The sequence below is a fragment of the Choloepus didactylus genome, chromosome 16 (assembly GCF_015220235.1).
Source record: "Choloepus didactylus isolate mChoDid1 chromosome 16, mChoDid1.pri, whole genome shotgun sequence".
Lineage (NCBI taxonomy): Eukaryota > Metazoa > Chordata > Mammalia > Pilosa > Megalonychidae > Choloepus > Choloepus didactylus.
In genome coordinates this window covers 950,539-1,086,373 of record NC_051322.1, presented here as the reverse complement: position 1 = coordinate 1,086,373, position 135,835 = coordinate 950,539, and the positions used below count along the sequence as shown (strand labels likewise).

The following is a 135,835-nucleotide window of genomic DNA, read 5'->3' as shown; positions in this document are numbered from 1 at the left end:
AGTAATTCACTTTTAGTTAAACTATATAAAGGAAGAAATAGGTAAGGTGGACACGGTTTGTGCTGCGCTGGGAACAGACGAGTAACGCGGAGCGCGCGGGCCGACTGTCTCTTCCCACCACAGCCAGGTCTTCGCGCCTCCGGATCTGGAAGGCGCGGGAAGGAAATGCGGGAGGGAAACGTCCCCATGGAGCAGGTCGCGGGGCCTGTGCGGGATCCACCCGTGCAGCGAGGAACCGCGGGAGGCGCCTCTCCCCGCGCCCGCCGCCCCGGCTTCCTCCCTGCGGCCTCTCCGGGCTGCGGAGGGTCTCCGGGCGCGCAGCGTCGCCCCCGCGGGCTCAGGTTCGGGGCTCCGCTCGCAGACGCTTCTCGCTCCCTCCACTCGCTCCTCGTGGTCTTCAGCGCCGGGAGCTGAGGGCGCAGCGGCGCCCGGGGCCGGGGGATCCGCGAGTCCTCGCCCGGGGTCCTCGGAACCAGCGGCCGGGCCGGGGCGCAGGGCTGCGCGCGGGCGGCTCCGAGGCGTGGGGTGTGCCCGCCGCGGTTTCCCGGGGCGCCTCGGAGGGTCCCCGTCGGGGAGGCCGGGCCGGGCTGCTGCGGACCGGGGAGCCCAGGGTCGGCGCGCGGGGCTGCTGCAGTTCCAGGGGGTTCCAGAAGGCGGCGCTGGAAACCAGCAAATCCCGGCCGAGGGTCTCCGCCCCGCCGGCTCCTCCCGGGCCTCTGGCTGCTGGGGGGCGGGGGGCGCCCTGGGGTCAGGGGTCAGGGGTCGGGCGCGGGGACCTCGGCGGCAGGAGGCCGCGGGGCCTGGGTCTGAGCGCACCGTGTGCCCCCGAGTCCTCAGAACCCGCCTCACCACTCGCAGGACTTCAGAACAGAAAGGAAACGGGGCGCCCCGACGTTTCCAGCTGCCCCGCGCCCGCCCGGTCCCCACGGTGCGGGCGACCCCCGGCCCCTTCCCCCCGCGGGCCAAGGGCGCCCGACAGGCCAGGCCCGGGCGATGCCAGGCGCAGGTGCCACCCGCAAGAGAGGGCGCGGGAAAGCCGGGAGAGGCGCAGGAGCTGAGTCTTGTTTCTTCAACAGTGAAGAGAAGGGAGCCCGCGAATCAGGCTGGGGCCGTCACCCCGCGGGAAACAGGGAGCGCTGACCCGGCTGGTGCAGGAGGGCCGGGAGGACACCGCCCCTGTCACCGTGTGGAGGACGTGCGGCCGTGAGTGGACACCGTCACTGCGAGTGGACGCGGTCACCGTCACCGTGCGGGAGGACGTGTGGTCCCTAGCCCAGGCCCTCCCTGCCCCGTGTCCACCCTTTCCCGGCCTCACGTCCCCTCCAGCTGGCCTCGTGGCCCCTGCATCCCAACCGCCCGATTCTCTGGCCCCTGCCGCGCCCCCGGCGCCCCGGTGAGCAGAGGACAGGACGCCACCTCCCTGGTCCCGGTGCGTCTGGGAGGACGGGCGGGCTGCCAGGTCCCGGGGCCGGGCTGGCGGGTGCTGGAGGCTGCGGGGTGGACAGAGCAAGTCCCCGCAGCACGTCGAACTGCAGAAAACGTGACCATCTGTGCCCGTGCCCACTGTGTCCGCCCCCCGCTGTCCCACAAGCCACCCCAAGCCCCGGGGCCCACGAGGCAGGGCTGCTCTCCGTCCTGCTGCACTCAGGGTCCACAGGGGGCTCCCCGCAGGCTGGGGGGAGACCCCAGAAAGGCCTTCCCTGCCCGCGCAGGGGGCATGGCGGCCACTGGGGACGGGGTACCAGGGCCAAGGGGCGCCTGCGCACAACGTCCTGCCCTCGGCCACCCTGCGCAACCCTCTGGAAGGGGGTCCGCGTGTGGAGGTCCCCAGTCGGGGTCTGTGGCCCTGGGCGGCCGGGCAGGAGGCCACGGAGCAGGGGCCGGAGACCCACAGGGCCTCCAGAAGGTCCCCTGTGCGGCCACCGAGGGGCCAGGGCAGCCTGGGTGAGCCGGGCAGGGGCTCGAGGGGATGTCGCCGCTGGCCCTCGTGGGGGCAGCCCTGTGGGGACAGGCCATCCCTGAGTCTGCTTCCCTCCAATCACTGGGGGTTCCACCCCGGGACCCCCACATCCCACCCCACGCCCCATGTCGCGCACACGGACACCTGTAGTGTCCCTTCGCCCACCCGTGACAAAGTGAGAAGAGTCAGGGAAGTTGGAGGGAATCAAAGCAGCCTGGAGAGGCGCCCCGGGCACCCACAGCTGGCTTCCTCCCATCCTCCTCCAAGGCCCTGAAGACCCCCAGCACCCCCTGGGCCAGCCCAGCCTCCCGCAGCCCCAGACACACCTCACCCTCTGAGCCCCCCTGTCCCCAGACTCACCACGGCCCAGCCCCCCTGCCCCGGTCACGGCCCCCCCCACCGGGCAGCCCCCCCAGGTGCCCACGGCCCTGGGCCCCTCGGACGGCGGGAGGGGTGCGGGAGGGGCGCACTCACCTGTGGGCACTGGTTGAGGGGTGCAGGGGTGCGGCCTCCCACCTCCCAGGGGCTCTGGGCCCTCAGGGGGGCTTGGGGGGCTGGACTCTTGCAGCCTGTGTGGCCAGGGGCACCCCATCTTCTCTGCAGTGACGAGGCTCAGCAGGACAGGGGCGGCGCCTCCAGGTGCACCTTTCATTTCCTTGGGGTTCCGCGATGTGGGGGTCCCCAGGCCTGCAGGAGGGAGGAGGCAACCAGGGGACTCCGGGGTCTGGAACCACACACTGTGCGCCGGCTGCAGCGCCCAAGTCCTGCCTGGAGCCCCCTGGTCCCGCCGTGCGGAGTTCGCCCCTCGGACCCTCAGAACAGAGGCCTCAGGGGTCCCAGGGGTAAAGTGACCACACAGTTCTTCACAGCCAAGTGAGAAGACAGGCGGCAGGTGTGCACTTGGTGTGCATGTGCCAGGAGGCCATGAGTGCGTCAGATGTGCTGTGTGTGCCCAGCAGGCAAGTGTGTGCCAGGTATGCATGTGTGTGCCTGGTGGGCAGGTGTGTGTCCAGCAGGTGGGGGTGAGTGTGCACCGTGGATAGGCGTGTGCCAGGTATGCGTGTGTGTGCCACTGGGCAGGTGTGAGTGTGTCTGGTGGGCAGAGAGAGCCAGCTGTGCACACCTGGCAGGCGGGTAAGTGTTGTCCAGTGGGTGTGTGAGTGCCTAGTGGATGCTGAGCATATGCCCGGTGTGTGTGTGTGCCCGCAGGTGGTGAGTGTGTACCCGTGGGTGTGTGGGTGTGCCTGGCGGGTGGTGAGCGTGTGCCCGGTGTGTGAGTGTGTACTGTGGGTGTGTGGATGTGCCTGCCAGGTGGTGAGCATGTGCCTGGTGGATGGTGTGTGTCCAGTGGATGGTAAGCGTGTGCCCGGTGTGTGTGTGCACCTGTGGGGTGTGGAGGTGCCCGCTGGGTGGTGAGCGTGTGCCTGGTGTGAGTGTGTACCATGGGTGTGTGAGTGTGCCCGCCGGGTGGTGAGCATGCGCCTGGTGGATGGTGTGTGTCCAGTGGGTGGTGAGCGTGTGCCCGGTGTGTGTGTGCACCTGTGGGGGTGTGGGTGTGCCCGCTGGGTGGTGAACGTGTGCCCGGTGTGCATGTGCACCTGTGGGGGTGTGGGTGTGCCCGCTGGGCGGTGAACGTGTGCCCGGTATGCGTGTGTACCATGGGTGTGTGAGTGTGCCCAGTGGGCAGTGAGCGTGTGCCTGGTGGATGGTGTGTGTCCAGTGGGCGGTGAATGTGTGCCCGGTGTGTGAGTGTGCACCTGTGGGTGTGTGGGTGTGCCCGCCAGGTGGTGAGTGTGTGCCCGGGGGTCCCCACCGCTCGGCCGGCTCGGCAGGGACCCCCGCGGCCCTGGGGGTGGCAAAGGCAGACACAGGCCCGGGTGGAGGCAGCGGCCGCTGGCAGGTCTGGGCGTGAAGCAGAGTCCGCGTTGAGGGCTCACGCTCATTACTCTTTGGCAAAATGCCGCTTCCTGTTTCCAAGAAGAAGAAAAAGCTTTTGCAGGCTTATAAAAAGGTCCCCACGTCGTCTTCAACATCAAACGGCCAGAACAGAACACCTTGGTGAGTTAAGTGTAAATGAATCAGAACATACGGATTAAATTTCCCTTGAAATTCACTCCAGTTTAAAAATTAATGGGGAAAGTGCCTGCAAAACTTATTTAGAGCCTTACTGAGCCTAAAATGCTTTAAGGATAGTTTGAGCAGTGCAAGGAACCCCCAGAGGCTGGGGACCCCGTGGTCCCCAGTCTGCACCTCCAAGCTGGGTGCTGGAGCCTGAGCCAGCTGAAGGGCCCTGGAAAACCGCAGCTCGCAGAAGGACGAAAGCAGTTTGTTAAATATATATATAATTACAGCCTTGCACTCTAGGGCTGGGGGCAAAAATGGCTCGCCTTGGGGTGCCACCCGGGTTTGGGAAACCAATCAGTTTTTTTTGTTTTTTTTGTTTTTTTTTGGTTTGTAAATCCACATTTTACTTCCTATAGGATGTAAAAGGCAAATGCATAAAAAGTAAAAATACATCAATAGTTTTTAACTCACATAAATATGTAATTTGTGACAAGAAGTACATATAGATGGGGCTTTGGAGGTATATAAGAACATAGTCTTTGTATATTATTGAAGTTAAATTGGTATTAAACCAAACATGATTGTTTTAGATTAGGATGTTAACTTTAAGTCCATGATAACCAGAGAGAAAATATTGGGTACTATGTAAACTCAGAGACAGAAAGTAGGGTATAGGTTACAAGGCATGACGGGCAATTATAGGGGAGTTAATGCATAATGAGTGTAGGGTTTGTTTGGGTTGATGGGAAAAGTTCTGGTAATGGATGGTGGTGTGGGTAACGCAGCACTGACTGATGAATCTCACTGAATGACATGCATGGGAGTGGTTTAGATGGGAAAGTTTATATTGTCTATGTTTCCACAATTGAAGAAAGAGCAACTAAAAAGATGACAATTAAATGCAATACATGATATCCTGGTCGGGATTCTAAAACCGGAGGAGAAATGGCTCAAAAGAACATTATTAGTACATATGAAAATGGAAAATAGACTGTAAACTTTATACCAATGTTAAAAATTTCTTGACCGCACTTAAGATGGTTACACAAGTGAATATCCTTGTCCTTAGGAAATGTACATGGAAGCATTGAGAGTTCAAGCAGCATGATGAATGCAATCTATTCTCAAATGTTCAGAATATAGATAAATAGTGATGGATTAGAGATAGATAATAGAATAATATGGCAAATGTGGCAAAATTTTAAATTAGAGGATCTGGGTGTCTGGGTGGAGGCAGAGTTATGTTGGAATTCTCTGTATGGGGTTTGTATTATTTCTTCAACTGTCCTGTAAGTTTGAAATTATTTCAAAATAAAATGTTTAAAAACAAAACAAAACACATGGCTAAAAAGTGGATAAATTCAGGATTTGAACACAGTCTGGCTTTGGAAACTGTGGAAGACCAAGATAAAGAACTTGGATTTTATCCAGCAGGCAAAGGGGAGTTACTAAAGGGTTTCAAGCTGGGGGGTGACATAAGACAAAAAGCTTTAAAAAGCTCCCCATCTCTACTGTGCTTCATCTTCTCATTTGGCTAAACTTGACAGAAATAGGTGGCCCCAGAAAAGTGAGGGCATCTAAGATAGAGAGGGGTTTTGAGGGGTCCTGACTGGGTCCAGAGCCTCACTTGGGCTTAACACTGCCCCATAATCTTTCTGTCTTCCTCTAAGCCTACACCCACCAAAGACACTAGCCGGTCAGAGACAGGCAGGATCTGGGTAGAGAAGCCAAAATGAGGGGACGAGGGGATTGATCTAAAGACCGGGGCAGGAGGATCATCCATGTGTCCATTGTTGGCCTGAGGGTCTGGGGATCCAGACCCCTGCAGATGAGTCTTCTGGTGTTGCCTGAGATGGTCAGATCTCATGAATTGTCGGCCGCACAGATCACATCCATGAGGTCGATATCTGGCGTGTATCCGCATATGTCGTCCAGGCTCATCGGGACGGGAGAAAGCCCAGCTACAGCCTTCCCACTTGCACGCATAGGGCCTCTCCCCTGTGTGTTTGTGCTCGTGACTCACAAGGTGGGAACGCTTGGTATAAGCTTTTCCACAGTTCTCATACTGGCAACGGTAGGGTCTTGAAACTGGGGATCTCTTTCTGGGTGCCCCTTCCTGGGCCCTGGAGTTCTGCTCTGCTCTCTGTGGAGCAGGTACGAGCTGCTCAGGTAGGAAGGGGTCTTCCTGGGAGTCTGGCTGGCTCCCAAGAGTATTCTGGGATTCTAAAGCCAGCAATGATGGAGACCCAGGTGGGGATATCCCAAGGTCGTGGGAATCTTTAAGGGGCAACATATGAGCCAAAGAAGGGAGCATTGCCTGTGCCTCCGTGGAAGGCATGGTTGGGGTCAATGACATTTTAGGAGTTAATGAGGCTCTGTTAGAAGGAACTGATGGGGGTCCAGAATAAGACATTGTTGGGGTTGTGATGTGGGACATTGTTGGGATTCCAGTGGGAGGTGAGAGTGGTGGCCCACTGAGAGGCATCCTTAGATTCCCGCTGAAGGTCAGGGCCACTCTTGGAACACTAGGCTCTACTGAGGGCATCATCTGGGGCCCCTTGAAAATCATCATCCCTGGCTGGGTGGGCATTTCCTGACAGTAAATCATCTGGGAAGGCCTAAGAGTCGCTTGAGGGCAGCAGTAGCTCACACCACACTCAGGCAGCAACATACTGAACTGTGGCCCCATTTCAACCGCATTCTGCCTGGATGCCCCGGCAGACACCAAGGGGGTCCTTGCAAGCTCTGTGCCCTGTGAAAAGTGTTGAATGCCTGGTGGGCTATGGTTCCAACAGGTGTGCACTCCATTGCTTCCAGGAGATGGAGACATGTCCAGGATAGATACAGACTTCTTGGTATCCATCGCGGGCTGGCACCCGGCCATCCCCTGCCACTGGCTCAGCTCTGCAGCCTCCTCCTCCATCTCAGCCTCAGACAGGCTGCACATCAGGACTGTGTACTGGCCAGGCCCACTTCAGACCGGAGCTGAGGCCCGCCAACGTGGCGTCGCAGCTCAGGTCTCCGGGCACCACCACGCCACAATCACTGCGCTCAGCTTCTCGAAACCAATCAGTTTTAAGAAAAAAGTTACAATGTTGCCATTAGAAAATTATTATTTTTTTATTTGCAAGGGGAAAGACCCCAAATCTTGCCGGAATGAAACAATGTAACCCGTGCACAGGGCCGAAAGCTGGCGATGAGCCCCCACGGCGCTGGAACGGGTGCAGGGGGGAGCAGCGCCCCTCTCCGGGGTGCGGGGCTGGGAGCGTTGGGCGCGGCCACTTCTTGGACTGTGAAGTGTCCAGACAGAGAAGGCTGAGAGTCCACAAACAGTGTCTTTTGCCTTGGATTTGCATAGGTCCCTAACTTCTTAAAAATAAGGTTGAGCAAACGATGGTTAAATGTCTGTGAACACGCGTTTCCTGGGCTGATTTTCGGTGAGAACTGGGCGTGTTGTACGTCGGTCAGGAGGTGCCGTGCAGTTCTGAGATGACGGGATGATTTGGGGCAGCATTTGAAAGGGCCTGTGGGGGGAAAGCCAGCGTGATATTTATAAAGCTGTCTCTTCGTTCTTTAATTACTTGGCAATGCAGACAGCTTGGTCGGAATGCATTTTGAAGATTTTACTTGAAAAACATTTTTCTCTATCAATCAAATCACATCATAAAAATATTGATAAAAATTATTCAGGGTGCATGTCACAGGCTACTTCTTTCAGGCAGCATCTGGTGATTGTTAAAGCCTTTGGAAAGGATTGTGTTCTGCCTTTGCAGTTGATTGTGCTGAGATTGGGCATTTATGACTCAGTTTCCAACCGACGGTCAAGGCAGGATGCCCACGGACGCGCTGGCAAGCACAGCGCTCGGTTATTCTGCCAACCGCGAGGCAGGGGCAAGCCCACCCAGGCCGCGGTGCACAGTTGGGGGAGACCCGTCGTGCAACGGCACGTGGTGGCTGCCGAGCACCTCCCTGGCCTCACACTCAGCTCTCCGCACCCTCCGGCCAGGGGGTGCCCCATCACCCCCTTTTACAAAGGAGGAAACCGAGGCACCGGCAGGAATCACGCTCGGGCCATAGTCATCAGACCCCAGATTGCTGTTTGCCTTTCGACTTTGTTTGGGGTATTTTCTGCCGGTGCTGAGAGATTTTCCTTTCCTGCGCTGAAGTTACCGCCCCCGAGGGTGACAGGCTCCAGACGCTGCAGGCCCCTGAGTGGCTTCAGCCCCAGAGCCTTGCCCTGGACGACACGGGGGCACCCTGGGCGTGCACCCCTGCGGCCCCCGGGGAGAAGGCTCTTCCTGACAGCTGCGGAAGAGCCCCGGTGGCTCGCTCGGTCTCCGTGGGGCTGTGCCTGCCGCGTGGCTGTGGGGAGTGGGATCGGCCCCGGGCCCCCTAGAGAGATGGGCAGGAGTTTCCCCAGGGAACCCCGGAGCCCAGCCCCTGGCAGGGGTCCCCAGCTGGGCCCTGATTCCGACCTGGCCTGGCAGGGCAGCCTGGGACACCCTCCTCGCAGGTGCTCCCAGCTGCTTTCTGTCCCCGCTTCTCAACTTCGTCCCAGGGACCCCTTCTTCTACCCTTGCTCTAGTGGTTCTAGTGCACGGGTTTGTGCAGTTGTAAATACACATCTCCGACGTGGAAATTTGGAAGACAGAGAAGATAATAGAAAAGAAGAGCTCTGTAACTCCACCATCCCCACACATCCATTGCCCTTTGTCCTTGGAATCTTCTTGTGTTTCTTTGCATGAGTTTCTGGGACTCTCATCAGAATCTCAGAGGCTATAGACAACCCTCTTTTTCTTTGGTCCTTTTTGAAAGTTGGCAGAGGATCAGATGTAAATATCTGAAATGTGAGCAGAAATCCTGATGGTTCCTCTTCCGGCCCTCCCCCTACTCCCCCCCACCCCGTGGCCCCTGGTTCCACCCACTGGGCAGCTCTGGGGCCCCCTGCCCCTCCTGGGCCTCGGGAGGGTCAGCTGGGGATGGGAGGTCCTCGCCGTGCGTGCAGGTGACGCTTCGGTGGTCTCCGTGCAGGGAACCTGCAGCCTCCTGCATCCTCCTTCCTGAGCAGACGCCCCACACGGCCCCAGGACAGGGGTCCCCCGGAGCCAGCTCCAGGCTTCCCTGGAAAGGCTCGGGGCCCTAAGGCAGGGCAGGGAACGCTGCCGCGCTGGTGGCGCGTCCATCAGTTTATACCACACTTTAGCCTAATCTCACCTTTTCCCCTTTGGCTATCAAAAGGAGTTCCGCCTTCCGTTGTACACCCAGGTTTCTCTCATGTAGTGACGTCTGCTTCCTCCTATAGGTGCGTCACCCCACTGCACACGGGGAGCTGGACGAGGTGCCACAGGTTACGAGTGTGCTGCACACTTGGCCCGAGCACTCTTACCAGGGTGCCACGCCCTCACGTGTGCAGTCCCTCAGTCACAGGTGCACTCGCTCACAGTGCATTCATTCACTCATGAGTGCACTCACTCGTTAATGTCTGCATTCACTCACTCAAGGTGCATTCATTCACTCACAGGCGCATTCACTCACTAAGGTGTGAATTCACTTGTGTGCGTTCACTCATGTGTGCATTCACTGTCACATGGATTCACTCGTGTGCATCACTCGCTCACGGGTGCATTCACTCCTTGCACAGCAGGCCCTGCGGTTTCACTGGGGAGGGAAGGAAGGAGCTGGGGGCTCCCTGGACCAGAGCTGGGCCACATGGGAATCCTCGCGCAGCGGTTGCCGTGTTGGGAGACGGGCTGGGTGTGGTGTCCGTACTGTGGTGGGAGCCACAGGGAAGTGTGGCCTGGAAGTGAGTGTCCTGGTGGGCCTGACGCTGCAGAGCCCAGGGCTCCCCTGCAGGCTCTTGGGAAGGAGAGCTGCATGGCACATCTCCATGGCCGCAGGGAGAAGTGGAAAAGCAGAGAGCACAGGGTTCTGGAGGGACGTGCTCATAGGGAATGGTTAGAATTTACTCAGTTAATCCTCACGACAGCTCCGAGAGTGGCAACCACTGTGTTTGGCTCGCATAGGGTATATGGTGAGACTGGAATTCAGTCTCAGGTGGTCTGTTGGCCCCTCTTTTCACCAGTACCCTAAGTGGGCAGGGGCAGGTGGTGAAGGCGTGGCAGGGAGAGCCCCACGTGCTGGGGTCAGGAGCTGGGGGGCAGGTGTTTGAGTTGAATCGTGTCCCCTAGAAAGATACGTTGGAACCCTAAACCCGGCCCCCATGACTGGGACCTTGTGTGGAAATGGGCTCGTTGGGGGTGACAGAGTTAAGGCCAGGCCACGGTGGATCATGCCAGATGGGCCTGATTTCCCTGGGGTCCTTAGAACAAGAGGGAAAAGGGAACATGGACGTGCGGGCCGAGGAGGGGCGCGGGCAGGAGGCAGATGTGGGAGTGAGGGGCCCCAAGCCCCCAGGAGCTGGCAGAGGCCCCAGGGCCTTCCCGGGGGCACTGACAGGCCATGCCTTGATTTGAACGTCTGGCCCTAGAAACGCCAGAGAATAAACGTCTGTGCTGTAAACCACCCAGTTTGCGAGACTTTCAGGGCAGCCCTGGGAAAGTCAGCACAGAGGGGTCCTGGGTGGTGGGCGCAAGGTGGGGACCGGGCCTGAGATGCTGGCGATCGGGGGCCGGGCCAAGGCAGAGGCCGTGCAGGACGCAGAGGGAGGGAGGTGGCCTGGGGGAGGCTCTGGGGCCCAGGGAGCTCTCAGGACTCCAGAGTCTCAAGGGGTGACTGCACGTGGCTCCTGGGTGACACCCCCAACCCCCAACGCCCCCACTCCCCGCAAATGCCTCCCTCCCACGGGGACCCTGAAGCCCTGGGGGAGGGTCCGGGAGAGGGAAGTCGAATCGACCCGTTTGGAGCTTCCAGACCTGGGTGGGGAGGGCTGTGGGATGGGTTGGGGGCTGCGAGCTCAGGTAGGGAGCCCCGTAGAGGCCTGGCCATATTCCGGGCAAGAGGGGGGATTAAAAAGACACTTGACAGCAAACACACAGGGTCGATTCTCTGAACTCTCAAAGCCACAGACCCCCAAGAACAACCGAAACGTCCGGAGGAGATTCTGGAGGTGCGGACCCTGCGTGTCGGCGGAGATCCTCTGAGATATCCCCGGCGTCCGACTTGGCGCAGGGCTCTTCGTCTCTGAGCCGTTTGCGGCCGCGTCACGGACCTTCCCCATGGCGCTGGGCCCTGACGGAGTCCGGACCTCTGCCCCGGGCGCGCGTCCTCCGAGAGTCTCCAGGCACCGCGGAGCAGCCTTGGCGCGTCCTCCATGTTGGAGAGAAGATGCTTCGAGACCCGGCGTCCTGGACTCCCAGTGTGGGCGGCTTCAGTGAGAGGCTTAAGGGGTTCCCAAATGGGAAACACTTGAAAGTCAGCATTGCTGTGGTTGAGAATGTAGATCCAATAAAAAGTTCACACTCAACTCAGATGTTTTCTGCGATTTTCACGAGCAAGAAGTGGTATCCGGGTCTAGAACACAGTGAGCCGAGGAACCCGCGGCCCACACACCTGGCAGGACCCACGGGGGACCCCGGCCAAGACCGGGCAGAGGCAGCCGCCGGCTGGGGAGACCCGGCGGCCGAGGCCCCCGCAGCAGGCTCCCGGCACCCCCGGCCCGAGGGGCTCAGGCCCGACCCCTGCCCTGGAAGGGGGGGGGGGTCGGCAGGTGGCCATGCCCCGTGCTGGGAGACGCGTCTCCACGGACGGTGTCGCCAGGGCAGCTCCGCTGGAACCGGCTCCGGACGCAGAGGCGACGGCCCCGGAGTCTCCCGCAAACGCCGACCGGGGCGGACACCCAGGGGCCGCGGCGCCCATGGGGACTTTTAAAATGGTAGCGCCCATGGGTGTATTTGCCCCAATAATCCACGGAAACAACGGTAATCTAAAAATAGTCTTGTTTTCTGTCCTAAGCTCCTTTTAACTTTGTTAGTCATCGCCAATTCTTAAAATAAAGCCCGGGGAGCGCCTCTCCTAGGAGCGGCTATAAACAAACCCCGAGAGGATGCGGGGCGCGCGCGGCGGTGCGGGGTGCGCCCGGGGCGCCGCGGCCAGGAGGGGCCGGGCCGGCCGCGGTGGCCGAGGGAGCCGGGCCTGGGGCCACCCGCCCCGCAGCCGCGCTCGGCCGCGCCGCCGCCTCCTCCCTGCGCCTGGAGCGCGGCCACCGTGGTCCCGGCAACGGCATTAAACAGAGGGAAACAGACGGGGACTCCGCCGCCGGGAGGGGATAAGGGGAGCATTGAGCGCAGACAGGAAGAGGCAGCTTTGGGTTGGGTGGAAAAGCTATTTATTGAAGGAGGAGGAGGCGGACAGGCGGCCAAGGGCTCCTGCTCCTTCCCGCGGCCTCTCCCAGGCCCGGGGCGGCCGGGCGGGGCGCCGGGATCGGGGCGGGGGCCGCAGGCGCGTGGCGGCCGGTGCGAGCGTGAGTGTGCGTGAGTGTGCGTGAGTGTGCGCACGTGTGTGCGTGTGTGTTAATACGACCCGCCAGACCGTCCCCAGCCTGGGAGCCACCCTCCCTTCACACTCACACACGCACTCACACTCACACACACACTCAGACACACTCAGCTCACACTCACACGCACACTCACGTCACGCGCACATCCGGACGCGCGACCCCTCCCGGGGTCCACCCCTCGGTCCGTCCGGCATCTCGCGGCCGAGCAGCTGCGGCGGGCGTGGGGCCCACCCGGCGGCGCCCCCAGCTCTGGGGAGGGAGCGGGGGAGGAGCGGAAACGCTCGGGGCGAGCCCTGGCACTCGGGGGCTGCGGACACCAGGACTTACGAAAAGGCGAATTTAAAACCCAAGGGAGTGGAGGGCGGGGGCGGCGCGGCCCTGGCGCCCCCTGGCGGCGGCCCCCCTCCCCAAGTCGCCCCCCCCCCGGCCCCCACCCCGGCATCCACGCGGGGCCGCCCCTGGTCCAGCCCAGGTAGTGACACCTGGACCGGGCTCTGCCCCCCACGCAGACACCCAGCAGCGCGAGCGCCCTTGGCAGTCTCCAGCGACGGAAGGGAGCTTTCAGCTCTGCGGGGTCCCGGCTACTGGAGGCCCCCAGAAAGGAGGGCGGGGAAGTGGCCGCTCTGCGGGGGAGCTTTGGAGTATTCAATATCGCACCTGACTGACGAGTGCAGTCACTGCTTGTCTCAAATGTGACAGCCCCCCCACCCCGTTTCCCGATCCGAATAGGGCTTGGGGCACCCACCGATCCCGGGGCTGCCGGTCCCCACCCCCTCCGCGCCCCAGCGGCGGACACACTCTTGGCTTTGGGGTTTATTCTAAACCACATAAGAGTGTCGTGCAATCGATTTAGGGCTTTTCCTGCACCAGACACCCTAACCGCCCCAACACCCCGCGCCGTCCACCCAACCCTAGCGAGAAAATGTGGTCTCGTTTTGGCAGCGAAACTGCGCCCTAGGAGATTCAGGGAGGTTGGAAAGAAGAAAGTAGAAAGTGGAACGCGATTAAATTAGCAGAGCTTGCCGGAGAAGGAGCCCTTCCTTTCTCGGGGCAGCCTCCCATTGATTAAAAACCCTGGAGTCTCGCCCACAACCCCCCCCACCCCACCCCGGGCTGCGCCGGGGCGGGGGCGGCGGCCGGGAGGGGCCCCGGCGGGGAGCGCACCCTGGTCACCTCCCCGGAGGAGCGCGAGCAGCCGGCAAGCTGGGGAGCTCAGATATTTACAGAATAAAAATGATCAGTCCGAGTCCCGGGACTGAAATGCAATCTGTTAGCAATTTAGCGGGATGGGAATTTCCTTTCTCGGGCCTGCCAGTGGAAGCTCTTTTCCAAATTTCCACAGCGGGGGAAGCCTGCGCCTTGACATAATGACTTCAGCATGCAGGGCGCGCTCGGCACCCCCTGTGCCTCCCCTCCCCGCTTCGGGAGAACAGAGGGTGGCTTCCCTCGGGACCCACGCGGGGCCCCGGGCGTCTGGGCGGACCGCTGGCCCCCGTGGCCCCTGGCGACGCCGCGGTCCCCGGCGCCGAGCGGCAGTGGCGGGCGGAGGAGGCCGGGGCGCGGGGCGGGCAGGGCCGTGATGTCACGGGAGGCGGGCGGGGGGGGGAGGCGGGAGCGGCCGGGCCGGCGGGAGGCGGGGGAGGGTGTTTTCCAGCTTTAAAAAGGCAGCGGCAGCGCGCGGCCCTGCGTCAGAGCGAGCCTTGGAGACTCTGCAAACTCGCCGCGCAGAGTCCAGCGCCGCGCTCGGGCGGGCAGGGGCGCGGGCGGCGGGCGCACACCTCCGCGGCTCCCCGCACCCTCCGGCCGGGGTCCGAGGTCGCAGCCCGTGGCCCTGCCACGCGCGCACACGCCCCTCAATGACACTTGGCCGCGGCGCGCGGCGCTGAGCCGAGCCGCGAGGGTTTCCGTCGGTGGAGAGCGCCCGACTTTCCGCGGGGAAGACGCGACCTCGGGGCGGCGGCCGCGCACCAGGAGGCCGCGGGAGGCCCGGGGCGCGGAGAGCAGGGAGCCGCTCCTCCTCCTCCTGCCTCTCGCCGCCGCCGCGTGGATGCCAAGTACGAGTTTCCCAGTCCCTTCCAAGTTTCCACTCGGCCCTCCGGCTGCCGTCTGCGGGAGAGGAGGAACTTCGGGGCCCGCGCAACCCGCCGGCGGCACCATGAAGTCCGCGGAGGAAGGTAACTCGGCGCCGCCGCGGCCCCCTCGGTTCGTCTCCCACCCCCCGCCCTGCCCCTGCCTGCGGCCCCGGCCCCGCGTGCCACCGCCCCGCGCCTGCCCGACGGCGGGGGCCGCGGCCCGGGGAGGAGGGTAAGGCCGGGCCGGGGCCGGGGCGCCCCGGCGGGATAGCTCGGCGCCGAGCGGCGCGCGCGGATTGGGAAGCGGTGTCCCCCGGCGTTTCCCCAAAGCAGCCTTGACTTGATGCCGCTTCTTGCCAATAGGTGTCTCCTCTCCTCTTTGCGCTGACTGCAGAAACTCGGCCTAGCTGAGGTGGCTTGGGGCTGCAGAAAACTCAGACAGAACGCCGAGGTTCGGGGACAGGCGAGGTTAGAGCAGTGGAACCACAAAGTGTACTTGGGATGCAGTGTACTGTATATTTATGAAAGTGAAAAAGGATCCAGTTTCTGCTAGTCACACATTGGCTCCAAAGAAAACCTTACACCCGAGGGTGCGGGTCGGTGCCCCCTCAGCGGCTCTGTCTGCCTGTGGGCATTTCTCTGAGCTGTAGGCTCACAGGGTTGGTGAAACCCGCTGGGACCACGCCGGTCTCGCTAGTTCACTTTTGGTTCCACAAGCAGGACTAAAAGTGGTCAAAGGCTCCCCAGGTTACAGCCTCTAATTAAAGCCATCTCACCATCTCATAGAAATTAGTGTTCCAACCATGGAAAAGGTTTCAGGCCAGTTTGAAAAGTACCACCACATTTCAAGCTTATAGGAAAAAAAAATTGGCAAAAGTTTTGGTCCCTTAAAATCTGGTACTTGCTCTTCCCCTCTGGCGACGAATCCCTTACGTCTGAAAATTCTCGGGACCTTCCTGCAGTGCAGAGTGACAAATCCAGGTCCAAATGCCCTCTGCAGAGCCCCCTCCTCCCGGCGCCTTAGACAGTCACCATGGCAATAGGCCCGCCCAGGCAGCGCCCACCTTTACTGGCCCTGGCAGGTGCCTTTTGAAAACCGGTGAACAGCAGTTACGGTTTGAGATGGCAAAGCATGACCTAAAATGGAGGTTACCTTTCCAAATCCTTATCTGTGACCGAAGTATTTTATTGAAATTATTTTAAGAAAGCTAGCAAACCATTCCTGCCTATGAATAATTAGTACTCATATTTTTAAAAATAAGGGCAGACATTCTTCTGACAAGTGCTAGAAATGCTGCCATTTCCTTTACTCTTCTAGTAAAGAGGCCCCCACCGCCTCAGTTCCCAAAGACTGTTGGCTTTGGGAACCGACTTATTGCTAAAAAAAGGGAACTCAGTACCATAAATTCACTATTTCTGTGTCTGTGGATCTTTGTGTTCTAAAGTTTTCTGTACCGTTTGTATCACGGGAAGTAGCTAGTGCTTACTTTTCTCACCATTTCATCTCCATTTTTAAAAATGTTGAAATGTAATTGTTAGGCAGTGTTCACACGATGAGCTCTTGTATTAGAAAAGTCTAAAAATATTTTTTTGTTTTAGGTTTTGATTTTAAATCCTTGGACATTTATTTCAGAGTTTTCTGCACAAAATTCTTATCCCTGCTTCAGAAACGTTGGTCTTAAAATAATCTCAAAGTTTAGTTTACTTGAACAGTCAGTATTCTGTGCTGTAATAAGGGATCTCTTTTCTCTTATAAAAGTAAATCTGCAGGGGTGGTGGTGATTTTTCGTGTTTTCTAGTTAAGAACATTTTTGCAAATGCTTCTGCTAAAAGGCAATAAGCTAGGTCCAACAGTGCCCTTTGAATAAACAAACATTTATATATTTTATAAGGTCTACAAAATTCGGCTAACCAGAAAGGATGATCTAGTCCTTAGGATGCGCAGGCACAGGGCCCACGAGGGAGGCCGGCCTCTTGCAGAGCGAGTTGGCCATTGCCGAGGTCTGGCCGCTCTGCATCTCACCACCCGGCGAGGAGGCCGACGCGGGCAGCAGAGGCGCGTCCAGGGGGCGGTGACCCCACGGCTACCCCAGTCGGGCGGCCGGGCCCACGCGTCCTGAACGCGGCTCTTTCTGCAGGGCGGAGCTTGTCACTGGGGAGAGTGGAGGAGCAAAGGCCTGTTAGCAGCCACCCAAGGAGGCCGCGCCACCCAGAGCGCCCTGAGGCCCCCCGAGCTGCCGGAACAAAGCGCACCCTGTTCCTCCTCCATAACTTCACGGCATTGTTTCCTAATCCAGATTAGCAAACAGCCCGGGCTTCTCCTGTGCATCGCACTGGGCACTGCAGGGTTCTCTCTTGCATCCCGGCAGCCTCTGCAGGACACGGTCCAACCTAAGCATCTCCACCAAGAAGCAAGTGTGGATGAGCTGGTGACTGAGAACCAGGACCCATCGGGCCGGGGTGGGGAGAGGTGCCCGGGAGTGTTTAGAAGCAGCCACCCCGTCTGATGTCCTCTGTGGGGATCCAAAACCTGGTGGGAGGCTGGGGCGGTCTCCCAGCCGTCTGAGCCCACCTCCCGAGGGCCAGACCATCTGTGGACCTGTGCCAGTGGAAAAGTGTAAACCCACTTTCTCCACACCAGTGTAGCCAAAAGTTTTAGTCTAAACAGATGATAAAGGCTGTTACTTGCGTGCGATTTTTTGGTGGGGGTGAGAAAGTGGCTGAAATTGAAAGAAAGAATGAAAAGAAAGAAAATGAAATGCTGCAGCTTCTCAACAGAAAACAGAAGTTCCATTTACCTCGAGGTCAGCAAAAAGCAAACTAAAACACAACAGCCCTCCAACATACATCTCAAAGTGGGAACTATTATTAGAACCGAAATCAGGCCAAACCGAACCATAGTTTATCATGGAGAAAACTAGCCGTTTCAAGGGGTCACGGAAGAGGAGCTCTGCAGGGGGCACGTGACTCCCTAGTTATCTGCTCTGGAAAAAGCAACACCTGCAGGGCCCGGGGCTCCAGGGCAGAAAGGGAGACACATTTTGATGAGAAGCATGAGAAGCTGAGTTGCAAAAAAATTGTAATTTGTACTGCCTCCCTCCCCCCTTTTCCGTCTGGACTCCCTTGTCCATCTGTGACCCTCAGCTTCTTCTGGAGCTGCGCCTGGTCACCATCGTTCTCTCGCTAGTCAAGAAGTCAGCCTCACACGGTGCAGGCCCTGGAGGAAGGTCCAATAAGCAGCTGGGAGAAAAGTGGGGGACAGAGCAGGTGCTGTGAGGTGCCGGGGCTGCCCATGGGTTCCTTCAGGGCCTCTCTGGCCGTTTCCTGGCAGGTTACTTGTGCACCTGTGTGTGTGCATGTGCGTGTGCACATGTGCTTTAGAATGGGGACCAAGGGGTACAGTATTACAAATGCCCAGGGGTCGCCCCAAGTTAAAACCCGGCCTGCAGGTCAGACGCGGGAGACCAAGCCAGGGCCGCGGCTGCACCCCGGGTCCCCTGGGGGCGTCAGCCGAGAGCGGGGTCCCGGCCTGAGGGAACCTGCACTTCAGTGCTGGAAGACGGTGTTCTCTGAGCAAAGCCCCGCCACGAGCGGCTGGAGGAGACCCGTTCCCGTGGAACGCCCGCTCGGGCGGCGCCGGGCGGTGGGGGACCCCGGGGCTGCACCAAGCGCCCCCCCGCCGCCGGCTCTTGTCTTCTGCAAACTCCGGGCCCCGGGGGAGCAGCGCGCGGGCCCTCTCGGTCGGGTCCGGGCCGCGGGTCCGGTGGCGCCGCCGCGCGCGGAGAGTTAGTTTATTTAAAACTCGGCGGCGGGCGGGGCGGCGGGGCGCGGGACCCGGAGACGGGGGGGCGGGCGCGGGGGGGGTGGGGGGTGGGGGGAGTGGGGGGGGCGGGGCGGGTGGGGGCGGGGCGGGGGGAGTGGGGGGAGTGGGGTGGGGGGCGGGGCGGGGGCCGGGGGTCACGCTGCGCGGCGGGGGGAGCGGCGGGCCCGGCCCACAGGTGCCCGCGCGGCGCGGCCATGACGGGGCTGGGGGAGGACCAGGAGCTCGACTTCGATTTCCTCTTCGAGTTCACGCAGAGCGACGAGGGCGCCGCCGCGGCCGCCGGAGGTGGGTGGGGGCGCCGCGGGGAGCCGCCGGGGCCGGGGCCGGGGCCGGGGCGGAAGGGGCCGGGGGCGCGAGTGTGCGGCTCTGCCCCGGCGCCTGCTTTCATTTTCTTTCCCCGCGGAGGACGGGGACTCCCGCGCAGCCCCGGGTCCCGGCTCGGCCCGGGCCGCCGACCCCAGGAGAGCCGGGGCGCAGCCCTCCTCGCCCCTGGCGGGACCCCTGCTTCCGGGTCCCCTCTCTGGGTCCCCCCGCCTCCTGGGTCCCCTCTCCACGATCCCCCCTGCCTCCGGGTTCCCTTCCCCGGGGTCCCCCTGCCTCTGGGTCCCGCCCCCGCCTCCGGGTTCCCTCTCTGGGGTCCCCCCTGCCTCCCGGGTTCCCTCTCTGGGGTCCCTCCTGCCTCCCGGGTCCCCTCTCTGGGGTCCCCCCTGCCTCCTGGGTTCCCTTCTCCGGGGTCCCCCCTGCCTCCTGGGTCCCCTCTCTGGGGTCCCCCCGCCTCCTGGGTCCCCCCCACCTCCGGGTCCCCTCTCTGGGGTCCCACCTGCCTCCTGGGTTCCCTTCTCCGGGGTCCCCCCTGCCTCCTGGGTCCCCCCCCCCGCCTCCGGGCTCCCCCTCTTTGGGATCCCCTCTGCCTCCTGGGTCCCCCTCTCCAGGATCCCCCCCGCCTCCGGGTTCCCTTGTCCAGGGTCCTCCTGCCTCCCGGGTCCCCTCTCTGGGGTCCCTCCTGCCTCCCGGGTCCCCTCTCTGGGGTCCCCCCTGCCTCCTGGGTTCCCTTCTCCGGGGTCCCCCCTGCCTCCTGGGTCCCCCCACCCCGCCTCTGGGCTCCCCCTCTCCAGGGCCCCCCTGCCGCCTCCCACCCCCTCGCTCTCCTCTTCCAGGTTACCCACAGCTGGGCGCCACCAGCCCCTTTCCCTCCAGCCGGGAGGTGAGTGAGGAAGACGAGGGCAGGAGGCTTGGCCGGGAGAGGCCGGCAGTTTGGGACGATTGTCTAATATTTTCCACATCATTCACCACTGCTCTTTTCAAAAGTCTAATGTCTTGTTCACTTTTTAAAAGTAAATGTCCCGAGCAGGCAGGCACTGCCTGGTCGGTCCTCGTTATCCGCTGTCCCCCGGCGTCCATCGCTCTCCTCTCCTGCCGCCGTGGGGTCCGGTGGCCGCGGGGTCCCAGCCCTGCGGGAGGCGGGCGGCCGTCGGGAAGGGACCAGGACGGGAGAGGAGGACACGGGCCCGGAGGCGTGTCTTACTTTCTGGCTCTGAGTCCGCCTGGCCGGCAACTGTCCTCCGGTCTGGTCGTCCTTTCTGGAGCTCTTTCCAGTGCCCTTTGACTTCGTGTGTTTCCAGAACGTTCCACCTCCACGTGCATCTGCGGGTCACTTAGCAGACGTTGTTAACGCAGGCAGCTTTCATGGTGTGAGGAGCAGTCCGTCCACAAGCGTTTCCCGCGAGCGCCTGACGCGCCTCGGCCGCACCTGGGCCTTTGCCACCGACCCGACCCTCGACCCTCTCGCTCCTCCCAGCTGCTGTCCCCATGGGGGGCCGGGCTGGCCCCGGAGGGTCTCGGTGACTGACCTTCAGGAGGGCAGCGAGGCCATGCATCCTCCCACACTTTGACCTGGGTGTTTACTCGGCATCGATAACTGATGACGGCTGCTGCCGGCAGGAGACGGGGGACTGCACCCCGTCATCTAACGCCCGGCGCTGGGTGGGAGTCGCACCGCCAGGCCACTTCCAGGAGGAGAAACATCAGGCTGGCTTTCGGGAACGCCTCCAAGGCTGCCCCCTCCACCTCCACGTGGGGAAGGGGTGTCGTCTGTCGTCTCGGGGGTCCCCTGAGGGGGGCCGTGAGGCGAGATGGCGGCTGCTCGTGAGCGCCCTTACTGTCCACCCAGCACGCCAGGTGGTGTGGGAGGTGACCAGGGAGATGACACCTGGGCTCAGCACGGGCGCCTGAGGGGGCCTCGGAGAGGCCAGCTGGGGCCCTCCTGGAGGATGCGTCTTGTTAGGCTGGTGAGCTTTCACGGCCGGTGCAGGGGTGGGCTGGGGTCCCGCTCTGGCCGGCTCAGGGACCCCCCACAGCAGGTGGCCTCTGGGATTTGTGTCACAAAGGTGGGGCAGCACCGGCCCACTCTCCCCGGCACGTGCTCGGCGCCCTGCCCAGAGTTGGTTCTCGAGAGTTTCCATCCAGAGGAGCAGAGCAGGTGCGGGGACCGAGGCGCTGGCACACCTGCCAGGTGAGGCTTTCTGCCTCCTCGGTGGTTCTGCAGCGTCGGGCGCAGGTTCCCGGGCACTACCAGGTAACTTCCCCTCAGCCCTCTCCAGGGCGCGGCTGCCAGGGCACTGCCTCTTGGAGGCCCCGGGCCGGGCACAGGCAGGGCCTGGAGGACCCCTCCCCTCTTTTGTGGCTAGCAGAAAGAAGTTGTTAGAAAATATTCCTTTTTAAGTCGTTTTGCGTGTGTGAGAGAGACCCAAAAACTCATGCTTTTTTCCTAGTGTTCTTTTTGTTATTATTAATTATTATATTCCATTGTTTACCAAATTATTAAACTCTCCAGCCCTTCATGAGTCCTGGAAACGGCTGCCTGATTCTGGAATGAGTCTGGGTGTAAATAAACAAAGGAATGAGTGCTATGGTGCTGCATTGAGAAACAAGGTAATCCTGAGTTTTGTGGATTGTGCCGAATACTTAGGAAAGATCCCCGAAGCGCCTTCTCGTGCCCTCGGCCCTGTCCCGCGTGGTGAGCAGCAGGCTGACCGGGCTGGCACCTGCGGGTTCTGCTCGCCCCGCTCTGGGCCACACGGACCCTGCGGGCTTTGCTCGCTCGTTTCTCATGTCTCTAACCAAGAGCTTTTGGGAAGCGACTGTGTCTTCAGTTTCTTTACTTCAAAGTGCCCAGCAAGTGCACTATTTGTTGGAGAACGAAAGCAATTTTTTCTTTTTATTGACCTGGGTCGGGGAGGGGGTGATGCTCGGTCCCAGTGGCCCCGGGTCCCCACGTCCTCGCCTGGCCGGTGGCACGGCCGCCTCCCCTCCTCGGGCGGGAAGCGGTGCCCCTCGGGGAGCAGGCAGGAAGGAGCTGCCCCGCGCCTCGCGAGGCGGGTGTGCCCCGCTTCCTGCCCTGGGCCCCGGGCCGCGCTGTCGCCCTGGCAACTCGGGGGTGCGGAGCCGCGGGCTGGAGGCCGTCCAGCGGGAGGCACCTCCCGGAGTCCGCGCGGGGCTCTTTGTTTGCCTTTATTTGCATTGCTGGTGGCATTTAGTCATTTTGTCGTTTGCGTGTGGAAAGGGAACATCTCTTGCAGAAGATGATGATTTGGAAGAATTTTTATTCCCAAGTGCATTTCCACCAAACAGCAGCGACGTGTCCTCGCGGGCACTGGTGAGCCCCGCTCTCTGGGGAGCCTTCCGTCGCTGCCAAGCGTTTAGGAAAAGCACTAAAATCTCTGACACAAGCAGGCCCCTCGCACCTTCTCACCGTCCTCAGTTTATCTGTTCTGGAGAGGTTGTTGTCAAAAGTAGAGTTGTCTGCAGGATTGGGATACTTTACATTTATATCCTTTCTTCAGGGGAAGGCCACAGCTAACCGTGCACAACTTGGGTGATTTTTAATTCTTTGAAAATAGAGACTTTGAAAACAGTTACTTAAAATGATAAACTGTGGGCGACCTGGCAGCTCTTTTGGCCCCCTGAGGACGGACGGGCTCAGGGGTCCTCAGCCGCTCGTGGACCCTTGGACGGGCTGCGGTGCAGGTTTATGTAACAATGTGTTGTTTACCCGCGGCTGGCACCAGCCTCAGATGCTTGCATTTGTAAATCTTCCTCACTGGCACATCGTTGGGCGAGCAGAGGGAAAATGCCCCTCAAGCCTGTCCCTGTCTGTCACACGCCAGTCGGCCAAATCCCTTGTGCCAGGCTGCTACGGAAACAGCTCCCAGTGGCAAGGGCTTGGACTGACATCGTTTTCCTTGTTGCTGTTTTATTTCCAATACGTGCAAAATAATTGTCTTGCCTGAGTCCACAGCGGCCCCCGTCGCCCACATGCAGACAGGCCGGGCCCTGCAGACCAACTCTGGCCGCAGCCACCTTGCAGATTGGTGGCATCCTTTATGGGAAAAGGCAGAGTCACCTGCAATGGTTTTGTGGAAGACAAGGGGGACCCCAGGGGGTGCTCGGGGCTGTAGGCTGCACTCCGTCTCAGGATGAGCTGGGCGAGGCAGGGCGGTGGGCCGCGTCACCCTCGCCACCCTGGCCTCCCCCGGCCTCCCCCTCTGTGCCAGGCTGCGGCTGGGTGAGGGGCTTGAGGCACCAGTGCCCTTTGTGGGAGGCCCCTTGAGGGGCCGCTGTGCCGTCAGATACGCTCATCTGTGGTTTCCCTGGCTTGGTAGGAAGCCCACTGATACACTTTGTTTTTGGTGGTTGTTCAGAAGTAAAGTTATGTGGCTCTGACATGAGGCCACGGCTGCTGACGCTCCCTGGGGAGACCTCCCCCACTGGCGTAGGCAGGCCCCCCACATGCCTTGTGGAGAGAAGGGCCCTGTGGGAACTGGAGAGTGAGTAGGGTGCACACAGGCCTCTCAGGGGAAGCCACGTTTTTATGACATTCTATTTCATTAAATGATTTTGAATAGGCTCTACATAATATTTGCCTAAAATAGGCCTGTTTCTTTGCACTCCCCTTCCCTGGAATTTCGTGCGCCTTCTTGGCAAGTGGCCAGGTCCTCCGGGCATTGGTGGCACTGACCCTAAAGGTGCCGAGTGATCAGATCAGCCGGGCATCTGAGGATGGTCAAGAAGGGCCCAGAAATGTCCTCGTTACATGTAAATGTAATCCCTTGGAATAGCTAAAAGATTCAAATTCGAATTGGTTTGGGTGGATAATAAAACCAAATTGAGTAGAAGCAGTGAGGGGGCGGGGAGGAGGGCAGGAGCCTGTCCCCAGGCAGGTGTTCCCTTACCCCAGGTGTCTGCACAGGTGTCCCCTACCCCAGGTGTCCCACACAGTATTCTTTTACCCCAGGTGTCCCACATGGGTGCTCCCCTACCCCAGCTGGGAAGGTGGGCTCCCAGCAAAGGCATCACCTCAGCCAAGGGGGTGGGAGGTGAGCTTTCCCAGGAGGGAGGGACTCAGCCTCTGGGGGAAGTTGGGTCTTCAGCTCATTTTTGTTTGAAAGATGAGGACAAGAGGATGAGACAGCAGGTCCTCAAAGGGCAGTCGAGTCAGGTGATCGTAATGGATTTTCAGCATTTTCCGTTCTGTAATTTGTTTAACCCGGGAGAACTCACGGTCACGTGCATCTTTCATTGTCACGTAAAGGCTTTTAGGCTTTTTTCTTCCTCACTGAGCCAAGGTTCACTGAAACTCCTGAGCGGAACGCGAGGCCCGAGGCTGACAGCCCTGGCGTCTCCGGGCCTCCTGCTCTGGCCTGTGCTCACCCTGGGCCGGGGCTCGGTCTCTCCCACCTGCTCTGCCCGTGGCCCGCACCTGTTTGCTCTGCGCCCCCTTTCCCCTCCCGTCCCCTTCACCAGCCGAAGGGCCTGCACGGGCCTAGCCTGTGAGCCGGGGTCCCTGGCACACAGAAACACTTCACACGTCGCCTCCTTCCGTCGGCACTCGGACGGGCTTTGTGCAGTTGGTCGGGTGAGCTTTGCCTTCTCACCTGAAGACAGGTAGCTCTTCTTGACAGCTTCATGACTTGGGAAGACCGAGGTTTTTAATCTAGAAGTCAGGCTGACACGGCATGGGGCGTGTCGGGGCGGCCGTGTGAGGGTGGCCTGTGATCCTGGCAGCCGCGGTGTGGGGTGCTGCTGTGTGTGCCCATAAACAGGAAATCACGTTTGCCGGGGAAATCAGTGTTCGGTGACAACATTGCGAGGAGAAGGACCCTCCCAGGGCCGCTGTGGTGGCCAACCCTCAGGGGAGCAGCAGCTGTTTAAAATGCAGACCCCACTCCGTGTGCCCCTCGACCACCAGCTCCCACCCCCCACCTTCCCCTCCTACCAGGGACTCCTCCCCTCTGTGACCTTCCTTCTTTATGGGGTGACCCCCAGCCTACAGGGGACCCCTCCCTGACCCCTCTGGCTTCTCGCTCTTACTGGGGACCCTCCCTCACTGCCCCCCGCCTTCCCTTCTTAGGGGACCCCTCCCCACGGCTTGCCCTGCACTGTCAGTGCCCACGTGGCTTCCCGGCCCCTGCCAGATCGGTGGGAGCCCCCTGAGGCAGTTCCCCATCTTTGCTCCCATCGCCTCTGCCCTCCCGGGGGCTTGGGGCCCGGGGTACTGTCCGTGGGAGCTGCCGAGGGCTCGGCCCCCCACTGGTCGTCTGGCCTGGCTGAGGCCGTGTGGTGGCAGCCGGGCTTGGGGATCCTGAGCCTCCCGGGGTGCCAGCCCCCGCGTCTCCTCCAGCAGCCCCTGCAGGGCGGGCCGTGGCCTTGTTGGGAAGCTCGAGTCCAGGGGGAGGAGGCAGCCCTGGCGTGCTCAGCCAGCGGCAAGACCACGGGGACAGGGCAGCGCGTGCAGAGGCCCGGGGCGCCGCCGGGCACGAGGAGGGTGGGCGTGCGGGAGGGGCCGGGCACGTGTGCTCGCCAGGCCGTGCGACGCCCGAGGAGCCTGCAGTGCGGTGTGTCATGCACGCGGTTCCTGTGGTTCCAGAAGCCCTCGGGGCTGCGAGGGCTGCGCTGGTCACTGCTCCTCCTTCCTCCCCGACGCGGGGACAGGCTGCGCCTCCGCGGCGTGCGGGCGGGGGGCCAGGACGGGCTCTCCTGTGGAGGCCAGCGCTGCTCGGTGCGCCTGCCGGGGGTCCCGCGTGGGAAGGGGGTCTCAGAACTGGCTTCGGTGAGAAGGGCCACTTCGGGGTCACGCCCGCTCCTCTCTGCGGGCGCAGCAGGCGGGTTTGCAGCGAGGAGGGCTCTCCTGATAGCGAGGGTCAGAATCACACGTTGCCAGACGCGGTGCTGGCTGGCTCCTTCTGGAAGAAGTCACAGTGTGTGTGGGGGTGAGTGGGGGGTTGACTTGGCCCCCTCAGGCCCTCGGGGCCCTGAGCCGCGCCCAGCGACGCCGGACCCCTTCTCTGCCCCGTGTGGCTGCAGCCCGGGGCGCCTGCGCCAGGAGACGGACGTGCGGCTGCTGCGTGTGGCTCTTCTGCACGGGGACCCTGGCAGGCCGCCCCCCGGCCTGTAGGCACAAGCACCGCAATGCCCTGGCATTTCTCAGGGACGGCCCCCAAGGAGCGAGTGCTGAGAGCGCTGCACGTCGGCAGCAGCTGTCCGGGGACGGGCTCCTGGGCCGTGAGTGGGTCAGGCCCTCCCGGGGGGCCCTGGCCTGGGCTTTCACCCATCCGGGAAGTTTCCATGGCAGCTGGTGACCGGAGGGCCTCAGCGTCTTGGCCTTAAAATCTCTTCACATGTCGTGGTGCCTTTGCATGTAACACACTGTTCGCTCGCTCCCACCCAGTCTGAGCCCCGGAGGGCCAGGCCGGGTCCTGGGCTTGGGGAGCAGCTGGGAACCAGGGTGACCCCTGCCCCCCGAGTGTGCTGTGCAGACCCTGAACTCGGGCTGCCTTCAGCTGGGTCAGCAAAAGAGGGTGGTGACCAAGTAGTGTCGGGGCCGCGCGGCTGGTGGGGCTCAGGGAGGGCGTCTGCGAGTGGAGCCCGGAAGCAGGTGAGGGCCCTGCTGGGCAGGCAGAGGGGAGAGGACACACGGACGCCTCGCGGGTGGGGGACCTCCTGGGCAGCGGGGAGCCAGGCAGGCGCTGAGTGGAGCGGGGGCTCCGCGGGCGGCTCTCCTCCCACTTGGGGAGGCCGAGTCTCGAGACGGGGGCTGCGTTCCAGGTTGGTGAATTTGGAGTTTGGTGATTAGCCCCTCATGCCGTGTCCCCCTTTTTGTTTTTCCTCCTAGAACACTATAGCTATGCGCCCTCCGGTGTCGGCTCTGGTCTGCCCCTCGGCACAGCCCACCCTCCGTTGCCTGCCCCCTGCCATGACCTCCAGGCCCCGAACCCCGTCATCTCCATCGCTCCGTCCACCAGCCACCCCTCCGCGTACGCAGGGGCTGTGGACAGCGGGCCCATGGGCTATTTCCTGTCCTCGGGCCACGGCAGGCCCGGCTGCGCACCCGCGCTGGAGAGTCCGCGCATCGAGATAACTCCCTACCTGGGCCTGCACCATGGCGGCGGCCCGTTCTTCCACGATGTGGAGGTGGAGGACGTCGGTCCCCTCGCCAAGCGGCCCCCAGCCACGGCCACCCTGAACCTGCCCAGCATGGAGTGCTACCGGGACCCCACCTGCCTGAGTCCGGCCGGCAGCCTGTCCTCCCGGAGCTGCAACTCCGAGGCCTCCTCGTACGAGTCCAACTACTCCTTCCCGTACGCGTCCCCCCAGACCTCCCCGTGGCAGTCCCCCTGCGTGTCCCCCAAGACCACGGACCCCGACGAGGGCTTCCCCCGTGGCCTGGGGGCCTGCACCCTGCTCGGCTCGCCCCGGCACTCGCCGTCCACCTCACCGCGCACGAGCGTCACCGAGGAGAGCTGGCTCGGGGCCCGCACCTCCCGGCCCTCCTCCCCCTGCAACAAGCGGAAGTACGGCCTGAACGGCCGGCAGCCGCCCTGCTCGCCGCTCCGCTCGCCCACGCCGTCCCCGCAGGGCTCCCCGCGCGTCAGCGTCACCGACGACACGTGGCTGGGCAACACCACGCAGTACACCAGCTCGGCCATCGTGGCGGCCATCAACGCGCTCAGCACCGACGGCGCCCTGGACCTGGGCGAGGGGGTCCCCGTCAAGTCCCGCAAGACCACCCTGGAGCACGCACCCTCCGTGGCGCTCAAGGTCGAGCCGGCCTGCGAGGAGCTGGGGACCACGCCGCCCGCGGCCGACCCGTCCCCCGAGGACTTCCCCGCCTTCCAGCACGTCCGCAAGGGCGCCTTCTGTGAGCAGTATCTGTCGGTGCCGCAGCCCCCGTACCAGTGGGTGAAGCCCAAGGCCCTGTCCCCCGCTTCCTACATGAGGTAAGGGGACCCACCAGCCCCCGAGACACCCCAGGCCGTTGGCGTCTGGCCTCCCCGGTCCTCCTCGTTTCGTTCCCGGCTCGGTCACTGCCTCTGCCGCAGCTGCAGACGGGACCGAGTGGCACCCCGGGGCGCCGGGCGCACAGCCCCTCCCCGCCGGCAGCCGGCTGCACCTGGAGAGCAGCATGGCCCCTTCCCTGGGGGCAGATGAGGCTGCTGGCAGTCTGGTGACAGAGAGCTCGGGGGGATTCTCTACCTCCCGGTTGTAGTGGTGGGTGCCTGTTTTTGGCAGTGTGAGCCACTGCTTTAACTCCCCGGGGTCCGTTTAATGAGCCCAGTGTTTTATTTTTAACTAAACAGCTTTCCCAACAGGTGGGCCACTGGTGACCCCTCACAGAGTGTTTTCTGGTCGAGGAGGTTTCTCCGAGGCACAAAAATGTCCAGCAATGCCAACCAGTGCCACACAGAGCTCGCTGCCTTGCTCATGGCACCATTTTATGTCAGAGCTAGGGGAACCGTCTCCTCCCAAAAGGAATGTGTGGGCGCATGTAATTCTATGTGCAGTTTCAGGGTGCTAGAGGCTCGCTGTGCTTTCTGTTTGTTTTCTTTCATAGTTTCCGTTTCTGTTTTTGTTAGAAGGAGTCCTGGAGACAAGACTGGAGTCAGCCATACCGGCCTTCCTACGTGGAAGGGTGTGTGGTTTAGTAAGGCTGTTTTTTTATCCAGATTTGCAAACCTTTTCTTTTCTGCAACGAAGGCAGTGCGCAGTGACCTCTGGGGTGGGGGGAGCCCGGTGCAGCCTTCGCGAGTGTGTGTGGCAGGGAAGGGGGAACGGGCAGCTTCACCAGGCAGACGGCGGGCGCTGCCCTTCCACGGCCTGGCGGGGGAGCAGGCGGTCGAGCGAGCGGGCAAGAGCCGCCCCTGGTCCCTCTTGGCGGCACGAGGCTGCTTCTGCGTCTCCACCTGGTTTCCCTTGGGTGGCCGAGGCCGCGGCTCAGTTCTACCCAGCGAATGTGTCTCAGACCTGGATTTAATTCATAAACATGGAAATTTAAAAAAAGTTTGGAGGCTGCAAGAACTTCAAAACTGTTTTAGAAACTGTTTATGCCTGCAGTGCTGCCTTTACAATTTTTACTTAAATGAAAGTAAGACTGTTTGGAGGCTGATACTCTCGGGCACGTCGGTCGCACGTAGACGGCCATCCTTGACCTTGTGCGTCTGTGTGACAGGGAAGGTCACGGGCACTGGCCACTGAGTGTCCTGCGGCCCGAGGCTCGGAGAGAGCACCGTCACCAGGTGCCAACCGTCGCCCGAGGACGTTTGTAAGAAGCTGTAAACGTTCCGGCAAACCCTGTGTTAGCTCCCATGAGAAGGCCAGTATGCCTTTAAAAAATGAAATTCATTGCCGGGCTGCATTTAGTCATCGGTTATTTATTCCCTTCTAGATTTAGTCGAGGGCAGGTGTGCTCCCTCGGAACTGGGGTGTCCCTGGAGGCAGCCGCCTGCCAGGCCTCTCTCGTCAGACCTGTGTTTGATTTGGTCATTGGAGCACACAGGTGGCTGTTTTTTCCCTTTGGTTGGGGATTTTTGCAGTAATTATGAGGGCCGATTTGTTCTCTCATCTTTATCTCTGGGTTACAGGACCTCTTTAGTTAGGTGTGAGGCCTGCGCGTTAATGCAAACAAACAAAAAAGTGAAGTGTACAAAACCAGCCTCCGCGCTGGAGGCCCTCACTTTTCCACTGTTTTGGTCCCCCATGGAAATGTGTTTCCTGCCCCTGCAGTCTGTTTCCCTTTGATCTTGTGCCCCGGGCCCGGGGCTGGACACCCGAGCGGCCAACCCGAGGGGAACTGGCTTCCCCTGGGCAGCCCTCCGCAGCGAGGGTGTGTGGCTCAGCCCGGCCCGAGGCCAGAGGCCGTTTGCCCCTCTCGTGGTGCAGCCCCTCTGGGCCCTAGAAATTACGATCAAATGTTGACGGGACTGTTGAAGGAGGTGCGCTCCGTGGGCCTCTCCACCCGCGTCTGCCCCCTGCGTCCGGGCTCACCCGCCTTCACGGCGCTCCCTGCTCTGCACCCTGACAGGCCCCGGGATTCAGGAAGGCTGGGCCAGATTCCTGCCGCGGCCAGATAAGTTGTAATGTCTGCAGAACGAGCAGCACAGCATTTGATAGGATTCTGTAGTTTTGGAGTTCAGCATTTGGAGTTAAACTGACCGATGCGCATATTTTTAAAACGCAGGCAGCTGGCCTGGAAGTCAGGGGTAGTTGGCAGAGCCCTGGACGGTCGGACGGCCTGCCCCCGCTTCTGGAGCCAGAGTGAGGCTGCACAGCCCCTTCCTACCTCCCCTTCTTTCGGAGACTCCCGGGCCTGGCCGGAGCTGTCTGCCTGGGTCTCGGCCGGGAGCTGAGGCCTGGGGCAGCCTTCGGTCCACCTGCCCAGGGTTCCCCCAGCCCCGGGAGCTGCCGGCCCCCACTCCCTGCTCCTGCAGGGCCGAGGGCAGTGACCTCAGCTTTCCTGGAAGGGCAGAAGGGGTGACGTGTGAAGGCTTCTGGAGGCACTGGTTCTCAGCGGGCGAAGATCAGTGATTTTCATCTGAATCTGAGGCCCTGCAGTTAAACGACTGTTCATGATTGTTCAGCCGAATTCCCTCGCGCCCCCTGTGTCCTGGGCACCGAGACCCAGTCGTAGGGGCTGCAGGAGTGCACTTTTTTCTGTCAAGTAGGCATATGGGGCGTTCAACCGCTGATGCGCGAATGTCTCCGTCTCTCTGTGTCCATGTAATCACTGTGCTTTTAAAGCCACAGAGTTACGTGGGGAATTAAGCCAAAAAGAGCAGCGAGCTGGGAAGTCAGGGGCCTTCCGGCGTGCGTCCGTCTGAAGCATGAGCAGCGCGTTGCTGAGTTGGATTCTCCCACGTGCGCTTTGCCTCTGGGAGCTGAGTGCTCACACCAGAGGTAGCGTTTCCAGGTGGCAGGAGAGGACTCGCGAGCAGTTTTCACAAGGACCCTGCTTGGTTCGGGTGACGAGATACTTGCCACATGGCTGAGCCGGTTTATTTCTGTTGTTGCTTTAGGCTTTTGGCTGAGATACTGAAAATGTTCGTCATTTCACTGACTTTTATGCTATGCATGTTATCAGCTTCCAAAAATCTGATAAGTGATTATTGATCTTTCTTGCGTTTTGTAAGTTATGTATTTCAGAATTTATCCTATTTTGGATTAGATAAGCATGTAGACTAGTGAGAAGAAAATCCTTGTCTTGTTCCCCAAACACAAGCCCCTTCCCCCGGCCTCACTGTGGGGTTTCTGTGGAGGGCGAGGAGGTCAGTCTCCAGAGCCCTGCGGCCAGGCCTTTCCCCGCTGGGCCCGCTGCCCGCACGCCCTCGGGGCCGATCGGGTTGCAGGTGCAGGCTCAGCAGGGCCCAGGGCCGCCCTAGAGCAGGGCAAGGCCCAGGGGTGCCCGAGGGGCTCCCGGTGTGCCCCCACAGGCGCAGGCTGTGGCATTCCCCTCCGTGCCTGGGAGAGGCTGGGCGGCGTGCTCGGGTCAGAGGCTGCGCCTGGTGGGAGCGGGGGCTGCGGCTGGGGGTGGGGGTCGGCCCCCACCAGCCTCCAACGTGGGCCACTCCAGCCGCTTTCCTTGCGGGGCCACTGGCCTGTGCCTTCCGGGGGGGCTGGGCCGTGGGCCCCCCTCGGGCCTCCTCGACTCCCGCCGCCTCCCCTCGGAGAGCCCACCTCGAGCAGGGAGCGCCCTGGAAGAAACCCCTGTGCGAGTGAGTGACTGTGAAGGAAACAGCTCCTGGAAAAACAGGTGGAAACGACTTTCATGTGTATCGGTTAATTCTCTTTGCTGGGTCCCCGGGGTCCCAGAGGGTCCCGGGCAAGGGGCTCATGCCAGCAGGGTGCTCGAAAGGCACCCAGAGTTGAAGGAGTGCGCCCGGCCAGCGAGGGCCTGGAAGGTGACCGTGGCCTGTGCCTGGCGCCTGTGCTGACGGGTTTGTCTGCTCTGGACGCCGCCGAGGTTCCCAGGCAGCCAGCTCCCGGCGAGGGGGAGTGGAGTGGGCATCCCGCCGTGGCCTCGGGCTCCAGTCTCCCGGCCATTCCGCGCCCAGCGCCGGTGAGGACGGACAGACGGACAGCCGACTCGTGTGCAGGCCTCGCCTGCCAAGGAGGCCGTGCGGGGAGAGCCGGGGCATGAAGCCTGCGGTGGGGCCGTCCGCGTGGGAGCGGGGGACACTGCTGCCGCAGAGACTGAGGTCCAGCTGGGGGACGGCGGGCGCTCACCTTTGACCCCTGACCCAGACACAAATCAGTGCAGTTCATTTGCCAATGTTTCTTGGATTCTGGAGAGAAAAACGTGTTTTTATATTATGATGGGGTTTGCCTTTTTGTAAATGCTTCCAAAATGTCTTCTGGAAGTTAGGGTTCGACACGCGAGTGTTAAGTTGGCTTTTAGTTAAGGAAAGGCCCCTGTGGGTGCTGCTTTCCTCAGGGACATGCATGTGTAATAACATGTGATCTGCCACTGGCCTTCCTCCTGCTGGGCCCCGAGGCGGGTGCCCGGGGAGAGGAGCGGGCGCCCTGGGTCAGCGGCTGAGGTCCCGGCTTCCTCCTGAGTGGATTCGCCCTTGGGGCATCTCCCGATCCCCGGAAACCAGGGGTGAAACCTGCCCCAGCGCTGGGCATGACCATGAGGGCCTCCGCGTTAGGAGGGGTCGTTTCCCCTCACTTGGCACCTGGAGTCTCCATCCCCCTTGGAGGCAGCGGTCAGTTATGCCAGGAGCCCCAAGGCCTTTGTTTTGGGGTGACAGTCACGAGCCGTTGTCGGGTGAGCCAGCCTGACTGTGAGGGATTCTCGAGGTGGTTAGTTCCGCTCTTCTGTGTGTGGCGCAAGTGACCGCAGGTCCGCATGGGCAGCTTTCAGAGTTTGGCCGTCATACTGGCCATGAGGGTGATGCGTGGCCCAGGGCCTGCCCCTCTGGGGCCTGGTGCCCGGCAGTGGCCCTGCTGGCCCGGAGGTGCAGCGGAGGCCCCGGGTGATGCGGGGGCAAGTGCACGGGTTCGGCTCATTGAGAGATGAGGAAACCAAGGCACAGAAGTTTCTAGGTGCAAAATAAAACAGCAGGGCATAGGAGGGCTGGAGACACTGGGCTCTGTGGTGCCACGCACGTGGGGTGCACACTCTGCTGCTGCCCACCGGGGCCGCGGGGGCAGATGGGCTCGGCTCAGGCCAGGGGCGCGGCGGCATCCTGAGCCCACGACCCGCCTCTGTTCCAGAAGGTTTGCAGCCTGTCGGGCGCTCTCCCGGCGTCCCTGCCGCTGTCCTCTCCGGAAAGGCCACGGCCCGTCTCAAGGCCAACCCCGGAGGGACAGGCCAGGCAAGGGTCGGCGCTGCCAGCTTTAGGTGTCGGCCTCTGGTCAGGGGGCGCCTCTGCTGGATTGAGGACCTCAAAAGGGAGCTCTTCCTCCTGAGCCTGGGTCTGCAGAGCCTGTGCTGTGGCACCAGGCGGACCCTGCTGATGGCGCCTCGGAGGCCACGGGCTGCACGTCCTCCCTGTGGGGTCAGGAGGCTCTTATCGCTGACAGGGCTGCTGCCTGTTCTGGGGGAGAGGACGAGGGCTCCCCGAGGGCTACGTCAGGCACCGCGGCTGGTTCTGAGGTTTGCAGGGTGGGGGTGAGGGCCCACAAGATACTTGGCAGGAGGCTGCGACCCTGTGTGGCAAGGGTCCTGGGGCTCGGCCGGCTCACCCTGACCTTCCCCTCCAGGGTGCAGGGGTCCCCGTGATTGGTGTCACCAAGTTTGGGTAGTGGGGTCTTGGCTCCCAGCAAAAGTGGCCTCGGCTTTCTTGACGTGTGTGCAGTGTGCGGGGCCTTGCCGGGGCATGTGCGCGGCGTGCGGGGGCCTTGCCGGGGCGTGTGCGCGGCGTGCGGGGCCTTGCCGGGGCGTGTGCGCGGCGTGCGGGGGCCTTGCCGGGGGGTGTGCGCGGTGTGCGCGGGGCCTTGCTGGGGCGTGTGCGCGGTGTGCGGGGGCCTTGCGGGGCCTTGCTGGGGCGTGTGCGCGGTGTGCGGGGGCCTTGCTGGGGCGTGTGCGCGGTGTGCGGGGGCCTTGCTGGGGCGTGTGCGTGGTGTGCGGGGGCCTTGCTGGGGCGTGTGCGCGGTGTGCGCGGTGTGCGGGGGCCTTGCGGGGCCTTGCTGGGGCGTGTGTGCGGCGTGCGGGGCCTTGCCGGGGCGTGTGCGCGGCGTGCGGGGCCTTGCCGGGGCGTGTGCGCGGTGTGCGGGGGCCTTGCCGGGGCGTGTGCGCGGCGTGCGGGGGCCTTGCCGGGGCGTGTGCGCGGCGTGCGCGGGGCCTTGCCGGGGCGTGTGCGCGGCGTGCGGGGGCCTTGCCGGGGCGTGTGCGCGGTGTGCGGGGGCCTTGCTGGCAGGTGTGTGCGGTGTGCGGGGGCCTTGCCGGGGCGTGTGCGCGGTGTGCGGGGCCCTTGCCGGGTCGTGTGCGCGGTGTGCGGGGCCCTTGCCGGGTCGTGTGCGCGGTGTGCGGGGGCCTTGCCGGGGGGTGTGCGCGGTGTGCGGGGGCCTTGCCGGGTCGTGTGCGCGGTGTGCGGGGCCTTGCCGGGGCGTGTGCGCGGTGTGCGGGGGCCTTGCCGGGGGGTGTGCGCGGTGTGCGGGGGCCTTGCCGGGGGGTGTGCGCGGTGTGCGGGGGCCTTGCCGGGGGGTGTGCGCGGTGTGCGGGGCCCTTGCCGGGTCGTGTGCGCGGTGTGCGGGGCCCTTGCCGGGTCGTGTGCGCGGTGTGCGGGGCCTTGCCGGGGCGTGTGCGCGGTGTGCGGGGGCCTTGCCGGGGCGTGTGCGCGGTGTGCGGGCCCTTGCCGGGGCGTGTGCGTGGTGTGCGGGGCCTTGCAGGGTCGCCCGTGCTCTCCTCCTTGGAGTGCCCGTCCCGCTGCAGTGACCAGATGCCTGTACCTGCCGTGTAGGGCTGACTCTGCAGGGAGGGCCGAGACCCCTCTCCTGGTGGCCACACGTCCGCCCGTGAAGGGTCCCCTTCCCTGCTCCTGTAGGGCCAGGCGGCCTCTCCGCGGCGTCGGCAGCAGGTTCTGGAGGCCGCGGGCAGCAGCGCCCCCCAGGCTGGAAACCTGGAATGGAGGCGGGTTGCGGGCCCAGGACGCCGCTGCCCCTGGCCTGAGCTGAGGTCAGGTCGTGGGTCAGGGTGGGTCCACCTGTCCACTGGGCAGTCGGCCGGGAGCGCGGCCCCTCCTGGGCGGGAAGGACTTTCTCACGGCCCGGGGCTCTGCCGCTCCTGGAGGGATGGGAGACGGGTCCTCGGGTGGTCCTGTTGGCCGGGCCCCAGGGGGCCGGGGCTGGTGCGAGGCCAGCGGCGTCCCCACCTGCCGGGGTCGTGGCGCGGGGACTCGGAGCTGGGCTTTCTGGGCTCAGAAAGGAGGAAGGAGGGAAAGACCCGGGAAGCCGGGGGCTGGTGCCGCGTTAGCTCGGAGGACTCGCTTCCCTGGGTCTCTGTCTTCAGGAGGTTGTGGTCACGCACGTGCGGCTCGTGGCGTTAGCTCTTCGGGTGACAAGTGTCATTAAAGCCTTTACACGTTTCTCCCACGTGATAAGTACACGTGTGCTTCAGCTCTTTGGAAATTCAGAATCGAGAGGATTTGGCTCAGAACCGTGAAGGAAGGGACGCCTCACCCTCGGGTTTCCACCACATGCGGAAAGCGTCACTCCCCAAAGAGTGATTCTGAGAGTCTCGTGATGAGCTGACAAGGTGGTGGTGACTTATACTGAAAATTGCTCCTCAGACGTCGGGTGAGCACAGCCTTTCTAAGGAAGACGGAATTCGGAGGGGCTCCCGGGCCCCCGCGGACACCGAGCAGCCAAAGCCGTTGCTGAGCAGACACCTGGCAGCCAGGTGAGGCGAGACTCGAAAGTTAAAACTCAACTTTTAAAAAGTTTATTTTAGGGGGTTTATACATGTAGTGTCTCACTGTAGAATATTTACAAAATTTAGATAAACAAAAAAGAAAAACGAATCACCCGTGATACTACTACTTTATTGGGAGTTTATGAGTCTGAAATATCACAGTTACCATTTTAGCACATCTGCTTCAAGACCTAATCTTGAGAATATTTTTAGTTTTTAATGTATTCTAAACATGCAGAATTGGAGAGACGGGTCTGGGGAGACCCCCACCCGCCCCCAGCCTCAGTCCCCACGAGCCACTGCCCTACCCGTTTCATCCGAACCCTCCGCCCTGATTATTTTGAAGCAAATCCCAGACCCCTTATTTTTCTCTATACGTATTTCAGTGTGTATTTCTACAAGATAGCGACTCATGTTTAGAAACTAATTATGATAGCGTCACCTCACCTAACGATTAACGTAAGAAAATCCTTCAGTGTCACTGAGTATCTCCTCCGTATTCACGTCCCTGATCCATAGTTTCTTTTGACGGCTGTGGAACCAGGTCCCACGTGAGGTGGTTCCTTACGGCCCGCTGGGGCTTTCTTCTCGCCTCGGGTCCTGTTCTCATCCCTTTCTCCCCCTGCAGCGATGCCGTGGACGTGGCCGGGGGATGGCGTGGTGGCTGGGTCCTGGCTCACCTGCTCCGTCCCCCACTCCGTGCCCCGCACTCCGCTGGCCGGCGGGTGGCTGGTGGGGTCCCTGCCCCGGACCCTCCTTGGCTGCACTGTGCCTGGCAGGGGGTGCTGGTGTCTCCTCTCTTGATGCCAGCGGGTGGCTGATGGGATAGGCTGCAGGATGATTTTTACTTTTGAATTGAGAGGCCATGTTTTCCAGCCCAGGCTGGCGTTTGAAGACGTGGTTTTGAATCCCCGCTTTCCCGTGATGGGTGATCTTGGGCGAGGCGTTTGAGTCCGACAGATGACAGACGACAGACGGAACACGCAGCCAAGCAACTGCCTGCCCCAGACCCTGACGAGAGAGGAAACCGTGTTTGAGCTGGAAGGCACCCTCGTTAGCACTGAATTAAATCAGGGTAGCCTCGGTTCTGCATTCTGCTGTAATGGCCTTTGTTTCAGTATTTCTTGCTGTGGTTAACTGCTCCTGAGTCCATGGGTCTTCTGAACGGGTAGAAGTGCAAAGGGAAAATCACATAAACATCCTGGATATTACAGGCTCACGGCTATCGTGTCAACAAGCGTTTGTGGGTGCCTGTGAGGCAGCTGGCGTCAGGTTTTCATCGAGAAGCGTGCAGGCGTTTTGTAAAGTAGAGGTTGAGCGCTGTGATTTAGCCAGTGTCCTCATCAATGATGCTTTTTATAACTTTCACCGGAATGAATGAGGCTGTTTATGAAATTCCTTACGTTTTACAAGAGAGACTAGACTCTGAAGTGAATCTCTAACTGTAAAATAGGTACTGGCTGTCTGCAGGCACCTCTTGGGCCGGAGGGAGGCAGCCCCGGGGGCAGCAGGGGCTGCACTGGGCCTTGGTAGGAGACCCGATGGAGGAGAAACCCGAGTTTTCTTATTTTCTGATTTTGGAGCTCAGTATGTGGGTGGCCTCCTTGGGAACTGGGCTCTTAAAAACAGCCTTTAAGCTTCCCCTGTGTAAAGGAGACCCAAAGAGTAAGTAAAAATGTAAAGCCTTTCTCACAGGAAAGTGACAGCCAAACCAGCCACGGAAAGGGAGCCCCGGCTCCCCTTCGGGGGCCCCACCCCGGGCAGGCGTGACCCCAGCTCGTGGCTGCAGACGCAGGGTGCTGCCCGCAAGCACGAGGTGACCCCTGGCCCTCCTGCCGTGGACCACTGGCCAGAGTGAAGCTGGCCCTACACCCTTCAACACCCTGCGTGTCATCAGAACGCCAGGGTCCCGTGGAAGGTTCTGGCTCATTTCCACTCGTTTCCAACTGGCTCACCGGGCACCTGCTGCCCTCATTTTCCCCTGGCCCCGTGGATGGCCGGAATGCACCTCGTGATGGACGGGCTGGCACGGGGACCCCCAGTTGCCAGTGGGGCGATGGGTTCCTGGTGTCAGACGGCTGCTGGCGAGGCCCGGAGATGCCGATAGCATCAGGCAACGTGGGAGTAGGACGAGGAGGGCTTCTCAGGTGAGGCACGAAGCCAAGCCTGTTGTTTACAACTCTTTGTGTTGTGAGGTATCTTCAGGTTCAGAGGACACGGTGAAGACGGTACAGGGCGGTGTGGGGGGCTCCGGGGACCCTCTGCCAGAGGCCCTGGGCCGGCACGGTGCTGCGAGGAGGAGAGGAGCTCCAGGTCGCTGTGTCTCGCTTTCCAGCTCCTCTGCTCAGTACCTGGTTTCAAGCTCCACACACCCTGGGGAGGCGGAATCGTCACCCCCATGTAGGAGCAAGGATTTGGAAAAGTTGATAGATGCACAGCCATTGAGATGGCTGCAGCCACTATGGGGGCTGGAGGCTGAGGGTTTGGCCGTTGTCGTGTCGGCAGCCATCTCTGGCGGGAGGCTTCTCACTCTCGTCGCCGACACGTGCAGGGTCTCCCGCCCTCCATGTGACCCAGCGACGCCTTTCCCGTGGCTTCACATCATCAGCCTCGTTTCATAAACGACTGCACCAAAGCGGCCCAGGAAGAGCTGGCAGCGTGCCCCGGGGACTTCGCCTCATGTCCTTCCTGAAGTGGGCACAGCCGGTCGTCCGGACGGTGGGGAGGGGCCCACATCGCCTTTAATACAGCACATGGGAGCAAAGGGGATGCCTGGCGGAGGGTCAGGGACTGTCAGAGCTTTTATTGCTGGTGGTTTAAAAGTTCTTATTTATATTTACTATCAAACTGTAATATGTTGTTCCACGGTTTTGCACTTTGTTAAAGTATTAAATGAAGATGAAAACAACATGAAACCACTTTTTGGTGCAGAATAGTGGCAAAGATGGAAAACTATCAGGACTCCTTGGCTGGTGAGGCTGCTGTGGAGCCAGCAGTCACGTCTGTTGGTAGAAGTGGATGTGGTGTGCTCCTCTGGAAGCAGGCTGGGGACACACATCAGGAACTTAAAATGTTCATGAGCTTTGACGTAGCCTGTGGCTGTTTGCTAAGGAAATGATCAGAGGTACAGTCTGAAATTTAATGACAAACGTCCACTTCACTGGTGCTTTTAACGGCAAGTCCAGTAGTAGAGTGGCAGCTAACGGTTTATGATGAATTGTGTTGTGATTAAACCATTGTGGAAAATGCGCTAAAATGCTCAAAATACAATCTTTGAGTTAAAAAGCTGGGTACCACATGATGTATTTTGTTTTTTTAAGATACGTCATTTTTTATATAAAAATACTCTCCTGTAGTCCTCCAGTTTTTGAGGCAATTTCTCCATAAGGGTATATTATGGGTGGTTTTAACTTTCTATGTGTGCATGTAGATGAGAGCACTGCAGATAGCTTCTGGTTTGTACAAGTTAAGTGGATCTCAGCTACAGATTTGACCACCCAGCTTTTTGGTTGCATTGAGCGTGGCCTTTTGAAAAATCAAATTAAGCTAAAGGCGAGTTTGGACGGCTCACTTGTTCTTAATCCCAAGCTCAGTGCCGGGCAGGCTGATTGCAGCTGCTGGGGAAGAGCTGGCCCCAGGCTTGTGCCCATGAGGAGCTCCTTCTGGCCTCCGCTCTGGCCGTTTCTGGTGCCCGCAGAGGCCGGGCACGTGGTGAGGCTGGGGAGAGGCCGGGGTGAGGCCGCTGTGCTTTGCACAGCGTCAGGGGCCTTGTTGGGGAGAGAAGCAGCAGCCCCCCCCCCCGGGTGTCCCCACAGCCGCTCTCCCCCTGTGTGTGTCCCCACAGCCGCTCTTCCCCCCTGGGTGTCCCCACAGCCGCTCTCCCCCTGTGTGTGTCCCCACAGCCGCTCTCCCCCCCTGGGTGTCCCCACAGCCACTCTCCCCCCCGTGTGTCCCCACAGCCGCTCTCCCTCCCTGGGTGTCCCCACAGCCGCCCCCCCCCGGGTGTCCCCACAGCCGCTCTCCCCCCCCTGGATGTCCCCACAGCCGCTCTCCCACTCTGTGTGTCCCCACAGCCGCTCTCCCCCCCTGGGTGTACACACAGCCGCCCCCCCCGGGTGTCCCCACAGCCGCTCTTCCCCCCTGGATGTCCCCACAGCCGCTCTCCCACTCTGTGTGTCCCCACAGCCGCCTCCCCCCAGGCACCGGCTGTTTTTCTGCGGAGTTGTCATCATGCTGACGATGTCTAACCCGGAGCACCCATTTTAATTGTCTTGTTTTACATATTTATTTTGTTGGCCAGTCTTACTTTAAACTGTGTACACACTCTGTTGATAAATCTGTAAATGATTTGAGAACAAATTATTTAGACAAATTTATTTTTGCAAAAGTGCAAAGTGGTTTAAAGCCACTTTCCTTTAGGGAAATACAGTTGCCTTTAACCGAACTGTGAGGAATTGAAACTTCTTTGTGCTTTGCCCCCCGCCTCCCCTCTTGCCCTTTCTCCCTCTCCTTTGTATGTCTGTCTTTGGTCTTGCTTTTTTCTTGCCTAGGAATCAGGTGAGGCCAGTTCTGTTTATATAAATTTTGTGGTTTTGTTTGTTTCTTTTTCATTTTTATAGAAAAAGATTTTTTAAATTATATCAACAGCATATATATGTTAACACAAAATAAAAATAGAAAGTTGGCTCTTCACAGCCGTGTTTAACCCGCTGGGCGGTGGGTGCGTTCACGGAGCGGTGGTCCGGCAGTGCCGTGGCCGCTCCTCGCGGTGCTGGGCGAGTGGGGGCCGCACCGGGGAGGACCCTGAGCCCCCCGTGGGACGCGCTCCCCGGCCCCGCCTGGCTGTGCCAGGGGTGCCTGATGCCCACGGCCCCTACAGGGTGGCTCTGCTGCCCGCGCCCCGCGGTGCCTCCTGTCTCGGGAGAGGCGCGTGCTGGTCGGGGTGCTGCAGCGGCCGAGGGGGGTGCGCTCCGTGCACACCCCGGCCCCCTGGCGCCCAGTGGCTGCCTCGCGCTCGGCTCGGGCTTCCAGCTCTTACCCAGGCATCTTGTTGAAATTGAGTCAAAATGTAAAAATCACACGTGAGCAGGAAGGTGCGCTGTTAATCCTTTTCCTTTGCCTCGTGTTCTTGTGTCTACCGAAAGAAATCTGTCTTTTCACGTGGGGGGTTGAGAGGACTTCTCCGTGGACACGAACCCCCGGAGTCGTGAGGCAGCCGTGGAGCGGAAGGGCCTCCCGGGCCAGGGCTCCGTGTCGAGGGGCCCGGACGGGAAGCCCCGCTGGGACCGTGTTTCTGCCCCGTGCGGTGACGTGCTCCCGCTGGGGGCCTGCCCTGCCCTGCCCGCCCCGGTTCCCCCGGTGACGCCTTCCCGGGCGGGCTCAGGTGAGGAGTCGAGCCTCCGCTGTCCACGGCTCCCGAGGCGCAGCGCTTCGTGCCTGGATTTGCCGGGCGCCGGGGAAGACCTGGTGTGCGCTTTGCCTCGTCCCGAAGCCAGGACTCTGCAGGATGAGACTCGCCTCTCCTCGCTCACTTTGGAGTTAGGAGCGTTTGCCTGGGGCAGGGTGACGGCGACGGGTCGGCTCGGTGCCGGCTGGGGCTGGTGCTCCGTGGCCGTCGGCCTGCGCCTACCCTCGGATCTGCCGTCTTTCGGGGGCACGGTCCCCGGTTCTGTGGCGGTGACCCCTCTGAAGGCTCCTCCCCGCCCTTTACAGCAAGCGCTGCTCTCTCCGGGCCGCGCCCTCTCGGCGGAAGCTCAGACGGTGGATTCACAGAGCTCGGCGTGAAGCTGAATTGAGCACAGTTTATTTAAATAGTAAATGCACCTGGTACATTTAAATTACTTCCGTTCCTAGAAGTTCATGTTACTATAGTGCTAGGAATGTAATGAAACAGTCATTTCAAGTAATATTTTAGGCATTTTGTATTTTTAGGAATTAGGTGTTTGATTCCGATTCAAGCTGATTCCTGGGCATTATTCTAAAAACTCAGCCTGTGTTCTCTCCGCGGCTTTGTTTTCTGCCCCTCCCTGCGGTCTGTGGTCTGTCCTGCGTGCGCCAGCCCAGGTTGGAGAGAAGGTGGGACGAGTCCTGTAAGCACCACCCACCCTGCCGGCCCCTGCTGCTGGGTGTCTAAGCGTCTACTTTGCAAGCACACCTTTCATGAAGCCCACCCTTAGGAGGCACCCACACGGAGGAGAGAGCCCCCGGCCCCTGGGCGGCCGCTGTGGGCCCGGCAGGAGGCTGCCCCTGGGGACAGGGCCCGTCTTCCGCTCAGGCATTTTTGTGCCAGCAGTGCCTTCCCTCGGACCAGGCCTGCTTGGGCTCCGCAGCCGAGGGGCTGTGGAAGGGGTCAGAGGTGGTTCCGAGGAGGCCATGGGTGGGGTCACCACCGAGGCTCTGTGCCCGGGAGCACGGGGTCACAGGGTGCCCGGCCAGCTCTGACAGCACCAGGCAGGCCTGTGGCCCTCTGCAGCCAAGGGTGCTGCTCCCGGCCCACCTGCATGAGGGGTTCCCGGCCCGCCTGCATGAGGTGGTCCTGGCCCACCTGCATGAGGTTCTCCTGGCCCACCTGTGTGAGGTTCTCCTGGCTCACCTGTCTGAGGGTGTTTCTGGCCCACCTGCGTGAGGTGCTCCTGGCTCACCTGTGTGTGGGATGAGCCATTGCAGCCCTTGGCAGAGCACAGCTCTCAGCCTCTCCCTGACGATGAGCCCTTGCACCCAAAAACATATGTGGGTTTCTGTTCTAACTTACTCTGTTTGAAGGGTGAGACCCCATGAGGCGGTGGCGGAAGGAGTGGAGCCTTTGGAGTCGATGCGGCTCCTCCGGCCATGCGTTGTCCTTCCTCGGGGGGCAGCTGGGCCAGCCTGCCCGTGTGGAGCCCCTGTCCTGTGCCCCAAGTCAGGGCTCCTGCCGCCCCTTCCTGTGCAGAAGCAGCAGGTGCGAAACGCTCTCTGCTCCTCCGACCGCTCCTCGGCTGCAGCCTCTTCCTTCTCCTTGCTGGGGCTCGGTTCTGTCATCACTTCCTGTGAATCCCGGCCTCTGCGTCAGGGAGCCCCGAAAGCCTTGTCCTCCCCCACCAATTTGCAGAGCGGCTGTCCGGGTCCACACAGCCAAGTGGCGAGATGGACATCAGGGTCTCCCGGTCGTGGAGCCGGCACCCACACCGCTTTGATTTTAGAGCTCTCCAGTGAGTTCTGGACTCTGTCTCATTAGGGAGATTAAATAATTTATCATTCATTTTCTAAAGGAAGAAAGGAAAATATTTTCAGATCATGCTTGGGGAATGTTTCCATTTTATTTGGGGCATTATCTGGAGGCACTGACAGGGCTTTGGCCGTTTGTCGCAATAAAATGACCACAGGCTTTTACACAGACTCTGAAACTCTTCATGTCAGGACATTGTCCTCATTGATGGAGCCTTCAGACGTAAGAAAAAGGATGAACTGCTAACTGTAGTCCTAAAGTAAGAGTCTGGGCCTGGGGTGACGAGGCCGTGCTATCTCGTGTCTGGGGCCCTGAGGTGACGAGGCCGTGCTGGACATCTCGTTGTCCCAGGGTGATGAGGCCGTGCTGACCATCTTGTGTGCTGGAGGGAAGAGACTGTGCTGACCATCTTGTGTGCCTGGGGGGGGTGACGAGGCCGTGCTGACCATCTTGTGTGCCTGGGGGTGAAGAGACTGTGCTGACCATCTCGGGTCCCAGGGGTGATGAGGCCGTTGCTGACCATCTCGTGTCCCAGGGGTGACGAGGCCGTGCTGACCATCTTGTGTGCCTGGGGGTGACGAGGCCGTGCTGACCATCTTGTGTGCCTGGGGGTGACGAGGCCGTGCTGACCGTCTTGTGTGCTCTCTGCTCCATTCCAGCCCGACTCTGCCCGCCCTCGACTGGCAGCTGCCATCGCTCTCGGGACCTTACGAACTGAGGATCGAAGTGCAGCCGAAGTCCCATCACCGAGCTCATTACGAGACGGAGGGGAGCCGGGGGGCCGTGAAGGCATCTGCCGGAGGACATCCCGTTGTGCAGGTATCTGTAGTTCCAGAGTGACGCTGGGGGCCCCAGGCTGAGGGGCGCGGGGAGGGGGGGCTTCCTCATGCACAGGGCAGCTTTGGAGCGACAGCTCCCAGGGGCTTTGGTTTTTAAAATAACCTCCCAACATGCTTGGTGAAACACTGTGCATTCATGTTTTTATGCCCCAGCTTTCTCCTTGGTGCCTGCAGTGGCTGGAATGAGAACACTGTCCGGTTTAACTGCTGCATCTTAGAGGTCATCTGTAGTGGTCGAACCTGAGACTAGGTGTGAATACAGACCTCTTCTCAGGGAGACTCTGCTTCAGAAGAGCAGGGAGTTCAGGGCCTCGTGGGGGTGACGGGTGGGCCTGGGTTTGGCTGGGGCACAAGCCTCGGAAATGTCAATAGCGCGCCTTCATCCTGCACGTGCACATCTTCTCCGGCACCTGCTGTGTTTTGAGCCACTTGCCCCCCACCCTGGGCAGGAGAGCAGAGAGTAGAGCCAGAGAGCAGCTGCCCGGCCCGGTGGGCCTTCCCTGCAGGAGGCGGCCGTGGGGGCGGGTGGGGCTCGCTGTCGGGGAGCGGCTGCCTGGTGCCCGGTGCCCTCTGCACCTCACTCGCACTGGGCAGGAGCAGGCTTGCTTCGTGGTCGAGGTGGAATGTCCCTGCACCAGGTGGTTGCCCAGGAGGAGGCTCGGTGGCCTTGGAGGGACGGATGGTGGCCCCAGGCCTGACCGGTGGGTCTCCTGCTCCCGGACATGAACGTTGGAGCGAACCCCGCTCCTGTCGTGCGTTTTCCTAAGAGGCCCCGCCCCGCCCCCAGTAACGCCGCCTCTGACGTCCACACCGGGGACGAGGTTGACGTTCGCTCCAGAACCCGGGCCACACGGTGCTAGCAGATGTTTTCAGCCTGGCTTTTGCTAAGCCAGCGCCCTGACCCTGTCATTTGGGAAAATGACGCAAGCTGGAAGGGGTTCTCAGCAGGGCCCACCATGTTTTCGTTTGATTCTGTTTAGGTAAATAAAAGGCCAGGAGAGAAGGAGGCTGAAGACAGGCGGCCATTGCCGGATGCGGGCAGGTGGGATCGGCAGGGATGGGCGCTGGAAGCAGAGCATTCAGGCAGCACTCGCGGGTGCTACCAGGTGGCCTTTGTGCCAGTTAACGCCCACTCGGAGCGGGGAAGGGGCAGGGAAAGCCGCCTCACCCTGCGGGGTGCAGCCACTGCCCCTCCCGCCCGCCCTCGCTGTCCTGGAAAGGGAGGGTTGAGGCTGGTGAAGGAGGAGAGAGGAAAACAGAACAGAGAAAGCGCAGCGGGATCCCAGCGTCTGCCCTGGGTTCTGTCCTGAGGGCTGGGGTCGGGCAGTGCGTGAGCCGCGATCCCAATGGTGGACCAGGCCCTAGGAGGGCGGCCAAGGGCTCAGGAACCTTCCAGTGTGTTCCCTCCACCAGCGAGGGCTCGGGGACCCCCGGGTGCGTTCCCTCCACCGGCTGAGGTCTCGGGGACCCCCGGGTGCGCTCCCTCCACCGGCTGAGGGCTCGGGGACCCCCGGGTGCGCTCCCTCCACCACGCTCTTCCAGACAACGATATAGGTCCTCCTGGGGCAGCCCATGAGCGCGAGGCCCCGGACACAGCGTCCCCGTCCCCTTCCTGAAGGGCCTTAGGGTAGCTGCGTCTTCCATTTCTGGGAGCTGAGACTGGCATGGGGTTTAGCGTATTCAGTCACTCAATAGAACCATGATCGGAATGCTTTGGAGGAATTGTGAAATTGGAAACAGCCATTCAAAATCTAAACAATGTATCCTCAAAAATTATTTCAAATTAAGCTGTGTTGGTGGAACGCGCCTAGGCAGGATGAGGGCAGCGGGACAGTTAAATGGAAGGTGAAAACCATCTCTTGCAGGGAAGATGTCGAGACGCCTCAGCTTCCCCCGTTTGTGCAGTCAGCGATTGGTGGCGTTGTCTGGTTTGTCTGTGGCACGCACGGTGTGTAAGGGCAGGTGTGAGGCGAGCACCTGAAGTGAGGGTTTTGGGATTGGTGTCTTCTTTCATTGGAAGACCATGGAGTGGATAAAAATAGAACTTGCACCTAATTATAAAACAAACGAAAATAGAAAAGCGGCTCGGATGCCGCCAGAGCTCCACAACCACAAAGCTTTGGTGTTCTGCGGCCACAGCCCCGTCCCCCTCTTCAGAAGCGCGTGCCGGGCCGGTGGCCCGAGGCAGGCGGGCAGCGTCAGCTGGGGTCCCCAGGGGCTGCGCTTCGCCGCTCCGTGTGGCCTTTTCACATCGCAGCGTTGGAAAGACGCTGTCCCTCGTACGCGGTGGAGCTCTGGGTTTTCCAGTTTTAAAACGCCTGCTGTTCTCTCGCTGCGCCCAGCGAATCCAGTGTTTCCCACTGCAGTCAGAAGTTTGTCCATGAAATCAGGAGCCACCAGTTTTCATAGAAGTGAGGCGCCCGATGAGAGGGCGAAGAGCATGGTAGGAGCTGCTCCGTGAGCTGAGCCCCCCTTTTGCTCGGCAGCTGGGAGCCAAGGCCGTGAACGGTTTGCCTGTCTCCTGGACGGGACCGTGGAGGCTTGCCACCGGGTTTGGACGGGGGCGCGCACGTAGCACCCTTCCTGCCGCGCAGTGTCCTCTCACGTGACCGTTCCAGCTCCATGACACCTCCCACCCACGCACCCGGTGACCGGCCCCGGGATGGATGGTCGTTTCTTCCCTTTCCCTCGTGGAAACGGTGTCTCTTTCTTATGCTGGGGAATAAACATCCAGAGGCACCGACAAGCCCCCACTGGCACAGCCTGCCTCCGCTCTCAAAGCCACCAAATCGGAAGGTGAGCAAAACCCCCCGGGGGGTCCGTGAGCGAGCATTCGGGCTCCCTGGCTCCTGGTCCAGGAGGGAGGGCCCGCGGGGCCCGCGTCTCAGGGCGGCCCGGCCCGTCCACGCCTCGCGCGGGTCCTCCGTCCCACCCGGGCTCGTGGCGGCCGCCACCGCCTGCAGGCCCAACGGCCTCCACCCCTTGGAGGTGTCCTCGTCTGTGCCGACGAGACCCATCGACAGGACGCAGGATCCCAGGGCTGGGCGGCCTCTTCCAGAGAGTTCCGCTGGCCTCTGGCTTTTGTTATGTTAAACCAATAGTAAGAGAAGGTGCATTTGCTCTGAATTTAAAAGCACAACCCTTTCTCTGTAGTGCAAATGTGGGAGTGCTTTATGCATCACAGCGTTCGGAGCTCAGTGGGGCCAGTGACCAGAGGCTCCCAACTCAGGCCTCTGCTTGATGGCCCCAGGTCCCCTCCTTTCTGCACACTCTGGAGGCTGTCCTGTTCTGTCTGCCTGTGTCTGCGGGGCCGGCTCTTTTCTCCTTGGGTGCTGGGTGATGGCCAAGAGAGAGGGCCCCAGGAGACGCTGCCACTGCAGCTCACGGGAGCCCCCAGCAAGGCCGCTGCCAGTACCGAGGACCCTTCCCCAGAAGCCCACACCGCTTGCCTTTCCAGGAGGGTCCCTGTGTGCCATGGGGCACTCTTGTCCCCGTGCGGGTCAGAACCAGGCCTTCAAGGGGTCCTGGCAGAGCCACGGGCTTCTCTGACTGCTGGGCTGCCTCCGGGGCCCCGGACGGCCAGCAGCTGCCCCTGCACCTGCGGAAGCAGACCTCCCCGCGTTCCCGAGGTTTCCGTCAGTCTGTCCTTCCCTGTCCTCTCTGCAGGTGGGGTGTGTCCTTATCCAGCACGCTTAGTCATAAACCGTGAGGCTCTAGCACCCCACTCTCCAGCTCTGGGAGGCCCCACTGCTCTCCACTGGCCATTCCTTTTTATTTCCAGATGCTTCCTTTTCTCCCCTGCTCTGCACGCAGGTTCCTTCTCACCCCCCTGCTCTCACCCTCCTTCTGCCTTCTTGGCTTCTTGAACTCTTGCCCTCGGACACTGTCCTTGGACATTCCGGCCGGGAACTCTTGCAGAGGCGCAGTCTGGGGGTAGGGGGTCATTGCGGGGCCCGGCCTCGGAGCTGTGCCTCTGGTCCCCAGCCTGCCTGCCCCCGGATCAGAGAGTCGGGCTCCATTTACAGGTTACCAAATAGCGTGGAGATAGCATCTAGCCATCCCAGGCGGGCGCCATGAATAATTGATAGGGGCCGAAACAGGCGCACGGCCCGGCCCTGGTGTTTACTAGCAGGTTCCCGAGCAGCGGTTTACGCTGCCCTGTGTTTGCTCACAGTGAAGCCAGGAGCTCGACAAGCACGGCCCCTCTCTCTCCGCTGGGTCAGCAAGGAGCCGAGTGGGCTCAGCCGGGGCCAGGGCGGTGCTAGAAGTGCGCTCAGCCCCTGCTCCGAGCTTCTGTGCTCAGGGATGACCCCGGAGGCCCCGGGCAGGGAGGGAGCAGGGCTGGGGGCTCAGGCCCTTGTAAGTGCCGGAAATCTCCTGAGGCCACTCGGCTTTGCGGCCTCACCTGCCCCCTTAGGCCCAGAGCAAGTAGTTTGTCCTAGGAGACATTTGACAGCTGAACGCCACGGAGCTGAAGGCACCTGAAATGCTTGTTTCTTCAGATTGTAGGAGTCAGCCTTTAAAACAGCGCTGTCCTTACAAGGGTTTTTTATTTTATGTTCTGCCTTTTCTCTACAAATGAATGAGTATTTCTCATGTAATAAATTAATCTGTAATTAATTGCACATTGATACTTAGTGACCTGGGCCATTCCCGTGCAGATGCAGACACCAAGCGACTCGGCTCGTGTATGACCTGGGCACGGTTTACATTTTCTTTTTTGTTTTTCTTTGTCCCACTTTGCTTTATGGTTTGTCATAAATACGGACATCTCTCTGCTCTGGAGTGCTCTCTCAGACAGAATTGCCAGGCTGGGAAGCCGGGGTTCTCACCAAAGCCAGGGAAGTCGTCAGGACCACAGTGAATTATCCGTCGACAAACCCGCTCAGCCCCCACCCCGGACGCCGTGTGGCCGCAGAGCCGGGCGGTGGGTGCCCAGGGCCACTGGGCGCGGAAGCCGAGCTGCCCACGGTGCCACCTGCCCGCCCCACGCTCACGGCCCACACACGGCTGCAGTTAAGCTTTTATACGTCTGCCTCGGTAACTAGACAGCTGCCCTCTACCCTCGCAGCCATATTTCAAGGCAAATGATTGTTTCCTGCCCCGGCTGCCAATTACATACAACCTAAAGAATTTTCATAATCTTATACATGCCGTCCGCCCCCCACCTCCCCACACGCCCCAGACAGAGCGTGTATTGTCCCTGCTGAGGCGAACCGAGGTTTCTCGTTGTTCCCACTTACACAAATAGAGTTGCTGAAAGCAAGCACTGAACACTCAGCTGCACCCTGTGAAGACATTGTCAGCTTTTACGAGCAGAAGGATTTGTCACTTACGTTCCTCCCCAAAGCGAAGCTGAGGTCTCCCTGGAATGGTGGAGAGAGAAGTCCGGATGGCAGCAGGCGAAGTCAGACGCACCCCTTGGTGGGGTTGAAAATTATTCCAACAGGAATATCTTTTGAAGAGGGTTGGGATGCTGCTGGACCCACTGCCGCGGGATGAGCCGCGGGCCTCAGGCGGGCACACCGCGCAGTCCCTACGCACTTGCTGCTGCACCGTCTGGCAGAACGGACGGCAGCACAGGGGGAGCTTTCTGTGCAGCCAGTGTGCTTGTGAGCAAGTCAGAAACGGAGCCCACCCGGAGCCGCCGACGGCTGTCAGGGCCCAGCGTTCGCAGCCCGCAAACCCATATGAGCCAAACCTTTGGCTTCTGGGTCCCGGGCCGGGGAGGTTTAGAGATGATAAGCTTACTCGGGAGCAGGGCCCGAGACGATCGTCCTCAGTCTCACCCACGTCCTTGTAGTTTCTTGTGGTTTGGTGTGATGTTCTCTGGGGCCGTCTCCCCCTCTGGGGAGCCAGGTGTCCAGGGGCACCCCACACGTGCCCTCCGGACCTGGAACCTCACGCGGGGTGCCATGGGGCAGGACGCAGCAAAGCTGCCAACGGTAGAACTGGAGGCTGAGGGGAGAGGCGCCAGGTGGGGAGGAAAAATGGCTACACGGGGGGGAAGCCGGGCTGGACGGTGCTTGGAGCTCCCCTGGGCCCGTCTGGGACTGTGGCCAGAGCACGTGGAGGCAGGGCCCGGGGTGGGCCCTCGGAGCGTCCTGGGGCCCCGGCTCGGAGGTCGCCTGTGACCTGCTGTGCCGGCGCCAGCCCCCAGCCATCACGTCCTCCTCTGCTGGCTGGAGGGGACTCACCGCCAAGCGTCCCCCTTGAGAACGTTATCTAGGAAGGGCTCCACAGCCCACCCGCCCCCACAGCACAGGGCCAGGAGAGGAGGAAGGGGGAGAAGGAGAGGAGGGCCGGCAGGGCCTTGTTCTCAAGCAGATGTGGAAACCCAGAAAGGTGGGGTCCAGGTGCCCGGGCTCGGGGGACGGGGCGGGGTGTGACCTGGCGACCAGGTGCGGGCCACCCAGGGGCTCATGTGAGCCAGAGGGGCACCCGGCCTGGCAGGGACCCCAGTCTGGGAGTGACGTTTGCTCTAACCCCCCGTTTTGCCCCTGCTGGGCTGGTGCGGACTGTGTGGTGCAGGTGCCCGTGGGGGCTGTCCCCGGCCCCTTGTGCGAGCGGGCATGTCCCAGTCGGCTCGGGCAGGTGTGGCCGCCCGTTGTCCCGGATGCTGTGCCCTTCTCTCCGGGTTGGGGAGGTGCCATGGGGGCAGCTGGGGCCCAGCCTCTCCCCTGCGGGACCCCTGCCACCGAGCCGGGGTGCGTGGGAACAGTGCCGACCCCGGGTCCCCAAAGGGCCTGCTGCTCTGCCTCGGCGTCCGGGGTCCCTCGCCCGCGGGTTGGGGTGTCGTCCTGCAGCCCGAGGGCTGGCCCGTGAGGACAGAGAGCAGTAGGGAGTGTCCTCCGACATATGTCCCGGGATTGGCCTGCGCGTTCAGCTGTGGGAACGCAGGTGGGGGAGCCCCGGCAGGGGCTGCTCTAAGCATCAGCTCTTGGGCCATAGTGGGTTGGGGGGGCGCGTCCCTGGAGTCTTCCGTCTTCCATGCAGCTCGGAAATCGTTATTCTCCTTTCTGGAACCATCCGAGGCGTTGACTGCGACTGCTCTGTCTGACGTCGCCCAGTGCTTTATGAGACTTGCTCCTCCGTTCCCACTTCCTGTCTTTCCTCGTGGCTTCTCAGCGTGTCTTTAGAAATGCTCGTTAGTGTTTCCACGCAAACCGTTCTTCAATCAGAAGACAGCGCAGCCCCCTCGGGACGCACCAGCATCGTCCGCGTGAACGTCCTTACTCGGGCGGCTCCTGCTGCCCCTCCCTGATGCCGCGGGTCCCCCGTGGGCTCTTAGGGGATTCTTTGGGGGTGCGGGGGCCTTGCCCCTGTCCTAGCACAGCCACCGCAAGGCCCAGGTGCCCCTGGCCAGGCCGAGGGCACTGGCACCGTGTGGTGCTCTGGGGGGGCCCTGCTCCCCGCACAACCCCCTGGGGCTGGCGTGTCCCCCAGGGGCTGCGGGCTCTGGTCGCACCTGAGTCCGGGGGGGGGGGCCGTTCACAGATGTGACTCGCCCGCGAGGGCTGCCTGGCTGCGCTCTGCCAGTGCAAGCCTGTGTCTTTCCTTCTTGTGACCCTCGTTTTTATAACGATCCCGTCCCGCCCCTCTGGCTCTCGGAGGGGCTTTCAGAGCAGTCCCTGCCGCTCACATGTGCCTCGGCCCTGGCAGGGCTGGCAGCCCCTTCTCTCTGCTCCCTTGGCTTTAAATGGTCTTCTCCTCCCTCATGGGGAACGGCCTGGAAACACGACCCCGAGGAAGACAGGCTCTTCCGCTCTGGAATCGGGACGTGATGCTAAACTCGCTGACATGTGGCGATGTGGGGTTTGCTGTGCTGGTAGACGCGGGGTGACTGCAAGTAAAGGGCGAGTGGGATCATGCCCAGCACACACTCCTGTGCCTTTATCTGATTTTTCTTTTTGCTGGTTCTGTGTTTGCGTCTGGGGGACAGCGCCAGGGGTCCCAGCCCAGGCCCCTGGGGGCGAGAGTGGCTGGGAGGGCGGCTGTCCCTGGACCCGAGGGGAACGTGCCTGTGTGCCCCTGTGGCTGCGGTCTGTGTGCGCGATGCCCAAGGAGGGGGCCCCTGGCCCGGCCCCCCCGAAACCCACGTGACCCCGCGTGTTAGAGACCGCGCCCGGATGCTGGGACGCTCGGGACTCCCTGGAGACGCCGGCAGCTTCGACCACACTGCGCCGTCCCAGGAACGCGTTTCACAGGGTGAGGGGGCCTGGCCACACCCCGACCCCCAGCCCCAGCGAAGACGGGGAGAAAAGCAGGACAGCAGCCGTGTGCCTGGGTCACATCCACCGAGGATGCTTTTCTGTCCATGTTTCACCCGCATTTTGAGATTGTACCCACTGGGGACTTGAACCCGAGCCGCATAATATGAAATCAAATACAGAGAGTTTTTGAGTAAGTTAAGTCATTGATTATTAAAGGCTTTGGAAAGTTTCAAATCTTTTGTAAAATATAACTATTGTATTAATGGGACTAAATCTGAGCAACCAACAGTAATAAAGAAATTTTAAAAATTCGAGGTAGTTATTGATAGGTTCCTGAAAAATGATGCTTGTTTCTAACTTGCTACAGTAGCTGGTATTTATACTTTGAAAGTATTTACGTAGATAAACTCATTAAACATGGTCCCCATTTTTTGTTTTCTGTGGAGAGAAAGGTAGAATAGTTTAATACCTAAAAAAACCCCAGAAAACGCTAGAAATATGAACTCTTTATCCCAAAGGAACACGCCAGCACCCTAGAGCCCGCACGGGGGTTAGAACTGGGGCTGAGACCCAGACCGTGAAACCACCGTCAGGCCACGTGTGATGGCTTGGCCTTCCCAGTTCCCTGCAGCCGTAAGCCCGGCTTCACCCACGGCACAGACGGGTCAAATGATGCTACTCACAGGAAGAGTCCTCAGAATGGAAGTGCTGGTGTGTGTGTCAGCTCAGCGTTGGTATTGACGGAGCATGCACTCAGGTGTGCAAACACGGGCACACACATGTGCACATACAGATGTACGCACATGCGCACATGCACAAGACGTGCACACTCACAGGAGTGTACACACATGCACATTTGGGTGTGCACACGGGCAGATGCACACACGGGTACACCCGCGGACATGCACACACACACAGGCACACACACGTGTACATACGGGTGTACGCACATGCACACAGGCAAATGCCCAAGATGTGCACACACTCAGGTGTGTACACACATGCACATTCGGGTGTGCACACATGCAGGCAGATGCACACACAGGTATACCCACAGGCATGTAAACACATGAACACGTGCAGGCAGGTGCTCATACAGGCACGTATGCACAGATGTGCACACACTCGTGTGTACATACATACACATGCAGGCGTGCACACACAGGCTTGCACTCACACACATGCGCGCAGGTGGAACACAAGCTGTGGAAGACTGCAGAGAGCAGCCCGTCACTAGGGGGGATTCTGCAGGTCCCTGTCTCCTGCGAGAAGTGACAGCCCTCATGTAGTAACTGCTGTGTGTTGCGCCTCCCGGGCACTGGGCTTATGGTTCTCGCTCCCTGCAGAGTCCCTGGTGCCTGAGCCACGTGGCTCCTGATGGAGGCGCAGACGAGATCCGGCTGCTGAGCCCGGGCCAGGCCCCTGTTAGCGCCACGGGCTGGGCTGCACGCCAGGGCTCAGTGGGAACTTCCCTGCCTGGGTCCACTCGCGAAGGGACGTTCCTCCTCCAGCCTCCTGCCGGCCGCAGGCCTGGGGGACGTGGCAACACGCCGGCCCCCGCGCAGCCCACCTGCCTGTCATGGCGGCCGAGGCGGGCAATGCCAAGACGCACAGGCCGAGGCGCAGCAGGCCACCTGCTGCTCGTGAAACCAGCCCTGTGTCTTGGTCTGTTTGCCGTGCCATCAAAGGGCACGGTGTGTTACGGCTGCCTCTTAGGAAGAGTCACCGCGTGCCGGACGGACAGAGAAGGCCAGTGCTGTCTCCTCAGCCGTGTGACGTGCCCGTTCTGGCCTCCCGCAGCTCAGGATCTGGTCCGGGCGGGTCTTGAGAAGAGACTGACCAGTGGACTCCTGATTCCTCTTGGGCCAGTGCACGGTGCTCCTCGTGATAAGAAGGCAAAACATCAATTCAAGACGTTCTCCCCCAGAATTCCTCAGAGCTCAGGAGCTGGAGGGAGTGAGCCAGCGCCTTCTCCCACTGCTGTGTTCGTAGCGTGTGTGATCATGTGTGTAAGCGAGTGTTGTGTGAGCACACGAGCGAGCCTGTGCACCTGAGCAAGTGCGTGGGCATGTGTGCTGCGTGAGCCTGTGTGGTGTGTGAGCGAATGTGCGCGTGTGTGCATGTCAAAGGTGTGTGAGCCTGCTGTGCGCTGCAAGTGTGTATATGTACATGTGAGCACGCTAGCATAGGGCCCCGCCCCGCAGTTCCCAGGGGTACCCCAGCTCGCTGTCCCCTCGTTTCCTCTGCCCTGGGCACAGCAGCATGGGGGTGCCACGGGAGGAAGCATCAGGGCCCAGGGTGGCTCTGAGTCCTGCAGCCGGGCGGTTCTGGCGGCAGTGGGAGGAGGTGGTGAAGTGTGGTGTGTACAAGGAGGGGCTGCGAGGGACGCCCAGAGACCAGTGCGTCGCAGAGCCGGGACCCGAGGCCTCGGCCTGTGCGGCCCCCAGGTGCTTCTGTCTGGCGTTGGGCCCTGCGGGCCTCGCCCATGCCCCAGGTGCTGGCTCCTTAGGGACCGTCAATAGTGTGACCCCACCTGCCCCCGCCACACCCTTGCGTCCGGCCACTGACCCCCTCTCCAGTGCAGATCCCGGCCTGGTCCCTCTCCATGCACCCTGGGACCCCCCGGAACGCCGGGCGGGAGCACAGACAGAGCTGCTGGGGCGCCCTGCCTCCTCGTCCACCCAGTGGGGAGACCCTCGGGGCCCAGGGGTTAAAGCACCAACGCCTGAGATCTGCAGAGTGTGGGTGCCGGGGCTGCGGTCGCCGTGGACGGTGCAGTGCCGCGTGTCCCACGCATGCCCGTGGCTCCTGTGGCGGCCCCTCTCGCGGGCAGACGGTGGCTGGAGCGGATCTGGGGATCAGCCTTGAGCCATTTCCATCTTTCTTCATTTTCGGTTTTCGGTTACAACTGCTCTGCTGCCAGCGAAGAATCTTTTTTTTTTCTCCTCCCCAAAACGTAGCTTCCTCTCTGAGGAAAGTCAGCTCGCCACGTTTCGGCTCATCTTCTGCTGAGGGTCCCGCACCGGCCAGGGCTTCGCTCTCTCAGGATCGCCTGGTGCCGCCCGTTGCAGGTTTCCAGGGCTGTTGATCCTCCAGGGCCCCGTCCCGCCCGGCCCTCGGGTGGTGGCAGCTGTTGAAATCGTTTTGCCCAAACCCAGGGAAAGTTGTAAACCTGTTTCCTTCTTGTGATCTCAGTAGAGATGGCTGTGAGGCTTGCTTGGCATGTGGCTGGAGTGCCCTTCGGGCCTGGGGGGCTCCTCTGAGAGTTAGGGAACCCCTTCGGGCCTGGGGGGCTCCTTCAGAACTTGGGGGGCCCCTGCAGTACCTCAGCTCCCCCCGAGAAACGCGCGTGAGGGAGCTAGATGGCAGGCGGCTCGTCGGGCTGCGCTCCCAGGCCTGGGCTCTGCCTGCACAGACCGGTCTCCTTCCGTTGCCGTGGCTTGTGGTGATGATTTGGGAACATTAAATATAACTTTAGACAACATTAATACAGCATTGGAACAGCCTGTTAAGTTAATCTAGCAGGGGGAAAATTGGCTTAAAAAATAGTGGCACCAGTTTAGGAACTGGATTTTTTTCCTCCTTACATGATCCCTTTGGGTTTTGTGTCAAATGCCAGTATAACTTCTGAGTCTTCTTTGCACAGTTTCCCTTTAAATTGATTATTAAAACTATAGAGTGTGTTTCAGAAGAAGATTCTTGCGCAAAGATTTCTTTGCTTAGTTTGTGTATTTACAAACTCAAAACTGAGCTGGATAGTCTAAGATTTCCATCAATTACCTGGTTCTTTGCTTGTAGAGACTTTCTTTTTAAATGTATATATATATGTATATGTATATAGGTTGAATTTTAGGACTGCATAAATTTGGCCTCAGTCCTTCCACACATCTGTTATCTTGGCGCCCAAATGCTGAGGTAAGCACAGGAGCTAAAAACAAACATAAGCATAGAAAAGTCAGTGTCTTTACATCTTGAAAACAGAATAATATATTTCGTTTAGTTTGGGTTGAAGCAGAGAGAGGTCATTGTTGTGACAGGTAATTTTATAAATATCAGTTAGACAGGTACTATGGCATGCCAGAGGCAGAGAAGCCATGCAGGGGAACGTGGAAGTATTTTAAATTATTCTCCTTAAAATGAGCTTCATGTTTTAAATAATAGATGCTTTCCTCCCAGGTTAAACCTGAAGCATCTCCGTGTCCGTGATGTGGCGTGTTTTAGCCAGGTGCAGTCATGCCCGCAGTTCCCTGCTCCTGCCCTACACAGGCGCCGGCCCGGGGGCTCGGGGGCTCCGAGTGGCCGCCGTGGTCCCCGCAGCAAGAGGCGCTTCCTCGGGGGCCCCGGCCACTGACTCTCGCTTTCAGTCCCACACACGGAAGGCCAGGTTGCAATGGTAGCTTTTCATCAATCCTGCTTTTCTTTTTACACTTCCCAAGATAAAAACACTGATTCGAGGCCCCCATGGAGTAAAGCTTCTGTGGGGGTTCCCTCTGGCTGCAGGCTGGATGCGTGGGGGGCTGGGGGAGTGGGGGGTTCCCATCTTGGCGTGGTACCGTCCGGGGGGCACGCAGGCCCTCACCAAGGGAAAGCTCCGTCGTTTACGAAGGGAAGACGGGAGTCCCCGCAGAATCAGACAGCGTTGCGGATGGCCGGGTCCCCTCTTTGGGTGTGATGGGGGGCCGTGGAGAGCATGGCCGGGCACTGCCATCCCCCCCCAGGCCGCCTGCCCAGGGCCCCTCGCCGTGCGGGCAGCAGGCAGAGACTGGCCTCTGGAGCACCCACGGCCCCTCGGTGGTGCATCTCCAGGACAGCTCAGCCTTGTTCCCGGGGTGCTCAGGCCCTCGGAGAAGCCACAGCTGTGGGGCCGCACCCCCCTGGGGAGGGAGGCCCGGGGACTGAGCGTGGCTCGCACTGCACACCAAGCCATGAAGCTCCGGGCAGCGCTTCCAGACACCTGGGGGATCACTGGGTGTCCGTGTGGGTGCTGGCGGGGGCTCCTGTCCACCCTGGACCCCAACAGACACTCCCCAGAGATGCGGGCAGAGAGCGGTGCCAGCCAGCCAGGGGCCTCCAGAGCTGGGCACTTGTCCACGCCCAGGCCTGCCAAGGGACGGCGGTCAGGGCCTCGTGTCAGGCACATGCGTTGTGTCCACAGCCGTGACGCCTGTGGACACATGTCACTGAGGGGACGGGTGCACGGCAGGGAGCGCAGTTGAAGTTCTGAGGGCTCGCTGGGCCGGTGCCTCCGGCTGCCCTGACATCGGCCACAGCTGGTTCCGGATTCGGAGAGGGCGGCGGATGGGCCCCGGCACACAGCAAACTGACCCTGCGCAGCCACGAGCTCTGGTTTTCAGGGGACTCCTTTTCTGAGGACTTAAAATTTGTAAGTGTCTCTATCTCTTAACTAAAGAATTCAAAACAGCGACCGAGCCGCCTCTTGGTGCAGCTGTAGTTCACGTTTCGCTGCCAATTGGAGCTGTGTCTGGAACAGCCAGCGTGTGGTTCTCAGCGACTGTTCGCTCAGTTTTTAATCTTAAATACAACAAATCCCAAACGTTCATGTTGCAGCACCAGCGATGGCTGCTGGGCCATTTGGGGTAGAGATGTTAGTGCACCTAGAAAAGCCTCCAGCCTGGCAAAGCTGGTCAGGGGGAGACGCAGCAGCTTTTGGTGCAGACAGGCCTCAGACCAGCCGTCCAGCACAGGGCCGACCTCGGGCTGGCAAAGCCCGGCCGCTTCGTGCCCCCACCCTGACTTTGCCAGGTCCCCACCAGCCTCCGACACTGGCCTGCCAGGGAAGCTCCCCCATTTAACACCCATGTAGTGTGCTTCCGGATTGTACCTTCATCTCAGCCAGCCACCCGGAGGCTCGGGAGCAGGGCTGGCCACCCAGGACGCACCTTTGTCCTGCTGCCATGGCTGCCGGGGCCGGTGGGTGAGCAAGGGCCCCGTGCGACATGGGCACCGACCCGGGCGCTTTCCGTCCACCTGTGAGGCAGTGCTGGCCGGGAGCCCCGAGGGTGCACTCAGTGTCCCCTCCACGCGGATCCCTCCGCCGCTGGCTGCAGACGCTGACTTCCAGTCGCCCGTTTCTAAAATGTTTTCTGTGTCATGTTTACGTAACGAAGGGCAGGTTAGAAACCTCTGCGAACCTCTGATGCAGGACTCACCATTGGAGTCCGATACTGGGCAGCAGCTGCCGAAACCCAGGGGTCCTTTCTGAGTCTTTTCCTCCACTCTGTTTTATTTTGTTTTTCTTTTAGAGGAGTCCGTGCGTGTGCGTTCATGTCTCTGCAGGACTCCTGCTTCCGTGAGCCCCTCATCCCTGCTGCGTTTCCGAAGGTTGATTCCGGCTCTCGGCTGTTGTCTTTGTCTTCGGGGTGTCTGTCTGTCTGCAGCCCCCAGCGTCCTCGGCTCTGCCCGCGCCCCGTGACCCGCCCTCTGCCCGCTGCGGGCCGTGCCGGCCTTGGCGACCCCCCGGCTGAGCCTCCACCGGGCTGCCCTGGGGTGATCCTCCATGGAGGCCTGGGGCGGGCGCTGGCCCCCGAGGGGCTTTGTCCCTCGCCGCGTAGCTCTGCCCACGGGACGCTTCCTGGGGAGTGGCGGAGCCGGCTGCGCCTGGTGCTCGGGGGCCCGTTGCGCCAGCGGCCGCGCCTTCTCGGCGTTGAGTTGCCTCCATCACGGGTGTTATCTGTGCTCAGGGGGTTCACGTTAGACCAGTGGACACGCGGGAGGGAAACGCAGACGTGCGAAGGCTGGTACTGACCGCGCGCGTTCCACACACCGTCGTCGCTGCCTCCACGTGGGTTTATGGAATCCGCACCTGGCTCTGGGGGCCCCTTCCTGTCTGCACGCTGCCGGTGGGGAAGCACGGGTTTTCAGAAGGGCCCCCCGAGAGCTCCAGCAGCTGGCCAGTGGGCTTGAGCCTGGGCGCCCCGCTCTGGCCTTGTGCACCTGCTTGTGGGAATTTTATGTGCCTGTTCTGATAGAATCTGCCTCTTGGAGACGGAATTATCTTGCAGGAATTGTAAAGGGCAGTAGTAAAGACAAAACAAATCAGTTTTAAAATGACCCAAGTGGTTACTCAGGGAGGACCCGCATGCCACATGGAGAGCCTGCCGGGCCAGTGTGGGGTCCATGGATGGACCCAATCGGGCACCGGCGGGAGCTGCTCTCCGGGCCCTGCCGAGAGGCTGCAGTGGAGCTTGGCCACCGGTGTCCTCACAGAAGCACCCGCGATACCTGGGAGGAAACGGGCTCACTGCCTCCTCGAGGGGTGAGGATGGTTGCCAGCCCACGTGTCTCCCCGTCAGGGATCAGCGTGCCAGCTGAGGGAGGACACAGATTTCTGGTGACCAGACCCTGGCAGACCCCCCGACGAGGGCCCCCTGTGCCAGCCCTGGGTGATGCCCAGGCATGATGCGGTCCCCAGAGCCGTGCTTAAAGGGGAGAGCCACCTGCCAGGTCTGGGGCCTGAGCCTTGAACTCTGTCCAGTTTTGTCTGATTAATATTGGATTTTGTACTGCATTCCATTTCAGCTTAATTGAATACAAGAAAACGGAACATTTCATATTGGGTGCAGGGTCTGGATTTATTAGGGGAGGTGGTTTCCTGCAAATGGCCTGGCGCTGCCTTACCTTTCTGGCCGTGCCGAGGCCGAGCTGCTGTTCGGCTGTGTAGCCCCACACGGCCCTCGCCCATCACAAACACTCCAGGATTTTTCTTCATCAGAAGCCTCCTTATGGGCACGTGATGGCTGTGTGCATGTGTGTGCACATATGCGAATGAGTGTGTGCATGTAGGCATGTGTGCTTATGTATGTGCATGTCTGCGTGAGTGCAAATGTGTGCATGCTATGTGTGTGACTGAGCATGTGTGTGCATGCAGGTATGAGTACAGTGTGTGAGTACGCACATGCACTTATGTGTGCATGTTTGTGAGCCTGTGTGTGCAAGTGTATGAGTGCAGTGTGAGTACGCACATGCACAAATGTATGTGTCCATGTGTTTGTGAATGTGTGTGTGCAAGTGTGTGTGTGCGTGTATGAGTGCAGTGTTTTTGTGCCTGCTTGCATGTAGACGGCAGGACCGCTTGAGCCTAACCTAACCAACTGCCCCAAGTATTTTACAGTAATGAGACATTTTTTAAGCACACTTTTTTTTATTGTACCAATTTTACATTACAGAGAAATAAAAAGGGGGCAGGGAGTGGGAGGGGACTTAACACTTAGCACCTGTCACAGCTTTTCTTTTTGAATTAACGTCTGCTTATAAAAGTTGAATGGATTCCTCGTGGTTTGGGTGCATGGTCCTGAGTGGAGTTTTCTGTTCTCCTGCCAGCTACATGGTTACTTGGAAAACGAGCCACTGACGCTGCAGCTGTTCATCGGGACGGCCGATGACCGCCTGCTGCGGCCGCATGCCTTCTACCAGGTCCACCGCATCACGGGGAAGACTGTCTCCACCACCAGCCACGAAGCCATCCTCTCCAACACCAAGGTCCTGGAGATCCCACTGCTGCCTGAGAACAACATGCGTGCGATGTGAGTCCCACCCCGCAGGGCTCCGCGCTTGGGGGCTCCACTCTCGTTCTCTGGCCGACCCTCCACCAAGTCTCCACAACTCCAGGGGCCCTGGGTGCCCTTGGTCAACACCTCGAAAGCCTTATAAATGGTAGGACAGCAGAGCTGCCTCTTCCTAGGGCCTCAGCTGCTGCGTACCTCGCCTCGTAAAGTGAGTGTCTCAGTCACACGGCCACAAGGAGCGCTCCCTGTGCCTGCAGCTGCAGCTAACCGCGAAGCCGCTGTGTTCCTGAATGCAGCAGTGCCGCGGAGAGCAGTGGCTAAATGCAGACGTAGGAAGTTGAGGGAGCAGTATGCCTGGGTGGCGTTTTCACTGCAAGAATTGCTAAGGCTGCCGACGGGCCCAGCTCTGCCCTGCAGAGTTGAGTCTGGCCCTGCTTGGTTTCAAAGCGAAGGGCCTGACGCGTCCAGGCAGGGCCCTTCTCCGCTGGGTCCGTGCGTCCTGCCGACTGAGTGACTGCTGGGGCCTTGCACGTGCACGGCAGCTCTCACGGGACACACGTGCTGTTGGGGGCCGGCGGGGAGGGGGGCGGAGGGTGCCCCTAGACATGGAGCAGCGGAGAGGGTGGGACAGCAATGGTGGAAACGCGCAGGTGACTGAACAGGCCCACGTGAGGGAGGGTCAGACAGCTGCCTGGCTGGGGGCTGTGGGGACATTCGGGCCGCGTGGAGCGAGGTCCTGGGGCAGGGATGGGTCTGGGGTGTTCACGGAGTTGCGAGGAGGCCGGGGCGGGAGCCGGCGGCGAGAGGGAGCTGTGGGGGACGGCGTGGGCAGGCTCAGACGCAAAGGGCCCTGACAGTATTTTCATAAGTTATTCCTAACTGTTAAGCCTCCTAAGTTGGAAACAAAGGAGACGCTTTTTCTCCGCTTGGGTTTTCTTGAGAATTGAGTGCATCCCTGTATTCATTCTGAAGCCGTGGGTTTGTTTCCAGAGCTGTCACCAAAGCCTCCCACGGGCTGGTGGAGGCTGGATGGGCCGAGCCGTGCACACGGTCCCTCCCAAAGCAGGAGAGCTGTGGGCCCAGCACGCGGCTGCCCCTGCCTGTAACTACGTAGACACCAGGACAACCACAGGAAGCAATGCCCAGCGCAACGCCCTCAGAATCCACTCTCAGTGTCAGTTTAATTTGTACTTAAATTCGGTTCTCCATCTTGCACATTAGAAGGTTTATTCTTCATCCTCTTACTTTAGACAAAGGAACTGTTAGTTTCTTAGGCTTCTCAAAGCAAAACATTGTGAACTGTTTCAGCTTAAATGGTGGGAATTTATTCGCTCGTGGTTGGGGTCCCGGAAAATGTCCAAGTCGAGCAGCATCAGGGCGACGCTTTCTTCCTGAAGCCCGGCTGCCAGCGAGCCTCGGCCCCTCTGCCGCACGGCGGCGTCTGCGGGCCTCTCGCTTCTCCTCCGGGTTTTGTTGCTTTCGGTTTCTTGCTTCCGTGGTGTTCTCTCTCTTTCCGTATTCACCCGTTTATAAAGGACTCCAGTGCCGTGACTGTAGTGTCCTCTAAAGGCCCTGCCTGCAGAGGGTCTCCACCACGGGGACGATGAGCCTTAAGAACACGTCTTTGCGGTTCATGCAGCGTCACAGCACCACGGGAACATTAGCCATTCTTGGTGGGTTGAGAACTTAAACATGTAGGTTCCTTTACTGAAGTCTCAATTTGAAATGAAATTATATGAAACTGTAGAAAATGAGGGATTTTAAACGGAGCAGTCGGAACAACACAGACTCTTGACATAAACTGGACTTTCTGATCTTCTGCCCACCAGAGGGGACGCCCCCCGTCGGCACGGCCGTGCCCACATGTGGGTGGTGGGACCGGAGGGCCCGGGAGGGCTCAGGCTGGGGCCCCCTGACTCGGGGCGTGGGATGGCCTCACGGCTGCTCCCCCCACTTCCCCAGCGAGGCCGGCTCGGCGTCCGTGTGCAGCATCCCTCGGGGCGCGCGGGTGGCGGGTGCTGCGCGCCGTGATTACAAGGCAAGCTGTGGCCTTTTGTCTTGGGCAGCATCGACTGTGCCGGGATTTTAAAACTCAGAAACTCTGACATTGAACTGCGCAAAGGAGAAACGGACATCGGGAGGAAGAACACGCGCGTGAGGCTGGTGTTCCGAGTGCACGTCCCCCAGCCCGACGGCCGGACACTGTCGCTGCAGGCGGCTTCCAGCCCCATCGAGTGCTGTGAGTCAAGCCCGTCCCCGCCCCCCGTGGCCGCTCCACGGATGCTTGGCCCTGACCGCCAGCTCCTGCAGTCTAGGGAACTGTACTTTCTCCACCGTACATACGGGATTGCGTGTGTGCAGCACTCATGTACACACAGGTGCATCACACACAGTGTAAGTGCACACACGCACACATATACACACGTCTGTATGCACACCTGTGCACACATATATACACGTAAACGCATATACACACATAAACATGTAATGTAAATACATGCACAGCCACGTAAATGCACACATCCATATACACACCTGTGCGCACATATATACACGTAAATGCATATACACACATAAACGTGTAATGTAAATACATGCACAGCCACGTAAATGCACACATCCATATGCACACCTGTGCGCACATATATACACATAAATGCATATATACACATAAACGTGTAATGTAAATGCACAGCCATGTAAATGCACACCTGTGCACACATATATACACATAAATGCATATACACACATAAACACACATCCATATGCACACCTGTGCACACATATATACACGTAAATGCATATACACACATAAACATGTAATGTAAATACATGCACAGTCACGTAAGTATACATGTCCATATGCACACCTATGTGTACATTTATACAAGTAAATGCATATACACACATAAACACATGTAATGTAAATACATGCAGTCACGTGAATATACACATCCATATGCACACCTGTGCACACATATACATACAAACACCTATACACATAATGTAAATACGTGCATGTTCACATACATGTACACATCCATATGCAGACCTCTGTATGCATGTAAATACATATACAAATGGATACACATGTAATATAAAAACACACACATTCACATATGCATATACAGTCCATATTTGCACCTGTGTGTATGTACATGCAAATACATAAACACAGGTATATGCATTATGCAATGTAAATACATGCAGTTCACATGAATATACACATCTGTGTGCACAGCTGTGTGTACATATACACACATATACATGTATACAATGCAAATGCATGTTCACATACGTATACGCAGTCCATGTGCACGCCTGTGTGTACACATACCTAGGTGTACACTCATGCATGCACACACGTCTACATGTTCATATACACACATATGCATGTATACACATAAAGATGCACTCACGTTTCCTGTGTACCCACTGGAAGCGCCTCTTGCCTCGCCAGCTCTCCTGTGTGACTGGGAGAGTTTCACACACACAGTGTGTTAATCTGGTGTTTCAGCTCACGCGGCTCTGAGCTGGTGGAGTAGCTGTGTAATGTCACTGACTCACAACACCTCTGGGAGAAAATAGAAAGGAAAGAAAATCTCCCCTGAAGCCCTGAGATGTCTGTATTGATTACTTTGGAGCTAATTCCCTCATGTTTCAGGAACCTTGAGAAAATGGAATTTGGGGTTGTGATCTATTGGCTTGAACGAAAGGAAATTTTATAACCTACTTATATCCCATCAACCCTTCGCCTGGGGCTTCGGGTGTTGTTTCCCGTGTGTGTGTGAGGCCCCTCGGCCCACCAGCTCCCGACAAGGCGCTTGGCTGGCCCGGCTGGGAGCCGCGGTGGGGCCTGGCCTTCCTGCGGAGGACCCCACACTCCCACTGCTTCAGGTTTCCCTGCAAGCCCCTTTGCTTCCCGGGAGCCCCCCTCGGGGAGGAGGTTCCGCACCAGGAAGCAGGGGCAGAACCACCGGCCTCCTCCTCCATCTCCTGCCCCTGGACTCCTCAGCCACCTGCCCTCGTCTTCTCCCCACCCCAGGTCGCGTCTCCCCCCACGGTGGGCTCTGGGCCGGCCTCAGCTCCAGCATGCCCGGCGGCTCCTGCTTGCCCGCCCCCATGCCCGAGAGGTGCCCCTCTCCTCTCAGTCCCACGAGCTGGGACGGGCAGCCGACCCCGTCGTTCCTGCCGGCTTCCCGGCGAGTCTCGCCTCCTGAGCGCCCCTCCGCGGCCTGCGGCCCCCAGCACGTCGCTCGGCGCCCCCCACCTGCAAGCACCTGGCCCGGGGTGGTGGCCCTGAGGACGTGCACTCGTGCCTGTGCCGGTGGCGCCCGTCGCTTCCCGGCCAGTCCCGTCTCTCCGGGGCCCTTGCCGGTCTCCTGGCTGCCTGCGGGACCCGGCAGCCCCCGAGTCGGAGCCAGGCTCAGCCCCGGCCCTCCCGCGGTGAGGCCCCGCTCCCCAGGCCGAGTGGACGGGAGTCGCCTCCCGGCCCCGCCGGCCCCTCCCCGCTCCCCACCTGTGCCGCCCCTTGGGTTGGAGCCCCCTTGTCACCCGCTCAGCCCTGGCTCGTGGCCGCAGGGCCCCCTTGACCAGTCAAGAGGATGGCCCCGGGCAGGGTCCTCGCGGCTGCCGTCGGCTTCCAGAGACCACAGCCCAGGCCCCCAGGGGGGCTCGAGACAGGGCCTCCCCTCACTCGGACGAGAGGGTTCTGCTCTCCCCAGTCCGGGCTCGCCCCTGAGGCCTGGCGAGAGCAGAGACGGCCGGGACTCCTGGGTGGCCGAGTCAGACTCCTGAGGAGCGGGGTGCCCCACCGCGGCCCCTGTCCATGCCGCAGCCACCGCGCTGCCGACGGGGGCCCCCACTTGCCAGGACTGCGGGGGCTTCCCGGGGCAACACGCTGGGCCCACGGGCCACTTGGGGCTTCTGTCCTCAGTCCACTCGAGGAGTGTGGGTGAGCACTCGTTCCCACACGGCCTCCCGCTCTGCACCCTGTGCAGGTAGGCGTGTTGTGCACACACATGGACACACGAATACGTACACAGACACACGGACACAGACACATGTACACACAGGCACACATCCACACTGCACACGGACACACATGGACACAGACAACAGGTGTGTACCCTCACACACTGGTGTGCCACACACTGACGTGCTTGAGCTTCCGTTTTCAGATGTGGACAAGTCAGACGAGAGCGTTACCTTTAAATACTTGCGTAATTGCTGCTGTTTGGAGTGAAATTGGTTGAAGGTTTTTCAGGACCGGGTTTGGTTATTTCCTCACAGTGGTTTGAAAAGCCCCGGGGGAGCCCGTGGCTCTGCCCTCAGGCCTCGAGGTGCCAGGCTGGGGGGGGGGCGCCCACCTGTGCCCCTCACCCCTCACCCCCCACCCGTCTGCGCCCTCCTCTCCCACCAGCCCAGCGATCCGCGCAGGAGCTGCCGCTGGTGGAGCAGCAGAGCACCGACAGCTACCCCGTGGTCGGCGGGAAGAAGATGGTTCTGTCCGGCCACAACTTCCTGAGGGACTCGAAGGTGGTTTTCGTGGAGAAGGCGCCAGGTACCTGCTTGGGGACAGACGGTCTGAGCGCCGCGGGGCCGCCCGGGGGCCGGGGTGTTTTCACGTCAGTCAGGCTGAGGGAGGCGAGTGGAAACTTCATGTCCGTCCGGGCCCCTCTGGCCCTTCCTCGCCCGCGTTTCTGTCGGGGCAGGGGGCCCTTGCAGAGGTGCAGACCTGGGGGCCTCCTGCCTTCACCCCATGTGTCCTTGTATGTACAGAACAGCCGCCCCGGCCTGGGACCCCCCTTCTCAGCTTGGTACAGGGCTCCCCCAGGCCTCCTTCCTCTCAGGTGGGGACGGCGCCCCACTATTGAACGTCCCTCCTGCCGCGAGACCAGTCCCTTCCTGCCACCCCTGGGGTGGGGCTTACTGCAGGGCGGAACTCTGGGGTAGGTTCCTCCACGGATCCTCCCCTGCACTCGGCTTCTCTGCTGGGAATGCAGCCCTCTCCCAGGAGTGTGAGGGTTATAGGGGCTCGGGGTCCCCGGGGTCTGCTCCCCGTCCTCGGCGGTGTCTGCTCGCACTCAGGGGGCTCGGGGGCTCAGGGTCCCCGGGGTCTGCTCCCCGTCCTTGGTGGCGTCTGCTCTGCACCTGGGTTGGGGTCCTGCTGAACCAGGTTGCTGGGGTCTGAAGATGAAGGGGGCCTTCCACTGACTTTCGGTTTCCAGTATCAGTTGATAAACCCGGGGGGTGGGCGTCGGGGACCTCAGCGAGCAGCCTGCGTGGCGCTGCTTTGTGCTGGGTGGGGTGGGGCGGCCGCCCCAGGCCAGGCAGGACGTCCCAGCAGCGACCGGCATGCGGAGCCCTGGGCGGGACCCTGGAGGGGAGAGTGCTGCCCGAGTGGCCCCACTTCCCACAGAATTCCCTGCCTGTGGCTCCTCCGGTGCTGTGGTCGGAGCAGGGCCTCGGGGCCCGACCACTCTGGAAACCTGCTCCCCGGATGGGGTGGCTAGGGGAGAAGGGGCTGCAGGTGGCTGGTTTGGGTGCCTCATTTTCCCTCTTTCCTATTACAAATTGAAATTGCCTACAAGTGGCGTAATCTGATGAAGGCAAAACCACGGAGGTGTTCAGCGTTCATAATGGAGCTTGATTTTGTGCGGTTTGCAGGAAACTCAAGTACTTCAATCAGAGCAGGTTAAAGGCCTCCGCGTTTAACTCGGCTCGCCTGCATAATCACGCACAGTCAGAAACCGTGATTAAATTATAGAGAAAACCCACCGACATGTAATATGGGGGGCAGAATTTGCACTGTTGGAGCCACCTTCTCTTGAAGAAGTTAGCTGGGAGGTGACTCAACCTTTAGAGTTTTAGCCGTGAGCGTGTGCGTGTTGAGAAGGCGTGCTCACCGCTCACGCCGGGGAGGACGCAGATAGTGCTCGGCGTGCTTTCCCCGAGACGTCGGTCATCACGTTGGCCAGAAGAGGGTTCCTGTGGACCCGTCTCCCCCAGGAAGCTGGCGAGCAGCTTCCTTTACCCTTTATCGTGCCTTTTGCCAGGAGGGGGAGACTGACGCTTCTCCTGCAAAGTGCACTTCCTGCGACGCGCAGTGAGCTGTTCGTTTGCGAAGCACGCAACGTCCACAGGCTGCGACGTCCACGGGTCGGGCCGTGGGCCCCAGAAGGCCGAGCTGAGGCCATCATGATCGGGAGGACAGCGGACGCAGCCCTGCCCGCAAGCCTGGGGGTCTGGCCTCGCCCCCGGCTCCCCGGCCCTCCACTGGCCAGCCCTGGGGGCAGCTGCCGGTGCCCTTCGCCCCATTGTGCTCCACGAGGCCGTGGTCGCCCCTCACTCCCTCCAGGCCACCGTGACATCTGACACCAGAGAACAGCGGTAAACGCGTCAGTGGTGGTCAGTGGGCATCACGTGGTGACACGCCACGCCAGAGAGCAAACATGCTTTCCAAATAAAATTGCAGTGATGCAGGTAGACGTTTGTCATTTCGTATTTGTATTGAATCAGATTAACTTGCGAGTTCATACGCACACGTGCACATTTTTGGAAGAAGGGGCGCGAGGTGAGCATCACGCCTGTGCCGGTTTGAATGTGTTGTGTCCCCCAAATGCCATTATCTTTGTGGTCTTGTGGGACAGACGTTTTGGTGCTGGTTAGATTTCCTTGGAATGTGCCCCACCCAGCTGTGGGTGATGACTCTGATGGGATACTCCCATGGAGGCATGGCCCCACCCATTCAGGGTGGGCCTTGATCAGTGGAGCCATATAAATGAGCTGACTCAAAGAGAAGGAACTCAGTGCAGCTGTGAGTGACGTTTTGAAGAGGAGCAAGCTTGCTACAGAGGAACGTCCTGGGAGAAAGCCATTTTGAAACCAGAACTTTGGAGCAGACACCAGCCATGTGCCTTCCCAGCTAACAGAGGTTTTCCGGATGCCATTGGCCATCCTCCAGTGAAGGTACCCAATTGCTGATGTGTTACCTTGGACACTTTATGGCCTTAAGACTGTAACTGTGTAGCCAAATAAACCCCCTTTTTATAAAAGTCAATCCATCTCTGGTGTTTTGCATTCTGCAGCATTAGCAAACTGGGACAGCGCCCTTCCCCGCGGTGGTGTCTTCAGCCAGGGTGGCCAGTGAGGCCCAGCTCCAGCTGTCGCTCTGTGGGAGGTATCCTCCCTGCTCTTTGGAGAGACCCCTGGGCACAGTTTAATTAACAAACTGCTGCCCATGGGCCTCTGGTGAGATCATCTGGTCTGGTTTAAGCTCTGTTTTAAGCCACTGCATGAGGAGGCTCCTCCCGAGGAAGTCGTGAACTTGGGCATCAGTGCTGGTTTCTCCAGGAGGCCGTGGCGTCCCCTGGCTCCACTGCCGGCTCCAGTTCTGGCAGAAGGGCCACAGCCATGTCTGCTGCCAGCCCCGCTCGTCCCTTGGCCTGGGATGCTGCCGTCGCTTCTCCGCAGGTGCAGGCAGCCCCTCGGTGGGCGTGGGCTGGGGGCCCTGGGTTCACACCAGGCCGGCTGGTCAGTTGTCGTGAGGCTCGAGCCCCCCCGCGAGGATGGCGATCCCTGCCCTTTTGGGGTGGGGCACAGCTGGGTGTTACGGGCCCAGCGACTGATGGGAGGGGCCCCTACAGCGGCCGCGCTCGGACCTGCCCAGCAAGGGCAGCGTCTGGCTGCCCCCACCCCTTTGTCCCTGCCTGGACGCACCGTGGAGCTGGGGTGGGGGACTCGGGGGAGTGTCACAGCGTCAGGCTGGGTGAGGGAGCCACACCCCGGGCTCTTGGAGCACCACATCCAGGAGGACACACGGTGGGAGTCAGTGCTCCCCTCGGGACTCAGGTGCCACGTCACCACCATGAAGCGAGCCCCTGCGGAAGGTCCTTCCGGAAGTCAGTCAGCTGTGGAGACTCTGACGCACAGCTGCAGCAAGGACCGTGGGTGATCCCCAGCGCTCTCCTCCGGGTCTGCAGGCTCGCAGGGACCTGCCCGGGACAGACCTGCGGGAGGCGCCAGTGACGCTGCTCAGAAGCACCCGCTCCCTCGGGCTCGCGTCCTGCTCCAGCCAGAAGAGCCATGGAGAAAGGTGGAGGGTTGAGATGCGAGCACCTCACCGTTGTCTGTTCTTCACACTCCCCCGCCGGTAGCTCCTCTCCTGCAGGCTCTCATTTTGTGCGTGTTCTATGTGTGATTTTTGGAAACACGAGTGAGACCTGTTGTGGTCTCCGAAGCTGCACAACAAACTACCGCAGAGTGGCCTGGGCCGGGCAGTCCTGCCACCGGGCTGGGCGCGGTGGGCCCCTCGTGCCGGCCTTGGCGGCTGAATCTGTGTCATGGGTCTGCACAGGGCTCCGGGCCTTTCCTCCCCATGCAGCGTCCCCACGCGGCACAGGGGCCTTGAGGACACGGAAACCGAGTTCCCGAGCCTTCGTGAGACCTCGGACCACGGAGTGTTGCTGCCCCGGCCTCCTGGCAGGTGAATGAAGTTGCACCCCAGCCCCAGCACGGGGGCCCCGCGGATGAGCTGGTTCACCAGAGCTCCACACAACAGGCTGCCACAAACGCTGTCGAGTGACAAAGCGCTCCGTTGGCGGCCCACGCCCCCTCCGAGGCTCCAGAGCCCCTAGGTCCAGCCCCCTCCCTGCCGCTCTGGGTTGCGTCCGCTCCTTCCTTTCCCTGCAGAGCGCAGCAGGCCACCCTGTGGACAGCACTGGAGACACTGGCATATCCAAGAAACCAGAAATAACCCTCCATCGGGTCGACGTGTGCCGTTTGCACCACACAGGGAGAGCGCATTTCCAAGAGGCACAGTTGTCATCGCAGTCCACGCCCCGTGGGGGTCACAGACGTGCTGTGTCCGTAGGGGCTACCAGGGAAGGGGCCGGCGTGCCGGAGGATGCTGTGCCTCCCAGGGTCCCGGGTGGTCTTCTCTGTGGCACTTCTCTGGGCCCCAGGCGCTGACGCCAGCAGCCCCCGTGGCGTGTGCAGATTGCAGGACTGGGAGCTCCCAAGGGACTGGCAGGTGTGTGGCGACGGCACTGCCCCATGAAGGCTCCCGCTGTGGAGGGCCCACGGTGAGCACACACACGTCCGGTGGTTCAGCCATGCCTGCGACTTGTGTGTGCACACGGCCGCCGCGGTCTCCTCCCTGCGGTGACTGCTTGTGCACACGGCCGCCGCGGGTCTCCTCCATGCCTGTGACTGCGTGTGCACACGGCCGCCGCGGGTCTCCTCCATGCCTGTGACTGCGTGTGCACACGGCCGCCGCGGGTCTCCTCCATGCCTGTGACTGCGTGTGCACATGGCCGCCGCGGTCTCCTCCCTGTGGTGATTGCATGTGCACACGGCCGCCACTGCCGAGGCCGTCATCCTGTCTGCTCCAGTAACTTCAGGCTCGTGGATCCCGGTGGTCCCACGTAAGTTCTTAATTATGCAAGTGCTTCCAGTCAGCAGCCACAAGTTCATAGTGGGGACGCCGAGGCCGAATGACAACCTTGATGTTCCCTGGGCTTTGAGCTGAGACAAGGAAGGCTGCTGCTGTACGCGTGCATCAGGGGTAGCTGGGAAATCTCACTTCCCACTGGCTGGATCGTGTTCCCAGCGGGGCTCAGAGACTTGTGGGCTTCTGGATTCATTCCTTGATTTCTCTTTTTAGAATATAAACTGTTCACACCACAGGTGTTAGAGCCCACTGTGGTTATTAGAGTGTATCATTTAAAAGGCAGGTGTGACCGTCCACAGTGGAAGAATGTGTGAATACATGTGCAAGTATGCATGTGCATCTACATGTGTGTTTGAGTGTGCAGCATTGTGGTTTGTGAGCATGTATGTGAGCCTGTGTGGTGTGTATGCATGTGTGAGAGTATGTGGAAGAGTGTGGTTACGTGTGCATACACGAGGGATCCCGTGTGAGCAGATGCATGCATGTGGCTGTGAGAGCATGTGTGAGCGTGTGTGCACATGAGTGTGAGTGGGTGTGACTGCATGCATGTGACTGAGCATGTGTGAGCGTGTGTGCAATGAGTGAGTGGGTGTGACTGCATGCATGTGACTGAGCGTGTGCACGAGTGTGAGTGGGTGTGACTGCGTGCATGCATGTGTATGTGTGCATGTGAGTTGTGAATAGGTTTGTGCATCCATGCGTGTGGATGTGAGAGCATGTGTGAGAATGTGAGTGTAGGCACACATGTGGATGTCAGAGCGTGTGAGCATGTGTGTGATGTGCCTGTGTGAGCTGTGAGTAGGTTTGATTGTGCATCCATGTGAGTGTGAGAGCTGTGTGTGCACGTGTGTGAGAGCATGTGTGAGTGTCCATGGGCGTGTGTGTGAGCATGTGTGTGAGTGGGAGAGCATGTCTCGATGCCGTGGTCCGGTCCTGGCTTCCCGGGAGGATCTTAAATTCCCCTGGATCTTTCCGCGGCTGGTTCCATGGTGGGTGGCGGTCGGCGTTCGGGCAACAGCCAGAACGGGGTCGCGTTGCAGGCTGGTGATCAGACTGGTGATCAGACGGCAGCTCCTCCTTCCTATCGGGCTGCCCAGGGGGTGACGCCCGGCCATGGAGGGGAGAGCCAAGAGCCCGCTGCTGCCTCCTTGGGGCGCCGGCTCCTCCAGGGCCCCTGGAAATGGCCCACAGTGGACCCCACGGGCTGGAGCCCCGTGCTGGCACTGCGGGACAGAGAGGCCTTGGGGGCCTTGGTGGGGGGGTCTCTGCGCTCTTCCCGGATCTCCCGGCCGTCCATCGGGAGGGGGCCACCTCCCCGGCCCGGATCCTCACAGACCCGCGGCCTCTGCGGAGCTGCCTCCTGGGCGCGCCCCACGCCTGGCTCATGAGGCCTGGGTGCCCCTGAGAAGCCACGCAGTGGGACCCGCCCCAGGGCTGCGCGGGGCGTCCCCGCAGACATCAGCCGCACAGCCGGCTGCCCTGCCCGCCCGGGCCCAGCGGTCCTTCCGGAACGTCACTGTCAAAGCTCTGGGTCGGGCCTCTTGTCCTGACTTTTTGGCATCAGAATTGAATGAATGTTTTGCAATTCTCAATTAGTCTTAAGGGGAAAAAAAGTCAAAAGAAAGTGTTAGCATTTGCCATCCAGTTGGGAGACCTGCAGGTAACTGAAGTGACTTAAGTTGAAACAGGGGCTGCCAGAGGCAGTTGGGGGAAGGGGCCCCCAACGCAGGCTTCTCCAAACTGCATCAGTGACTGTGCTTCGGTAGAAGCCCCGTGGGACCCCTCCCCACGGAGCCCAGGCCCACGCGGGAGGACTGTGGTTTCCTGGTGGGAGCACGGCTTGACCTGGGAAGTCAGTGCCCAGGCACAGAGGGAGTGAGAGCCTGGGGGGGAAAGGGGGCACCCCAGGAGCAGCCTGGCCCCCCAGGCACAGGGCAGACCAGGAGGGGTGAATGCTAAGGGGGAGGGGCGGGGAGGGGCAAGAGGACTGGCTGCCCCCCCGGAGGCCTGCATCCTTGGGGGCTGGGGCCAGGCGGGGGCCTAATTCTCCTCTCTGCTGACCACCGCCCCTTCCCCTGGGCCCTCCAGCCAGCCCAGCCCAGCGGTCCCTGCTCTCACTACAAGTCAGCCCCTGAGGCCTCCAGGAAGGAGTCACCCAGAGCTGGGGGAGAGGCCAGGGTCCTGGGGGACCTCAGTCTGCGTGGGCCCAGGCGGGGGTGGGCTCCAAGGGGCCCGGGCCCAGCACCCGCCCTGCTGCCCCCTCAGGTCAGACAGGCGAGCAGCTGCCCGGCAGCCACCAGTTCCTTCTTTCCTGAGAGTTTTCGGGTCACGTATTGGAGAATTTCGCTTTAGACACAGCTTTACTGAGACAGGATTCACGTGCCATCAACCCACCCACTGAAAGGGCGCAGTTGGGTGGCTTCTGGTAGATGCACCACTGTGAGTTTTAGAACATTTTCATCACCCCCAAAAGGCAGCCCATACCCTTCAGCATGAATGCCCCGGACCCCATCGCGGCCCCCAGACTCTGCTCTCCCCTGTGGGCTGCCGTCTGGTCAGGGACGCGGTGACCCACAGGGGTCCTTGGTCCGGCCCGGTCACCCAGCGGGGGCGGGAGGCCCAGCTCCCATCCTAGAGGCTGTGCAGTGGTCCCACATGGAGGCCCCTCCTGTCCCCACCTTTCCCCTCCTGGTGACCGTGAGCCCTCTGTGAGTGCTGGTGCGGACGGGGGCATGCTTTCATGTCCCTTTGGCAGGACCCGGAGTGGTGTTGCTGGCCGCCGGCAGCTCTGGGTTGCCTTCGGGAGGTGCGGCTGGACCTGCTCCGCGGCTGTTGGGAATGTTCTCGTTCCTTAGTCTCGTGCCCGGGGCAGCGAGTCTGGTCGGAGAACTGGCTCTCTGCATGGGGAGGAGGGGGACGAGGGGTGGCTGTGCCCTCCGCCAGCTCACCCTCGCCGCCCCAGGCGTCCACTCCCTGGCTCTCCAGACAGTGCAGGCCCCTGCTGACCGTCTTCTCTCTCTGGCCTCCCCTTGATCACGTCCGTCGCAGCAGGAGGGAAGTCCTTACCTGTCTGCACGTCTAGCGCCCGCCTGCCCCGTGTTTCCTGAGAGCCCGGTGCGCAGAGGAGGCCCTTTAATCTTGTTTGTCGAGTAAACGGTGAACCGCTCTCCTAAAGCAAACAAACCCCAACCAAGAGGAAGGAGCATCTGCTCAGCTAAGAGGCTGCAGTGTCCCCATGAAGACAGAGGGGTCACTGCAGGCTGCCCGGCCTCCCGGTTGATGGGGTGGGACAGAGGGAGGGGTCTGGAGAGCGGGGACCGTGCTGCGCTGTGGAGGGTGTGGGGGACGGAGGGGCGGGGGCTTGTCACGAGGAGAGGACGCCGAGCACGCTTAGATTTACGGCTCTTTCTGATCTGTGAGCTTTACTGCTCGGTCCGTCTTTAACGTGGGCGTCTGTTCGGCCGGTGATCTCACCGCACGGCGCCTGCTCACAGTCACCCCAGGCGGGGGAGACACGGGAACGCGGCCCGGGAGCGCTGGACGGGAACGCGGCCTGTGTCCAGAGGCTCCTGCGGCGCCGCGGCAGCCCCCAGCTGCTCTCGGGTGTGGACGGGCGTCCGCCGGGTCAGCGCGGGCTCCGCGGCTGGAGCGGTCCGCAGGCCGCCTCTGAGAGCCTCCGGGCCGGGCGTGGCGGGGAAGCCTTCGCCGTGACTCACGCGCAGGGAACTCCCGAGTGATTTGGAGTATTTTTACCAGTGGCCTTGAGCGGTTTCCTACCGAGCAGTTCAGGGAGCCCCCGATGAGCCGAGACACAAAGGCCCTTTCAGGCTGGGCCTGCCTTCCCGGCAGCGCGCCCGGGCGGGCGGCCTCGTCCTCGGCGGGGGCCGGGCGGGGGGGAGCAGGAGTGTTTCCCACCCGGAACGGGGGCTTGCCTGGGAGAGGACGTTGGGCCTTGGCCGTGGCCCGCCTTCCTCGGGGCTTCAAGTCAGGAATGTCTGAGACGGGGAACACGGGCAGGCCGGGGTCGGGAGGGCTGAGCGCCGCACAGGGCCTCGGCGGCTGCGGCCCCAGGGCTGGGCGTCCGGGGAGGCACCTCAGTCCTCTGCGGGCGGCGTCCTCCCAGGAAGGCCCCACGGGACCCGCGCCGCCTCCTGCCGAGCCTCCCTCCAGAGCCGGGCCTGGCCCGGGCTCCCCCTCGGCGTCCAGCTGGAGCTCGGGGCCCCCCGCCTCTGCCCACAGTGGCCTCTCCACCGGGCTCCGGGGACCTCGGGGCCCCCAGGCCCTCCCCACGGCAGGGGGTCTCCCAGGGATCTCAGGCCACGGCTTCTCCGCTGCCAGCCGGGCGAGGGGCTCTCCAGGCGCCGTCAGGTGTGACTCCTGGCGGTTTGGGTTTTAACCCCTAAAGCAGAGAGTGGGGTACAAAGATGGCTAAGATGTGCTGTCGTCATGACATTTCAGAACTGGGTCTTAAAAGGGGCTCGAGGAAATGCAAAAGTTGCTTCTGTGATGAGTAATTTTGATTTTCGTAAACAAAGGGAAGCCCCGCTCAGTGACCCCGACGGGCCGCCTCTCTGCGCCTGGAGACCAGGGCTGGGAAAGGCGCTGCGGGCCAGTTCCCGAGCTGCCCGCACCTCGCAGGCTCGCCACTGCCGAACCCCGACGCCAGGAGCCTTGAGTCTAGGTCCGGGGTCGCGTGCCTTTCCCGAGGAGAGGTGGGCTCTGGGCTCTTGGGACACAGGTCATTTTTGCCACTGCTGGGTGGTTTGTGGGGGCACAGGGGCCTGGCGGTGCAGCAGGGGTCCCCTCCCCTCCGCCTCCCACTGCAGGAGTCAGGGGAGACGTGCCCAGTATTTACAGCTCGGGGCTCCTGCAGGTGTCCGCTTTCTCCTCTGAAAACAGAGCTTAGGTGGAGACGGCGTCTGCCTACCTATAATTTTCCATTTGGGAACCAGTCTTGTTTTGGTGAAGAGAGAAGCCCTGCATGAGTAATTGGCATCTTTTACCCAAAATGGTGACTCACAGCCCGCCCCCAAATAGTGTGCCACCCAGAGGGACCCCTGAACACGGAAGAGGACTGCAGAGCCTCAGGGTTGAGGGGCTTCTAGAACCCCAGCCACCGAGAGAACAGTACTTTCTTTCACAGAAACCTTCCGAGAGCCTGTTTTTAAGCAAACGCCACTGGGGTGAGGTTAAAAATACCCTGTTTTGCATTTACGTGTCCTGATGTGGCCAGGAGGCGTCCAGGCAGGATATTTTATTTGCTCTGCTGGGTCCTGGCCGAGACCCCGCCCTGCCCGAGTCCTGCTGGGAGCAGAGGCAGGGCTGGCCCTCAGCCCGTGCTCATTAGAGTAATCTCTGTCTCCAGAAAACTACGCCGTGCTTTGCATGCATCGTGTCCCTGAGATCCACAAGGTAGCGATTCTAGGCTCTCCATCCCGTAGACTAGGACACGGCAGCTTGACATGTACAAGAGCTGGGTCAGGACTGCATGTCCGGGTCCGATGCAGTCGGCTGCCTGGGTAGCCTCAGGCTCTCCTTACCTTTGCCCCCTTGGAAGAGGTTGGCGGTGTAGACACTCCTAGGATTGACACCGAGCTGGGTTGAGGGGCCAGCGAGCCGAGGGAAGAGATGGCACCTCAGGGTGTGCGTGGCGACTCGGGCACCTGGCTGTGGAGTTTGCTTCTCCCCTGCAGGCCGAGGGTCTGCTCTCCGGGGTTTGCTTCCTAAGACACTCAGGGAGCTGCTGACCGTTACGAAGCCAGAGTTGGGCGGGGGGTGGGTTCCTTGAATTAAATGACCTCCTATATTCTGGAGCGTCAAGGGGTAAGACTTTGGGGGACAGTGTGGTGATCAGTCACACCAAATAATAGCCTTTTTATCGCCCCTTTCTTCCAGATGGCCACCATGTCTGGGAAATGGAGGCGAAAACGGACAGAGACCTGTGCAAGCCGGTAAGCGTCTGCTGGGTGTGGCCGGGAAGGTGCCCATCGTTGCGCGGTGCTCAGAGATTCCTGGGCAGGGGCCATGGTTCTGGCTAAAACAGGGTGACTAATAAAAATAACAGAGAAATGGAACACATGATAAACATGCTCATAGAACATGTCTTGAAACAAGTGCTGTAATGGTGCAGAGTCACAGGGAGTTATGGCGGGAGCAAGGACCTCGGGGGCCTTGGCCCTTCCCCAGGAGCACTTCAACGCACCTACAAACCTGTGACAGCACTAGTCACGCCAGCTGGGCTCCACGGGGCAGTTTTGGAAAGCGCCCCCACGAAGAACCCCTAGCGTGCACGTTCACACACTGCTCAGAGTCCTCCTTTCTCCTCCTCTTGCTGCTGTCGTCACCATATTTGACTCCAGAGATCCCAGCTGGAGCGGGGTCCCCGCACCCCCTGCTGCCTGTCGCCCCAGGGACCCTGTGCTGTCCTGGGCTCTCCCACTTGAGGGGGCACAGCCCCCTTGGTGTCTGGGGCAGGGTTCTACCAGCTTCCTTTCATAGCAACTCCTTATCACCCCTGCCCTGCAAAGATCACCCCCACTGCTTAGTAGGTGCTTGCTTTGAACATGGAATTGAGGCCAGGTCAGATCTAGTTTTGTCACTCATGTGATTATTCAGTTTGCCTGTGAGCCAGCAGACTTTACATTCCAGGCATGGGGGCTCAGTGTGGCGTGGGATGTCGTCATCATTGTCGTCTTCTCCGGCGTTATTACAGACTTGCAGATGGTTCCACGTGCAGCTGGGCTCATACTTTGCCTTTTTATCTTTCTAGGTTCCATTTGTCCACAGCTGGTACCTAAGAAATCATTAGTCTCTTTGATTAGTTTTGGAGAACTACTGTTTTCCTACTCAGTCCCGGGAAGGCGGTGGGAATCTGCTTCACATAAAGCATTCCCCAACCAGCAGGGGTGTTTCTGAAGACATTCGAGCGTCCCCCAAGCTCTCTGGCTTGTCCCACCGAGCACCAAGGGGCTTTAGTGCCCTTGTCCAGGGTCTGTAGGGAAGGGCAAGCTCTTTTTCCTTTATCCAGCATCTGTAGGTGCAAAGGTAAATTATTCAGAAGTAGAATTCAGGCAGAACCCTTCGTCATTTCTTGGAGTGATCTTCAGGTGCAGGATGGTTGGAGTTAGTCGTGGGAGAGCCTGGGTGGCGAGGGTCTGCTGAGGCTCCCCGCGTGGGCTTTAGGACACCTTGGCTCCAGGGGGGGTTTCAGGTTCCTGTGGAGGGCGGCTCCAGAGGAGGCCACCAGGGGCAACTTCTGCTCATGGCTCTTGAGGTTTGCTGCGGGACCAGGCCCGGCTCCTCGCTGCCAGGGCGCCACGGCAGAAAGGAGCGCCTTTCCGGGGGCCGTCGGCGGGGACAGGCCTCCCTGGCCCAGGGGTAAACAGATACTCCGAGTGTGCACGCCCTCGGGAGCGCCAGGTCTTCTCTAACGGAACCGTCAGGCCCAGGAGTCCCGGTCCTAAAGGCGCACGAACGAGCCTGGAGCCAGAGCAGGTGGCGGTGCGTCCCCCGCGGCAGTGCTTGCCCCACCGACCCCGCGGCCACGCCCACCACCGGCGGCCACGCCCTTCGCGGCCACGCCCAACGCCACAAACACGCACCGCCCACAGCCCCGCCTGCAGCCCGAGGCCCCGCCCCGAGACTCCGCCTACCGCCGCGGCCCCGCCCACTACCACGCCCCCGAGACTCCGCCTACCGCCGCGGCCCCGCCCACCACCACGCCCCCCGAGGCTCCGCCCACCGCCGCGGCCCCGCCCCGTGGGAGCCCCGCGCGCCGCCCGCGGCGGGTGGTCCTGAGGTCCGTCTCGTCTCGCGTCTGCGGCGGGTGCCGTCGTAACCCCGTCCTTTCCGCCGCTTGGTTTCCTGCTGCGTCGTCCTTCTCTCCCGCTCCGCGCCGGCGCTGCTGCCTGGGGTGTCGGCGGTGGTTTGTCCGTCCGGAGCGCTGCGGCGCCTCGGCCCGCGCTCCCCGACACGCCGACCCTCCGGCTCCTCGGCGCCCCCTGCCCGCCTCTCCCCTTCCCTGCGTGTCCCGGGGTCGGGCCTTCCCTCTCCAGCCTCCCCTACCCGGCGCCAGGGAACAGCTTCCCGGGGCAAAGCCCACAGAGTGCGGCTCGGTGGCGCGCTCAGCCCGGCTCCGTGTCCCCGAGGCGGCCGCCTGGGCAGCGTGCATCCACCCATCCATGCGTTCATTCATTCGCTCGTTCATCGTGGGCTCTCGAGCGGCTGTCCGTGCACAGTCCGGCTGCCTCCCCGCCACAGCGCCCTCCCCCGCCACGCCCCTGGGACAGCGGCTGCTTTTTGTATCTGTACTTGAAGGAGTGTGATTTGTAACAGCGTTGCTGTTTTTCATTTAGAGACCGTAAACAACCTCGGCCACCATGCGCCCACCACGCCACTCCTACTTGTTCTTAGCTGGCCACCCCTCACCCGGTCTGCTCAGCCCCAGCGGTCACCCCCTTCTTCAGTCTGCGCGCGTTTGTAGTCGATGACTTACACTTTGGGGCCGTTTTGGTAAAAGGTCTCCCTGAGATCCCACCAGGGAGGTCTCTACAAATTCAGGGAGGTTTGGGGGCTGTGGGTGACCTGCACGTGGGATGAAGGGAGACCCCTCCCACCGGCCTCTGTTCCTGCATTTCCACTGCCATTATCTGAACAGGTACCTCTGGCAACAGATCAGCAGAGGGTGGGGGTTTTGTTTTTCAGTTTTCTAAAGGCTACTGATCTTTAGTTCTCAGGTACAGATGTTTCAGCGGTGGTCTCGGCTAGCCCAGGCAGACACTCCAAATTTGGTCTCAGAGTCTGGGTCTGAGCTGACCCTCCCCACGGTGAAGGTGGGACCCCAGGAGGGTCCCCTGGCCCTGCCTCCCCTTGCCCCTCGCCACGTGGGGCGCACCGATCATCTCTCCCCTCCTGTGAGCAGGAGTCACACGAAGCAGCTGCATTCTCCTGCGTGGCCGCATCTCCTCACTCACAGGGTCACCCAGAGCCAGCTGCTCACGGGCAGGGACAGCTGGCAGCAGTCGACTCGGGAAGAGGAGCCAAGGGCGAGTGTTGAGGGCAAGCCACCTTCCCTTGGTGAGGCTCACTGTCCCTTCCCGTCTTCCCGTCTCTGCAGAACTCGCTGGTGGTAGAGATCCCCCCTTTCCGCAACCAGAGAATCTCCAGCCCCGTGCACGTCAGCTTCTACGTGTGCAACGGGAAGAGGAAGAGGAGCCAGTACCAGCACTTCACCTACCTGCCCGCCCACGGTAACACTCTCCCCCTGGCCTTGCCCTCTGAGAACGAAAGCTCGGGGTGTGGGTTCCGAGATCCCAGGAAGACGTTGCTGCCAAATGAAATGGGGGAGTTGTCCGTTTGAACTGTGTTATTATCCTGCTTGCCAGACCATGTCAAGTTCCTCAAAAAAAAACAAAACACAGAAACCAAAAAGGGCAAAGCCTTAGGTGTATTTTATTACTCGGTGGGGGGTGGGGCTGCATATTGGGAAAATTACCGATCACTTTGCTGGTTGTAAGAACATACAGCCCAGGGCAAGCGAGCACGCCCTTCCGTATGCAGACCCTGAGGTGGCGTTATTGGCGTGTATTGAATTCTATAGATGTTTAAGCTGGAAAAGCAAATAGTTATAATTATTTTGCAGGTGCTTTTAGAAATAAACCCTTGCTGTGAAGCCTGAAGGCTGGAGCCTGATGTCATTAACTAGTCGTTCTGGCTCTCCTGCTCCTGCTAATACCCCATGTGGCATTTATTCATCGACGGATTTCGTCTCCCTGAGACAGTGAGGCTCTTGGGCAGCAGCACTTTTTGTGCAAACTGAAAGCATCCCCGTCTGATTGCCCATTCACACATCCTTGTGATGGCTCCTTATCGCTTTTAAGAAATCAGTTTACCTTTCAATTTTGAGGGGTGTTTTCTTAAAGAAAATGCCACGCAGCCAGCTTTGCTTTTTCCTCCTCCCTGAAGCGGAAGGGAAAGGCGCAGCAGCACTGTGCTCAGAGCGCTGCCGAGGCTGCCTCGGTGGTTCCCGGGACACCTCCGCGGTGGGGAGGGAGTGGGCTCTTCCGGAATGTGTCGTTTATGTAAGCCCAGTTATTTTCAAGTCTTTTGATATTGCTGCCTTTGTTCTAAAGCTGGAATGATTCATATGCTTTAAGAAAACGTACACCAAAAACCAAATGCAAACGCGGCCTTGTTCCCGTAGTAGAGTCAAGAGTTAGTTGACGGCCTCAGCTTTCTCCAGCGGAAGCGGCGTTGACAGTCGGCCGGGTGTAGGGAAACCCTGGAGTACCTGCGTCGGTTAAACCCTCGGGACTGACTGCTTCATCCGGCAAGTGCCGGTGATGCCTTTCGAGATCTGTTGTAAAGTTATCTGCTGCGAGGGCGAGCCTGGGTCGGGCTGCCGGGGCCCTGCGTCCGGGCTGGGAGGCGTCCTGGGCCACGGTGCCCAGAGCCGGCTGCTTCTGGGTTTCTGGAACCCGCGCGGCTCGGGCCTCAAATCCCCTCCACCCCTGGAGTGAGGCACGACGCATCTTGTGAAAGAAAGTATCTCGTTCTCTTTCTGGGAAAGGTAATGACTGCTCTAATTAAACTTAAAGCATGATGGATCAAAAATGGAATGCTTTAAAGAAAACTTAGTCATAATAATAAAGAAAAATTGCTTTCTAAAGCAGTTCAGAAAGCGGCACCGACGTTAATTTTCTTTCTCATTCACTTGGCTTTCTACAGTCCTCTCAGCTTACAGAGCCAGGCTTTCTCAGGACCAGAGGGGCCCTTGTGTGCCCCCTGCCCGCTGGGGAGGCAGACCCCAGGCACAGGACTGAGGTGGGGATGCCCACGGGCCGAGCCACCCTCCTCCGCCTGAGGCCTCGGCCAGGGGCCCCTTGCCCTCTGCAGCCAGACAGTCCAGACTCCCCTCATTTTGACCCCCAAAACCCCCAAAATCACTCCTGGCACACACACACGCTTCCCACTCACGTCCCACCCGCCACACCCTCCCTACACGGGTTCCCCAGGCCCATCCTCACATCCGTTTCTGCACAACCAGAGCTGCGAGGGCGAGCCGTCAACGTTGCCCACAGGGGCTGCCCAGCCCCTCCTTGGGCTTGCCCAGCCCCCTCCCCAGCCTCATGCTCATGGTTCTTTTCTCAAGAGTTTGCCCTCCAGCCCCCAGACCCCCTGATGCGCCCTGAGCTCCGAGGCCTCCCCCTGCTGCCGGCCCTCTGGAACCTTCCACTCATGCTTCGCCACCATCTGCCAGACCCTGTGCTCTGTGGCACCTGCCGGGGTGGGCGCCTGCTTTTAAGTAAATGAACCGACGACAGAGTCGGGGCTGGAGGTTCAGGGTTGTGGTTCCCTGAGTGCATCCGTTTCCCCAGGCTCCCTCCGGCGTCTCTGGAGACCGGTGGTCAGCGCCAGGGCGCCCTGCCCCAGACCCCTTTCCAATGCCGAGCCGCCCCACGGGGCCCCCACGCCAGACAGGCCTGCGGTGAGCTTGCCGTGGAAACAGTCACCTGCATTTAGGTTAGTTGAGGTTTGCTCTCTTCTGTTTTTAGCCTTGGTTGTGAGGCTGCTAATGTTTTTTCCTCTAGGTTTCCGCTGCTTTGTGATGTGAGTTTCATGTTCATTCCTTGGCAGAAGCTCGTCTGTTAAGGGTCGAAGCAGCAGCCTCACTTGCTGATTGTTATTTTGCATATTTAGAGAGGCAAATTCTTTTTGTGGTCATGAAATGTGCTGTTAAAATGTACATGCAAGATAACAAAAATAAACCCATTTAAACCCTCTCTGTGAAGTTTGTTTTCATGTACAAATATGTGAACCATCATTTTAGATTTTCCTTCAAAGCCACGTGTGGCTGAAGATGATGTCATCGCGCCGTTTGTCTTCCCTGTGTCGACACTTTCCTGTTTCTCAAAGTCGAGGCCCCAGGAAGCGTCACCGGGCAGGGCAGGGCCCGCCCCCTGCCCAGAGCCTCTGCCCGGTGTGGCCGGGACTCTCCTCCCGGGGAAAGCCCCGGGGGCCCAGGGTGCAGGTGCAGAAAGTGCTGCTCTGCTGATGGGAAGGCGGGCGGCCCACGCCTTTGTCACAAGCCTCCTCCACTTCTCGTTTCAGCCTAAATTTATCTTCTGATGACTTGGCAGCAGATAGCCCCGCTCAGCGGCTTGGCGCTGCCTCCTCTGTCCTCCACCCACCCGCCGGAACGCCCCCTCGGGCGGACTGGGAGGGGACGGTCGGGCGCAGTGGGGTGCCTGGGCCCTGCTGGAGAGGGTGCCGTGGCGGGGCCTGGAAGGGGCTTGGTCAGCGTGGCACAGCCTGGAGGTCGGCCAAGTGTTCAACTGGGAAAAGTTTCCAGCGTAAGACATCCTGAAAGGAGCACGTGCAGCCAACTGGACATGCCGTTCAGCCGCCCCCTTCTGAAAGCCCCGGGACGGCAGTCAAGTGCCAAGTAACGAAAGCTGTGGTGTGGTTATGAAAGAGGCTGCGGAGCACATGCATGTTCAAAGCTTTTCAAGTTTCTTGTTTGCCCCTGGTTTTGTTCACGTGTGCCTGCATTTATCCTTCGGGAAGGAAAACATCCCGTCTTTCCAGTGTGCCGTGCGAGCTGAGAGATGCTGCAGGGACTCTGCCCGGGACGTTCCGGTGCTGGAAGGCGACTGCAGTCAGGCCAGTCAGAACTAGAAACAAAAAACGGCGTCACGTCTGTGGAGAGGTCTCCCGGGTTTGGTTTGGAAGGTGAATGTCCGTCGGCTTTAAGCGTTGAGCTCACTTTTGAGACGGTGGCTCTCATGCCCTCGTGTCCTCGTGTCCTCGTGCCCTGGTCTGGAGTTTATAAGGTGGGGTGAGCGGACTCTGAGAAAAACAATACAGAGTTATGAACACAAAATTCTATACCAAGTCCATGTTTACTTAAAATGAAAAAATAAATCATGACAAATTATTGGAATCCTTGAGAGATGGGTTCTTTGGGTTTTTGTCTGAGGTCTTTTTAGTTAGTTTACCAAAAATGATTACCTAGAAATGCTTCTGACTACACCTGGGCTCCTCCTCCTCATCTGGAGCCCCTGATGAGTCCCAGCACCTCCTGGCACCCAGCCCAGGTAGGTGAGGGCCCAGGCAGGTGAGGGCCCAGACAGGTGAGGGCCAGACAGGTGAGAGCCCAGGCAGGTGAGGGCCAGACAGGTGAGAGCCCAGGCAGGTGAGGGCCCAGGCAGGTGGGGGCCCAGGCAGGTGAGGGCCAGACAGGTGAGAGCCCAGGCAGGTGAGGGCCAGACAGGTGAGAGCCCAGGCAGGTGAGGGCCCAGACAGGTGAGAGCCCAGGCAGGTGGGGGCCAGACAGGTGAGAGCCCAGGTAGGTGAGGGCCCAGGCAGGTGGGGGCCTGGGCAGGTGAGGGGCCTGAAGCCTGTCTGTCCTTCGTTGGCATGCGGTGGCCAGTCTCTGGTGCTGGGTGCAGTGAGGGAAAGTCACACGGGTCTGAGACTTGCCCTGCACCCCCGTACCCCTGTCCATGAGGTGGTCGGTGCAGAAATGTGTGCCTGAGACCCACTGGCCCTTGCCCCCGCGTATGCACGAGCCGTCTGCAAGAAGTGCCGTGGGCCCGGTGGCTCGCTGGGGCAGCAGCTTCACTAAAGCTTCCGAGGAAACAGCTGCCCCCAAAACCGGTCACCAGTGTCCAGACCCCAGAGGGATGGCCAGACAGGCCTCCTGAGCCTTCTGCGGGGAGCTGTGGCTCTCGGGTGAAGACATTAGTGGCACCAAGACGGGGTGGCCGCCACTGTCCTGCATCATTGCCCCCTCCCCCCCCAGCACAAGGGGAAGAAGCTGTGAGGTCACTGGTGAGGTCACCAGCGATGGCCTCAGGTGGAAGATGCACCTCAGGTGGTAGAAATGGACATCGATTCCTCTGTGCTCTTGTCTGGACTGAACAGAACAAAACAGCACAAGAGTGGCCAGCGAGCACGCCCGCGTCGGCTCAGAAGGATGCGGCCAAGCAGGCGCCCAGGGCTGTTGGCCCGACCTGGTGTGGGTCCAGCTTGGAGAGCTGGAGCAGAGGCCTTTGAGGCTGCCAGGCTGGTGCGCTGAGCAGCCCCAGGCCCTGCGGGGTTTCCTGGTGGCACCTCAGCCAGCTGGGGTGGGGGAGGCTCCCTGGTCTGCTCGTTTGTGCATGTGGTTCTAGAGCTGTGCCCGTGGGGTGGGGCTGGGCGGGCTTCCTGGGCCGAGGCGCTGCCCGTGGGCAGCTGCTGGGAGCTCAGCCCGCGTGTCCTCAGGTGCCCAGGTAAATCCATCAAAGGGAGACAGAGCTTCTGGATGGAATTAAGAACAGACACCAAGCACTGCCTGGAGAAGCCCAAGTCCACCCTGTTTAGCTCAAACATCCTCCTCTTTACGGCAACCTTTCGTTTGTCTGTTCCAGGGTTTTTGGTTTAATTTCCCCAAGACCATCACAGGAAAAGTTTGATCCCAAAGGAATTGTCTTCATTCAAGTGGTCTAAATGCTCAAGAGGGATTTTGAATAGTTACTTAGCCTTGGCTTTGGGATTTTTTCAGTATGATTTCAGTCTGATGTAAGCGCTCTGTAAGCCTCTTTTTGGAAGGTCTCTGCAGCCCTCCTCGTCTGCCCTCTTCCCCAGGACAGTGGGGTGCGGTTCCCACGGCTGCCCTCTCCGATGGGGTCTTCGCGGGTAGATGTTCCTTCCATTTACAGACAAGGGAAGAAGCCCCGAGGGGTTCGGTCCTCGGCCTGGGACCAGCCACAGGTCACAGCAGAGCTGGGCCGGGACGTCCGACACCCAAGCCGGTGTTCCTCCCAGAAGCACCAGGGACGTGCCTCCAGGCTGCACCCCCTTCCAGTCCTGGCCTTTAAATAAAAATCGCTCCCGTTCTGATGCTTCCGTGTGCAGATGCGGTTTCTTTTCTCTGGACAATGAGTCCCCCTGGCCTGGGCCGCGGAGCCCTGCGTTTCAGTTCCCTCGGTTGGCAGCGGTGCCTGGCAGGAAGGTTCCCAAGACTTCCCGAAGGAAAGGTTTCTCAAAGTCGGTTTCCTGTGCTCTCCCGTTTACTGAGTGTCAAAACTGGCCCGGGCAGCGGGGAGGTAAGTGCAGCCGCTGGGCACAGGGAGGCAGCGGAGGGACAGCTGCCTCGTCTCGGAGACCTGGCGCCTTCGGGGGCAGCAGAGGCTGCGGCCCTCCTGCCAGGGGTGTGGGGTGTGCACTGCGCCGCTGGCCCAAGGGGTAAGTCCGGCAGCTGCAGCGGCGCCAGGTTCTCTCCTGCAGGACCGCGAAGCCCCCATGGGGTCCGGAGCAGAGGCAGCCTGGCTCCCAGGGGCCCTGCGGGAAGTCTGGCAGATGGTGTCCGCCCGCGGGCTGCCGTGGACAGCGTGGCGGGTTCCTGCCGGCTGCAGCCATCCTCCGTCGGTGCCGTTGGGCATCAGCCCGTGGGTGGCGGGCGTGGCCGGGCACACCTGGTCCCAGGTGAAACCCACGTGGAGCGTGACACGGAGCCCATTAAAGCCCCACAACTCCGAGGGAGACCGTTTTTATTAAATTCTTGCTCTTGCTGGCTCTTTTACTATTCTAAAAAGCAATAGACTTGTGTTTTAATTTCCCGCCTCCTGTGTCTCAGCCTAATGGGGCAGAGGAAACGTGGATGAACTGCTCATGCCTGGCTGGGTGCTGGCCCCTCCAAGCCCCTGGGGTTTAATATTCTGGAAGGGCCTCCCCTCCGTTAGTGGGGGCACGTCTCACGTTCCCTGGGGTCTGCGTCGTGCAGGGACGGTCAGGTGTGGAGGTGGTGCACCGGGCAGCTGATTGGGACGCTGTCTCCCCACGGCTCAGCAGGGTTGGCTGTTCGCACAGGCCCTCTTGTCCTTCTTGATGTAATTTCACATTTCACAGTCCTGAACACTGTTTTCTCCGCTGTGGCCTGCCTTCCTGAGTTCAGTTTCAAGGGTCTGGAGTTCACTTTTGATCCATGTGTTGCTGAACTTGCCGTCAAGTGGTCCACGGATGTGAACTCAGCTTTGGCAGTGGGGAGTTTTCCCCAAATGTTGAAAGGAGAGCTCAGAGTAAAGGGAGACTCAGACCTGCACATCCTTCAGGAAGTTATTCTGGAAGAGATGTGCTCAAACGTCTTTCAGCCCAGCGTTGTGCTTCCTGTAAGCCTGGCCTGTGGAGACAGAGCAGGGGTTTGGGTTTGGGGGGGATTCCTGGACGGAATATGTTATGGGAATGGACGTTGGATCCAAACTTGGGGGAAAGAACGTAATCAGGCCCCCCCTCCGGAAGCGGTGAGCTGGGCCAGTTCCTGCCGTGGGGGCGGCCTGAGGGCACTGCCCAGTGGGGTCAGCGAGCTGGGCAGGGGCGTCAGGAGGGAGACTGTGTGACCACCACAGCCCTGGCGGTGATTGAGGGGTGGGAAGGGCTGTTGTTAGCAATCCAGGGGCCACCGGCACGAGAACCAGAGGAAGTGGGGGCTCCCAAGGCTGCCCATCCAAGAGGCCTGGGCACAGGAGTGTGTAGAACTAGAGAGGAGCATTTAAAACTATTTAACAAAGAATTGCTCAGCTCACCGACGGCAAGCGTGGACATCTGTTAGCAAGCGTGCCCGAGGGTCCCAGGAGACTGCCCAGCAGGCGACCCAGGACGGCCCTGCCCCTGACCGGAGCCACAAGCTCGCGACTCGCAGCTGCCTGCAAGGACAGCCCCCGGAGAACGAACCCTGATCTCCACCAAGTAGAGTGGAGTGTGGGCGGCTTCTGGGGGGACTGGTCAGTGCCAGCTTTTGCCTGCAGAGCCTGTTTGGCCATTAGGGGGGCACCAGAACCCAGTGTCGCCCTGCAAAGACGCCTCCGTGGAGCTGAGCCCTCACACCTGTGGGCCGTGGGGTCACCGCCGTGTGGAGAATGAGGCTCTTACTTCACCTGCACATTCCTGAGTTTAAATCTCGGCTGCACCTGGCGACGGGACCGTGGGAGCTCGTCCGAGTCACCTGGTCTGTGTGCCGTCTTCCTCTCCCGGAAGCGGGGGCGCAGTGCTGCTCCTCACAGCTGCCGCCGAACCGCCAGCACCGAGGTCTGTGGAAGACACAGCGCTGGGTTCCACGCAGCGCGTCCCAGACAACCCTTAACTGGAAACCTCACAGGGTTGAAACCAGTGTGAGAGCTGGTCAGGCTGCTGGTGCCGTACTGGAAAGGAACGAACACGTTCACAAAGGAAAAGCAACTGAATTTCTGAATCAAAACTCTGTTTCCTCCTTTGCCGGATTCACTGCTGTGACTTGGGGTGAACCCACCGGCTCGTGCATCTGCTCTGGAAACGGAGAACGGCTCGGTATCGGCCCTCCAGGCTGGCAGTTCGGGTGGTGCCAATCATTGCCCTTCCCTTTTCGTTATTTAGAAGGCGTCACGCCCTGACACTCCCGTTGCTGGTTGTTGACACCGAACGTGGGGGGCTTGCCTGCCCCACAGCTGACAGCAGGCTGACCTGTCTAGACTGAACAAACCCCCGTTCGTCCAGCTCTGTGGGGGCTGCCAGGGAAAGTCACGAGGCCGAGCCACATGGGGCCGTCAGAGCCAATGCTGACACGGGGCCCGTCATGGTGGCCGCTCGCCGTGGCCGGCACCTCAGTGGTCAGAGCATTTGTCCCGAGTTCTGTCTGCTGGTTCCCACGGCATCTGGTGACCAGATGTCAGTACAGAAGGAGGATGGGGTCTCAGAGCGCACCCTGGTCCCCTGGGCCTCCCGCCGTGCCACCTGGGGGGTCGCAGGCCTGGAAGGGCTGTGGGGGCAGCGGCACGTGGAGCCCCACGGACGGGCTCAGGGTCCACTGCCCCATCGCTGAGTTCGTAGTTCCTCCCGACTCCTGAGGGTGCTGCCGCCGCCCCAGACAGCCGGGGAGACTGAGGCTCATGGAATCGGGGGTCAGCCCCCCCGTCATCGGTTCAGGGTGACGTGGGAGTTCAGCCCCAGCCTCACCCTGCCGGAAAGCTCAGCAGGAGACACGGCTGGGTGGCCTGGCCTCCTCGGCCTCCTTGGCCTCCAGCCTCCGGGGTCAGCCACAGCCCATTACGAATCGGCTCCCCAGGTGCGAAGCCAGTGAGGGGCGTTTGAAAGACAGTCCCCACTCGCCGGAAGCATTCTCTACGTTTTATTTGTGCAGCTTTGGGGTTGGTGTGTTTCGCCTTCATTTCTTACTCTTCGTTTGTCAGACAGCAGTCACTCTATTGTAAGTGTCAGCGAAAATACTTCACAGGAGCTTGAAAATCGTTTGTATTTCATTTTTGTTTGTAGCACCACCATGTATTTCTGAGTAAAACAGTGGGGTTCATGAGGTGGTTACTCGGGGGGCCCCAGTCTCCAGAGAGCCCTTGGCAAGGGCGAGGAAGGATGGTGTCGCGCTGGGCTGCGCCCTCGGACGGCCCCGGAGTGGCTGGGACCTGCCCCGGGTGGGCCGTGGGGCTGGCTGGGGCCCCGGGGTCTTGGGCCTGCGCCCCGCCTGCGGGCCGGGCAGCTGTGGAGGGGTGCAGCCCCTCAGGGCTCCCCGGCCGGGGCAGCAGCCACCTGCTCCGCCTCTCTGAGGGCACGCGAAGCCCACGTCCTGACCCGGAAGGAGACCCGAGAACTGGCCCCGGGGCTGCTCGAGCTCCGCTCTGCCGGAGGCCGCTGTGTGCGCCTGTGACGTGTGTCCGCAGACCGCACGGCCGCCCTCTGCTACCCCTCGGGCCCCGGCCTGGCCGCTGCCTGGTTAGTCCAAGCGGGGCGTCCTGGGTTCAAGGGCAAGCCGAGCATCCACAGGCTTCGCTTCTGCTCCGACCCCGCACAGACGGGGCAGTCCCTTCAGCCTCGGGCCGCTCCGGCCGCCTGGGCCTTGTTCGTCTCCTCACCAGTCGCCAGGGTTGCCTGGGAAGCCTACGAATGGACATCCGGGCGTCCTCGCTGTGCCGATGCCCAGGACAGGCCTCTTCAGCAGGAGCCTCGAAGGAGTCGCTGCAGAAGGCGGGGCGGGAAGGGGTGGGGGGTGGGGACCCCGTGGCCGCAGCACAGAGCTGCAGCCCCCCAAGATACCTGCTTGCCCCACGGCTCCCTGGGCCCCTGTGGAAGGCAGGGGAGTGGTCCAGGTGCCTCAGCCACGAAGACTGGCCATGGCAGCTGCTCCTCCTGGGACTTCTGGGCCGAGGCTCCCCTCCAGCAAGGCTTGGTTCTTGGGGGGCTCCCCTGGGTCCATCAGGGTGACCTCCAGGCCTGGCCTGAGCATGGGGAGGGGTGAGGAGTGGCCCCACGGCAGCTTCCCGTGGCACTGGACCGGGACCTCAGCCGGAACCCTCCTGCAGACTTGGGCTCCGAGTGACCAGCCCCTGGGGTGCAGGGCCAGGAATCATCCCTCCACTGACGTGCGCCCACCCCGGGAGCCCTTGTCTGAACTTGACTGAGTGGAAGAGGCAGGAGGGCAGCTCCTGGCGTTGGTGGCCCTGGAGCTGGAGGGAAACCCTCCCAGGGACACGGCCCTCCTGGTGCCTCCCAGGCAGGGCGTCCGAGCAGGTGCCGGCAGGAGCTCGGCGTCACAGGTCAGCCGTGGGGCCTGGGGCGGGGACGGCAGTCTGAGACTTTAGGGTGTGGATGATGCGTCCTGGCTGGTCTGTGCAATGGTGTGTGCCCCACGTGTCCCCACTCCAGGCCCCGTGTGGCTGAGGACCCTCATGGTGGGCGCCCCGAGCGGCCGTAGCACCTTCTCCCCACACAAGGGCTGGGGCTGCATCCACGCGCCCGCTGTCTGTAATGCACCTGGATTACAGACGCGCCGGGGCCTGCTGGTTCCATGGGTCCCTGGGCATCAGCTGCGCTACCTTGTGTCCTTCCCAGTTACCTGACGGGCGACACACTAGCCGGCAGGAGGGGGGACGCCTGGAGTAGAAACTTCCTTCAGCCAGTGGGCTCGGCTCGTCCCCGCGAGATAGGTGGGCTCAGCCCCTGCCCGTGCCCTTCCCCAGTGCGTGTGATGGGGGTGGGACCCTGTCGAAGTGTGTCCAGGATGTGCTTTTTGTTTCCTCCCCAACGGGAAATGCGTGGCGTCTCCCCCCGTGGTCCTGACCTGTAGGGAGGGTCCGGCTCCTCCGGCATCGCCACGGGGAACAGTCTCCACTGGCTGGTAGCCCCCGCGGTGCCGTCTTGCTTCTGGGGCTGTGGTGGAGTGGGAGTGGGGGCTGCCAGCAGACCCCCCAGGCCACCGCTTGCCCGGGTCAGGCCACTACCCCGTGGCCCCTGCACTGGTGGACACCAAGACGGTCTGTGCTCGGCCCTGGAGCTTGCCGGCGCCATCTCGGTCAGGGACCGGGGCTGGGGGAGCAGGCCATGGCCCCCGCGCGTCCCCCATTCCTCTCAGGAGCGCTCAGGGCCGTGGAGAGGAGCTCACTCCCCAGCCCGGGCAGGGTCTCCGGGGCTGGGAGGGAGGCAGCAAGAGAAAGGAAGCGTCTCCCCGTGGGGTCGGCCAGCTGGAGGGGACATGCCACGTGGCGTCCGTGCAGCGCGGCCTCCCCGAAGCCCCCGCCCACAGGCGTCCACTCCAGCCGCTGCCTCTTCGGGGCCACACCCAGCAAGCTCGGCCTGGAGGGACCGAGCAAGGTCTCGGGCCAGAGCTGGCGGGTCTGCGGCTGGAAGGGGGGCTTCGCCACGCGGTCGCAGAGGGCAGTGCCCGGCAGGGGTCAGGCCGACGCCTGGGGGACCTGCGGGAACCGGCTGACCCAGGGCTGTAGTGGAGCAGCGTCCTGTTGGGTGTTGGTTCCTTCCTTAGCTGAGGTCAAAGCCAAGGGTTTTCCCACATTGCACTCGCCTGGGAGGTCAAGTGAACTCAGCTGCCCCGTGCAGCCTCTACCCCCTGCCGCCCGTCCCCACAGCCCACGTGCCCGGGGTGGACGCTGCCCCGAGTCGCACGGCAGGCCCGGCAGAGGCCGCCCCCGAGGCCAATGGCGGCACAGCAGCCAACGCTGTCCTCCCCAGGAGGGGTCTGGGTGGCTGTGGGGGCCGGGCAGTTTAGACACCTCGTGGAGCAGAGGTTCCCGCGGCCCCCACTTGGCGCACGGGCCGAGAATCCTGGCCGCCTCCCACCCTCACTGCGCAGCGACCCTGCGGCGGGTCGGTTCATCCACTGGCACTCGCTGGACAGCGGTGTCCGGAGTCACCATCAGGCCCGTGCGGAGCCGACAGCGCAGGCGTTTCCGAAGCACTCACAGACACTGTGTGAGAGACGCACTGGCCCTCTCGGCTGGCCACTGTCCCAGGGCCCAGGGTGATGGAGAACATGCCCCAGAGGTCACTGCTTTCATCTTCCAGCTGTGTGTAGATATTCTTAAAGATTACGAGCTCCGAAAATCACCAGCCTGAGAACTCCACCTGTGCCGTCTGGACCCGTGAGCAGGAAGTGCCCGCCATGGCTGCTGGTTGCACTGCACTCGGTGGCAGCTCGGCCCCCTCAGGCCTGAGGCACCCCCCTGCGTGGGGCTCGCCAAGCGTGGCCTCCGTGGGTGACTCTCCTCGGACCCTGATGACATTCCAGCCCTCACTGTTGCTGGACCTTCAACGTGCTTGCAAAGGGCAAAACGAACCCGGGTGGGGGCTGTTCCTGAGACCCCTGCTCTGCAGCCGCCCTACTGGGTACCCCCCTGGGGAAATGCCCAGAGAGCCCGGGCACCCAGCAGCCCAGAAGTTTCTCCTCTTCATCGCAGAGCCCTGGGTGAGGTGAGACGCTGTCCGCTTAGCTGGCAGCCCCCGATGGAAAGGTGCTGGGGCTGACAGCTGCCGTCAGAGACTCGGGTCTCGGCTTTCTGATTTGAGATGAGTTGACGGCGAACCTCTTTTCTGTGGAATGTGAGGCACTTGTCTCATTCTTGCACCCAAAGCGTGCAGCCCCTCCACTCACGCACCACGGCCTCGGGGGCTGCCACGGGAAACCAACATGGATCATGCTGTAGATACGGAACTTACGGGTCTGGGCAGGGTAGGGATGGACGCAGCGGGTGGTAGCGGTCAGACTGCCCCACAGGCGGGAACAGGGCCGCCTTTGAGCAGGGGTCAGCCTGGGAAGCCTCCCGACCTGGTGAGGTGCTCACGGGCCGGACCCCACCTCTCAAGGCTCGCCTCCGAGGTGGCAGCTGGAGGCCGGTGGCTGGTCACTGTGAGCTGCAGACTGGGAAGTCGGCAGAAGGCCCAGGGCCGGGCCAGGGGCTATTGAGCCGGGTCAGATCCTCTTGTCTGGCTGCACAGCGGAGCCGGAGTCTGAGGGTCCGGGGCGGGCCCAGGCTTGGCATTGCAAGCACCCCCTGGTTCTCTGTGCCATGGGGCTAAGCAAGCCCCCACCCCACATCTGGGCAGCTCTGTCGTCCAGCCGGTGAGTCCAGGTCAGAGCCTCAAAAGGCACTCAAGTAGTGAAATTCCCGGTCCTCAAGAAAGACAGGACAGCTCCAGCTCCCAGAAGATGCACGAAGTGTCCTCAGCGTTGGGACTTGCTCTTCCCTTGTCGCGCTGCCCAAACAATCCCGTATAATGCTGGCCAGAGATGGGTGTGCTCCTGTTGCACGGACGTGTGGCCCTGTATCCACGAGGCCACTCTGTTGACTGATCAGTGCCAGGAAGCCGCACCACCAGGGATGGGCCTGTAGCCCGTGGCCCCTCTGCAGTGACGCGGTCGTCTCTGGTGTGTGATACCCACAGGTTCCAGCTGCTCTCCCGGAGCCTCGACGATAGAGCGCTCACAGAGCAAGCAGGCAGAGCACCACGGAGTGTGAGCGGGGGCTGCCGGCAGGTGGGATGTGCCGGGGAGCTTCACGTGACTGTCCGTCGCCCTGCAGGGAAGGGCCCCCCAGGACCTCCTCGGGACGCACGCAGCTCCCGGCGAGACCTGGTGTTTGCTCCGATGAGCAGGCCAGCTGATTGCGGAGAGGTTTTGTGGCCACGGAGAGACGGTGCCTTTCCATCCCCGTTGCCCTGTGTGCTCTCGGCCGTGTAGACGTCAGCGCCTGCTAGTGATCCAGCCCGGAGAACGTTACCTCCCTCCTCAGTGTGCTGGAGCGTGCGTTTTAAAAACATTTATCTGAATGAGTAGGGACTTGTAGAAGCCAATGTGCCAAACAAGAAAAATCCCTTGGGAATCCCCGAAGCTTGAAAGTCCTAGTGGCCACCCCTGGGCCCTGCGGCGGTGAGGCCCAGGGCACTTCCATCCGAGGGGGAGACCGCCCGCGGGGTGCTGGACCCGAGCTCACCCTAGCCCAGGGCTCTGCAGATGGAGTGCTTCCCAACTCGGGGCCCTGGCTGGGGACCACGCCGTGTGACCTGGTGCACCTGATAACTCACTGTCTGAGGCACAGTCACGGGTGCCGCCTGGGTGTCTGCTGTGAGCTCAGGTGCTGTCACCAGGAGCCTGCCGCAGAGCTGCCCCATCCAGATGCCTCTTCTGAAAAGGTCTCAGAGCAGAAAAGTAACAAGAAAATGAGAAGTGTGGGAGAAGAGCCTGTGGTCACAGTGGACCGCATGCCTTGTGGGTTTGCATCATTCACCTATTTTCTCCCGGTGCTCCCCGCCGAATGCAGAGGCGCCTGTTGCATGGGTCTGGCCTGTGGCCTGGCACGGGGCTGTGTGCAGCCCCTGGGTCATCTGAGCTGCACCCGCTCCCCTGCCTGGGCTGTGGGAGCTACGTCCTCTCTCGGGCCTCCCTTGGCCTTGTCAGTTTAGGGCACAGGTGGACAAGCGTGGACAAGCCGCTGACGTGGGAGTGGCACGGCTTGTACCCTTAGGAGTGAAGACGAGGGCAGGGAGGGAGAGCTGGCGTCTTTACCTACTTAGGAGCGTTTCTCTTTTAACGAGTAAAAGCGTCTCTCGTGCAGCAGATGGTCCTTAGTCCTTTCAGCCATCGCTTTCCTGACTTTGAAAACCCATCTTTTTGCACTCAAATTGACCAGTTGTGCAGACGTTTATCAAATAGGCATCAGTAGCAGTGGAAACACAGTATTCCATCCAAGTTAAAACGTCTGCTTTGATTACTACAAATCCACGGAGCCCCTGGGCCCAGAGCTCCGACTGCAGTTTGCAAATGGATTTTTATAGCACATTAGAGCTGGAGGGAGGCCAAAGAAAATAGTCCTCCTCAGTATTAGAACCAGCTGGGGCTTTCTTGAGCTGATGACTCATTCCCTTTCTTTTAATTGGGCGGAGAACCAGGCCCAAGTCACACGGGGTCTTGGTCAAGATGCTGTTTGTTTGCAAAGGGTGTCTCAGCCACGGCCCGCACCATCCGCCGGCCACGGGCTCATGTATCCTTCTCTTCCTTTGACAGTTCCCATGATAAAGACAGAGCCCACCGATGACTACGATCCTGTGCCCACCTGCGGACCAGTGAGCCACGGACTCAGCCCCCTCCCCAGGCCGAGCCTCGGCCCACAGCTCCTGCTTGCCCCCGGGCCTGCCGCCTGCCTCGCCACCAGCTTCGCGTCCTGTCAGCAGAGAGGCCCGGCCGTGTCACCCGTGCCCACCGCCAGCCCGAAGCTGCACGACCTCCCTCCCGCCGCGTTCGGCACAGGCATCGGCAGCCCTGGCCCCGGGCAGCTCGGCCCCCCGCCGCCAGCTGGAGCGGCCCCCGCCATGCAGGAGGTGCTGGGGCCCGTGGGCGCGCAGCCCGGAGCGCCGGCCCTCGCCATGCTGCAGCCGCAGGTGAGTCCGCACCCGAGTAGCTGCTCCCTGGGTTACCGGCCCGCGCTCTACCCCGACAGCCCCTCTCCTCCACTCCTGCCCACGACCCGAGAGCCCGCCTGCCTGCAGCCCTGCAGCCCGCCCGCCGTGGGCCCCCCGCAGCCCCCGCTGCCGACGGTGCAGACAGCGGCACCTCCCACCGCCCGGCCGTCACCGCCCGAGGTGCTCGAGGACGGGGACCCCTCCGTGGCTCCCACTCCTGTCACGGTCAAGCGGGAGCCCCACGGCCTGGACCAGCTCTTCCTGGACGACGGTGAGTGCGCGCGGCCGGGCAGGGAGCGTGTCCTCCCCGAGGCCGGGCTGGGCGCGGCTGCAGCGTCGGGCGCGTCCTCTGTTTAGCGAACTTGGCTTTAAAATCGCGGCTTAGGTTAAAGTAATCGACTCTGCTCGGGACGATGGTGCAAAATTGCCTAATGACACAACAGGCTCACCGCGGTGATGAGCACGGTGGCTTTCCCGGTGTCTTTGAAGTAACCGGCTCCTGGGCCCCCTTCCTGGGAAGCCGGGAGCTCCCTGACCCCGACCGTGACCCCCACCGTAACCCGCCGTGAAGCAGGCACGTGCAGCACCCCTCAATCATGTGGAAAGTAAGGCCTTGGAGACCCCTGTGGTCGGGCTCGGTGGTGAGAGGAAGTCTGTGTTCTGTGTTTCTGGGGCGAGTAGGCCCAAAGGCTTCTTGCTCCCTGCAGCCTGTTTACTCGGAGATGGGACGGTTTCCCGTGGCGGCCGTGGCCGTCCTGCTGGACCTCTGCCCCCACCTCGTGCCACTCACGTGGCTCAGCCGTGATGGCGAGAGGAGGCAGGGGCCACACAGGTGTCTCGCACACCAGGGCACACTCAGCACGCCTGTGGGGCTCCGTGCCCCCCGACGCCCTGGCCTCCGTGGCCACCCGCACCTGGGCTTGCTGTGGGGTCACAGGCTCCGGCTGGGGTCCGAGGGTCCTCTCGGAGAGCTCCTGCTTCCCAACTGGTTTTTCCAGGAGTGGGGAGGTGGTCACCCCGGTTCACCCACACTTCCTCGTGGAACCCTGTTTACTCAATTCCCTCAAAGGAACGGGGTGTCCCTGACCAGGACTGGCATGAGCCCTGGAAGGCCTCATGGCGTGTCCACCCTGGACCGCAGCCTCGGATTCTGTCCTCGGATCCCTGGACAGAGACGCCCTGTGCTCTTAGCTTTGCAGAGTCCCATCTGTGAGCAAGGTGCTGCTGGATGCTTCCAGCTAATTCCTAGCTAAAGCCGCTTTTTGAGGAGGATGCGTATTCAGATATTCCTGATCAAAAAAGATTCACCCTTGAATGCAGCGGGCTGTGCCGTGGCAGGCGCTTGTTTGGATGCTGACCTTACAGCACATCAGCCCCTTCCCTTCGCCCCTGCAGGTGCAGACCCAGGCTGGCACCCGGTGGGGGCAGCTGCCATGGAATTCAGGGGACACCTGCCGCCTTGGTTCCCGCCTCCCTTCAGAGTGACGTGCTTTAGGCCCACGGCTGCCCTTGGCTTGTTCCTGGGAGTTGGTTCTGACTCCAAGGGGCCCATGGAGCTGTCCGCTTTGTGTGGGGCGGTCCCCGTAACTGTGTTTCTCGCTTACTGGGGCTGACCCTGCACCCCAGAGTGCTCTTACCCTAACCCCCAAACAGGCATCGCTTTCTGCTTGGAGTCGCCTGGGGTTTTTGGCTGCGGACGCAATAGAGGGCCCCACGTCTGGCTCCAGCCCCACCTCTCTCCCACATATACGCCCCACTTCCCTACCCCAGCCCCTCCCTCACGTGCACCCCCCCCCCCCATGTGCCTTCTGTGTAGCCACATCGTGGATCCAGTCCCGGGGTCCCTGGGTGGTGCCTCCCGTGCTCAGGGCAGGGCCCTGGATCCGGGTCAGAGTCGGCCGCAGAGCTGCCCCCGGCGTGTGCAAGGCCAAGTCCACGCCTGTCCCGATACCCCCTGTGCCTGTGCATCCGGGGAACACTCAGGGCCCAGCTCAGGACCAGGGGAGGCCGAGGCAGGGCTTGGCCCTCGGGGCGGCGGAACAAATTCTCACGTGCACAGTGCAGGGTGCCCAGCTGGGTGGGGACGGCAGGGGGTCACGCTGGGATGGCGGGCACCCCAGAACCGGGGACACCCGGGGCTTCTCCCCAGTGTGGGGTCCATCAGGGCACCCCCTCAGGCCCGCCTCGGCCAAGCAGACTTGGGGGGCAAGCTCTGTTGAGGTGAAGCCTTGCTGAGCCCTGGGCACTGGCACACAAGGTGCTCTAGCCCTCCCAGGGCTCCAGGGCACATCGTGGGCAGTGGGGCCACAAGACTTTCAGGGCCCAGTCGGGACCCCTGTGAGTGAGGGGAGGCAACCCCCCGGGAAGGCGGCAAGGGGCGCATGGGCTGGGGCCTGGTGCATGGTGGGTGCTTGGGCGAGCCCAAGGCAGTTGTGTCTGCAGCTGCCTGTCTGCGTGTTTGCCTAAGTGGGGCTTTCAATGCCACAGCTCCTGCCCCCTCACGATGAGGGACCTCCACTCAGGGCTGGGGCTGCCTGGCTGAGGGCGGGGGCGGGAGAGTGGGCTGCACGACACCCACCCTGAGGCTGCGCACCCCCAAGGACCCCGGGGTAGCGGCCGCCGGCCTCGTTATCCCCCACCCCCAGCCTGCTCCAGGGCCTGCTGGTTTTCAACTAAAGGAAACTTGTGGGGTTTTGTTTTGACATATCCTGTAAATGTCGCCGTATCCCGCGAGAGAATTCCTTGGGGCTTGGCCTCGCCTACGTGAGCTGGAGCAGATGGGGGTCCACCCCCAGCGTGGGGTCCCCCCGGCCTCTCAGTTTTGGATCTGTGACCTACTCAAGGAAAACGGCATAGAAGGGTGAATGAAAGGAAGAGGAAAACTAAGTCAGGAAACTAAGCCCCGAACATCTAGGGCCTTGGACGTCAGAAAGCAAACGCCTCGTCCTCGTTGATCGGGCGCCGTGGGTGCTGTGCTGGAGCAGCGGGGGTGTGGCTGCCGCGGGGCCCCTGCGCCAGGGCCCGTCCTCGCCGCCGGCTGCCCCGCGGCCGCTGCCACCCTCCTGGGCTCGGCGGGCGGAGGGCGGTGCGGCCCCTCTCCTGGCTTTGCCGTGCCGCCGCCGGTGCATCGCTGGGGCTCGGGGCTGCGCCTCCCCGGCCGGCGCGCCACCCCCGTTGGTCCCTCCGGGCCCGCGAGCAGCGCTGTTCCCAGGAGCCCGGACGTCGTTACAGCAGGCAGCAGACGGGGGTGGCGGTGACCGCCTCGGCCCCGTCGCCCCTGGCCGGGCTTGAGTTTCTCTCCCCTCCTCCCTGAGCTCCAGCGGCTCTGGGAGGAAACAGAAAGCTTTCCTCATGGAAAGTCTTACTCACCTGGCCCCGGGCCCACGTCTGCGGCGTCCACGTTTCCAGCGACGGGCGGGGGAGTTGCTCCGGGCTCCGACTCACCCGGTGGCACCGGGGGCGGGGGCCCCTGCGAGGGGGTGGTGACTGTGGCCGCGAGGCCATTCCTCGGGCCGTCCGTGCCTCCCGAGAGGCCCCCGTGTGGGCAGTGACCGGCACAGCCCGGGAGGGGCTGTCCAGGGCCGTCAGGAGGCCCCAGATGCAGCGCCGCGTCCCGGGCCGGGCAGGGCCGCTGCCGCCGACAGAAGCCCCGACAGCCCCCCTCGGGGAGCAGGGCACCGGGGAAGGCCGCGGGCCAGGCACCGGGAAGGGCGCAGGGTACGGCGGGCGCTTCCCAGAGGGCTCAGCCACGGCCCGGGACCCCTGACACATGCTCGGCAGCCCAGGCACCCGGGCCCCGCAGTGTGTCCAGCACATGTGCGGGCATTTGCATGACTGTTTCCGTTTCTGCTGAGATGGTTGCCGTCCTGTAGACTCGTCCCCAGCAGCTCCCGGAGGGGCGGTTGATGAGGAAGCGGGAGGTTTCCCTTGGGTTGTGCTGACGGGTGTGGGGTCCCCCAGGGAGCTGCCTCTGCGAGGGAACCTGCCGCCCCTTCCGGCCACCTACGGTGTCCACTGTTAAGGTGCCCGACAGCCGGGCTGGGTTTCGCCACCTCACGTGCTGACGCTGCCGCAGGATTCAGCTCCGTCGCGTGCTGGGCTGCGCCGTCGGAGCCTCTCCTGCCCCTTCCCACCGGCGGGTGTGAGGGACGGGGCGCTTGGCTGGCTGCGTGTGCGGCTCACGCAGCACCTGGGCTCAGGTGTCTCATGGCTCTGGGACGTTTTTGGTCGCCCGTGGCGCTGTGAGGTACTCCACATTTCCCATCGGTCTGCTGGTTTTCTGTGCCCTTTGCGAGGAAACTCGGGGGTATTGCTTTCGCCGACTGCTAACCTGCTGCCTTTCCCCACCCGCATTGCATCCTCACCGCTTCCTTCCTAAGGCGAGAGTTGTTTGAAGTTCATTTGAGGGAAGGACGTGGGGATGGAGGTGGAAATAGGCCGAGGGGAGAGCTAGGAAGGTCTGCGGCGTGAGGATATTCCGTCCCCTGGGGATCCCTTCAGCCCACGGGAAGTTTGTGACCAGCAGAAGTGGAACGAGACCAAGAATTGGCGTGCGGTCAGCATGCAGTTGTCTGGCCACGTGGGGCATGTTGCACTGTTTTTGCCACTTGTCGTGGGCAGGCTGTGAACAGTGTGACATGTTGGAGGAGGATTTCAACCTGCAGCTGTTACAGTGCTGGGATTTCTTCTCATGTCCACTCTCTCTACTTTCCTCCTCCAAATGGGTGAAAATTTGACAGAACCGTTCAGTGGCATCTCCGTTTCAGATCAGGCTGAACAGCACTGGCCCGAGGTACCCGTTCTTTTCCAAGGCTTGCACACGCCGCAGGGCTTTCCTGTGTGGGCCGAGCACTCCCTGCAAACACTCTCGGATCTGTGAACCAGCAAACAGCAGTGGCTGTGCCACCCACCGGGGCATGGAGCAGTCAAGCAGGATGGCGACCTTCAGAAGGTCCAGCTGCTGAGGAACAGTGTGGTGTCCCTCGGAGCGCAGTGACCAGGCCATGCAGGGCCCCATCCTCCCCTGTCGTGCTGCCATGTTTTTGCGAGAGCAGCAGGGCCCTGTAACCCAGGCTGAGCACTCGGCTCTCCGGCTTCCACAGCTCCAGGCACAAGGCCAGCCGGGCACCCGGACACACCTGTAAGGGATTTTCCTTATGCAGAAGTGCGTCGCTGCTTGTGGATTCCCAGGGAATGCGGCTGACGGACCTGCAGGTGGTCCCCGGCTGAGAGACGAGCATTTGGTCAGTCAGGATCGTACTGAAGATGCTCTCGGGCCCGTGGCCCATCGCTGCCAGCGCACGCAAGGCCCGAGCGGTGGTGACGGCAGCAGCACTGACCGCTTTACAGTGATACCAGCAGGAAGATACAGCAACTATAAACATACACACCAACAACAGACCCCGAAAACATGAAACAAAAACCAACAGACTCAAAGGAAGAGCAAACAGTTCAACAATAAAAGCTGGAGGCATCAGGACTCCACTTTCAGGAATGTGTGGAACAACGAGACAGAAAATCAGCAAGAACAGACAACACTGAACCCCTGAATCGCCACCATGACCCAGCAGACATCTTCAGGTCACTCGGCAGAGCACACGATTCTTTTCAAGGACACACGGAACGTTCACCATGCTACGGTGCCCCCTAGGCCAGAAAACAAGCCTTATGAATTTAAATAAATTTAAAAGGATTTAATTTTGAGCACATTGGAATTAAATTGGAAATCAACACCAAAATTAAGAGACTCCACAAATATTTGGAAATTAAATAACATTTCTACATAATCTATGGAATAACTGAGAAGTTAAAAGGGAAATTAGAAAGTATTTTGAACTGAATAAAAATGAAAATACAACATAGCAAAACTTACAGGGTGCAGCTAAAGCAGTGCTTAGAGGGAAACTTACAGCTTTAAATGCCTGTATCAGGAAGGAAGAAAGGTTTCAAATAAATTTAAGCTTTCACTTTCAGAATCTGTAAAAAGAGCAAACTAACCACAAGGCAAGCAGAAGGAGGGAAATGATAGAGTTGAGAGCATTACGAATGAAATAGAAAACAGCAAATGGAAAAAAAATCAACAAAACCAAAAGTTAGCTCTTTTAAAATAGCAACAAAATTGAAAAACTTTTAAATAGCTTGACCAAGAAAAATTAGAACTGAAAGAAGGGACATTTCTATCAACCCTTCAGAAATTAAAAGGATTGTAAGAGATACTATAAATAACTTTATGCCAACAAATACAACAACTTAGATGAACCGGAAAAATTCTTAGAAAAATACAAATGACCGAAACTGTCTTAAGAAGAAAAAATAAGTCTAAATAGGCATGTAGCAGGTAGAGGAAATGATTAATTTAAAAACTGTGCACAAAGGAAGGCCCAAGTCCAGAGAGCTTTGCTGGAGACTCCTATAAACCATTCAGACACCCCACACACTCTTACGGCAGAAGATCAGTAATATTTCACAAACTCTTCCAGAAATGGAGGAAGAAGGAACACTTCTCAGTTCATTCTGTGAAGCCCAAATTACCTTGATACCAACGCCAGGCAGAAGTATCACAAGAAAAGAAACTGTAGGTAAATATGCCTTATGAATGTAGAAACCAGAATCCACAACAAAATATTAGAAAACTAAGTTCAACAACATATAGAAAGTAGTATACACAGTGACCAAGTAGAATTTATCCAGGAATACAAGGTTGGTTTAACATCCAAAAATAAAATAATGTAGTATACCACATTAACAGAGTAAAGGACAGAAACCACATAATCATCTCAATAAATGCAGAAAAGGCACTTGATAAAATCCAACACCCAAAAAAAAAAAAAAAAAATCCAACACCTGTTTATGATAAATAACTCTCAACAATCTTGGAACAGAAGGCAACTTCCTCAAACTGACAAAGAATACTTACAAAAAAATCTGCAGGGCATCTCATACTCAATGTTTAAATTCTACAGGCTTCTAAGGTTGGGAACAAGACAAGGATACTCACTTTCCTTTCCAGCCAGTGCAATCAGTCAAGAAAGAGAAATGAAACGCATCCAGATTGGAAAGGAAGGAGTAAAACTGTGTTTGTTAGCAGATGATATGGCTGCTCCTGTATGTAGAAAATCGTAAAAAATCTGCAAAAATAAAACCCACTAGTCGAACTGATAACAAGTACAGTAAGGTCATAGGATACAAGATCAATATACAAAAATCAGTTGTCTTTCTATATAAACAATAAACAATCAGTAAATGAAATCAAGAAAAGAATCACATTAACAATAGCAACAAAAAAGAATAAAATACTTAGGAATGAATTTAGCTAAAGAAGTGAAAGACTTGAACCCTGAATATTACAAAACATTGCTGAGGAAAATTAAAGACGATCGTATGTTCATGAATCAGAAGATTTGGTATTAGAAAGATGGTAGTTCTCTCCAAATTCATCTATAGAATCAATATAATCCCTACCAAATTCCAGCAGGTTTTTTCCCCCCAAAAAATTAGCAAAATGATTCTAAAATTTATTTGGAATTGCAGAAGATTCAGAAGAGCTAAAACAATTTTGAAAGCAAAGAACCAAGTTGGAAGACCCCTGTTTCCTGATTTCAAAACTTACTTGATATCTGCCGTCATCGAGACTGTGTGCCAGCCTGAGAAGAAACACAGAGACCAGTGGAATAGAACTGGCAGTCCAGAAAGAAATCCTTATACTCATGGCAGGTTGGTTTTTGATAAAGGTGCCAAGGCATTTCATTGGAAAAAATGGCCTTTTAATAAACAGTGCTGGGACAGTTGGATATCCACATGCAAAAAGATGGACTTAGGCCCTTATACACACAAAAAAAATTAACTCAAAATTGTTCATCAGCTTAAACATAAGAGCCAAACTGTAAAACCATAGGGATAGCATAGGAGAAAATCCTCAAGATCATAATAGAAAAAAAAAGATGAATTGGACCTCATTAAAATCTGACACTTCTGCACTTCAAAAGATACCATTAAGAAAATAAAAAGACAAGCAAAAATATTTGCCAAACACATGTCTGATAAAGGACTTTTATCCAGAACATACAAAGAACTCTTATACCTCAATATTAAGAAGTCAAACAGCCTGGTCAAAAAATGGGGAAAAGATTTGAATAGACATTTCTCTGAAGGAGATATATAAATAATAAACACATGAAAAGATGCTCAATATTATTAGTCACTAGAGAATGCAAATTAAAACCACAAGGTACCAGTTCACACCCATTAGAATGGCCATGAAAAATAAAAGACAATAGCAAATTTTGGCGATCACGTGGAAAAATTGGAAGTCTCACACATTCCTGGTGGGAATGTAAAATATTGCAGCCACTTAGGCAGTTTCTTAAAAGCTAAACATAAATTTACCCTGTGACGCATCAATTCCATCCCTCGGTATCTCTCAAGAGAAGTGAGGGCGCGTGTCCACACGAGATGTGCACAGACGTGTTCTCAGTGGCTCTGTTTTTAATAGCCGAGCATTTGGACAGGCAGCTGCTGCGCTTGTGTCCAGTGAGGTGGTTGGTTCAGGTGTCATCTTGGCCAGATGAGGGGTCCTGGTGTCTGGTCAAGCAAGCACTGGCCTGTTACTGCAAGGACATTTGTGGCTGGTTAATAAGCCAGAAGGCTGGTTTTTTAAATCATCAATTGACTGCATCTGTGAGTGATCACAGCCGTGAAGGGCATGCCTTCCGCAATGAGAGAATTCAGTCAGCTGGGTTTAATCCAATCAGTTGATGACTTTTAAGGGAGAAGCAAGAACTTTCACTTTTTTGTTCAGCCAGCCTGTCCTGGGGAGTTCATCATACTTCTTCATCGGAGTTGCCAGCTCACTGCCTGCCCTACGGATCTTGCACTCGTGCATCCCCACAGTTGCGTGAGACGCTTCTATAAAATCTCATATTTACAGATATCTCCTGTTGGTTCTGCTTCCCTAGAAAGCCCTAATACACCCAGCAACTGGTGAGCGGGTAGAAGAAGTGTTTGTAGCCATGCACAGAGTATTATTGGTTTATTAAAAGGAATATTCACGACTGGACAAGGATGAATCTCAGAATCTCTATGCCAAATGAAAAAACCCAGTCCCAGAAGACCACAGGCTTCACGGGCCCAGTTGCATGAAGGGCCTGGGAGAAGCCAAGCTGCAGAGGCAGAGAGCGGAGCAGGGGGTGCTGGGTCGCTGGCCCACAGGGGCCCTGGGAAGTGGCCAGGAGATGGTTGCAGAACTCGGGAGATGCACTAAAACGTCAGGAGCTGTCGAATGACGTGGGTGAATTCTGCGGTGGGTCCTGTGTGCCTCAGCAAAGTTGTGCGTTTTAAGAGGGGGAGAGAGCAGCAGGGTTTGCTCTGGGTGGTCTCGAGCTTGAAGTTGTTCTGGGTCCCCAAGCACACCTGCCTATCAAAAGGGCAAATTTCAGTATTCCCTTATCATCTCAAGTGTTACATAAAATTGTCAGGTAATGGAAAACCCCTCATGCACACTTGCAAACTCAGGTGTTCTTTTCACTTTTCTTAAAGTGAGTTTAACCGTTTCTTTAATGCAAAAGACAGTACGATAAAGAGACACTGTCTGTGGGTTGTACAGAGAGCAGCCCCCCCACCTGGGAATGAAACCGCCGCTGTAGGCTCCGCTTCTGTCGCCGACTCCACCTGCCGCCTCGCTGAGGGCTCTCGCATTGCCGGTGATGCTGCGGGTCCGGGAGGCTCCGACACCCGTCTCTCTGCTGTCCCTGGTGCAGAGGGTTGCCCACGCCGACAGGACAGGCGCCCCTGCCCGGAGCAGAGCCAGCGTCCCCGCCGGGCGCCCTTGGACGCTGCCCTTCGGGCTGTGCTCCTGCAGGACGTGCCCGCGGCAGAGCCTCTGACTCCGAGGCACCTTCAGGACAAGGGTGTGAAGCCCGACTCTGCAGAAGGGTGCCTGGAGCTGGGTAAAATGTGGCTGTTGGATTAGCTTGTTGAAGTCTGTGGGCCCGGCGGGGACGCACGGTGTGTGTGCCGTGTCGGGTTTCCCTCGGGGGGCTGAACGCGCACGGGGCCTGGACGCGACGGAGCGTCAGGCGCAAACGCGATCCTGCTTTCATGTGACGTTGTCAGCATCTTGATTGTAGAACAGGAAGCAGGTGCCAAGTACTGACTATTCGGCTGAAGTCAGATCGTCTTGACCGTGGTCAGGAGCACATGCGTCTCAGTCTGCATTCATCGTGGCCAAGCGGCCGGGTAAGGGGCTGTGTGTTTTCTGGCCCAGGCCACGTGGGTTCTCAGGGTCACGGAGAATCCCTGTGCCTTTCCAGTTTTAATTTTGAGACAGAGCCCTTCCTTCCTCTCTGATTACAGCACAGACACTCTCCTATGGTAGGGAACAAAGAATACATGCTCGCCCTTCTGGAGGCTTCTCCACTGTCAGGCCCTGGGGAGCCTCACCGATCCGAGCTGGATGCTTGGGGCAGAAGGACAAGTGTCTCCGGCCACATCCGTCGCCGTCCCGGGGCGCCGGCTATCACCCCGAAGCCGCCTCGACGGCTTTCCCTTTCTTCCGCCCGTGGCCAGTGCCATCCAGGGCGCTCCCCCCCAGCGGGGGTCCCAGGCGGGGGTCCTGGGCTGGGTGTGCACGTTATCGGCCAGCTTGCGCCCTCCTCCTATTGTGCACAGCTTCACCCAGGCTCGGCCCTATCAGACCTCCCAGCTGCTGCTGTTTTAGATACGGCAGGAAGTAGGGGCTGGAAAACAGCAGGAGCTCAGAGCCCTCAGAAAGATCCAGAAAGGCTGCGATTGGCCCTGGCTCCAGCCACAGTGTCTGGAGCTGTTTGATCCGCCCTGCAAATCACCAGCCCTGGGCTCTGCGGAAAGTTCCAGCTCACTGGCTCAGCGAGGCGGGCAGCAGGTGTGGGGCGGCTGCCCCAGCTCTCGGGGCTGCACAGAACGGGGTGGTTTGCAGCCTGAGCTCGGGAGTCTCCTGAATGACCCTCCCAGGGCCGCGGGGCTCACACCAGCATGAGGGGCCATTGCAGGCAGGTCGCGGCACCACCAGAGCTGCCGTTTCCACATTGGCGCCGCGAAGGGCCGCGTGGGATGCGACGCCATGCTCTGTGCATGCTGCATTCCCTACCACCCTCCTCCTAGCACCGGTCCTTCCGAGGGGTACCCCGCTGCCAGCCCCAGCCGGCATCTGCAGACGTCCCCGGGAGACCCCGACTCGCTGACTCGTGTCCGCTGCCGTCTGCAGCCGAGGTCTGGGGGCCGAGGGGTCACCGGGAGGGTGGGGCCGCTGTGGCGTCAGGGGTGCCCCTGCACGTGCACTGGCCTTTTCCTTTCCCCAGCAGTTGTTGCCAGCGATCTGTAAACTCCCATACATCATGCAGATTCGAGAACCCGAACTTTAGAACAAATTAAACTCTTGTTGACATTGTAATAAAGAGCAGAATGGGACTGAGCAGCTCCATAAAAATGAGCTTCAATTATCTCTGTGGATTTAAGGTTGTTTTCTAGGACTCCCAGACTCCCAGGCCAGCAAAGCTATTTCCTCTTGGCAGATGGTGGAGAGAAAAGGTGGCTGACGGGAGGAGGCCCGGGGGGACCGGGCTCCCCATGAGGGGCTGCTGGCTGCCTCGCGCAGCTTCAGGAAGCAGAACTCAGCTCCGTGTGCTTGGGCAGGGGTGTGGCAGGCAAGTATTTGTTAATGTGTTTTAATTTAAGAAAAGAGCCCAAAAAATGTTCGCCAAGGGCTGGCTGCTAGGAGGTGTTTAGACTGTATTAAAAGAAAAATTAAAAGCACAAGTCTGACCATCCTTCAAAACTGTGCAAACCCTGGTGACTAAATCCCTGGGGTGTTTGCACCCCTCCCCACCCCCTCCCACTCATTTCCACCTTCCCTTTCACCACCACGTTCACCGTAACGTTTGATTTTTTAATGGTTCTTGTTCACTTGCTCAGATGGGAAGGGCGGTTTCCGCTGGACCGAGTCCCGGCTTTCCGTCCTGCGTGCAGTTTCCTGTCACGCTGACGTCGAGTAAAGCGTGGCGGGCGGCGTGTGGCCGGGAAGGAGTGGGCCGCGGGTGCAGCCAGCACCTCCGGAGGCACACACGGGGCATGGTGGAGCCGTGCTGGGGGCCGGGCCGCCCGCTTCCTGCTGTCTCTGCTCCTGACCCCCGGCCCACAGCTCCCGGATCCGCCGATGCCCCCCACCACCAAACGTTGAGCAGACTCCCCTGGTGGCACTGTGTCTGCCTAAAATCGAGCCTGGTGCAGTCAGCGAGGCCAGGCGGCCCCATCCCCCCCGTGGCCCCAGCGGGGACCCCCGGGGCGCCCCTGCTCAGCGGGGTTCAGAGCAAGTCTAGTGCATTCACTGAAGGGCGAAAAGCTGAGAAGCAGAAAAGTAAACATGACCTGACTCTCTAGACACGTTTTCTTCAAAAAGTCCTTAAATTACACTCTCTGGTTAGAGAAATGTCATGAATTTAAAAATATCCCCTCATCCCCCTAAAGCTGTAGCCTGCCTGCTGGGAGGACCCTGCAGACGCTCAGGGTTCGAACCAAGTGTTCTGATCCATGCGTGCTTGTCGTCTGAGACGTGGGAGGACACGCATCTGAAACCTGTGTCAGGTGTGCATACCCGCCACTCACGGAGGTGGAGAGAGTGGCCCGGCAGTGAGGGCGCTGGGTCTCCGACTCTGGCTCCCGCGCTGTCCCTGGAAATCCCTTTCCAATCTTCCGCATCTCCTTCCCCACCCTTAGACGGTGGCCCTCGGTGCCAGCTGCGAGCACGGGGGCGGCACGCAGAGCTCAGACACTGCTGCAGGTTTGGCCTGAACATGTGATCCCAATGAGCATCTACCGTGAACCAGGATCTCGAACTGTCTCCAGTGTAGTCAGTCCTTTTCTGAAGACAGATTTTAAGGCTTCTTCAAAAACTAGATTTAGGTAAACAGAGAAGGCATTAATGCTAAATTTTCCAAACAGACAGCCCATGGCCCCGCTGAAGAAGAAATTCCCCAAATGTAAGGCAAGATGCAAATTACGGCAATAGTAATTTCACCAGAGCCTGAGCAATAAATGTTTAGAACTGTTGTAGGTTTGTTAGATCTTGTTCAGTCTCCAAATCTTGTTGAAGACTTCTGGAAGGGATTAATTTGACATGCAAAATAAGACATAAATCCAGCTGGAATTTATGGATTAGTTATTTTGTTCTGGGCTTTGCAGGCTACAAAGACCCTGACACCTCAGAAGATTGCAGGGGAGAGAGAAACTCAAAGAATGAGAAGTCAAATACTCAAAATTTAGATGGCAGCTCAGGATGCTGGGGAAGCCAGGGATGGCACTGGCTGATGGCGGAGGGTGGTCCCACTGTGCCTCTGGGTTCAGACTGGCAGGAGCCGGCAGAGCTGCCCGAGGGCACGGCGGCCAAAGCCGTCTCACGGGGGTGCAGCGTAGTCAAGTGTGAAGCCTCTTGAGTGCAGGCCACGTGCCCAGGTGTGGTCTCCAGGTGTGTCCAGGTGGGGGTAGGGGGTGGGGAGCAGGGCGTCTCCTGCCGGCACCAGGAAGGGCGCAGGGGAGTGTCCTCCATGGGGAGGGGCAGGGGAGTGACCTCAATGGGGAGGGGCAGGGGGGTGTCCTCCATGGGGAGGGGCAGGGGGGTGTCCTCCATGGGGAGGGGCAGGGGAGTGACCTCAATGGGGAGGGGCAGGGGGGTGTCCTCAATGGGGAGGGGCAGGGGGCTGTCCTCCGTGGGAAGGGGCAGGGGGGTGTCCTCCGTGGGAAGGGGCAGGGGAGTGTCCTCCGTGGGAAGGGGCAGGGCGGTGTCCTCCGTGGGGAGGGGCAGGGGGCTGTCCTCTGTGGGAAGGGGCAGGGGGGTGTCCTCCGTGGGATGGGGCAGGGGGGTGTCCTCCGTGGGAAGGGGCAGGGGGGTGTCCTCCGTGGGAAGGGGCAGGGCGGGTGTCCTCCGTGGGGAGGGGCAGGGGGGCGTCCTCCGTGGGAAGGGGCAGGGGGCTATCCTCTGTGGGAAGGGGCAGGGGGTGTCCTCCGTGGGAAGGGGCAGGGGGGTGTCCTCCGTGGGAAGGGGCAGGGGGTGTCCTCCGTGGGAAGGGGCAGGGGGGTGTCCTCCGTGGGAAGGGGCAGGGCGGTGTCCTCCGTGGGGAGGGGCAGGGGGGCGTCCTCCGTGGGAAGGGGCAGGGGGCTATCCTCCGTGGGAAGGGGCAGGGGGTGTCCTCCGTGGGAAGGGGCAGGGGGGTGTCCTCCGTGGGAAGGGGCAGGGGGTGTCCTCCGTGGGAAGGGGCAGGGGGTGTCCTCCGTGGGAAGGGGCAGGGGGGCGTCCTCCGTGGGAAGGGGCAGGGGGCTATCCTCTGTGGGAAGGGGCAGGGCGGTGTCCTCCGTGGGGAGGGGCAGGGGGGCGTCCTCCGTGGGAAGGGGCAGGGGGCTATCCTCTGTGGGAAGGGGCAGGGGGTGTCCTCCATGGGAAGGGGCAGGGCAGTGTCCTCCGTGGGAAGGGGCAGGGGGTGTCCTCCGTGAGAGGGGCAGGCCTTCTCCTGCCTCCCCTGTGCCGTGTTGGCTGTGGCCTGCTGCACTGCTCAGGCCGGTCTGTGGGGGCCGCAGTGACTCGGGGGCTGCCAGGTTGGGGGCCTGTGGTCACCGGGGCCCCCTGATGACATGCAGGCAGTCAGAGCAGGTGCGAGCAGGTCATTGATTTGATTTGGAGCCGAGGAAAGCCCAGTAATGACCAATTACAGGGGCCCTAATGGCCCCGAGCGCTGCCGCAGCTTCCAGGGCACCTGACTGCCTTGATGAATTGCTCATTACACACAGTGTCGGAATAGCTGCCACACAGATTAATAATTGCATAATCAATATCAAATGCAATCTTGGGATATTTTTTTCACTCCAAAGTCAATATGTCCTAAAGATCAGGGACCCGTCTCACTTGCCTGCATGTTCTGACTGTGCCTCCCTCTTTTTCCTGTTGTTTTCCACATTAGGGATTTCTGAGTGTACTCAACCAGCCTGATTGTTGCACATTTTTCTCTGTGCCTCCTGTGACTTTTCTACTTAGATCTTTTAAGGAGTGGGTTCTGTGGGTCAGTTTTTGCTCAGAGACATGGAGAGTCAGTTGCTCTTTCTCCTGGAGGAGGCTGCGGTGGAGGGGCCGGGCATGGACACGGGGTGGTGGGCGATGCCGGCCGGAGGCGAGACCTCGGGAGCTGTGGCCGCCAGGGGAGGGGTGCTGCACAGGTGCGTTTGGGCGCTGCGGGCCCTTCTGGAAGGTGTCGCTCAAGCTGGGGGAGGACCAGGCTCCGTGAGCCTCAGGTGAGCCACTGTGCCGGCTCAGGAGGCCGTGGCGGGCAGCGGGTGTGGATGGCCCCCAGCCCCAATCCACAGGAGGGGGCAGCTGAGGGTGGTGCAGAGCAGAGGGACCCTGGCAGCTGGGGTGCAGGTGGGGGGCCTGCAGGAGAGGCCCCCGGGGCGTACACTCGACGTGTGTCAGGGCCGCAGCTGCCCAGCGCACCCACAGGCCTAGGGACCGTGCTCGGGACAGGCTCACGGGAGGGTGGGGGCTCCTGGGCAGGGGGCGCTGGACCCCAGGGCCCCCAGGGCAGGCTGGTGGCTCCGTGGTGCCAGGCAATGCCATGAGGTTGACAGGCGGCCAAGCACAACGTGTGACCCTGGCACCTTGGGCGGGGGGTTTCGGTGGGGGGACGGGAGGCAGGGTCTGAGGGGGGAGATGGGGGCAGTTGGACCCAGAGGCTGGAACCACTGCCTGCTGGCCTGGAAGCTCGTGAAGCCCCAGAGGTCAAAGTTGAGCTGAGAAAGGGGCTCCAGGGAGCGGCAGGGGGCGTCTGGAGAAGAGGGGGTGCCAGGCTCCGGCGGCACGGGGCTCCGGTGAGTGCCACACACACACCCAGAGGGAGGCTGGAGAACTTGTTCTCCGAGACGTGTTTGAGACCAGGGAGCTCCGAAAAGGCACGCGGGGAGGCAGCGTGTCCTGAACGTGTCCCGGCGGGCTCCCCCGGGTCGGGGTCGTCTGCCCGCTCTGCTCCGGGGCTGCTGAGACGCGGGGCTTGTCGGCCGCAGGGACCTCTTCCTCCTGACGCCTGTCCCGTGCGCCTCGTGTTCTGGCAAACTCGCTTTTTAAATTGTAGAACGGGACACGTTTACGTAGAAGTGACAGCTTTCCAAGTGCAGTTTAACAAGCAGTTAGAGAGCAAATTTCAAAGATTGCTGCAGGTTACAGTTCCACCATTTCAGTTCTCTCCTGCTGGCTATTCTAACACCCCAGCAACTAAGAGAAAGAAAATTATATGAAGATTCAGTCTTCATAATCCTTTGTTAAATTCCATCTTGTCTGTTGCCGCCCCTTCCTCTGGTTTATTCACTTTCCCGACCTTCAGGGATGTCCAGCAGTGACCTCCCTAACTTGTTCATGTTGAAAAGGGGTGTCGACATCATGGGAAAAGGGGACACGTCTGGTTGATGTTCTTGAAGAGGCCATTGCCTCTGGGTTTGGGGACTTAGATGGCACAGGAGCTCCCTGGGGGATTTAAATTTGTGAAGAATAAACTTAGTGAGTGAAACTTTTATAGAGTCTGAGACAGGGACCCAGGTATTCTTTAGGGTTTTCGGGACTGCTGTTGACGTGGGCTTTGTCATCCTGTGCCCATTTGGGACATCTGCTGACGCTTGCGTAGGAGTAACCTCTGGGACAGCCTCTCGACTCTGTCTGAATTTTCTTAGCACTGAAACCTTTTGTTGACTTTCTTTTCCCCCTTTTGGTCAAAAGGTGTTCTCAATCCCTCAAAGCAAACATACTTTTGTTTTAGCTTCTGCCTTCCTACTGGCAGAGAATAATTTCACCCTTTTCTTAATGGCTCTATGGAGAGGTGACCCACACAGCGCACAATGCACCCATTCAAAATGTGCCATCGGCGGCCTTTCCTGCGCTAGGTCTGTGCCGCTGTCACCAGAACGCGCTCCAGTGCATCTGCATCGCCCGCCCCCGCCCTCTGCAGCCCCTCCGCTCGGCCCTTCTCCCCTGGCCCTGCCGCCACGCCTCTCCTTTCATTTCGGTGCGTCTGTCCGTGCGGGACGTTTCCTAGAAACAAGGCCGTGGGGCAGGTGGCCTGGGGCTGGCCTCCCCTCAGCCTGCTGTCCTTGTGGTCTGTCCACGCTGTAGCCCGTGTCCTCATGGCCGCATCGTTCCCATTGGAGGGACCCCCGCCCATTCCCCCATCCGTGGGTGGGAGTTGGGTCGTCTCCACCTTTTGGCCATTGGGAATCTTGCCGCTGTGGACCTTCATGTGGGTGTTTTCGTTTGCGTCCGTTTCCAGTTCTGTGAGGTGTGACCTCAGGTGGACGTGCCTGACCCGGAGGTCGCTCTGTGGCCGTGTTTGTGAGGCGGCTGCCCCTGCACATCCCACCGGCCGTGAGCCGCACTGCCCATTGTCACTGCCTGGTTCCCACCACCCTCGCGGCTTTGGTTTGCATCTCCCCACAACCCCACTCGGTTGGCGTTTTTGCAGAGAAGCTTCCGACACCTGATGCCACAGGAGCCACCTTCGAACATCACGGCCTGGGCCTGGGCCGCTGTCGGGAGGATGGAGGAGAGGATCCCGGTCTCGGGACACAAGCACGAAGATGAGGGGCTGGCGAGACGGCTGGGAGGTGCGGTTATGTCCCCAGGATGTCACGGCGGCCGTGGGGACCATCTTCTGAGAGTAAACCAAAGGGAACTTCTGGGACTTTAAACTATTAAAAACGTCGACTGCAGCAAAATCCTTTGCTGTAATTGCCACCCAGTCCTCAACCCCCAGTTCTCCCACCACCAACAAATTAGACCAATTCTTGGTTGTTTTATAAAAAGCGTGATGCCATCTGTGTCACACCCAGCCCTGGGTCTGCCAGGGTCTTCCTAAACGGCCTCCAAATGGGGAAAGGCATTCATCTAGGAAGGGGGCACACAAGCAATTTCCACAACCCCAGGAGCTGGAGCACGTGGCCCTCAGCTCTGCGGCGCTGGGGCAAGAGGACAGTGCTCAGCCATGGGCTCACCGGGGCCGCGCTGTTGGCAGTGGCCGCAGACGTGGGCTTGGGCGAGAGGGGGCGTTTCCCTGTCACACCCTGAGCTGGCTCCAGGCCTGGGGGTGGGGGGCAGCACCTGCTGGCACCCTCTCACTTCCGGAGCCTTCTCCGACACCCTGTGTGCTCAGGGGCGTCTGAGGAGGGGAGGGCTCTCTGTGTGTGGCGGAGACGTGCTGCCGACGGGCACAGGGAGCTTGGCCTGGGGTTGCCACAGCCTTGTCACCTCTCGTACCCCACTTCGGTTTCTACACCTACAAAATGGACGGGGCCTCCGAGGATTTCCTCCGAGGGCATCGAGTGCATTAATAGTATTTCAAAGGGTACTTTAAAAAACAGTCACTCACAAATGCCAATGGTAAAAATGAAAACCTTTGTGAGTTTGATTTTAATTTTGTTCTCAAACCACGAAACACCGTGTCCCTTCCCGCTGGCTTGGGGGCAGCGGACGCCTCCCCTGGTGAGGTGCAGGCAGGTGTGCACAGGTGTGGCCTCCGGGGGCTCCCAGGGGGCGTGGCGCAGGACGGCCCGTAGCGTGACGCTGGGTTTAGGCTTTGGTAGTTGACACTGCCACAGCCACTGCCGCGTCACGATGTGGGGAGTCAGCGTCTGTGATGGCGGTCCAGGCCCCCAGGGGGGGAGACGACGGCTTTCCTGAGGTTTTCTCTTTGGGTGATTTTCCTCTTCTGCTCTTCCGTCTGCCACAGCACCCAGGATCTGTCTTTCCCAACTGGACACGTCACTCTTCACTGTGCTCCTTAGAAATTTCACAGTATCCACACTTCACGCAAGATGTTACTTGTAATATTACCTTTTCAATTTTGAAAAAACGAGTAAAAGATTACTTCTTAAAAATTTGACTGATATTTTGAAATATTTTGAAGGTGAGAAAACATGCTTTCCTATCCGTTACAGCATAAAAATGGCCTTCAGTGGAGCAGCACTAGAGAAATATTTCTAGAAAAAGATTCCTCCTGAGGCACTGAAAGGACGTCTCTGCTGGTCCCGGGCTCCATGCCACGGCCCCAGCTTCTCCGGTGTGGACATAGCCGCAAACCCACCGGCCTCTTGCCAAAGTCCTTCTGACTCGTGGCTCTGGCAGCACCGGAGACGCTGCGCCTTTATAAGCTCCAGGTGATGCTACAGGGCCCTGGGAGTCAGGCGTTGGAGCTGGCGGCTGCCGAGTGCAGGCCTGGAACGTTCCGCGGGCCTCACACACCTGAGCCAGGTGCCGAGTCCTGGTGGCTCACCGGCTTCTCCCTGGGCCGAAGTTTCCTCGTCCGCATAAAAGTTTCACATGCACAGGATAGACTGAGGAACGTGACAGCCCTGTCCCCCAGCCTCAGCATCACCCAGTGCCACCACCCATGCATCCCTGAGCCCCTTCTCACGGCTGCTGGGTGCTTCTTTCATTTCACCCCTGCGCTCGCCAGATGTGCGCGTCTTGGTAGAGGGCCGTTTTCTTACATGACCACACCCAACAAAACCGTTAGTGGTTCTGTGATGAGATGGGACTTAAAGTCACATTCCAGTGTGAAAGGTGTGGCTTCACTTCTGCTGAGCAGCGGCTGCATGCTCTCGAGCCTGTGGGCCTCCAGTGCTTCCTGACCTCTGGAGCTCCCCTTGACCTCTGGAGCTCCCCTTGACCTCTGGAGCTCCCCCTTGACCTCTGGAGCCTCCTTCTTGATCTTCGGAGCCTCCTCCTTGACTGCTGGAGCCCCCCCTTGACCTCCTGAGCCTCCTCCTTGACCTCCAGAGCCTCCTCCTTGACCTCTGGAGCTCCCCTTTGACCTCTGGAGCTCCCCCTTGACCTCCAGAGCCTCCTCCTTGACCTCTGGAGCTCCCCCTTGACCTCTTGAGCCTCCTCCTTGACCTCTGGAGCTTCCCCTTGACCTCTGGCCCTCCCCCTTGACCTCCAAATCCTCTCCTTGACCTCTGGAGCTCCCCCTTGACCTCCAGAGCCTCCTCCTTGACCTCTGGAGCTCCCCCTTGACCTCTTGAGCCTCCTCCTTGACCTCCAGAGCCTCCTCCTTGACCTCTGGAGCTCCCCCTTGACCTCTGGAGCTCCCCCTTGACCTCTTGAGCCTCCTCCTTGACCTCTGGAGCTCCCCCTTGACCTCTTGAGCCTCCTCCTTGACCTCTGGAGCTTCCCCTTGACCTCTGGCCCTCCCCCTTGACCTCCAAATCCTCTCCTTGACCTCTGGAGCTCCCCCTTGACCTCTTGAGCCTCCTCCTTGACCTCCAGAGCCTCCTCCTTGATCTCTGGAACTCCCCCTTGACCTCTTGAGCCTCCTCCTTGACCTCTGGAGCGCCCCCTTGACCTCTGGAGCTCCCCCTTGACCTCCAGAGCCTCCTCCTTGACCTCTGGAGCGCCCCCTTGACCTCTGCAGTGTGACCGACACCGGCTCTCTGTCCGTAACAGAATCTTGGTGGAGGACGGACTGAGCTGTCTCACCTGGCTCTGCATGTTGAATTTTGGCTTCTTTATCTGGTGTTGGTCATTTCAACCCGCTCAGTAATTCAGGCTTAAACAGCGTGGGTTAGTCTTAACTCTCCTCTAGAGAAGGGAGATACGCTTTGTTCAGGCATTTTTACCTTGGGAGTCCCCTAATCTGCCGCTTGGGCAGACAGGAGGACTCTGTGCTTGCCCAGCAGTCATGTAAGCCAGGCTCAACCAAACCCAACCACCGCTTTCTCCGGGTCCATTTATTTTCCTTTAGTTGAGGGGGAGGTGCTCTTGAAAAAAATACATTTTCAATTCTGCTAATTCTGTTTGAGGAGGAATCATAATTTGTGGGAATGTATTTTCTAACGGCACCAAGAAAGCACTGGAAAATTACTTACTGATGGCTTAATGACCCCAGTGAATCACTGCTGAATGGGAGTTCAGTGGGGTGAGAATGAACGCACCCGGTAATGCGGAAACTTCAGCTGACCCATCGGACATCGGCCGCAGGGCCGGAGGGGGCAGCGCTGACAGCAGCCCCCTCGCGTGCCAGCCCAGCTCCCCTCTGGGGCTCGCTGGAGTTTCCACGGGGGCCGTTTGCCCGCTTTGGAGGATTCAGGCTAAATAAGGAAGCACTTAAGGTAGGGAAGTTATTCTGTTTTAATGGCTGACAGTCACATAGAACAATGTGTTCAAAAGAGGGAGGTCATGTTTTATTAAAACCACTGCCTGTTGCCCCTCAGGTGCTCTACTGTCCCCTGCTCTCCTTCCAAAAATAGCAGCCCCCATGGCAGTGGCTTATTATGATTAAAAAGATAAAAATAAGTGGAGGCTTAAATAGGCCCAGGACACCTGAGGTAACACGAGAACTTACTTTTTAATGAAACTGGAGAAACGGTTGTTTTCCACTGCTTCACAGAGCGTCTCCGAGAAAGATGGCGCGAGCAGGAGGCTGCATGTCCAGTCACAGCGGCCGGCATCGAGGCGTGGACGAGTCCGGTTCGTCAACCTGGGATCCCACAGGCGAAGGCCTGGCCGTGGGGGGCTGGTGGGCGCCGGCCTGGTGCGCCCCGGGGACCCCCAGAGCCGGCACCCGCTGCGTGCACACTGACCGCCAGAGCCACACGCCCCCCTGAGGAGGGCCGCTCGGGCCGCCCCGCTCGGGAGCGAAGGGTCCACCCCCGGGGCTCCGGCTCGGTTCGCTTGTGTTGCAGCGAGCGCCGCGCGGGCCACCGGGTCGGACAGCCAAGAGGCACGTCCTCCTCTGCCCGCTGCTCCCTAGGTTGTGGCTTTAGTTGTGTTCTTTTTATGTACCTATCTCACATTTATATAATACCTTACATAAGAGCCACATTAAATGTACAGATCACATAGAAAAATTGGAAGCTGTGCCCTCAGGAATTCATTGAAACCACGAAGAGCAGGTAAACACATCTCTCACTGGAGGTCTCTGTCCGTCAGGGTGCTGGACCCCGTCGGGGGCTTCTTACCCCATTGGGGGCTTCTTACCCATCAGGGGCTTCTTACCCCGTCGGGGGCTTCTTACCTGTCGGGCGGTTTCTTCCCCGTCGGGGGCTTCTTACCCTTCGGGGGCTTCTTACCCCGTTGGGGGCTTCTTACCCGTCGGGCGGTTTCTTCCCCGTCGGGGGCTTCTTACCCTTCGGGGGCTTCTTACCCTGTTGGGCAGCTTCTTACCCATCAGGGGCTTCTTACCCCATCAGGCGTCTTCTTACCCCGTCGGGCGGCTTCTTACCCAGTTGGGGGCTTCTTACCCCAAGAGTTACTGGCTTCCATGAACTTCATCACAGCATGATTTGGATACTTCTTAGAAGTTGGTTATTTAGGAATAAGATTTGGTATGAGATGTTTCTGGTTTTACTTGTGGCCACCTAAATTATTCTCTTCTTGGGTTACAATACTAATTTTAGCGAACGGTGTATTTTCTGGGAAAGACTAAGCAAATACTTCATATAATTACTTTTTAGTTATAGGAGTAGGGAAAAGGTCCTTCCAGTTTTGTTTTGCTCTTCAAAAAGTTGTTTTGGCTTTCCCTTAAAAAATGTTCTTGATGACTTGTTCTCTGTAAAGAATATGCCTTTTTTTTCTGTCCCTCCAAGCGAAATAGAGTGAACAAATAGGAATTTGCTTTTGTGTGGTGTCTTTCTTTATGTACAGTGTTTAATTTGATCACAAGCTTTGGCAAAAGACAACCTGTGGGACACAGTGTGATGCTGGGAGCGGGTGATGGAAACTGATGGTAGCGTCTCGCCCCGTCAGGAGGGTTTTCAGGCCTGCGGTGGGGGATCAAGAGCTTTGTTGATGTCCATGTCGCTTCTGTTTAAAGGCTTTCAAGAAGGCATCCTCTGTATGAGAGAGGAGCGCTGTAGTGCGTGTAAAGCCCGGAGAGACAAAGTTACTGTATCCCTGGGCCTGTTTGCTCCTTTGCTGAGCAGTGGTAGTAAATGTGGCTGATTTAAAATATTTGGGTTCTTTATTTGAACTAACAACTATTGAAAAAGAGGAAGTTACTTTACAGTGTGTTCATTTAATTAGGTGAATATGTACATCAATTAACAAATAGGTTTTAAAAAGATGACACAAAAATATTACTTGAAAAGTATGGTCCTTATTAGTTTTAATTAAAAAATTTTTTTATTTAAGGATTAAACATTGTGACTGGGTTAACACGGCTGAACCAAATTTCTTATTCTTTAAGCCCAAACCCACTCCCTTGGTAACTGAGGCCGATGGTGTTTCCACACCATCAGGGAAAGCCCAGTGCCGCCCTCCTGCTCAGGCCCCGGTGCTGAGGCTGCCAGGGGAGCTGGACGGGGCGGCTGCCAGTGCCCGGGCACGTGGTCCGGTGAGGGGCAGGGGCAGCTTTTCCCGCTTCATCTGGTGGGAGAACGCGGAGCATTTCGGTGAGGCTCTGACAGAGGTGAAAAGACAAAGCTGCTATTTGCATTAACTTAAAAAAACCCGCAGCTATTTGTTCTGATAATAAAAGCAGTACAGGTGCAGTGTAAGACGTTCAGAAATTGAAAGTGGAGTGAAGAATTTGAAGTCCCCGGCCCTCCGCTCCCGTTGTGTCGCTCCGTGTGCTTTCTTTCTCCTGCGGTCGCCGGGCTCCTGAACTTCAGACCAGGCGGCTTTCACCCACGTGCCCGATCACACTTTCTTCTCTTTCCTACAGTCAAGGAAACGAAAGTTCATGAGAAAGTGCCGTGCACAAGCACCTGCTTTTATGAGCAGCATTAGAGCATCCGAGGCCGCTGATGGAAGGAGCACTTCCGGCAGGACACACTGCCACGAGGAAATGGACCTGGAGGGGCCTCGGCCTCCCGCGTGAGCTGCAGGTCGGGGGCTGCAGCCGCCTGGGCCCCAGGACCGGTCAGGTCTGCGGAACCGAGGGAGGTGTCGAGGCCGCGCGCTTCTGGCTCTGCTGGTGCCAGCCGGGGGGTCGGTGCTCTGCTTGGCTTCACATGGCGAGAAATCAGATTCCCCTGCCAGGGGACGTGCCGCACTCCGGAGGCATGTTTCCAGGCCCCGGTCCCCGGCGTAGGTTGGCTGGTTCTGAAACAAGGTGGGAGAGGGCACCTGATCTGAGCTCTGACCGGGAGGCGGGTGCTTCTCCCCTGGAGGTAACAGAACTCCCAGGATCACGGAGCGGAGGGGGCCCAGCCTCTTCTGGAGGAGGCAGAGCTGTGGGGGCTGCGGCCTACGGGGGTGAGAGCCAAGCACCATCCGGGGGCCTTTCCCGGCCTCCTTCACCCTCGGGGGCCCCTCGGGCCGGGCTGCGGGCCCCGCCGGCCTGGGGGTGGCCACTGTCCCTAGGGACGGTCTGAGCTGTGAGGCCAAGTGGAGGGGCTCTGTGCTCTCAGGAAAAGTTGGAGGATCCTAGAAGCCCGTGCAGGTATCGGCTCCAAAGTTGTCTCCTTGCTGCTCAGCTCTGTGCTCCCCTGGAAAATGGACATGTTTTAGGAATTGCTTTTCCTTCTGGGGTTTACTTAGGTTTTAACTCTGATCACACAATTTTCTCATCTCCCAGGGCCCCGGGGCGTTCTGAGCTTGGAGCCTCCCGCCTCGGCCTGTGGGAATCTCCGGGTGCAGTTTGAGGTGCTAATCCCTGCCCTACAAGGGCAGCCTGCACGCCCCATGTTTACTTGGAAGAGGAGGCTGCACAGTTGACGATCAAGTCCCCAGACGGAGGGAGCCCGAGGCCTCGGGGGAGCAGCGCGGAGGGGTGCACGGCGGGGCGGGAGCTGCTCGAGTGTCAAACCCAGAGCCAGAGCCCAAACCAGCCGGGGCCCGCATGCTGAGAAGCCGCCCCCCGAGCCCCCGTCCGGTGTTTCACGTGGGACAGTTTTAGGGTCACCTCGCTGCCGGGGCTTCTGAGTGAAATGTCTGGGGCAGCACGTGAGCACACGGCCTCTGGCCTCCGTGTTGTCTGCACGGACACTTCTGAAGAGCACTCGGTTCTTTTGCTATTTATTTTAGAGCAAAGGAAATGCTGACATGTCTTGTTTGTTCTTACAGTGGATGGAAATACGTGATCAGTGTTCACCTTCACGTGGTTCCTTTGTTGCTTGCCTTGCTCCCCCCCTTTTTTTTAAAAGTTTTTAAAGAACATAAAAGTATGTAAAAGCTTGTACAGGAGAAATGACTGGAAAAGCAGCCTGTTCACCCACACAGGAGGCTCCCATGTCCTCGTGTGGGGGTGGGGGTGGCCGTGTTGATGTTCTGTTAGGTTTTAGGAGAAGCTGCTGCAGAAAAGGAAAGAGCGTGAGCTGCCACGCCGGCCTCCTCCTCCCCTCAGGGACGCCGCGCTCTGGGCACCTGGGGGTCTCCCCAGGCAGGCAGCAGCTCCGTGCCGGGGGCAGGGGTCCTTGGGAAGCGAGGGGCCGGGAGGCCCCAACTCCAGAGGGGGACGAGCCAGCCAGGCGTCCAGGCCGTCCCACCCCGAGGACTTGCAGCAAACGTCCTGGGCAGAGGCAGGTGTCACCAGGGCCTGCCCCACGTGGGAACCTCCGAGGACGGGCGCAGGGAGCAGATGCGAGCATAGGCGAGACGTGCCTGGAGCCCACAGAGACCCACGTAAACGCTAGGTCATAGGTGGTTTTCTGATTCCTTAAAATTTGGTTTGAGATCCTCAGTTGCTTTCAGAAACCAAGAACTCGGAAATACAGGAAAAATCTTGCTTAAAAGCCAGGCATTGAGTGGGCTGAAACCTATTAATCAATATTCACACTCTCAAAACCCCACTGTGATTCTCACTGCATTCTCAGTCTAGTCATACAGAACTCCCCAAGCAGAAAAGATGGGCCGTGGAGATGTTGCTACAAACTTTATACAAGGTCTTAGTGTCACTTTTTCCCAAAACGGTGATCCAGAAAGAGGAAACTAATTCTATGGAAGTTCAAATGTCCCTTAAAAAGCACATGACGGCTTGCTGGCTGGCACAGCTCGCTGGGAACAGCGAGGGTTGAGCTGTAAGGCTCACAGTTCTCAGTTACAGGCAGCGTGAGTAGAGCTGAGAGCTGTGCTTCCACTCAGGACTTTTCAGTTTTTATATTTTAAAAAAATTCTAAATTCCTATTTCACTCAATTCCAAATGTGTACATAGAGGTGTGCATGGGGTCGTACATGTACCCGTATCCTGTGTGCATGTCCCAGATGAAAGCCAGGATTCAAACTGCCACACACAGGCTTTTGAAAAAAAAAAAACAATAGTTTCCACCTCAGGAGCATTTAGAGGAAAATTGAATCTAAGGGGAAAAACCTTATTCAATTAAAGTGTGGTCTAACAGCTCACCACATCCTGCCGCGGGCGCATCTGATGCTGGGCCGGGCAGCTTCCTCTTTCTGGGCTCCGACAAGGCGTGTCACATGTACCTGCCCTCCAAAATACTTCTGTGGAGAAAAAAATCCCTTGTGTCAGCGGAAAAGCTGAATAAGAAGATGGAAAGTCTCAGTGGAGAGAAGACCCTGTGGGAAAGTGTGTCATTGACACGCCGTATCGGAGGGGGGGAGCCGCCCCACAGAGCCGCGCTGTGCCCTGACGTCCTGGGGCCGTGACCCAATGGAAGCCAGTGGGCGGCTGTGGCCACAGGAGAAAGTGGGGTGATGTGGGGTGGCAGAGCCACGCGTGCTCACTCCCAGCCCGGCTGCCTCCATTCCCTCCACGAGGCAGGAGCCATTGTGGCTTTTCCTAAAGGGTCATGACTCAGATTTTATCCATGGAAAAGAGTCAAGTTCCGTGGTTGTGTGTCCTTGGCCGTGTGGACAGTTGTGTGGATGGTGGTGTTGTGCAGTCTTACTCTTGGGCCACTGTCGGTTTCTGTCCACTGCTGTCTGCCCCACTCGACCCCGGGGAGAGCCGAGAAAGTCCCGGGGGGCGGTCAGGCCCGTGGTCTGGCTCCCTTTGTAGCCCCCCAAGCAGTGCGGCAGGGTCCACCATTCCATCCGACCCTCTGGTTCGAGGGCGTCAGCTGCTGATCAGAAACCACCAGACAGGAACTTCGGGGCCCAAGCGCTCGCCGGCCCGCAGCCCTGGACGGCCCCGCAGGCGCCCCCGCAGCTCAGGTGCACAGGTGGGCAGCAAGGGGAAGCCCCCTGGCGCTCTCCTTCCCCTTTCGTCTTTGCAGACAGATGTTGTTTTCTTCCTGTGCTGTGTGTGGCTCCGAGGAGCTGGGAGGCCCGTCGTCTCACCTGCCCCCTCCTGATCCTGGCATCCCTCACACCTCTCGCAGCCACCCGGGTGTCCTCTTACTAGAATCAGGTTTTTCTGACCTGGGGCTGCAGTTGTCCTTAAAAATTATTGAGAATGAAGCACAGAGTCCCTCAGCTCAGAACGCTGGAAAGGAACCACAGCGTCCCTTCCTTCGCCGCCAGGCAGAGGCTCCTCTGCTTCTCGGGACGCGCACTTGGCCCCTCCCGGTCCTGCTCCGTGTCCCTCACAGGTGTCCTGCTTCTCCCTTGCAGAAGGCCTGGGAGCCTGGGCTAACCCCTACGCTGGGACTTCTGAAGACGGGGGGCTCAGTCCCTGCTGGCCTGAGATGCTGACTTGGAAAGCCACGTGGGGACTGTAAAGGCCTCCACAAATTGACACTCAAGTCTCCCCAGCATCATTTGTTGCTACACCTGTTGTAACTGGCTTCTTTCGCCTCTTTGCAGGAGGAGGGGCCTCTGTACACAAGCCCTCATTACCTGGGGTGGAGATCCTAGCAGTGGGGAGCCTTCTCCTCACCTGGGAGGCTCCTAAAGGAACTCAGGCCGTGTGCTTTGTCCTTGCACGCACGGTGTTCTCTGACTGGCAGTGTTCTGCCACGTTTAAATTGTGAGCCTCTTAAAGAGGCTGAACGGGTGATGTGGGACCAGCAGAGTTCAGCCGTCGGGGCTGCGTCTCTGGTGCCCCGTGGTCCTGCCTGTGCCGCAGGGATCCGGGCCCCCGGGCTTCCCGGCCGGAGCGGGGATGGCACGAGAGGGACGTGGAGCCGGTGGCTTCCGGGCGGAGGTCTGGGCCCGGGCCCGGGGGGGACACTGCCTGCCCTTCCTCGCACACGTGTGCAGCCCAGGCCTTCCCGGGCTCCACGCCGGCCTGATCGCCACTGGTCACTGCAGCCGTGAGCGCCCGGGCCGGACTCGGTCTCCGCTGCGGGGTGGGGAGTGCCCGAGGAAGCTGGGGCCGGAGTCCCTTCCGGGGCACCCGTGGGGAGCTGTGTTCGGTTCCCTGGGATCTGGAGCTCCAGCTTGCCGTGGCCCGAGGACGGCCGCATTAGTCTGGAGGGTGGCCCTGCAGCCCCCACCCGTGTCCTGTGCCTTCGTTAGGTGAAAGTGGCCCGGACAGAGGTCACAGGTGCCTTCCCGAGGGGCGTCCTGCAGGCCGGGGGCTGGGCCGGTGCCCGAGCGCGTCTGGGAGAGTCGGCGGTGGGTGTTTATCTGCACAGCGCAGAGCAGAGCCAGTGAGCCCTGTTATCAGTCCCCATGACTCAATTCCTGATCCCCCCAACCACGTTTTATTGTTGTTTTTCTTAAAACTGCGGGGTGTTGAAAGGGAATTTGGGGGTGGGGTGGGCGGCGAGATGTCTGCCAGCGGACAGCTCCAGGAAGCTGACTTGAGGCCCAGCCCTGCGGGTTATCGGGCCACCGGGCACCCTGGTCTGGGCAGGGGAAGCACAGGGGGCTCCGTGACGCAAGCGGCTGTGCCCCACCCCCAGGTCCTGTCCGGAGTGGGGCGCGGTGACAGCCTCCCGATGGCATTTCCCTGTCTGGGCGCACGCCAGGGGCCGGGGCTGCCGGAGGTGGGGTGGGCGAGCAGCCCCGGCGACAGCCCCTGCCAGGTTCAGTCATTTCCTGTCCATCTGCCAAAAATCACAGGCTGATAACCCGCCGCAGGGGTGTGGGAAACCCCAGGAGCTGCGGCCGGCAGGAGCGCACGGCCCTGCCTGTCCCTCCTGCCCCAGCCCAGGGGGCAGCGCGTCCCTCCCTCTGGAAACGAGCTTCCCCCTGTCGGGGCGCAGACCCCTGTGCGCCCACCGGGGAAGCCCCGTGACCCTGCAGCACCTCGAGGGCCCTCAGGCCTGCGCCTCCTCGCGGGGGCACACCTCGGGACCCCCCAGCCGCGTGCTGAGCCTGGGGTCCTTCGCGACGCAGGCCGCAGGGGCAGCAGGGCGCGGAAAGCGCAGTGGCGGGGTGTCTCTGTTATTTGTAAGCGTCTCTCCTGCACCGTGGGGTTCCCCTCGTGATTCTTCTACCTTTGTTTTCTTGCAGTAAATGAAATAATCCGGAATGATCTCTGCAGCACCAGCACCCACGCGTAGTTGCAGGCTGGGACGCAGCCGGGAGCCGCGTGGGGTCCGCCGGGCACGGGGGCCACCTGGGCACACGCAGCCGTGACCCCCGCAACTGAGCACACTGCCTGGTGCCGCCGGGCTTGCAGCTACCACCTGCGAGGAGCGGAGGTTTATGTCGGACGGACAAAAAAGCCCCCTAAAGAAGGGGGGCAGCCGAGCCCAGCCTGTCCCCGGAGGAAGAGTCATCTCAAGGAAAGCAGGAGGCTGCGGGGAGGGGACGTCCGGGAGACAGTCTGTGCAGTGGCCCCTTGGTGGGGATGACCCCGCATGGCAGCTTGACCCCCAGCTTTACCTTTTGGGCACCCCTGGATTTCAGTACTGGAAGTGCCTTATTTAACCAATCAGGGCATCAGGGCAGCATAGACTTGATCATCAAATTTGCTACCGTGAGGGTATTTGTAGGAACACAAGCTATAAACACATTTCATTACATGCTTTCTCCTTTGTATAAATTAAAGAATCCTGGCTAGCTAGCTAGGGCTTGTGAGAAAAGTCGGTATGAGTTTCCTGCTTTTCCCCAACTTTTCCCAGGCTGTAATATACAATTTGTTGCCTTCTTCAGCGCATTTTAGAAGCTTCCAACTTCTCATCTCCACTCCATCATGTACTTCCCTCTCCCCAGTGTTACTAAAACCAAGGGACTGTTAATAGTAGCATGCTAGGGTTTTTGTTTTTAGTCGGGCTTCAAACATAGCAGATAAATTGAATAGCATATGATAGGTTATCAGACAAAAAAGGAAATCTATCTGTCCCAGGGCAGATCCTGCATTTGCATGTATATACATACCTAGGCATATATTTATATATGAATAATAAATAACAGAGACGGCGATTTTCAATCTTTGCCCAGCAAGGGCTTCAGAGTTAGCAATAGCCAACATCCATTTTGGAAAATGCATCTAAGATTCCAAACTTGACTTTTCAGCTACTTCTGCTGGGGGAGGGGTTCGCGATCCCTCCGACAGGTGTGCGTTTTCCAGCCTCATGCAGATGGACAAGCACTTTAGAGAGCCAGGAAAGACACATTCAAGACACGTGTTACCAAATGGCAAAATTTGAGAGTAATTGTAAATAACATTGCAAAAGGAATGTAATATATTTGTTCAATTATAAGATTATTATTTCACAGAAGCCTTATAACTCTCTGCTTCATTTAAGAAAAATATTACCAAAAACGATGTTTTCAATATGCAGTGATATACGTGAACGGGTGGGTTAGTGCAGCCTTTTTGTACAATTAGCAGCTCACGGCACATTATCACTAGCCATGACCTGTTTTTTCATGTAACCAAAAAGCACGGCTCCCGGAAAACGTGACTGTGCCTTAGCGGTTACCGCCCCCTCCTGGAGCAAGGCCGGATGGCGCCCTCGGGCGGAGAAGTCAGCAGGCGGGATTGAGAAGGAGCTTTCTCAGAGAAAGAACTGTTTTTAAATGTTTTTTCTGGAAGATTGTCTTACCATTAAACTCACATAAAACAAAACTCTGAAAGCCATATTTGTAACATTTGCACATAACTGTGAAGAGCTGAGAAGATATGGCTAAATGTACACGGCTCCTCTCCCGGGCAGGCTGCCCCCCGCCCCCACCTGTTTAACCCTGATTAATTTTCCCATATTTAGCATCATAGGCGTTGCATGAAACATTTATTACATTGTATGAAAAGGAAACATTTGATATTTGCATCCGCTATCTTTGTGGTTAGAAATTAGCTCCAATAAAACAATATTTTTTTTGCTGGACAGTCTTAGTCTGAGAGTGATTCATTCCATGTATGGAAACCCCCTTTTTCTGAATCATGCCTTCTGCTCTGTGTCCTCCGAGGGGCCGCTGGAAGGGCTCGGGTGGGTAAGGCCGCGCGCGGAGGGTCACGTTGGCCGGGCCAGGCCTCAGCCAGCAGAGTCAGGCCCTGTGCTCGTTTATGGAGGAGCTGCTTGAGAAGGCGGCCGCGCTCCAAGCACAGCCCTCCGGAATGTTCCTCCAGGATGTCGCGGAGGGAGGGTGCTTATGCCAGATGCTCTTGCGCGGAGACACGTCCTGGGCGAGGCTGTGGCCGCGCACGTCTCACCAGCAGGGTCAGCTTGCGAACGGCCTGTGGTCTCGGCCGTCTCGTCCCACCTGCCTCTGGAGCCGCTGTCCCTCTTCCCCCCAACACCTGCTTCCGGCCGGGGGCTCAGCCCTCAGTGCCCACAGATACAGCACCTGGGCTCTCTCCAGTAACGATCCTTACTAACGTGTCTCAGGAACAGCTTTTTGTTTTTAGAACTTTATGAAACACAAGAATTCCTGCTGCCTTTACTGAGAGATTTACAGTTTGAGTGGAAGCTCTAAAGAAATCACATAAAAGCCGTCGGGTTTCTATGCTTGAGGATATTTGGAGTGAGCTTAAAGCCACTGAAGTTTGCAGACGGGGGAGCGAGTGCGTGGCGTAGGTGGGCTGTGCTCCGGCCCCTGGCTCACGCTGTCCAGAATCCCCAGGCGAGCCTGGGAGCCTTGGGGCGCTGACGCCAGGTGCAGGCTCTCGGGGGACACGGTCTGGGAAGCTTCTGCCGTCCGTCTGCTAAGGGGCTTCCAGGGCTCTGGGCCTCCGAAGACGATAGTGGACACTTGGATGCACAGTGGAGTGATTTTTAATCCGTTTTTTTTTCCCAATCCCAGCATTATATTTTTATGTTCCAGAAATAGAAATATAAATTTATAAATTGATGGGTGGTTTCTGCATGAGAAGTTGGACTTCTGTGACTAACCCTGTTTACTTGGTTTTAGTGCCTTTTAGGTTGATTTTGAGAAATAAAGAAAATCCCATAAGCTTATTTCTAGGGCAGAGATTTCACCTGCTATCAGAGAAGCGCTGTGTTCTGCCCTCTTGTATCCAGACCAGAACTGAGACTGCATTTTCCAGGAAACGAGAAGTGGTTGGGTTAACCTAAGTGGGGTGAGCCCGGGGGCTTCGGGGTCTCTTCTGCGCGTGGGGCCTCGGCTGGGCCGTCTCCTGGCACCATCGGAACGGTGCAGGCCAGGGCAGCCGGGCGGCAGGGCTGCGCTGCGGGCTCCACTCCGCGCTCTTCCCTCGGGCCCCCCTTCCTTGGAGCCCTTCCCAAGTGCGAGACTGTGCGGTAAGAACAGAAGCATCAGATTTCTCCTCAACACCAAGTTCAGCCTAAGCAAAAACCCATCTGCTTGAGGACCCCATTCTGTCTTCAGGCTGCCTCGGGATTTGAGCGGCCCCGAGCCCCCGGCGGCAGCCGCCCCAGGCCCCCGTTGTGGCTGACCTCACACCCGTCGTCAGCTGCTGCTTCTGCTCAGCCCACGGTGTCCAGTGTCCACGGCGTCTGCGGCAGCCGCAGGCCCGAGGACGGGGCCCCACAGAGCCAGTTGAAATGCTTTTAAAAAGTTCCCCGTTGGACTAACAACCGTGTCTGGGTGTGTGTGTGTGGAGAGGGGGGCCCGCGGGGAAGCCCACGGGGGCGAGGGGCGCTGCGGAAGGGGCTTCTTATGAACAGAGGTGAAACCTACCCCACAGAGAATTAACCGTTTCAAAGTCGCTGGTTCCTCCACTCTGCTGTGCAGTCACCACATCCATCTGGTTCCAGAACAGTTTCATCACCCAAGGGGACCCTGACCCCACGAGAGGTCATCTTCGCTGCCCACAGCCCCGGCCGCACGGCAGCCAGGCCCCTCTGCTCCATGGACCTGTCCTCTGCACGGCTCACGTCAGCGGACTCAAACAGTCTGCATCCTTTCGCCTCTGGCTGCCTTCGCTCAGCACCGTGTCTTTGTGTTTCAGCCACGTCGGAGCAGGGGTCACTTTGCTTCGTGTCTTTTTGTGGTCGGATATTCTGACTTGTGACTAGACCACATTTTGCTCATCTGTTCCTCTATTGATGGGCATTTGGGTGACTGTCGTCTTCTGGCAATTGTGAGTAACACCGCTCTGGACATCGGTGTGCAAATGTCGCTTGAGTCTCTGCTTTCAGCTCTTTCAGGTCTATACGTCGTAGAGGGGCTGCCAGGTCACGTGGTGATCCTGTACTTCACTGTCTGAGTTTTATAAATTTTCCATCCCTAAGACAGACACTGGATCACTAACCTAATTTGAAATCACATATGTGGAGCAAATCTTATTCGTAATTCCTTATCCAAAAAAAAATTAAGTTAGCTATAAGATGACTGAATTTTCATTCATACCGAAGCAGAAAGCAGATCCATCGTGCCTGGTGCTAACTGCTCCTGCTGGACTCAACCTGTCTTGGACTTCTGCCAGCGAACTGGAACCTCAAATTCATAAACATTTGAGTCATGCAGATGGTGCCGACGTGCTGCAGAACACGTTTTTGTTTCCTCCACACGGGTACAAGGGTCTCGGCGAAGCCCCCCTGCCGTGGCTACAAGGCAAGAAGCCAGATGAGCTCGCCCGTGGTCGAGCCACAGCAGACGTTTTCCCGACAGTTTTCCGACTGGCAGCAGCGTTCGGAACCGACCTTCCCTACAAACAGCTGCGGAGCTCTCCCCATTTTTTTCTAAATTGCATAATCAGAAAACAGTTGCCATTTTTTCACTTGACTGTTCTGTCTGCGACCAAGTAGTTTCCTCAAAAATGTCCTGGCTCCGTTCCCTTTCCAAAAAGAGCCAGGACTCTTTTTCCAGCTTTTACGGAACCAGTGAGCTGGGGACTCCATGGTAATGAGTTTAATTATCAGAGCACTTGGCTTCCAGCAGCCACTGCTCTTTTTTCCAAAAAGAAGGAGGAAAACGGCTAATGAGAATCTGTTTTGGGGGTGGTTTCAGTCACATCTGGAAGCAGCGAGCTCGGCTGGCATCAGCCTCAGCGGAAGGGCCGGCTCCCAGCTCAGGGCGCTGGGGACCGATGGGGCGGCCGAGGAGGAGAGCGGGGTGCGGGCCCCATGCTGTGTGGCCTCCACGCGGCCCCCGGGAGAGGGGGGTGACCCTCACTGTCTCCTCAGTTTGTTCTCAGGGTCTGGCTGGTTGCAGCGCCCCCCCCCCCGCCCCGGGGCTGCCGTCCTTCAGGTGTCTCTGCAGCGGCCCCTGCGTGGCCAGGACATTAGCTGAAGCCGACCGAGCGGCCACCACCCCCAGCCCAGCCCCTGGCCTGGGCCTGGGCAGCAGCAGCCGTGGCCTGGCTGAGGGGACACAGCACGGCCCACTGCCCCCCACGCTGCCCCGGCCGCAGGACCCAGCCAAGATTCTGTGCCGTGTGACCCCCAGGGACATGGTCCACATCTCCGAGCTGCATTTCCTTCACCTGCAGAACTTGGGGTGCTTGTTTGCGCTGTAGCCGGGGTCTGTCAGCCGCACCGTGTGCTGAGCCCCCCACTGGGTCCTGGTGCTGTTGGCGGGGGCGGCGATGCGACGTCAGTCCCAATAGCCTAATAAATAAGTCACCTGGCTCGCTGGGAGGGGGTGTGGTTTGAATTGGCCGTCAGCGGAGAGCTGGCTTCTGAGCAGACCCTGGGCAGTGATGGCCGGTTGCAGGGTCCAGCCGAGGGCCTCCCTCATGCGGGGCCGTGGCCGTGGGGCAGCGCGGGCCGGGAGGTAGGCAGGGCAGGCCAGTGTCCCATGAGGGACACTTGGTGTCCTCACTGAGGGGGAGTCTGCACCCCCTCCCCAGCCTTGGTGAACTCGGCGGCTGCCTCGAGGAGGAAGTGACGCTCTGGGGACGCTGAGGCTCCCGCCCGGCTCCGTGTCTCAGCCACCATGTCCCAGGCCGCGGGGGAGGCCGGGGGCCCAGCACAGCACAGCACAGAAAGGCACCGGGCCTTCCTGCGCTCCAGCAGCAGATTTCCATTCCAAGTCAGGTGAGAAAGTGGGTTGTGTTAAAATACTCCTCAGTGAGCGGAACAGCATTGCTACCAGCCTAACTTAATGGTGACTTCCCATAGTTGGCTCGTGGGGACCAGGAGTAACCCAAAATCTGGCTACAGGCAAGGCGAGCCTTCTCCACACAGCCTGCAGTGTGCTGGCGCGGCCGGGGGCTCCTTAGCTTTCCCGGGCATGGAATATCCCCTCCTGTCTCGTCCGGCTCCCCACGGGCTCCCGGCCCCCTTACGGCCACCTCCTTCAGCCGCACCCCACTGAATCAGCATCTTCAGGGCCCGATCACGAGGCCGTCTCCAGGGCAGGCGGCGAGCACGGCCACGCTGGGGCCCCTCGTCCGGGCTCCCGCACACGGGACTCTCGCTCCTGCCTGGACCCTTCACGTGCTCACGTGCACAGCTGGTCTTCGCCTCCAGCCGGGCGGCTGCACGCTCTTGGTTTAATGTGCCCGTCCGTACGGTTGGATTTAAACCCAGCATCTTGCTGATTGTTTTCTATTTGATGCAACTATTCCCCTCTCCCCCCTTTCTGCCTTCCTTTGGACTAAATTGAGTATTATCCGTGATCTTGTTTCTCCCCTTTGTTGTCTTATTAGCTGTAACTCTTGGTTGTGTTGTGTTGGTGGCTGCCTTCGGTTCTGTAGGTTACACATTTAACCTGTCACTGCTTACGTGGTATTAAGTCACCTGGTGAACGGTGTAAGATCTTAAACCAGTCGCTCCCACTTCTCTGCTCCCAGCTTTTGTGCTGTTGTCGAACAGCTTCTATTTATAAATCCCACAATACATGGTTATTATTTTGTTTTAAAAATAAATTATCTTTTACAGATCATTAAAAGCATAAATGTTTGTATTTGCCCATGTACCTGCCATTTCCAGTGTTGGCTGTTACTTCGTGCGGCCCACACGTTCTGTCTGGTGCCGTTTTCCAGGACTTCCTTTAGCATTTCTTATAGTGCTGATCTGGGTGATGAATTCTTTCAGCTTCTGTATATGTGAAATGTCTTTATTTTGCCAGTTTTTTTTTTTTAACCTTTTACATAAATAACTTTATATTCACAGGAGGTTGCCAAAAAAAAAAAAAGTACAGGGATGTCCCATGCATCCCACACATTTTCCCCAAAGAAGAAAATTGACATTGTTATGATTTATAGAGCTCTTTTGGGTTTCTCTGGCTGCACATGCACTCGTTTGTGTGTGCACGTGTGTGCCCTCGTGTGTGCAGTTCGCCACAGTTTTCCCACGTGTGCATTCAAGTAATGACTCCCAAATTCAGCTTCCGTTTCTTTGCACACCGCCTGGCACGCACGGCTCTCGCGCGTCCCCGAGGCGGCTGACGGCCCCCCACGGCCCAGGGCGCTCGCGCGTCCTTCCCATTGGAATCTCTCCTCTCTGCTTTATTTTACGTACTTCCTAGTGCTATGTTTTCAAGTTTTTTCTCTTGAAATGCCAATCTGCTGTTGGCCCCATGTCCTGCACTTTGTTCTTTTCAACGTCTTCCTTGATCGTTCTTTTCTCTTTTTCTTGGCCCATGAGGAACACAAATTACACTAACTGCTTTGATATCCTTATTGCTGGTTCTCTCATGCGTGTCATTCTTAGTTGAGTTTGATTTTCCTTTCCCTTAGAGGCTGTGTTCTGTTTCTTTGTGCGACTGCTAATTTTTGATTAGAAGTCAGACATTGTGACTTTCACCTCATTGGGGGCTGGATACTTTTGGTAATTGTGTAAATATGCTTGACCTGTGTTCTCAGATGCATTTACAGCACTTGGAGACAGTGCGATCCCTTTGCATCTTGCTTGCTTCTAAGCTTCGTAGGAAGAGCCAGAGCAGTATTTGGGGTAGGGCCAGTTTTCCCACCGTGGAGGAAAAACCCTCCCAAGTGCCCTGCCCGGCGCCCTGTGGCTCAGGTTTTCTGCTCAGGCAGTGGAAACGGGAGCTGCCCTGGTCCTGCCGGAGTCCACACACTGGTCCCTTGAATCCTGTCGGTCGTTGTTTGTGGCTGAGGGGTCCCCACACTCCCACATTGATGCGTTCTTGGCTGAGGGCTTGGGGGGAACCCTGTGCTCTCGGGAGCTCTTTGAGCCACGTTCTCCTCTGCAACCTGCCCCAAGACCCCTGACTTCTTACTGTGTCCCCTCGGCTCTGCCTGGGGACCCCCCCACTCCTGTACCACCCCGGGCCTCTCTCCAGGCCACACAGCAGCCCCCCCAGCTCCCTCCCTCGGGTCCCTGTCTCTCAGGGCCCCCGACGTCTAGTGGACGTTTCACACATGGCCCATTTACCTGTTGCTTTGGGAGGGAGGGTGGATCTTGTCCCTGGAACCCCATCTTGGCTGAAAGCCGAAGTCCTGATCCTTGCTTTTCCAAAACTCCCACAATAGGCCAGATTTTAGCCAGCTCAGCAGTCACTCCTCAATTCTCTGCACCCCGTATCACATAACAAGGGCACCATTCACGAAAAACGGCCTGGCCTGGTGGGTGTCTGTGATCACTCCATCGGCCTTGGGGCCTCATATACTTTCATTCCGAAGGGAGGGCATCAAAAGGAGGCTGAAAAACAGTTTTAGCTGCTAAACATTCTTTTTTACCTGGAGGAAAAATAAAAGCATCCTGGTGGCGAGCCAGGAGGTTTTCACAGTCTTTAGGAAGCAGCAGAGAATCGCGACTGAGGCGGTTTCCAGCGGGAACCCTCCTCCCGGCCTGGGGCACGACTGTCGCGCGAGAAGTCTGCCGCGGGCACCGGCCAGGAGCTCGTGCCGCACGTGCCCGACGGGGGCACCCACCAGCCCATGCCCCGTGGCCCGGTCGGCCCCCGCGTGTACGCACGTGGAGTGTAAATGACGGCACTTCAGGATCGTCCACTGCTGTCCCTCTGTCCTGTGCGGACTCCTGACCGGGACAACCTTCATGTGGGACAGCCGGACACCAGTGACGGCGCGGCTCCGTCCTGCAGGTGGAAGAAGCAGGAGCCAGACCTGCAAGGGGTCCGGACGGCGGGCAGTGCCCGGAGACCCTCCTTCCCCAGCCTGTGGGGGCGGCCTGGACGCGAGGGGCGCGCTCTGCCCTCTCCCCTCCCCGCAGAGGCTCCGGCCCGGCCCCCGGCTGTCCTGCAGGCGGCACCGGCTCCCTCCTCCCGCTCGCCTCTGGACACCGCGCCTGCTTCCCGATTTGCCCCGGGCCGGGGCGTGTTCGCTTCCTCCTCCCTCCCCCGACCCGGTGGAGACGGACAGCGGGGGCTGCCCCGGGGCTCAGGCTTCCCGATTATGCTCGGTTTATTCTCGGGCGCCTGCAAAGCAGGAGGTGAGGCAGAGGCTGGTGTCGGCTGACGCGGGAGCCCGAGGACGGAGGGGCGATGTAATCCGGGGCGCTGTGCTGGAGACCCAGGTGTGTCCACTGCGACAGCTCATCACCCTGTGGACCCCGACGTGCTGCCTCCCGGCCCCCCACGGCTCCCTGCCCTGTCCCCTCGCCCTGCTGTCCACGGGGCTCCGGCGCTGGGGCAGGGCCGGCCCGGGGTGTGCGTCTCCTCCCGCCGTACCCACCTGCGATGTGCCGGGCGCCCCGGGGGGCCTGAGCGGGTCTGGGGAGGCGGCAACCCTGGGGGTCTGCCCCGGGAGACTGGCTGCGGACCCCTCGCCCCCAGGAACGGGGTCAGCGCCCGCCGTGCCCCTGCGCCTCCAGCAGTGAGGGTGACAACAGGGCACGACCCTGACCCCCACACCCGGCCCGCAGGAGATGGTCACGGGTGGGGGTCCACACGAGCCTGTGGGCGCCGCCGGGAAGCCCTGATCCTGATCGGGTCCCGAGCAGGGTGCCCGGTCCAGGGCACACGCTTTACCGAGGTCTGCAGCGCCTTGATGGGGTCGCGTTTGCGAAGGGAAACCGGGGTGCAGGGGTCCCCAGCGCCAGGGGCGAAGCCGGGGTTTGTCTGCCCCGAGGGACCCGCCTTCTCCTTTCTCGTCTGGAGACCCGGCGCGGCCGAGGGCTGGGACGGTGGGACCAGCAGCCCGTGGGGTCCCTGTGGGGGCGGCTGGGCAGAGCGGGGAGCATGGGTCGGCGGGAAGGGTGGGCGACCGAGGGAAGGCACCGGAGCCGAGCGCTCGAGGCTGTGCTGGCGGATCGAGGGAAGTGACGCGAGGACCCTGCGTGTGACCCCAGCCCCGGGCCGTGGACGCCGCAGACAGGCCCAGAGCAGGCGGCCCAGGGGGACCTTCGGGCCTCTTTCCCGACTTCGCGTGGAATTACGGACACCCAGCAACGTCGTCCTTGCACAGCTTGTTAGAGCTTCAGTTTTATTTTGAACCAACATCTCAGAAGAGACGCGGCCTTCCTTTGGCCCCGAATCTGCTTGACACGCCCTCTCGGTCCCTGTGGCTTCCAGGTACCCCCCAGAACCCCCGAAATTACTTCCCCCAAGCTGCTCCTACCCGCACAGTCCCATTTCCCAGTCACCCAAACTGGGCCCCTTGCGCCTCCCGTCCTCCGCCTGGGCCCACGGCTGCTCCGGCCCGAGGAAAGCCCCGACGCGGCCACGGCGCCTGCAGGGGACACAACGTGCCGAGCCCCCCGCTGCCCGTCCGGCCTCACGCTGCTCTGGTTGTTGTTGAAGTGTCTCCTGCAGCTGGGCCAGAGCCCCTCCTGCCCGGGCCAACACGGGTCTGTCGGCGCCGAGGCCACACGGCCACCGTCTCCACAGGACGACGAGAGGCACCGGGAGCGCTGACGGTGAGGCTGGCGGCTGCCCCCTGCCTTTCACCCTCCCCGACCGAGCCAGCCGTCCGTCCGTCTTGGTCCGTAGGTCCTGGCCCCACCCAGCCCCGGTGGGGCGGTCTGAGGCCGAGCTGTCAGCCCCTGTGTCTGGACACAGTGCCTGCCCTCCCCATGTCACGCTGACACCACCCTGGCCCACCCCAGTTCCCGGGCAGCCCGGGGTTGGGGGACCAGGGCAGGGCTTTGTGCCAAGGGACTCTCGGGTCCACTGGGGGCCAAGTCGTTCTGGGTGACTCCCAGCGTCTGTGCTGCAGGGCCGTCCAGCCGGGTGGGCCGGGGGACCCAGTGGCCAGACTCCCCAAAACCTCTGGTGGGGAAGGGAGATCTTAGGCCGTGGACCTCTGGGCAGGAGAGGC

At 59.6% G+C, this 135,835-nt stretch overlaps 2 protein-coding genes across 7 annotated transcripts; one reads left to right on the top strand and one right to left on the bottom strand.

Annotated features, from left to right (window-relative positions):
* Window positions 1–2,496: 2,496 nt before the first annotated feature.
* LOC119511872 (Krueppel-like factor 17) lies at window positions 2,497–6,950 on the bottom strand. Its single transcript, XM_037806364.1, has 3 exons — window positions 5,706–6,950; window positions 3,774–3,862; window positions 2,497–2,647 (listed from the first exon to the last, which is right to left on the bottom strand). The coding sequence occupies exons 1-3, from the start codon at window positions 6,945–6,947 to the stop codon at window positions 2,497–2,499; spliced, it is 1,482 nt and encodes a 493-aa protein (XP_037662292.1). The 5' UTR covers window positions 6,948–6,950.
* A 7,235-nt stretch (window positions 6,951–14,185) lies between these two features.
* NFATC1 (nuclear factor of activated T cells 1) lies at window positions 14,186–126,622 on the top strand. 6 transcript variants are annotated; one of them, XM_037805675.1, is made up of 11 exons: window positions 14,186–14,653; window positions 26,545–27,649; window positions 43,423–43,582; window positions 60,156–60,358; window positions 62,407–62,579; window positions 65,763–65,903; window positions 76,689–76,744; window positions 79,909–80,041; window positions 95,107–95,480; window positions 95,589–95,772; window positions 124,792–126,622. In XM_037805675.1, exons 1-11 carry the CDS (start codon window positions 14,527–14,529, stop codon window positions 124,839–124,841), a joined length of 2,706 nt encoding a protein of 901 aa, XP_037661603.1. In that variant the 5' UTR covers window positions 14,186–14,526; the 3' UTR covers window positions 124,842–126,622. The 6 variants fall into 6 exon arrangements, with proteins under 6 accessions (XP_037661603.1, XP_037661604.1, XP_037661601.1 ...); XM_037805676.1 differs by lacking the exon at window positions 95,589–95,772; XM_037805673.1 differs by having other exon boundaries at window positions 95,107–95,772.
* Window positions 126,623–135,835: the final 9,213 nt, after the last annotated feature.

Excerpts from the sequence above, each read along its gene's own strand:
- LOC119511872 (XM_037806364.1), bottom strand. The coding sequence starts at position 6,947 with ATGGAGGAGGAGGCTGCAGAGCTGAGCCAGTGGCAGGGGATGGCCGGG. Across the intron at positions 3,863-5,705 it reads CTGACCGGCTAGTGTCTTTG|ACCTGCCAGCGGCCGCTGCC; the intron begins GTGGGTGTAGGC and ends CTTCACGCCCAG. Across the intron at positions 2,648-3,773 it reads CCTGCCGAGCCGGCCGAGCG|GCCTGGGGACCCCCACATCG; the intron begins GTGGGGACCCCC and ends TCCCTCCTGCAG.
- NFATC1 (XM_037805673.1), top strand. The coding sequence starts at position 14,527 with ATGCCAAGTACGAGTTTCCCAGTCCCTTCCAAGTTTCCACTCGGCCCT. Across the intron at positions 60,359-62,406 it reads GAGAACAACATGCGTGCGAT|CATCGACTGTGCCGGGATTT; the intron begins GTGAGTCCCACC and ends TGTCTTGGGCAG. Across the intron at positions 95,773-124,791 it reads CCAGCTCTTCCTGGACGACG|TAAATGAAATAATCCGGAAT; the intron begins GTGAGTGCGCGC and ends GTTTTCTTGCAG.